Below are 124,814 nucleotides of genomic sequence, written 5' to 3'. Positions count from 1 at the left end.
TCACTTGGTGGTTAAATCCGGATCATTTTACCAGTGGGGTTCCCTGGGTGGTTAAACCTTCAAAAACTATCTTCACTGATGCCAGTCCTAGTGGTTGGGGAGCACACTTAGGAGATCAAATAGTGCAAGGTCTGTGGTCTCAGAGAATCGGATGATTCTTCTAATAAAAAAGAGCTGAAGGCTATCTATCATGCCTTATCTAAATTTCTTCCGCAGCTACACGGAACGCATACAAGAATCCTTTCAGACAACATGACAGCAGTAGCATATATAAACCACCAAGGAGGAACAAGATCAGAAGCACTCATGTCTATAGCCGACGACATTCTAGCCATAGCAGAGGAGCACCTTCTATCCCTATCAGCACTACATGTGAGAGGAATCGACAATTCGAGAGCAGATTTCCTAAGTCGCCACACTCTCCACCGAGGAGAATGGGTTCTAAGTCGTCGTATCTTTTGCATGATAGTAAAAAAATGGGGCACTCCCGAGAGAGATCTCTTTGCGACAAAACAAAACAGGCAAGTCAAAAAGTTCGCATCATTGTTCCGATCCGACAATCCAGATATCTTCGACGCCCTACAAGTGCCATGAGTATTCAAGAAAGCATATGCCTTTCCCCCGCTGATACTACTTCCGACAGTAATCAGGAAGATAAGGGAGGACAGAGCAAACATGATCTTAATAGCTCCGTTCTGGCCCAAGAGGCCATGGTTTTCCTGGCTGAGAGCCATGTCAATCTCAGACCCATGGATCCTCCTGGAGGATCGGGATCTTCTTTTCCAGGGCCCCTTCAACCACCCTCATGTGAAGGGTCTACGGTTAACAGCCTGGAATTTGAGAGGCAGCTGCTAAAGATGAGAGGGTTCTCAAACAAAGTGTTTGACACTCTGATATTAAGTAGAAAAAAATCCACTACCTCCATCTATGCAAGAGTGTGGAAAAAATTTCTAAACCTCTGCCCAACGGCCCTGTCAAACGAAATTCATATTCCTATGATTCTAGAATTTCTTCAAAAAGGGCGCGATTTAGGCCTGGCGGTCAGTACCTTAAAAGTACACATTTCTGCGCTGGGGGCTTTATATGGTCACGATATTGCAGGTAATAAGTGGGTAGCCAGGTTTGTTGCAGCATGCCAGAGGTCAGAGACAGTTCGAATTCCCCATGTACCACCTTGGGATGTTAATTTAGTACTTGAAGCTCTAACAGACCACCCTTTTGAGCCACTACATTCAGCTCACATAAAACATGTCTCCCTCAAGACAGCTCTTCTTGTCGCCTTAGTATCAGCGAGAAGAGTTAGGGTACCGTCACACAGTGCCATTTCGATCGCTACGACGGTACGATTCGTGACGTTCGAGCGATATCCATACGATATCGCTGTGTCTGACACGAAGCAGCGATCAGGGATCCTGCTGCGAATCGTACGTCGTAGCAGATCGTTTGGAACATTCTTTCGTCGCTGGATCTCCCGCTGTCATCGCTAGATCGGTGTGTGACATCGATCTAGCGATGCGTTCGCTTGTAACCAGGGTAAACATCGGGTTACTAAGCGCAGGACCGCGCTTAGTAACCCAATGTTTACCCTGGTTACCAGCGTAAATGTAAAAAAAAACCAAACAGCACATACTTACATTCCGGTGTCCGTCAGGTCCCTTGCCGTCTGCTTCCCGCACTCACTGACTGCCGGCCGTAAAGTGAAAGCACAGCACAGCGGTGACGTCACCGCTGTGCTGTGCTTTCACTTTACGGCCGGCAGTCAGTGAGTGCGGGAAGCAGACGGCAAGGGACAGACACCGGAATGTAAGTATGTGCTGTTTGGTTTTTTTTACGCTGGTAACCAGGGTAAACATTGGGTTACTAAGCGCGGTCCTGCGATTAGTAACCCGATGTTTACCCTGGTTACCCGGGGACCTCGGCATCGTCGGTCGCTGGTGAGCTGTCTGTGTGACAGCTCCTCAGCAACCACACTACGACTTACCTACGATCACGGCCAGGTCGTATCGCTGGTCGTGATCGTAGGTAAATCGTATAGTGTGACGGTACCCTAAGTGACATACAGGCACTATCAATAGATCCTCCCTTTATGTCAATATTCCCAGATAGAGTTGTCCTAAAGACAGACCCTTCATACTTACCCAAAGTATGCACTAAATTTCACAGATCGCAAGAAATTTTCCTTCCTTCCTTCTATGACAACCCTACAAGTCAGGAAGAACAAAAATACCACACATTAGATGTGAGGAGAGCCATATTAGCCTATTTAGATAGGACTAGTACCTGGAGGAAGAGCAGGGCTCTCTTTGTTTCCTTCCAGGGTCATAGGAAAGGAGCTGGAATCACGAAGGGTACTTTATCTCGGTGGATTCGTGATGCAATATGTCTGGCCTATTCATCCAAAGGGGAGAATCCGCCTGAGACCGTAAAGGCACATTCCACCCGGGCGATTGCATCATCCTGGGCTGAACGAGCGGAGGTTCCGATAGAACTGATATGTAAGGCCGCAACCTGGTCTTCTACTACCTTCTATAATCACTATAGATTGGACTTATCTTCTTCATCTGACTTTTCCTTTGGTAGATCAGTTCTTAACACGGTAATCCCTCCCAAATGACTATCTCTGAAAGTCTCTCAAGTGGGTGCTGTCTCGGCGAAGAGAAAACACCGGATTACGTACCGGTAATGTTCTTTTATAGAGCCACGACAGCACCCCTTCACTTCCCACCCTAATAGGTTTATTTCGTTTAGGAGCACGGTTAAGGGTGTTTGGTTCTTGTAGTTAGCCATTCTTAAGTTAACTAATATTAAACGATAATATTGAATGACCTACTAAAATCTAGTGGGCGGTTCCTCGCAATCTCTGTAACCCAACTGTGGGAGCGAGGGGGACCGCCCCTTTTATTCTCTCCATAGGGTTTCCTGTTCCTAGGGGCGGATCCCCTCTCTCTCAAGTGGGTGCTGTCGTGGCTCTATAAAAGAGCATTACCGGTACATAATCCGGTGTTTCTCTTAACTTCATTGGGGACACAGAAAACCATGGGACGTCCCAAAGCCGTTCCTGGGGAGGGAACAGCAGAAACTCAGTTCAGGTTGGAGAACTCGCCACTGCCACCTGCAAGATCCTTCTTTCTTGGCTGGCATCCGCCGAAGTGTAGGTATGGACCCTGTAAAACTTGGCAAAGGTGTGTATGGAAGACCACCTTGCAGAGTTGCAGTATGGATGCCATATGGTGTACCACCCAGAAGGCGCCCACTGCCCGGGTAGAGTGCTTTAATCCCAGGGGGAGACGCTCTGTTCATAACCTGGTATACCTCAATTGCCATCCGGATCCAGTGAGCAATCATGGCCTTGGAGGCCAGCAGGCCTTTATGCACACCCTCTGGTATGACAGAGAGGCTGTCTTCCTAAAGGGGACAGTCCTAGCCAAATAGACCCGCACCGCCCTCACCAGGTCTAACCTGTTCAGTGAATGCGTCAGAGGATGAGTCAGAGCAGGGCAAAAGAAAGGGAGGACAATATCCTCATTTAGCTGAAAGGCGGACACCACATTGGGAAGGAAAGAAGGTAGAGGCTGCAAAACCACCTTGTTCTGGTGGAGAACCAGGAAAGGGGGTGACAGAAATGCTCCAAATGGAGGTGATGGCCACAAGAAACACCACCTTCCAAGACAGAAAGGACAGAGACCTCTTGGAGTGGTTCAAAGGGCAAATTCCCAAGGGCCTCCAGTACCAGATTGAGGTTCCACGGGTGTCCAGTACAGAGGCAGCATGCACTACCCCTTGGAGAAATGTTCTGACCTGAAAACAGGAGGATGTTTTTCTAAAAAAGAATAGGCAGTGCTGATACCTGGCCCTTTAGTGAACTAAGAGCCAGACCAGCGTCAAGTCCCACCTGGAGAAACGTCAGAATGGAAGGAAGAGCAAAGGACATAGGTGGGATGTGATTACACTCACACCAGCTGAAATAGGTTCTCCAAGTCCTATAATACAGAGGTCCCCAACTCCAGTCCTCAAGGCCCACCAACAGGTCATGTTTTCAGGATTTCCTTTGCATTGCACAGGTGATGCAATTATTACCTGGGCAAGACTAAGGAAATCCTGAAAACATGACCTGTTGGTGGGCCTTGAGGACTGGAGTTGGGGACCTCTGCTATAATAGACCCACGACAATGACTGCTTCCTAGCCTGGATTATGGTCTGAATCGCCCAATCTGAAAGCCCGGACACTCAATAGCCATGCCGTTAAATTGAGCGACTGAGAATTCTGGTGGCAGATCAGTCCTTGGGACAGAAGATCGGGTGTGTCTGGGAGCCACCAGGGAACGCCCGCGAGATTGACGATCTCTGTGAACCAAGACCACCTGGGCCAATCCGGTACTATCAGAGCGACAGGCACCCCTTCCCCCTAGATCTTCAACAGCCTGGGAAGAAGTGGAAAGGAAGGAAACCGGGAAGAACAAACTGTGACCAGGGTATTGGCAGAGCTTCGGTGCCCACAAGAGGATCACAGAACCTGGAAATGAACTGTGGAACCCTTCTGTTCAGCCGGGATGCCATGAGGTCCACATCATAAGTACCCCATCGAAGGCAAATCTGATGGAAGACCCTCGCAACTGAGAAAGTCGGCGGCCCAATTGTCTGCTGGGTATATGCACTGTAGATAATCACCGGAACCATCACCTCTGCCCAGAGGAGAATCTTGGATACCTCGGCCATCGCCAAGGGACTCAGAGTTCCTCTCTGGTGGTTGACACGGCACGCCGTGGCATTGTCCGTTTGAAATCGGATTCGCAGACCCCTTAAAATCCTTGCCTAGTGGCAAAGGAACAGAAGAATGGCCCTTATCTCGAGGATCTTGATCAGCAGAGAAGATTCCTGTGCCGACCAACGTGCCTGGATGGACAGGTGACGGAAAACCGCACCTCAGCCGAGAAGGCTGGCGTCCGTCATCACGATCTGCCAATAAATAGGAAGGAAGGACCGACCCTGGAAGATGAGAGGGGATGACAGCCACCAATTGAGAGACCCAGGAGGAGAGCCAAACCAGACGATCCAGAGAGAGAACAGACTTGTTCCAGTGAGATAGGATGGCATGCTGAAGCAAAAGGAATGGCTTCCGCGCTGCCACCATCCTTCCCGGGACCGCCATGGCTGAGAGGAAAGATGGAAGCCGAGGGCCCTGCAGAGAGCAAGCCCCCTGCTGGAGGATTGCTCTCTTATCATTGAGAAGGATAACCCTTAACTCGCGGATGTTGAACAGCATGCCTAGAAAAACAAGCCGAGTCGGGACAAGGCAAGACTGTTAATTAGCCATCTGAATTGGGACAGTGTTGAGAACGATGGACACTTTCCTGGGAGTGGCAAAAGGATGGAGCCTTGATGAGAAGGTCATCGAGGTACGGGAAGAGCACTAGCCCTCTGATCCGCAAAATGGCCATTACCGCTGCCATGATTTTTGTAAAAACCCGGGGAGCGGTTGAGAGCCCAAACGGCATGGCGACAAACTGAAAATGGTCCCGCTGCACGGCAAAATGCTGGAATCTCTGATGCCCTGGGAAGATAGGGACATAGAGATAGGTGTCTTGGATGTAAATGGAGCACAGGAACATGGAAGAAATTACTGAACGAAGGAACTCCATCCTGAAATGTTGTAGACTGACCCTTTTCTTCAGTAACTTTAGCTACAGGATGGTTCAAACCGCGCTGTCCTTCTTCGGCACAACAAATAGGTTTGAATAAAACCCTGTGAAATGTTCCTGGTCTGAGACGGGAACAATGACACCTGAACTGAGAAGGGAGGCAATGGATGTAAAGAATCCCAGATCCAGAGAAGCATCTCATGGAGGATGCGATTTGAAGAATCGATCTCGGGGCTGCGAAAAAAACCTACCGTATATACTCGGGTATAAACCGAGATTTTCAGCCCAAATTTTTGGGCTGAAAGTGCCCCTCTCGGCTTATACTCGAGTCACGGTCGGCGGGTGAGGGGGAAAAGGCACTGAGGCATACTTACCTGCTTCCGGGGCTCCTAGCGCTCCCCCTGCCCGTCCCACGGTCTCCGGGTGCCGCAGCTCTTCCCCTGTTCAGCGGTCACGTGGGACCGCTCATTAGAGAAATGAATATGGACTCCACTCCCATAGGGGTGGAGCCGCATATTCATTCCTCTAATGAACGGTAACGGTGACCGCTGATAGAGGAAGAGGCTGCGGTAACGAAGACCAGCTGTCTGGTGGAAGGAGTGGGACGCTGGGAGCAGGTAAGTATTACATATTCACCTGTCCGCGTTCCACACGCCGGGCGCCGCTCTGTCTTCGCGTCCTCTTGCACTGACTGTTCAGGTCAGAGGGCGCGATGACACATATAGTGTGCGCGCCGCCCTCTGCCTGATCAGTCGGTGCAGAGAGACGCCGGGACGGGACGCTGAGGAGCTGCAAGCAAGAGAGGTGAGTATGGCATTTTTTTTTTATTATTGCAGCAGCAGCAATGGCACAGCTTTTTATGGTACATCCATGGGGCAATAATGAACGGTGCAAAGCACTATATGGCACCGCTATGGGGCAATAATGAAGGGTGCAGAGCACTATATGGCACAGCTATGGGGCAATAATGAACGGTGCAGAGCACTATATGGCACAGCTTTCTATGGTACATCTATGGGGCAATAATGAACGGTGCAGAGCACTATATGGCACAGCTATGGGGCCATAATGAACGGTATGGAGCATCTATTTTTATTTTTGAAATTTATACTCGAGTCAATAAGTTTTCCCAGTTTTTTTGTGGCAAAATTAGGGGGGTCGGCTTATACTCGAGTATATACGGTATTTGGTATTCCGAGGATACAACTTTCCTGACCTATGCGTCCTCCACCGAGGCGAGCGAAGCGTCTCTAAAAAAAAAAAACAGACGGCCGCCCAGCCTGGGAAATTCCCTAGAATCTGGAGGAGTCATGCCAAGGAAGATCTGCCAGGTCAAGCCCTGGTGGATCTACCCTATGCATAATGGGAACGCCAGGAGGGGTGGGTTTAAAGGAAGCCCTTTTCCTACCCTGGCGAGCCTGAAGCCTCTCTTGACAGGAAAAATCCTCCATTGCAGAGAAACAGTGAAAGGAACGAAACTTACCCTTCAGAGGAGGCCGATGAGATTTAGACTGAGGGAGCTCGCCCCTCCGGTGGCCTCCTTAATAATTTGGTTAAGCTTGGAGCCAAATAAACAGGAACCATGGAAAGGCAAGTTAGTAAGGAACTTTTTGAAGATAAGTTTGTCTGCCACGCCTTATGCCAAATAGTCAGTCAGATGGCCACAATATTGCTGGACTCCTGAGCCACGGATGAAGCGACGTCCAGGGAGGCGGATACCATGTACTTCCCTGCATGAGAAATCTGGTACACGAGATTGGCCAATTCCTCCGGACGAGCTCCAGAAAGAATGACATGACGGAGTTGTTTATCCCATGCAGCTATAGACTTTGACACCCAGGTGATGGCAAAGGCAGGGCACAATGTAGAAGCAGCCGGTTCATAGGCAGACTTTGCGAAAGACTCTGTGATCCGGTCATTGAGGGATGCTCTATTCGTAAGCGGGAAGACCATGTTGATGGACAGTCTGGAAACTGGGGGTCCACAGTTGGAGAAATGCTTACCAGTCATCTTCTTCGGCTGTTCCTAGTGCCACTCTGGATCTCTTATGCACCACGACTGGATTTTTGGAGGGGTAAAGCCATTACAAGTGAATATCTGATTTATTTTTTTAGTGGAATAGAACTTAATTTATTCTAGTAAACTTTTATACAAATAATAAATACAGTATAAAGCATGGAATGATAAGCGCCCATAATGTTTATAGAAGTCCCTTCTTCCTAAGCAGAGAATTCTGGTCCTGGGAATTCATGGCTTCATAGTTTGATAGCTCTAACGTAAATGTGGCATTCCCTGAGGTTACTGAGCGCAGATCAGTAGAATAGCCCTGAAAAAGAGAAATGGGAAAATGGTGAGGATTGTAAATGCTTTAGACCAAGCAATAGTTATTGTATCTGATTCTATTATGGTGCCTTTATAGCATGTCAATTCTATACAGCGAGTGAAATAATTATTGAACATGTCTCCAATTTTCTAAGTAAATATATTTATAAATGTGCTATTGACATGAAATTCTCACCAAATGTTAGTACGAACCCATCCAATCTACACAGGCAAAGAAATCGAACCAAAGATGTCCATAAAATAAGTGGTGTAATAATTTAAAATATCACAGATTGAATAAGTTTTGAACAACTGGTGTCATGACTTTCCATGGTTTTTGCACCTCTATCGGTAATTAGAGAGGGATCCTGCCACTGGTGAAAAATATTAGCTGGTCCAACTGATGGCCCATAAAATGTCTCATTACCAAGGTGCCACACAAGAAATATCTCATGATGTGTAAACCCAGTGAGTTGTCTCAAGATTTTTGCCACCTTAGGGTATGTGTCCACGTTCAGGATTGCATCAGGATTTGGTCAGGATTTTCCATCAGTTTTTGTAAGCCAAAACCAGGAGTGGGTGATAAATGCAGAAGTGGTGCATATGTTTCTATTATACTTTTCCTCTATTTGTTCCACTCCTGGTTTTGGCTTACAAATACTGATGGAGAATCCTGACCAAATCCTGATGCAATCCTGAACGTGGACACATACCCTTATTGTTGCAAAACATACTTATGGCATTGGTTACAGAAGAATTTCTAAAGTAGAAGGCTGAAGGCTCCAGTGAGCACTCTTGGGGCCATAATCTGCAAGCGGAAAGAACATAATTTCACCATAAAGCGGCCATGACCAGGTGCTCCCTGCAAGATTTCAAAAGGAGGGAAAGGAATTATCAGAAGAGTTGTCCAAGTGCCAAGAACCAGCTGTGAAGAGCCACCGAAAGATGTAGAATCAGCAAACTACAAGTAATGAACTCAACCACCATGGCCTGTATGCATGCTTACCTGTGAAATACTGGCAGAATATAGTCTGGTCAAATGAGAGCAAAATTGAACTTTTTGGATACCATAATACACACCATGTTTGGAGGCCAAAAGGCACTGCATATCAACCCCCAAACACTATACCAACAGTGAAGATTAGAGGTGGGAACATCATGGTGTGGGGTTGGTTTTCAGCATACAGCACTGGCAAACTTCATATATTTGAAGGATGAATTCACAAATGTACTGAGACATTCTTGAAAAAAATCTGCTGCCATCTACCAGGATGATGAAGATGAAACACGGGTGGACATTTCAGTAAGAAAATGATCTCATGCACACAGCCAAGGAAACTTTCAATTAGTTTCAGAAAAAGAAAAAGCTGCTAGAATGGCTCAGCCAATCACCTGACCTGAATCCAATAGAAAATGTATGGAGGGAACTAAAGCTCAGAGGTTATAAACGGAGTTCATGGAAACTTCAGGATGTGAAGAGTGTTTGTGTGGAAAATTGGGCCAAAATTACACCTGAGCAATGCATGCGACTAGTTTCTCCATACAGGAGGCATCTTGAAGCGGTCATCACCAACAAAGCCTTTTGTGTAAAGTATTAAAATTCTAGTAAGCGTGTTCAAAACTTTTTCCCGGTGTCATTTCACATTATTACACACAACTTAATTTATAGACAGCTATGGTTTGATTTCTTTGCCTGTGTGGATTGAATGGGTTGAAATTTCATGTCAATAGCACCTTTAAAAATATACTTACTTACGCTGGAAGCCTACATTGCCATTATACCCAAAGAAGGGAAGGATGACAGCCTTTGCAGTAATTATCGTCCCATTTCGTTACTCAACACCGACCTCAAATTGTGGGCTAAGATATTGGCCTCAAGAATTAATAAAGTATTAGGTGGAATTATCCGCCCCGATCAGGTGGGTTTTGTGAGAGGCCGGGAGGGCAAAGACAACTCGGTAAAGGTCTTGCACGCTATTTCCTATGCAAAGACAACCAGAACGACGCTGGTCGTCCTCTCAACGGACGCCGAAAAGGCGTTCGACAGGATCAGCTGGAGATACATGGTCTGTACACTTCAAAAATTTGCCTTCCCGCCCCCTTTCATAGACGCTATCATGTCCCTTTATGTAGACCCATCTGCTAGAGTCGGGATGAACGGGATCTTCTCTGAGCCCTTTAAAATACGGAATGGCACCAGACAGGGCTGTCCTCTTTCCCCTGCCCTTTTTATCGTGGTAATGGAGATCCTAATGGAGAGGATAAGACAGGACACTGACATCAAAGGCTTAAGGGTGGGTGGTACAGAGGTCAAGGTGGCTGCCTTCGCTGATGATCTCCTACTTTTAACTACTAACCCAAGATCATCTTTTCCCAGACTTATGTCACTATTCGCAGAATTTGGTGAGATTTCCAATTTCAAAATAAATATGAACAAATCAGAAGCTTTAAACGTCTCAGCAAGCAAATCAGATATCTCTATAATAAAAAAAGACACCCCCTTCAATTGGCCTCCAGAAAAATTGAAATACCTCGGAATACACCTATCGGCTGACCCTTCCTCTCTTTATAAACATAACTACATCCCCCTTTTAGCTAACCTACGTATAGATTTAAAAAAGTACGACCTGCCATATCTATCTTGGATGGGTAGGATAAACGTCATAAAATCCTATATCTTTCCAAAAATCTTCTATATCATGAATATGGTCCCTATAACTCTCCCCAACTCTTTTTTCCTTTCAATTAACCAATTGGTCTCCCAGTTTGTGTGGAAATATAAAAAAGCTAGACTTCCTCTAAAAATCCTCTCTCTACCCAGGGGCGAAGGTGGCCTGGGTCTACCTGATTTTCGCACCTACCACAAAGCAATTCACCTCGCTAGGTGGATAAACTTAACAAAACCCAACCCAGATAACTTAAACACGCAACTTGAATTGTCCCTACTGGGCAAGGGAGCCGATCGTTACCTATGGACTTCCACTATCCCCCCGCACCAGACATTCGATGACATAATTCTTAATACCTTATCTGTCAGACGTGCCCTTGTCCCAAACCACCCTCCTTTCTGCCTATTTCTTGACAAGATCCCACTCAAAGTTACTCCCTGGCTAACAGACCCCAAATACCAAGATGCCTTTGGCCTCTGGGACTCCATCCCTGATGTCACGATCTCCCAATTCTTAGCGAAACAAGTTCCCTGCAATGACAATTGGCCATCTAATGCGACAAAACAGCCCTCCAATCTCCTCCAGAAAATCCATATTCGCCACATCATGTCGAAACGCAATTTAATTGAGAGACCACCCCTCAATTGTTTATGGCTAGAATTTCTGGTTAATTTGAAATCGCCAATCACCAAATTAGTCTCCAAATTATACGCAAATCTCCTTAAGACCTCTAATCAATTTAAACCTCTATACCTCTCTTCCTGGGAGACAGAGTTGAGGATCACACTATCCCCCCGGGAAACTCAACAGGTACTTGTCAACTCTCATGGGTTTTCCAGATGTATCTTATTACAAGATAATGCGTTTAAAATTCTCTCCAGGTGGTACAGAACCCCAGAGCGACTATTTCACTTAGGGCTGGCGGACTCTCCGCTGTGCTGGAGATGCTCCCAGTCTATAGGGACTTTATTTCATATCTTCTGGCTCTGCCCGGGTTTAACACAATTCTGGTCCGATATAAATAAATCTTTACAAAGTATGGGCCTAATGTCGCAAGACCTGAGCCCCCAGGATGTCTTACTTTCCCTCCCTTCCACTACTTTTAAACCAGGGAAGCATGGTCTGCTTCCCATTCTAGTTGCAGCTGCTAAACATCTGATCTCTACACACTGGAGGCAATTAACTCCCCCTACGCTAAAAGAATGGATCTCCAAGGTCCAGGACATCCTTCGCCTAGAAGAACTATCTAGTTGGGAAACTCGTTCCCATGAGAAATTTCAAAATTCTTGGCTCCCCTGGATCCTTGCGGGTTCTGGGATGCGTCGCCGTGACCGAGCCCCGCCCCCCCCCTCCCCAAAACAAAAATGTTTCATCGCATGACCTGCCTCATGTTTGAGCCTTCTGTCCTTCCTCACCTCTTGAAACGACTTAATTGCTTTTGTTTAACTCCTACCGTCATACCCTATAGCCTTCATCCATTTTATATAGTGCAATATCACATTTTTAGGCTATCCTTTTTTGGCCTGAACCAGTATGTTTTACTATGCTCACTAATTTTCCTTCCAGCAATACCCGGTTGGATTTCCTGTAATTTTTAGTGCTTTATTATCTCCTGAATCAACATTTGTTTGGGATTCATATGTGAGCTTTTCTGTTCATTGATATTTGTTTATGTTATTTGAAAACTTTAAATAAAGAATTTAAAAAAAAAATATATATATACTTAGAAAATTGGTGGCGTGTTCATTACTTATTTCACCCGCTGTATCAGAGTAGTGTGAACATGTAAGTAAAGTCTCGGGGTGGGACTGAGCACCTCCACATTGAGCAAAAGTGTTTCTTTTGACCAGAATTTCACTTATGTAATATAAAAGAAAAAGATATTTACCATCAGTTCTGCAAGTGGTGCAAGGGCAATCACAACTTTATTATCTAAGCGATCCTGTATTTCCTGAACATTGCCTCTTCTCTGTGAAAGGTCGGCTAAGACACTGCTCAGGTAATCTTCTCCCATAGTTATTTCCAACCTCATCATTGGTTCCAGAATTTGCTTTCCTGCTGCCTTTATTGCCTACGGGGACAAGCATACGGAACTGTTGTCTTGAGCCACATTATTGAGCGGCTGTTTAATAACTCGTATGATGGCACAGGAAAGTGCACACTTACTTTCTGCATGCATCGTGATACGCAAGCAGACACCATTGTCATCGAAGTGCCAGGTAAGACATTAACTTCATGTACAATCACACCAACATCCTGCAGGGGGAAACCGAGCAATGGACCTTTATAAAAAAAAATGTATATATATAAATAAATAAATAAAGCACACAATGAATGGTATTTTATTTCAGCTATCCATCACCAAATCAGCTTTTTGAGATTGCAATTTATCTAGATACACTGCGTGTAGAAATCACAACAGTAATTTTCCCCACTGTATTTATGTATTTGTAGTAAAGCAAACCTAACATCTAAAAGGGGGCTTCCAGACAACGAAAAACTGTCGGGACTGTTGCCAAACAGTAGAGAAATATACTTTGTGGTACACTTCTATTTCCTCCTCGATTAACCTACCTAAACCTGATGTCTTCATTTCCATGTATACTCCCATAACTCCCAAGCAGCAGGCTTGTCATCATGGGGTTGTATCTGACTGAGAACGTCCCTTCCCTATAACCAATCACTCACTCGATCATGTCACCCGCACGTCTAAGATACCTCTAATACCTTTTATTAGCTTTGAAACTTTACGTGCTCTGTGATTTTAAACAATAGAACAAGTACCCATTATAGTCTATGGGACTGTTCACATGCCTGTTTTTTTTCCACAGACCGTATGTCCATACAAAAATCATGGAGACAGGTCTGTTTTTTACTGGCATGGATGAAAAAGTATCAAATCTATGGGTTAGTGAAAATTATGGACAGAACATGGATGGCATCCATGCAATGAATGGGAGAAGCTCTGTAATTTATTGGCTTATCCAGATGTGAAAAATCATTTATGAAACAGTGATAGTAAAAACTGACCACAAACTGATGACACAGTTACTATTTTTTGTTGTGTACAAGACAAACCTGGCCATATGAATGATGCCTTACTATTGCCCCGATTCAGTCTTGTCTTGAGTACTGCAACTCTCTACTAACTGTTCTTCCCCTTGGTAAACTCTTCCCTCTCCAATTTATCTTGAATGCAGCAGACATATATTTCTGTCCAGCTGATACGCCGATTCCTCTAGCCTGTGCCAGCCATTGCACTGGTTGCCCATTGGTTATAAAGAACAACATAAACTTATCACGCTCACCCACAAAGCGCTCCACATCTTCTCACTCATCTGTCTACCACCCTATTCATGCTCTCTGTTTTGCCAATGATCTAAGACGAACATCCTCCATAATGTGAACCTCGCACTCCCATCTCCCAGACTTTTCATGCGCTGCACCAGTTCTCTGGAATGCACTGTGCACCGTTTGACAAACATCACCTCACTAGTGATGAGCGAATATACTCGTGACTCGATATTTCCCGAGCACACTCGGGGGTCCTCCGAGTATTTTAGTGCTCGGAGATTTAGTTTTCATTGCCACAGCTGAATGATTTGCAGCTACTAGCCAGCATGAGTACATGTGGGGGTTGCCTGGTTGCTAGGGAATCCCCACATGTAATCAAGCTGGCTAACAGATGTAAATCATTCAGCTGCTGCAGGGAAACTAAATCTCCGAGCACTAAAAAAATACTTGGAGGACACCCGAGCAACGAGTATATTCGCTCATCACTACACCTCACTAATCTAACTGTTCCCCAACTACATTTTCCTCAGTTTTGTCCTTTCCATCATTTCTTCCCACGCAATCATTAGCACTTTTGTATCAGGTCATATACAGATAGTGGCTGGTGACTGGCTCATGCAGCCTTAGACGAGTACCCTTATTATAAAAATGGCTGAAGCATACGCTAGAATCTATTTTACCTTTCATGTCATTCCACCTTCACTATAGATTGTAAGCTCTTGTGAGCAGGGCCCGCACTCCTCATTTCATTTGGGTTATTACATTTTAGGGCTCATTCAGATGTCAGAATTTTTACGTATGAATTCCATCAGTGTTTTTCACCTATCATAGTCTATGGGTCTATAAGCTCAGTTAGACCATGCACTATTACATACAGGTATTTCCCCCTTTCTTAAGGTTCGCTCCCATGACTGTGTAAATTGGTAGAGTGCAATTCAATAAAAAAAAACAACCAAAAAAAGGGACTGAACTCGTTCCACTGTCATTCAATCTGCTGGGCAGATGGGAAACTAAATAATTCAAAACTGGGGAGTAAAAAAATATTGCACACAGATGATAAAAAAATCATCCCACTCTCCTGGATGGGAATGAGAACAATTTTTGTTTCTAACGTGGTTCACCCCTTCTTAAAAAACAAAACTCACATCTGGTGAACATTTCAAAAGAGTTGTTGTGCAGGACCAAGAACAAGTAACAGCTGACTGGAAAGGATGCCAGGTATCGGACCCCCAACGACCTGATAATGATGAACTATCCAATGGCAGTGTTTCACCAAATCCGGTCCAAGAGGTCATGTGTTCAGGATTTTCCTTAGCATTGCACAGGTGATGGGATTATTGCCTGCACAGGTACTGCAATTATCACCTGTGCAATACTAAGGAAATCCCGAAAACATGACCTCTTGGGGGCTCTTGGACTGGAGTTGGAGAGCATTGCTATAGAACATGTCTATCACAGCCCATCGAGAAACATGACATGAAATCGAGCCTCCTGATGAGCCAGAGAGGCGAAACGCGTTTAGGCTAAGTTGACAACAGGCGGGCGGCAGTGCATCTGATTGATGAGTATCAAACTTTGTTGGCCTGATAGGCTCTAGCTCTTGCAAGATAGTGTATATCAAAAAACGTATTCAATAGCTTTGAAACGTGATGTTTACCACTGTATGCATGCACAATTTCATGAATCTTGTGAAATAGGTGCCATGGTATCGGAGCTGCAGCAAATAAGACTGGGGCCATTGATGCTAGATACGCATGTTTAAGAGTTAAAAAAATAAGCTATCAAATGACTCTAGAATATAGAGGCCACTACCCGAGGGACCTATAATTCTAGTAATTGGGTGCAATAGTTGGTTTTGCATTTGAGCCGGGACCAAAGATATCGTAAGAATATATTCTGGATATCCTTTGCCAGGGTATATTTATAATCAGGCTTTTTTTGCAAACTCTGCCACCGATACGCCTAAGCTACATGTTCTCCTGTTGTTTTTAAATATGCACAGTGTGGGGTTGAGGACTCCCTAGACATAGGATTGGTCTATGTATAGTGTAAAGGGGTAACCTTTAGTGCAATTTTGTGTGGGTAGCGGGACCCTGTGGGTTTATCAGGGCCAATCTAGGGACCCCAGGGCCAGCCATCGCGGAGCTGGGGCGCCAACACGTTTCCCCTAGGGTGCCTACCCCCGCAGATAGGCAGTTCTACAGCATAGACATGTACTAGGGACTATTCCTTTCCCCCACTCTAGTTTTTTCACGGTGTGTTGTTTTCTTTGGTCTGCCATTGGTTGTTGGCATTTTAGATATATATTTAATAAAATTGTATTTTTAGGGTATTTCATGATTACATATATAGAAATTACTACCCCATTGTATTTATTCCAAATAAACCTAATATAGAACATGTCTCTTTAAAGTGAACCTGTCAGCAGGATTTTGCGCCGTAAACTACAGACACTGTCAAGTTGGCGCCGTTATACCGATTACAAGAATACCTGGCTTGATGAAATCCGTCTTGTGGTTCTTGTTAAATCTTTATTTGCAGTTTTCAGTTAATGATATGCTCGTCCTTCGGAGCGGCCTGTGGCCTGCACCCTATTTTACATACTGAATACACTATTGTTTGGCAGGAAAAAATAAAAAATAAACATTCATCATGCAGGGTAGCATGATACAATGTAGGATATGAATATGTTCATTTTATTTAGGCATTCTGATTTGTTGAAAATATAATAATCTTAATCAAAATGGCACTGGTGGCCGCACCTGCGCAGTAGCATCTATCGACCATCCGATAGATGCTATTGCGCAGGCGCCGCCATCTTGATGGTGCCTAATTTTTTCTCTCTCTCTTTTTGGAACACGATGGATGCTACTGTGCAGGTGTTTATAATAAATGTATACAGGCATATTATCTATTGTATCCTGCTACGGCACAAGCGCCGCTATCGACGCCTGCGTGATGAACCTTAATTTTTTTTTTCATACAATTTTCTATTCAGCATGTAAAATAGGGTGCAGGTCACAGAGAGATCAGTGACCTGTCATAAGCCCACACAGATACATACGTAAGCATAAGACCACAAAAAAGCTGCCCAGAGCCCCCATGCACAGCCCCCATATCCAAAACCCTCGCCCACAGGCCGCCCAGGAGCACAAGAATCTCACTGAGTGAAAACTACAAATACAGATTATACAACAACCACAAGACGGATTTCATCACCCGAGGTATCATATTAATCAGTATAACGAGCCGACCTGACACTGGCTGTAGGTTATTGTGCACAATCCTGCTGACAGGTTCCCTTTAAACGCATGTACTATTGTGACATTTGATCCCTTTAAAGGGCTGGTAAGATAAATTTCATAAAAATCTGATTAAGGCCATAGATGACAACTCGTTACATGTAATATTGTGCAAAACCTGGTATAAGTAATAAAACATAAGTGCTTCCTCACCGCTGAGGTACGAGCTGTGGATGCCGTTTTCCACTGCTTCTTTGTAGCTGTCCGTATTGGATGGCAGATTACCAGAATATTCAATAACTGGACTGTCATCAAATAGGGGTCTTACTTCCAGCTCTACCGTGACTTGGTGCCGGGTGTCACCCATCGTTCTGTCCAGGGTATCTATTCAGTAATAATAGAATAAAACACACAGCATGCAATTAGTGTTATTAAAAAAATCTACTTCACAAATATCAGCGTGGATTCAACCCCTGGTCATTAACAGAACAGGCCCGTGAGCCTCAGCACGGGTTACAGTCTGGTGTATGGAGAGACGAAGACTGGCAGAGCCTGAACGCCACTGGGCAAGCACTGATTAATCTCATCCATTATTTATTAGATTGCGCCCTCATTTACTGAACAATGAAAGATTTTATTTTCTTGGCAGTGTAACAGCAGAGGGATAGTTATAAGAGATCGGACAATGGAGTGACAACTATATATCTACCCCAGGAGTTGTCCCATAGACATTCACAGGACAGATGAGAAATGCATGATGGCTGGGCATCCGGCTGCTCAGACGACAACTGATCCCAAGAACAGGGAAAAACAGGATTTTTGGTTGCTTACCGTAAAATCTGTTTCTTGAAGCCTCCATTGGGGGACACAGGAACCATGGGTGTATGCTGCTGCCACTAGGAGGCTGACACTATGCAAATAAAAAAGTTAGCTCCTCCTCTGCAGTGTACACCCCACCGACTGGCATTATACTCTTCAGTTAGTGAGAAAGCAGTAGGAGATAATGAAACAAGGTTGAAAAACCATAACCACAAACTTGAGAACTGTAACGTGAGAACAGTCATAGAACAGATAACAACAGAAAACATTGGGAGGGTGCTGTGTCCCCCAATGGAGGCTTCAAGAAACAGATTTTACGGTAAGCAACCAAAAATCCTGTTTTCTTTATCGCCTCTCATTGGGGGACACAGGAACCATGGGACGTCCCAAAGCAGTCCCAAGGGCGGGAAAAACAGACTTCCATCAGGTCAGAGGACTCACCACTGCCGCCTGCAGGATCCTTCTGCCTAGGCTGGCGTCCGCCGATGCGTAGGTATGGACCTTGTAAAATTTGGCGAACGTGTGGATGGAAGACCAAGTTGCCGCTTTGCAAAGCTGTAGGGCGGAAGCCCTGTGGTGCACCGCCCAGGAGGCGCCGACTGCCCGGGTAGAGTGAGCCTTAATCCCAGGAGGGGGCACTCTGTTCTTGACCCGGTAAGCCTCTAAAATTGCCGTTCTGATCCAGCGAGCAATAGTCGCTTTAGAAGCCGGCTGGCCTCTGCGTGTGCCATCAGGAATGACGAAAAAAGAATCCGTCTTCCGGAAAGAGGATGTTCTATCCAGATAAATCCTCACTGCCCTGACTAGGTCTAGCTTGTTCAACGATCGCTCCAGAGGATGAGTCGGTGCTGGACAAAAGGAAGGTAGAACGATGTCCTCGTTGAGGTGGAAGGTGGAAACCACCTTAGGAAGAAAAGAAGGTGGAGGTCGGAAGACCACCTTGTCCTGGTGAATGACCAAAAACGGAGGGCGGCAAGACAGTGCCGCCAGCTCGGAAACGCGGCGAATGGACGTGATGGCCACAAGAAAGGCCACCTTCCAAGATAAAACTGATAGAGGAATCTCCCTAAGAGGTTCAAAGGGAGAAACCTTCAAAACGTCCAGTACCAGGTTTAGGTCCCAAGCCTCCACAGGGGCCCTGAACGGCGGGACGGCGTGGGCTACCCCCTGAAAGAAGGTCTTAACCTGTGGCCGAGAGGCCAAGGTCTTCTGAAAGAGGATGGAAAGCGCAGAGACCTGACCCTTCAGGGAACTAAGAGCCAGGCCCGAATCCAGTCCTGCCTGAAGGAAGGCCAAAAGAGAAGGCAGAGAAAAAACCATAGGCGGCACGCGGTTGGACTCGCACCAACGGAAGTAGGCCTTCCAGGTGCGGTAGTAGATCCTGGAAGATGAAGGCTTCCGAGCCTGAATCATGGTGTGAATCACCCGGTCCGAAAGGCCGGACGCTCTTAGAACCGCGGTCTCAACAGCCACGCCGTTAAACTGAGCGACCGAGAATTCGGGTGGCAGATCGGACCCTGGGACAGCAGATCGGGCCTGTCTGAAGGCACCAGGGAGCGTCCGCGAGAAGGTTGACGAGCTCCGCGAACCAAGCTCTCCTGGGCCAATCCGGGGCGATCAGGATGACCGTCACCCCTTCCGCTTTGATCTTCTTCAACAGTTTGGGAAGTAATGGAAGGGGTGGGAACAGGTAGGGCAGCTCGAACTGTGACCAAGGAATGGCCAGAGCATCGACGCCCACTGCGAGAGGATCGCGGGACCTGGAGACGAATTGCGGAACCTTCCTGTTGATTCGAGACGCCGTGAGATCCACATCCGGAGTTCCCCATCGAAGACAAATCTGATGGAAGACCTCCGGATGCAGGGACCATTCCCCTGCCGCGAGACCCTCGCGGCTGAGGAAGTCGGCGGCCCAGTTTTCTACGCCGGGGATATGCACCGCGGATATCACCGGAACCGTTGCCTCTGCCCAAAGGAGGATCTTGGATACCTCGGCAAGGGCCAAGGAGCTCCGAGTCCCCCCCTGATGGTTGACATATGCCACAGCCGTGGCGTTGTCCGTCTGGATCCGGACTGGAAGGCCCCTGAGGATCCTTTCCCAATGGCGGAGGGACAGAAAGATGGCCCGAATTTCGAGGACGTTGATCGGCAGCGCAGACTCCTGCGGCGACCAACGGCCCTGAACCGTCAGGTGGCGAAAAACCGCACCCCAGCCGATCAGGCTGGCATCCGTTGTCACCACCTGCCAGTGAACCGGAAGGAAGGACCTGCCCTGGGAGATGAGAGGAGACGTCAGCCACCAGTTGAGAGACCGCTTGACCCGAAAGGAGAGTCTGATCGGCCGATCCAGGGAGAAGACCGACCTGTCCCACTGAGAAAGAATGGCTTGCTGAAGGGGTCGAGAATGGAATTGGGCGAAGGGAATCGCTTCCAAGGTAGCTACCATCCTCCCCAGAACCTTCATGGCCGATCGGAGGGAGGGAGGCCGAGGACCCTGGAGCAAGAGTATGTCCCGACAAAGGGTGGATCTCTTGTCTTTGGGAAGGAAGACTCTGGACTGACGAGTGTCGAAGAGCATGCCCAGAAAGATGATGCGCTGAGAAGGAATAAGGCAGGACTTCTTCCGGTTGACCAGCCATCCGAAACGGGATAAGGTGTCGAGAACAATGGACAAGCTTTCGTGGGCCTGAGCAAAGGACGGAGCCTTGATGAGGATGTCGTCGAGGTATGGGAACAGGACCAAGCCTCTGACCCTCAAAATGGCCATCAGCGCCGCCATGATTTTCGTGAACACCCTTGGCGCGGTTGCGAGACCGAACGGCAGGGCGACGAACTGAAAATGATCTTGTTGCACTGCAAAGCGCAGGAAACGGTGATGTCCGGGAAATATTGGAACATGTAGGTAGGCGTCCTGGATATCTATAGAGCATAGAAATTCCTGAGCCTCCATGGAAGCAATTACTGAACGAAGGGATTCCATCCTGAAGTGTCTCAGGCGAACCCTCCTGTTCAGCAATTTGAGGTCCAGAATGGGACGAACCTTGCCGTCTTTTTTCGGTACCACAAAGAGGTTCGAGTAGAAACCCGTGTACCGTTCCTTTTCTGGGACGGGAACAATTACCCCGGATTTTAGCAGAGAAGCGATGGCTGCGAAGAAGCCCGGAAACAAAGCGGGATCTTTTGGAGGACGAGATTGGAAGAAACGATCCCTGGGTCGGGAGGCGAACTCTATTTTGTATCCCGAGGATACAACTTCCCTGACCCATGCATCCTCTACTGCGGAAATCCAGACGTCCCTGAAACGGAGAAGACGGCCCCCCAACCTGGGAGTTGGGCTGGAGTCTTGCCGAGAGTCATGCGGAAGTGGATCTTCCAGTCCTGGGCCTGGACGATCTACCCTGGGAATAGCGAGGACGCCAGGACGGAGTGGGCCTGAAGGACACCGCCTTCTTCTCTTGACGTGCCTGTGGCCTCTGTTGCTGCTGGGAAAAGGAGTTTGATGCAGCGAAGCGACGAAAAGGCCGAAACGAGCGAAACTGCCGTCTAGGGGGAGGGCGACGAGGTTTAGCCTGGGGGAGAAGGGAACTTGTGCCCCCAGTGGCGTCCTTAATGATCTGGTCCAGCTGGGAACCAAAGAGACGAGAGCCCTGGAAGGGCAGACTAGTGAGGGACTTTTTGGAGGACAAGTCCGCCTGCCAGGCCTTGAGCCAAACGGTCCGGCGGATGGCAACGGCATTGCTGGAAGCCTGAGCCGCACAAGAGGCGACATCCAGGGAGGCGGAAACCAGGTATTCACCCGCGTGGGAAATCTGGTTGGCAAGTTCCGCTAATTGCGCGGGAGGAGCCCCGTCCAGGATACCTCGCCGTAGATCCTTGGCCCATTTTGAGATGGATTTTGAAGCCCAAGTGGAAGCAAAGGCTGGGCATAGCGCTGCTGAAGCCGCTTCAAAGGCAGATTTCGCGAAGGATTCTATAACTCTGTCGTTAGAATCCTTCAGAGACGCTCCGCCGGACAGTGGAAGCACCGTGTTGGTGGACAGCCTGGAAACCGGGGGATCCACCGAGGGAGAGACCGTCCAATTGGCGGTAAGATCTGGTGAAAAAGGATATAACACCCCCAGGCGTTTTCCCCTCTGAAAACGTCTGGTCGGATTCTCTCTCTCTCTGGCCAGGATTTCCTCGAATTCAGGATGAGGAGCAAAAAATTTTTGAAGGTGGTTTGGCCCGTCTAAACGAAACCGCCTGATCTGCGGGTTCCGTAGAGGGATCCTTAATGCCACAGGTTTGGTTTATAGCCCGAATGAGGTTCTGGACCGACTCACTCATGGTGGCGATTTGGCTAGGATCCAGCTCCGAAATCTCCTCTGAGGGCGCATCAGATAAAGCCTCGCCTGACTCAGGGGAGGAGGAACGGTGCGACACCAACCGCGGGGGAGGGCCGGGCGGCGAGATGGAACGCGAAGAGGACTCAGACCGACGTTCCTGTCTGGACCTTTTGTAGCTTGGCAAGGAGGTCTCGGGTGGCGGTTCCTGCGACCCGCTGGCCACGGCAGGGGTCTGCAGGGGTAACCGATCCAGCGCGGACACCAAGGTTTGAGATACCCGTGTTAAATCGGCCACCGATTGTGACAGAGAGGCGGCCCAGCCTGGGATGGGGGGATCACTCTCGGGCGGAACAGTCGGGGGATCCTGGGCGGTGGGAACAATCGGGTTGCTGCAGGACTGACACAGCGGAGAGGACTGACCTGAGGGAAGTTTGCTGTTACAGGACGAACATGCAAAGTACGTGACTAAGGCAGAAGATGAAGAGGTAGGGGGGCGAGAGCGGCCCCCTTTAGAAGACATTTTGAGAGATCCCTGAAGATGCCAGTGGGTTAGGGGACAGTGGGGCAGAGAAGGGTGTCAGTCTGCAGTGCAGCTACTCACGGACCCGGTCCTGGAAGATGTCCCACTTGTTGCTGTATTCTTGCGATGCTGAGCCCACAGAAGATGCGGGCGAAGGAGCGTGGCGCGCTGCGTGAGGTGCTGCGAGGGCTGCTTGCTGTGTGAAGCGGCGGAGCCAGACGCAGAGGCGCCGGTGGGCAGGGCGCAGTATGTCGGGCGGGAAAAAGCCCGCCCGCAGGAGCGGAAAAGAAGAGGCCGAAAACCGGAAGTAGGCCCCGGCCGAAGCCGGGGCCTAAATTTGGAACCGGCGGCCGAGAAAAAGAGCCGCGGCGCCGAAATAAAGCGCCGGAACAACGCGGCGTGAGGAAGGCTGGCGCCGCAGCCTGCTTAGGCTGCGCCGCTGAAGGGCGCCGCAGAAAAAAACACCCACCTGCGGCGCCAGCAATGTGCCGCAGGGAGACGCGGCACGACAGCCCGCAGGGCTGCCGCGCTGAGGAAGCTGAGCTGCGGCGCCAGAAGATGTGCCCAGAGTAAGAACCGCAGCGCTGGTAATGCGCCGCGGAAAGTGCTGGGGGGATAGAGCGCGGTGGCCTAAAAGGGGGGCCCCTCGCTGAAGACAGAAGGCCCTTGGTAAAAGGGAAGAAGAAAGGCGACAGGGAGCCCCTAACAAGAACCCCCCCTAACAAAGATCCGGGATGGGAAGGGGGAAAATACTCACCCAAACATCCCACGCTGGTACTAACCTTGAAAGGGTTTGAGACGTCCAGGGAGCTGATGGACGTCCTCGTCTCCTCCGACCGACAGGCTCTGGTAGGCGAGTGGGTGGGGGACGGAGCCAGGACCGGACTTCTGAGCACGCTTGTGTGCTAGGATCTTGGTCTGGTGAAGGATCTATGAGGATACGGGGTGGCAGTACACGCCGTACTCATAGTCCGCTTTGTGGGGCTACAGGTGTGACTGTTCACCCTGTATCCCTCCGGAAAAAAACCTGTAAAGGAAACGACGCACATTGAGGTAGATAAGGGTCTAATGAAAGACCCGTGTCCACCTCCTACTGACACTAAGCTAAACTGAAGAGTATAATGCCAGTCGGTGGGGTGTACACTGCAGAGGAGGAGCTAACTTTTTTATTTGCATAGTGTCAGCCTCCTAGTGGCAGCAGCATACACCCATGGTTCCTGTGTCCCCCAATGAGAGGCGATAAAGAAAGTCTTGTATGAATAAGGCGTTAGTGATTATGTGTGACCACCGCTCCATTAAAGGGCATTTCCAGCTCACACATTTATCGCATATCCAGAGAACATGCCATAAATGTAAAGTAGATACGAGTCTCAACAGCGCGACCTTCATCTATCCACCTCCTACTGCACGCTGCTGTCAGTGAAGACGCGGCTGGAATTCCCATACAAGTCATCGAACATGGGGGCCACCTCTCCACAGACAGCATCTTCTGTCAGGACCTCATTGTAAAGGTACCATTAAAGTTTAATAAACTATCAAAAGAAACAATTTCTTCCAATTGCTCCGTAGACACGCCTGCTCAGTTGGCGAAGCGTGCATGTGTATTCAGTAGGGAGAGGTGTCTCATCTTCCCTGAGAACAAAAGGATCTAGCACCAAAATTCAGCATGACTGCCCTTTCTTTACCCAACATCATCTGCTGAGGAGGAGTTTGGAGACCCCCATAAACATAAGCTAGTTCACTGGTCCCACCTAAAATGGCAGGGATTTGTATGGGGGCCTTAAAGGGGGTTCTCAAAATGCATCTTCAACAGCACACCGCACTACTGTGTGGCGGGACACTCCTGAAGATTGACAATTCAGACCTGAGCTACGGTCATGCTGTTGGTCCGAATTGCGCCCTCCGTGCAAGTTGCTAGCACAGAAAGCGTTATTTCCGCCGCATAGGAGAAGTGTAGGGGAATTGAAGTTGGCAGGATCCAGCAAGCTTCAGAGCGAGAATTGGGCTGTAAAGGATATAGAGGCCGCTCGTGCCACACTCTCCTTGCCCAGGTAACCGGCCACTCAGACAGCAGCCATGAACATTATATTACAAACTGAAAAATCCCTCCATCCTTGAAAATTGCAAACTAGCTTATTTTTATAATCACTTGCCAATTTTACTAATTTCTGAACTTGAGGCAACTCTTGTACAAGGGCGCTCCCATCATCTTGCATGACCGAACTGCTCCATTAATAATGTCTATGCGATAATCACATGTAAATGAATTTGAAACTGTACCTGATGCTCGGGAACCACTGACAATGGTTTCCCTATACGCAACCTGCAGGGGCCCTAAGTACGTTTCCAAGCCGTACTCCCTCCGTATGCGGTCATGTATGATCTCTATATGAAGTTCTCCCATGCCACAGAGAATGAACTAAAATTCAGAAGAAAAAAAAGGGAAACATACAATGAAAAGATAAATCTTAAAAAAAAATTGAATTGTGCAAGTCATTAAGTGCTGCATGAAATCTATTTAACCACTGAACTACTAAAGCAGATTTACTATTTAAAAAAAAAATATATATATTGCACGCTAGACAGAAAAAAAAAAAAAAGCTTACTGACCCGCACTTTGGGGTAAATCAGAAATGTGTTGAATTCCAAATGCAGAAAACAAAGTTGTAAGTAAAAAGGAGATTTTTGTGTACTCACCGTGCCAATCATTGGGGGACACAGGACCATGGGTGTATGCTGCTGCTACTAGGAGGACACTAAGCAAACAAAAGGTTAACTCCTCCTCTGCAGTATACACCCCTTCACTGGCTACAATTTCACCAGTTCGGTAGTAAAGCAGTAGGAGCATGAACAAATGACAAACTATGTCAAAAACCAAGGGATCAATACAGTGTATCGTATCGTATCATATCGTGAGTAACAACAAGCCAAACAGGCTAACAGGGTGGGTGCTGTGTCCCCCAATGATTGGCTCGGAGAAAACGATTTTACGGTGAGTACACAAAAATCTCCTTTTCTCCTACTCCTCATTGGGGGACACAGGACCATGGGACGTACAAAAGCAGGTCCTGGGTGGGGAGCAATATGCTAATACCCCATGTACCACTGGCTTACGGCTAAGGAACTGCCGCTTGCAGAATGCGCCTGCCAAAGGCGGCGTCTGCAGAAGAGAGAGAATGAATGTGGTAATGCTTGGTAAAAGTGTGCAAACTGGACCATGTCGCAGCCTTGCAGACCTGCTGTGCTGACGCCTGGTGCTGAACGGCCCACGAGGCGCCCACCGACCGGGTAGAATGGGCCTTGATCCCAGCTGGGATAGGAACACCCTTGGCACGATAGGATTCTTCAATGATCGACCGAATCCATTTAGCTAGAGTAGCTTTGGAAGCGGGAGAACCCCTCCTTGGCCCCTCTGGAAGTACGAACAGGACATCCGACGTACGGAAAGGAGCCGTCCGCGAGACGTATCGACGAAGAGCCCTCACCACATCAAGAGTGTGCAGAGCCTTTTCAATTCGGTGGACCGGTGCCGGACAGAACGAAGGCAGAACAATCTCCTCATTGAGGTGGAAAGAAGAAACGACCTTGGGCAGGAAAGCGCGAGAAGTCCTCAATACCGCCTTGTCCGGATGGAAGATTAGAAGCGGAGGACGGCAGGAAAGCGCAGCCAACTCCGAAACCCGTCTGATGGACGTAATGGCCACTAGGAACACTACCTTCCAGGAGAGGATGGTCAGAGACACGTCTTGCAACGGTTAGAAGGGAGACTCTTGGAGAGCTCCGAGAACTAAATTAAGGTCCCACGGATCCAAGGGCATTTTGTAGGGAGGTGCCACGTGGGAGACTCCCTGGAAAAAAGTCTTCACCGGCAATCTTTCGCTGGAAAAGGACTGACAATGCCGAAACCTGACCCTTAAGAGAGCTAAGGGCAAGTCCCAACTCTAGTCCCGACTGAAGAAATTCCAATATGGCAGGGATAGAGAATACCAGAGGGGATCGTCCCTGTGCGTCACACCATGAGAAGAAAATTCGCCAGGTACGGTGGTAACAGCGCATGGAAACAGGTTTCCTAGCCCTGATCATGGTGGAAAACACCTCGGGAGTGAAACCCACTTGGCCTAGAATCCAGGATTCAACGGCCAGGCTGTCAAAGACAGGGCCCCTGAGTTCTGGTGGTAAATGGGGCCCTGTGAGACCCGGTGACCAGTTGAACGAGTTCCGCGTGCCATGCCCGGCACGGCCAGTCCGGCGCGACGAGGATCACTGGTACCCCCTCTGCCCTGATCTTCTTGATGACCCTGGGCAGCAAGGGAAGACGGGGAAAAATGTACGGGAGACGGAACTGGTGCCAAGGCAAGACCAGGGCGTCTGCTCCGATGGCCCGTGGGTCGAGAGACCGAGAAAAGAACTGTGGAACCTTGTTGTTCAACCTGGATGCCATGAGATCCACATCCGGGGTCCCCCAGCGATGACAGATGTGCTGAAAAACCTCCGGATGAAGAGACCACTCGCCCGAGGCGAGGCCCTGGTGGCTGAGGAAGTCCGCCGCCCAATTCTCCACACCTGGAATGTGAATCGCCGATATGGGCGAATGATTGGATTCCGCCCAGTGCAGAATGTGGGACACCTCGAGCATAGCCATCTTGCTGCGGGTTCCCCCCTGATGGTTGATGTACGCCACAGCCGTGGCGTTGTCGGACTGGATTCTGACTGAGTGACCCACCAGAAGGTGGTGAAACTGGAACAATGCCAATCTGATAGCTCGTATCTCCAGGAGATTGATGGGAAGGCGAGACTCTCGAGAGGACCACCGCCCCTGCGCTGTGTGATGATTGAAAACCGCCCCCCAGCCTATGAGGCTGGCATCGGTGGTCACCACCAGCCACTGCACAGGAAGAAAGGATCTTCCCTGGGTTAGGGAGGACTTCAACGTCCACCACCGGAGGGTCTTCCTGACCCGTGGGGACAGGATGAAGCGGCGATTGAGGGAGGACGGATTGCCGTCCCACGCTGACAGCAGCGCATGCTGGAGAGGACATAGATGGAATTGCGCGAATGGACGCTTCCATGGCAGCTACCATTCGCCCGAAAACGCGCATGCTGAACCGGATGGAGTGGGAGACTGGACGGGAAAGACTTTAAGCTCCCTGCTGCAAGGCCAAGACCTTGTCTTGAGGGAGGATGACCAGACCGCTAGAAGTGTCTAGAGTCATCCCAAGGAAGGAAATCCACTGGGCCAGAATCGGAGAGGATTTCTCAAAGTTTATCTTCCAACCCAGGCGAGAAAGAGTATCCATCGTGAGAGCGACGGACTCTTCGCAGGCTGGGTAAGAAGGACCTTTTATTAGTAGGTCGTCCAGGTACGGAAGTACCACCACTCCCCTGGAATGAAGAATGGCCATGGCAGCCGCCATGACATTCGTGAACACCCTGGGGGCGGTGGCGAGACCGAAAGGCAAGGCCACAAATTGGAAGTGCTCTCCGCGACATGCAAAACGGAGTAACTGCAGATGCGGAGGAAAAATTGGGATGTGGAGGTAAGCATCCTTGATATCTATGGACGCCAGGAATTCTCCTTTTTCCATGGACGCGACCACAGATCGGAGGGATTCCATCCTGAAGTGACGGATTTTTACAAATTTGTTTAGTAGTTTTAGGCCCAGGATCGGACGGAGACTTCCATCCTTCTTTGGGACCACGAACAGGTTCGAGTAGAACCCTTTGAACCTTTGGTGTAGGGGAACCGGAATGATGACTCCGTCCCCTTGAAGTGCTCGTATGGCCTGAAGAAGAGCTGTTGTCCTTGATTTTGGAGGGCAAGACTGGAAAAAGCGCGTCGGAGGAAGGGGGGTGGGGAAGAAAATTCTATTTTGTACCTGGTGGATGCCAGTTCCCTGACCTACTCGTCGGAAACGACTGAGAGCCAGGCCTGGCGGAACAAAAGTAAATGCCCTCCTACCCTGTTGGTGTCCCCCGGAGGACAAAAGGAGTCATTGCGTGGAGGATCTATGGGATGTGGATCCCTTAGACCCGGGTGGCGCCCCCCATCTCGATCTGGGTTTCCAATTACGGTTAGGTCTGTGAGAGACCTGGGAACCACGGCCACCGCGCGTGCCTTGCCCTGATGAGGAGGTAGAGGGAGCGGAAGACCAATTGGTATTGCTACGAAAAGGCCGAAATCGGAATTGTTGTTGATACCGAAACGGCCGGGCAGGCTTTTGTTGGGGAAGAAATTTACTTTTTCCCCCCGGTGGCATCCGAGATGATTTGGTCTAGTTTTTCTCCAAACAAACGACCAGTCTGGTAGGGCAGAGATGTCAAGGAGCGCTTGGAGGCCGAATCTGCTCGCCAATCCCTGAGCCACAGGGCTCTTCTGATGGAAATTGCATTCGCGGCTGCTTGTGCCGCGCAATTGGCTGCGTCTATTGAAGCATTGACTACAAAGTCCCCAGCCTGGGCTATCTGGTTAGCCAGGTTGACCGCTTCAGGAGGAAGGTCTATAGCTTGCATGGTCGAGGAAAGCGTCTCGGCCCAAGCGGTCATAGCCTTAGCTACCCAAGAGGCAGCGAAGGAAGGAAAAAGGGAAGCTCCTGAGGCCTCGAAGACGGAGCGAGCCAGATAATCAATCTGGCGGTCAGAGGGGTTCTTAACAAAGGAGCCATCTGACAGGGACAGGATGGTTTGGAAGCGAGATGTGACACAGCAGGGTCGACTGAGGGGGACTGCAGCCAGTCCTTGATTAGGTCCTGAGAAAAAGGATATTTGGCCTTTATGGGCTTTTGACCCATGAAACGTTTGTCGGGGCGATCTCTATGTTTTTGGACAATTTCCCTGAACTCAGGATGAGTGACAAAAAACTTTTGGGCACGTTTAGTCTTTTTGAACGACACCACGTGTTTGGGCGTAGCTACGGATTCCTCGGACAACTTCAGGGTCTGGTTAACCGCCTCTATGAGAGAGTCGAGTGTCTCTTAAGAGGGGGAGAAATCCTGAACGTAAGAATCATCGGACTCATATTCAGAGTCGTTCGGGTTATCTGGGGAAGGGGACCGGGACGCAGAGGTCGCCGACGCTGAAAACCCAACTGGCCCGTGCTCAGGGGAAGAAGCATGGGCCCGTTTTCTGGAACCCCGATGAGGAGATAGCGTACGCCCCCTGCTGGTGGACGGATCCGTACCGTCGCCCGTATCCACTGCGGACTGACCTGAAGGGGGGCCCCGGAGGGAATCAACCGCCCTGACAAGAAAATCCATGGATCGTGACAAAGAAGCTGCCCACTCAGGGAGACCAGGCTCCACAGGGTCGGCGGTGGCGGCATCGGCGGCTGCACAGAGGCCGGGACGCAATCTGCACACAAAGGAGTAGTGTGAGCTCGGAGCAGGGCTGCATTGCAAGTGGCACATACAGTTAAAAAGACTGTGTGCTTCTTGTTACCCTTTTTAGTCTCCTTGGATTGGGACATAGTGTCTTTGGGGACAGAGCGGCAGTATACACAGGGAAGGGGTTAAGCTTTCTTGAAGCAGCTTACCCATGGTCCTGTGCCTGTGTCCCCGGGGAGGAATCAGCCGTGGCGTTCCTGGAGTGCTGTGCACGTGGGCTCCTTGCAGAGAGGTAGATGCAATATGGCCCCCGAGATCTGCAGGGCGCCTCTCGTCCCAAACGAGAAGCGCCGATATAGGGGGCGGGGTTACGGCCGTGGGAGGGATCTGCCCACTGCGGCCTACTCCGACCGCCGCTGACCCCCGGCTGACAGCGCCTCTCCCCAGGGACCTGGACCGCATCGCTGCCGCAGAAGGGGGCGCAGGGTATGTACTCACAGCGGTCTCCCTCTCGCCGGACCTCCTGTCACTGTGAGGGGCGCGCTCAATCCATGCACCCTGGATGGGGGATGGAGAGGCCCCTGATGCATCTCGTCTGTCCCCCCCCCAAAGGGGTTCCTTAGCCACCTGTTATGGGGCTGTGGTATTATCTCTGTAATGCCCCGGAGAGGTACACGAGTGTCTCGCCGTCTTGCAGGGGGGGGGACGATGGGGGGGAAATCGGAACCAAGGAGGAACCGTTGCCCCGGTTAAAACTTTACATGCCCCAGACGTCGCAGGAGAGGGACGGGGAGTAAAACTCACCGTGCTCGCCTGTTTTTGATTCGGGGGAGAACGGACCCTATAAAAAAGGGACCCGTCGCCCCCTTCACTCCGTTGGATAAAAAATAAAAATTTAAAATAAAAATTAAAACAAGAAAGTTGGGGTCTGAACACAGACCCAAGTGCCTCCTTCAGACACTAAGCAAGAACTGGTGAAATTGTAGCCAGTGAAGGGGTGTATATTGCAGAGGAGGAGTTAACCTTTTGTTTGCTTAGTGTCCTCCTAGTAGCAGCAGGTCCTGTGTCCCCCAATAAGGCGTAGGATAAACATCCAGAAACCGCGCTGTACCCGTCCATGTGTATACTCTGTAACTGCAGACCAGCTCCCCTGTAGTATATGGGGCTTTGCTGCAATACCATGCACTACCTATAGTTAGGTGGGGGGCGGCAGTTTTTGGAAGAAAGCACACAATCTTTTCTTCTTGTTTAACTCATGTTCTTAAAGCATAAACAAAAGTGATTGAATTCATGTTTTATTAAATTTGGGAAGCATTCAATAAAATCCCTTACTTGTCCAGAGTCAGGATCGATCTTTACTTTTAGACTTGGATCTTCTAACTGGAGACATTTTAGTGCATTTTCCAGATCTAGATACAAAAGAAAAACACACGTGTATTAACATGAAATCTACTTAGAATTCCTAGAGAAGGTTTAAAGATATAATACAAATATATTATACAAAGATATTATACAAATATAAGGGACCAAGAAATGACATTGTATAATGCGTGCAGCACCATAAGCGTATATTCAGGTTGTGTCCATATGTTTTTTTTTAAACTTTTTTTGTCTTCAAAGAATAAATTAGCAGGCAATGTAGGCTGTGCTACCAGACTGCAGGATCAGGGTGCCACAGGACACAGTGGATCTCCAAATTAGCTTGGAAGGCAAGTACAAGTGCAAAGTCTGGATCTTCAGCTTTTGTCCAGAAGTCCACTTATTCATCTTTACATCCCTTAAAACCAGATGGCACACACAAGCTATCCACGTGCCACCATTTCACAGACCCCTATAAATTTGCATTTGTTCGGATCAGACTTGACCATTCAGAGTATTTTCGTGGAACGCACACATGGATCCATTAAAATAACACATCTGTTTATAGTCCTACTAGATCCTATGTGTCCTTGTGTCCAATTTATAAAAAGGAAAACACGCTGACAAAAAAAAGGTCATTTAAATAGGGCCTTAGCACTTAGTTTTATCCTCGTCAGCCCCCATCTTCATCTGTTATTGGCGCCGCTCCGGTTGCTCTTCTGCAGGTTGTGGCCCAGAGATCACTACTCAATGTCAGTCTATGAGAGCCAGAACGAGGCTCAAACTTACACTGACAGCTTGTGATTGTTACCTCCGACTTACGGGGAGTTAGAAGTTAGTCACAAGATGGCGGATCGGCACCGGAGAGGTGCAGGGAAGAGCTGAAGACGGAGGGTGGCGAGTGTAATGCCAGGTGAAGGGACCTTATATTAGTGCAACACTCCAGAGCTCAAATAAAAAACAAAACAAAATGGTTGAGTGGTTCTTTAATAAGGGGTTAAAGTGGATCAGCTAGAAGGATTTACCTGGCTGTTTGGCTACAGAAGGAGGTTCAATGGTACAAAAGAACACTGGCTCTGGAATCTCCACTCCAGCTAATACAGAGTCATCCAGAGACTTGTCCTTGCTCTTCTCCCCAGTTCGTCCTGCTCGGTGAGCAGCCGCTGATGCAGACGCTTTAGAAGATACAATAGTGTCTCCAGTTGAAGTCTAGAGGCAATAATAATGGTATAATGGTGCAGATAATAATAATGGCAGTTCCCAGGACACTTCTGGCACTTCAGCACAACCTTATGTAGCATAATTATCCTCTAAAATCAGTAAAGTTTATTATTTATGTATAACAAATACCAAGACAAACATTTAAACTAAAAGAAAAAAGGTTATTGGGATTATAAAAGATACATCAAATCCCAGTCAGGATGCCAACCCTGTTAGACCCCAAATGTCTTCCATTGAAGGTCGACCCTGCCTAGCCACAGAGCTTGGCAAGCTAGATAAAGCGCAATTGGCGCCCCCGCTCATCGATGGCTGGCCCTGTTATGTCCTTTGGTTACCCTAAAAAATAACAATGTGGTCAGCCCAGACAAAGCATGCGTCGCCACAGTGGGTCCAAAAAGGGAAACAAAAAGCACACTAAAAGGACTACAATAAATGACCACTATCACAAGACCTCTTTAGCCACAGCACCCATTCACTAACCACAAGGGTCAATGCCCTAATGATAAGTCGCCCCTGCTGACCAATGGCGACATATGCTTTGTCTGGACTGATCACATTGATTGTTGAGTTTAGGGTTACCATAGGACATAACAGGGCCAGCAATCGATAAGGGGGAGTCAACCCTTCTTATACATGAATAATAAAGTTTATTGATTTTAGAGGATAATTATGTAACATATGATCTATGATCCTCCTATATCTAATTCTTTGAGCATGTCAAAGAAAAGTTTTCTAAGTCCGATCGACCATCCCACGTGGTCCAAGAAGAAAAAATGCACAATCCATGATCTGTCATTACTACTCTCGCTCTCCTCCTGGCAGATAGGACACAAGTGCTAGTAAAATATGACTACACCCATTTATGGCTAAGGGGCACCAGCGGATCTGTCACCTGTCAGCCACGTTTCTTATCTTATTGACTCGGTAATGAATAATTACACAGAGAATCTCTATTTTAGTGGAGTTTCTCTTTAGAAAGCTTGTAATCTGGTGAATAAGATATATTGTTGGTGTAAAATCAGTTTTTGGCATTTAGTCCTACTTAGATATACAACTTCTGAGAGGCATCGGGTGTATACTGCCCCCACTGACATTTACCTGCTTCAGTCCCACAGTCAGAGCGATGTTTCCAGGCGGCAAGGAGGAGATTTCAACCTGCTGATCAGCAAATGGCAAGAGCAATCGGCTCATCCGTTCCCTGCACAAAATGCATAAAACCACATTAATAGCATTAGATTACTGTCCAGTTCTGTGTACAGAAATGTAACAATTATATAGAATTACCATAATCTGCTGCCATATACAAGTCGAGAAGCGACAGGACAAGTAAAGCAAATGTGACAAGAACACAAACGTCCGGCCATAGAAACCATAGAATGTTAGAGTTGGAAGGGACTTCCAGGGTCATTGTGTCCAACCCCCTGCTCCATGCAGGAGTCACTAAACCATCTCAGACAGATAACATTTATGATATTTTTAGTGGATCTTTTTGACTCCATATTTTTTCAGCAACTGAATCTGCCAAAACAACTGCAGTGTATTGTATCTGTATATATCCTGAACAAAAAAATTGAAATGACATTCCTCTCCACGTCATATAAATATAACCCAAAAATGATAGCTGTTTTTTCATCACCTCACTTCTTAAAAAATGGAGTGAAAAAGTAGCCAAAAGTTGTTTGTATCCAGACATTTAACCAATAAAAAGGCAAGCCTTGCTAGAAGACAGGTCCTTAGAGTTTCGATGATGGAAAAATAACGATTATGCCAACAAAAGCTAACTTTTTTTTATTAAAAAAAAGAGAAAATGAGAAGAAAAAAAAACAACCTTAACATTTCTTGCATAATGTGATAAACTACATGTTATAATTCAAAACGACAACTTCTCCCACAACAGATAGAGCCAACACTGTTATTTGGAAATAAAAAGAAAAGTATGGCTTTTGGATCCTGAGGACTAAAAATGAAAGTGAAGTAGTGATGAGCGAGTATATTCGTTGTTTGGATTTTCCCGAGCACGCTCAGGTGGTCGCCGAGTATTTGTTAGTGTTCAGAGATTTAGTTTTTGTCACCGCAGCTGAATGATTTACAGCTACTAGCCAGGCTGAACACATGTGGGAATTCCCTAGCAACCAGGCAACCCCCACATGTACTCAGCCTGGCTAGTAGCCGTAAATCATTCAGCTGAGGTGACAAAAGAGGGATTTTTGGTTCTTACCATAAAATCTTTCTTGGAGCCTTCATTGGGGGACACAGGTAACCATGGGTGTATGCTGCTGTCGCTAGGCTGACACTATGCAAATAAAGAAGAAATAGCTCCTCCCCGGCAGTATACACCCTCTGACAGGCACCAGGCAACTCAGTTGGTGCAAAAGCAGTAGTGGGAACAAGTAAAATTAAACTCAACATATGTACCAACCCACAACAACGGCACGTTGGCCAACACTGTACAACTTAAAGGGAGGGTGCTGTGTCCCCCAATGAAGGCTCCAAGAAAGAGATTTTACGGTAAGAACCAAAAATCCCTCTTTCTTTCTCGCTTCATTGGGGGATACAGGTAACCATGGGACGTCCAAAAGCAGTCCCTAAAGCGGGATAATAAGAATAGAGAACTAGGTCGGCCGGTGCGAAACCGCCGCCTGCAGTATCTTCCTACCCAGGCTCGCGTCAGCAGAAGCCTGAGTATGCACCTTGTAGTATTTTACAAAGGTGTGAATGGATGACCACGTTGCGGCCTTGCAAACCTGCGAGGCCGAAGCTTGGTGACGAACTGCCCAGGAAGCTCCCACAGCCCGGGTAGAGTGAGCCTTCACTCCCGAAGGAGGCTGCTTGTTTTGGACATGGTATGCCTCCAGATCCACCGAACGGATCCAACGAGCAATTGTGGACTTGGACGCAGGGAGCCCCTTTTGACGCCCTTCCGAGACGATAAACAGAGGATCGGCCTGACGACAAAAAGCAGTTCTGGAGAGATAAATCCGGATAGCCCTGACCACATCCAACTTGTGAAGAGATTTCTCCAAGGGATGAATCGGGGAAGGGCACCAGGAAGGGAGGACGATGTCCTCATTGATGTGAAAGGCCGAAACTACCTTTGGTAGAAAAGAAGGAGCCGGTCGAAGAACCACCTTGTCCTGGTGCAGGATTAGAAAGGGAGAACGACAGGACAATGCTGCCAGCTCCGACACTCTCCTAATTGAGGTGATGGCTACCAAGAAGGCCACCTTCCAAGATAGAAGCGAGAAAGAGATGTCCCGAATCGGTTCAAAAGGCGCACGCTGGAGGGCGTCTAACACTAGGTTGAGATCCCAAGGCTCGATAGGAGGATGATAAGGGGGAGCTGTATGAGCGACCCCTTGAATAAAGGTCCTCACCTGTGGAAGGGAGGCCAGGTCTCTTTGAAAAAGGATGGACAGAGCGGAAATCTGACCCTTCAAGATGCTCAGGGAAAGTCCCGAATCAAGACCCGCTTGAAGGAAACCGAGAAGAGATGGAAGGGAAAAAAACCATAGGAAAAAGACTGTTGTCCTCACACCATCTGAAAAAGGCCTTCCAACATCTATGGTAGATGCGCGAGGAAGCCGGTTTTCTCGCTTTTATCATAGTCTGGATGACGCGGTGAGAAAAACCCGCGTCCTTCAGGACCGCGGCCTCAACGACCATACCATTAAATTCAGAGACAGAGAATTTGGGTGGAAGAGGGGCCCTTACAAAAGAAGATCCGGAAGTCTCCAAGGAACGTCCGATAGCATGTTCACTAGTTCCGCATACCAGGCCCTGTCAGGCCAATCTTGGACCCCTTCTGTCTTGATCTTTTTTTTTTTTTTAAATCAGATATTATTATTAAACCATAAATATTGTACATAAACAATAAAAGGAATACTTTGTTATCAGCAATATACCAATGTACAATACTTTTTAAAGAAAACATATTTTTAGTCCCAAACCAAACTCCCCCCCTCCTTCCCCCCCCCCTCTAGAGACCTGCCAAGAGTCGACCCCCCCCTACTTTGTCATATATAATTGTACAAGAAAAGGAAGATGACTTGTCAATAATCCTCCCAATGGGGCAAAAGGTCTTTAGATCACATTGATTCAAGCCACGGGTTCCACAACCTGTCAAAGAGGTCCGGCTTGTTCCTCCTAACGTAGATACTCCTCTCCAAAGCAATAATATGGTCCACTTGCTTCATAAAGTCTCTCCTTGTTGGTGGCTCTTCTCTAATCCAGAATTTGGCGATCAACTTTTGCGCGATAAATAACAGTCTAGCAATAACCATTTTATACAACTTATCAGTTATAATCTCCTCAACATAGCCCAAAACACATACCAAAGGATCACGCGGCACAGTGCAACCATATGCCAGTCCCACTTTATTCAGCACCACCACCCAGAAGGAGGACAACCTGGGGCACTGCCACAGCATATGAAGGATGCCCGCCTCGGACTGCGAACATCTGGGGCATTCTGAACTAGATCTCAATCCGGCTTTGAATAACATATCCGGAGTTCTATATGCCCTATGAATAACAAATAATTGTGACAGCCTCCCAGGCTCGCTCGTTGATATTTTGGGCACATAGTCCAGTACTGATTCCCAATGATCATTATCAATCGCCCCCAGGTCAGCCTCCCATTTCGCCCTTGCTCTAATAGGGTGTTCCTCCAAGAAAGAGAATAAAAGGAATTCGTATATTCCCGAGATCACCCCGTTCGTGCCACCCCCTACAAGGATAAAATCCAGCATAAGGTCCACCTGGATTTCAACGGGTCCTCTCCTACACTGTGCCCGGTGCGCATGAGAAAGACGGCGGTATTGAAACAACTCAGAGTCCGGTAGTGAAAACTCCTCCTGCAATGCCTCAAAGTCTCTAATTCTGCCCTGATGTAAAATCTGGCCTATCCGAGAGATGCCTGCCTCCCTCCAAATATGAAATCCCTCCATCTGTCTAAACTCCTGTAGGACACAGTTATTCCAAATGGGTGAGAATCTAGTGAGTGCGCGCACACCCCTAATCCCCTTAACTTTGTCCCAAACCTTGTGAATGAGCCTAATAGTACAAAATTTAGAGCCCATCTCCGGAAAAGCCCCCCCCTCCAGACCCTCACTCAATACCTTCGTCCCAATCAGTGATCTCAGGCTGCAAGGTGCCCGCGTCCCACCTGACACATCTCCCCATCCCTTGAAATGCTGATACTGTGAAGCCAAAAAGTACAACCACGGATTAGGCAGTGCCACCCCTCCCTCCGTCTTTGGTCTCTGTAGAGTTTCCTGTTTAAATCTGGGGCTCTTTCCGCCCCAAATCAGTTCCCCAAACAAAGATCTAATCCTCCGAAACCTATTCTGCGATATCCATATAGGGGAGTTCTGCAGCACATAAAGTAGCTGCGGCATCACAATCATCTTTATCAAGTTTATCCTGCCGATTACTGATAAATGTAACTTCCTCCACGCCTGGACCTTAGTACGTATCCTACGCAGAAGAGGTGCCAGATTCAGTTCCTCAAAACTAGTCAAAGGGAGAGCGATCTGAATCCCCAGGTATTTAAATTTGTCAACTAGCTTCAGCCTTGTAAAAGAGTCCCCCCCACCACCGTCACCACTATCCCCATCTATCAACATCATATTCGATTTGTCCCAATTGATCCTTAGGCCCGAGTAACTCCCAAATTCCTCAATAATGGCTTCCGTCTTAACCAGGGTCTCCTCAGAATCCTCCAAGAAAAGCAGAATATCATCAGCGTATAACGCTACTTTTTCCTCTGCCTCCCCGTACATAAAACCCCTCACCTCCCGGGACCCTCTAATCTTCGCAGCAAGGGGTTCCACCGCCAAGGCAAAGAGCAGCAGGGACAGAGGGCAGCCCTGTCTAGTACCTCTAGACAAAGAAAAGGTCTCAGAGAGAGCGTCATTCACTCTAATTTTGGCTACCGGAGAAGAGTACAACAGCCGCAACCATGAAATAAATTTAGGTCCAAACCCCATTCGTTCCAGTACTGACCACAAATAGCTCCACTCCACGCAATCAAAAGCCTTATGGGCGTCTAAGGATACCACAACCCGTCTTCCGACATTGTCAGAAGGGATTTGCAAATTTAAAAATAACCTTCTCAGATTGAGTGCCATTGATTTGTTGGGCATAAAGCCTGACTGATCCGGGTGAACCAGTCTGTCAATCACCCTGGATAACCTATTTGCCAGAGCTTTTGCCAGGATCTTAGTGTCGGCCGTCAAAAGTGAGATTGGTCTATAGGATTCTGGTAGTTGTGGGTCCTTATCGGCCTTAGGGACAACGACCACAATAGCCTCTCTCATTGATAAAGGTAGCTCCCCTCTTTCCAGTGAACTATTATACACCTCCGACAATTTGGCCAACAAAGTTTTTTTCAGTACCTTGTACACCTCGGCTGGAATACCGTCCGCCCCCGGAGCCTTACCCCCAGCAACCCCCGCCAAAGCGGCCCCCAATTCTTCCTCCCCAATCGGCTCTTCCAACAACTCACATTCTTCTCTGCTCAACCTAGGCAGGTCAATTCCCTCCAAGTAGCCCGTCATGTCCTCAGCCCCCCTCTCCACACTAGAAGTATATAATTTATCGTAGAATTTCCTAAACACTTCCAGAATCTGCTCCCCCCGAGTAACCAATGTTCCATCCTCCCTCTTAATGGAGTAGACGTGCGAGGATTCCCTTTGTGCGGACGCCACTACTGAAAGTAAATGCTCCACCTTTTCCCCCTCTGAATAGAAAGATGCTCTTTGAAAAGCCCGCAATCTCTCCGCCTTTCTCAAATATAATTGATTGACCTCCTGTTGAGCCTTCCTCATCCGACTCTGAGACTCCTTAGTGCAATGGGCCCCCAATGCCGCCTCAGCTGCCTTCAGTTCCTCCAGGACAGCTTGATCCTGTGCTCTAGTCCTTGTCTTGTGTCGTGAAATGTCCCGAAACAAAATACCCCTCAAATACACCTTCATAGTGTCCCATACTACATGGCATTCCGCACTACCCTCATTAATCTTAAAAAACTCCTCTATCTCAGCCCCCACACTTTCCATGTCCAGAAGTTGTAGCCAGGAGGGGTGAACCTTCCATCCCATCTTCCGTGATCCAACCTGTTCTGATAGCATTAATGAGACCCGAACTGGACTATGATCTGATAGAATCCTGGGATTATATTCCACCCCACTTAGTAATTCGTTCATCCCATCATTACCCAAGGCGACATCGATTCAAGACATAGAACCATACGTGGTCGAGTAACAAGAATAAGAATATGTATTAGTATTGCGAACCCGCCATAAGTCAATCCAGCCTATTTCTCTAAGATAGTTCCCAAAAGGAGTGCCGTTCCCGTCCCCGCGTAGCGGAGCGTGATTACTCTTATCCCAATGATCGTCAGCAATGTTGTTCACATCTCCCACCACCTGAAAGGGAACCCCAACCCACCCTCTCATATGCTCCAAAATCTCTTGAATTTTCTTGCCAGAATACGGCGGGGGTATATATAGTGAAACAATGCAAATCAAACGGTTTAAAATTTTACACACCAAAAAGACATACTGACCATCTTTATCAATTTTTACCTCAATTTCCTCAAATGGAGTACTTGTATGGATCAAAACAGACACCCCCCTTGCATAATTAGAGAACGTCGAGTGATACGCCCTGCGCACCCATTTTTTCTGTAACATATCAACTTTTTCCTCCACTAAATGAGTTTCTTGCAGGCATATCACCGAGGGCCTCTGTTTCAATAGGTACTGAAATATTGCCGCCCGCTTAGTAGCATCCGCTAGCCCCCTAACATTCCAACTTATAATATTAACATTATCTCCCATTTCCTTAACCCCTTAGTGACAGAGCCAATTTGGTACTTAATGACCAGGCCAATTTTTGCAATTCTGACCACTGTCACTTTATGAGGTTATAACTCTGGAACGCTTCAACGGATCCCGCTGATTCTGAGTTTGTTTTTTCGTGACATATTGTACTTCATGTTAGTGGTAACATTTCTTCGATATTACTTGCGATTATTTATGAAAAAAAACGGAAATATGGCGAAAATTTTTAAAATGTTGCAATTTTCAAACTTTGTATTTTTATGCCCTTAAATCAGAGAGATATGTCACGAAAAATAGTTAATAAATAACATTTCCCACATGTCTACTTTACATCAGCACAATTTTGCAAACAAAATTTTTTTTTGTTAGGGAGTTATAAGGGTTAAAAGTTGACCAGCAATTTCTCATTTTTACAACACCATTTTTTTTTAGGGACCACATCACATTTGAAGTCATTTTGAGGGGTCTATATGATAGAAAATAATGAAGTGTGACACCATTCTAAAAACTACACCCCTCAAGGTTCTCAAAACCACATTCAAGAAGTTTATTAACCCTTTACGTGCTTCACAGGAACTGAAGCAATGTGGAAGGAAAAAATGAACATTTAACTTTTTTTTGCAAACATTTTAATTCAGAACCATTTTTTTATTTTCACAAGTGTAAAAACATAAATGTAACCATAAATTTTGTTATGCAATTTCTCCTGAATACGCCAATACCCCATATGTGGGGGTAAACCACTTTTTGGGCGCACCGCAGAACTTAGAAGTGAAGGAGCGCCGTTTGACTTTTTCAATGCAGAATTGGCTGGAATTGAGATCGGACGCCATGTCACGTTTAGAGAGCCCCTGATGTGCCTAAACAGTGTAAACCCCTCAAGTGACACCATTTTGGAAACTAGACCCCTTAAGGAACTTATCTAGATGTGTGGTGAGCACTCTGAACCCCCAAGTGCTTCACAGAAGTTTATAACGTAGAGCCGTGAAAATAAAAAATCGCTTTTGTTTACACAAAAATGATCTTTTCGCCCACAAATTCTTATTTTCACAAGGGTAACAGGAGAAATTAGACCACAAAAGTTGTTGTGCAATTTCTCCTGAGTACGCTGATACCCAATATGTGGGGGTAAACCACTGTTAGGGCGCACCGCAGAGCTTGGAAGAGAAGGAGTGCCGTTTTACTTTTTCAATGTAGAATTGGCTGGAATTGAGATTGGACGCCATGTCGCGTTTGGAGAGCCCCTGATGTGCCTAAACAGTGGAAACCCCCGACAAGTGACCCCATTTTGGAAACTAGAGCCCCCATGGAACTTATCTAGATGTGTGGTGAGAACCTTGAATGCCCAAGTGCTTCACAGAAGTTTATAATGCAGAGTCGTGAAAATAAAAAATATTTTTTTTTTCCACAAAAAAGATTTTTTAGCGACAAAGTTTTTATTTTCACAAGGGTAACAAGAGAAATTGGACCCCAAAAGTTGTTGTCCAATTTGTCCTGAGTATGCTGGTACCCCATATGTGGGGGTAAACCACTGTTTGGGCGCACGGCAGAGCTCAGAAGGAAGGAGCGCCGTTTTGGAATGCAGACTTAGATATAATGGTCTGTGGGCGTTATGTTGCGTTTGCAGAGCCCCTGATGTACCTAAACAGTAGTAACCCCCCACAAGTGACCCCGTTTTGGAAACTAGACCCCCCAAGGAACTTATATAGATGTGTGGTGAGAACTTTGAATGCCCGAGTGCTTAACAGAAGTTTATAATGCAGAGTCATAAAAAAAAATATATATATATATTTTTCCACAAAAAAGATTTTGTAGCCCCCAAGTTTTTATTTTCACAAGGGTAACAAGAGAAATTGGACCCCAGAAGTTGTTGTCCAATTTATCCCGAGTACGCTGATGCCCCATATGTGGGGGTAACCCACTGTTTGGGCGCACGGCAGAGCTCAGAAGGGAGGGAGCACCATTTGACTTTTTGAGCGCAAAATTGGCTGTCGTGTTTGGAGACCCCCTGATGTACCTAAACAGTGGAAACCCCCCAATTCTAGCTCCAACCCTAACCCCAACACACCTCTAACCCTAATCCCAACCTGATCCATAATCCTAATCACTAACCCTAACCATAATCACAACCCTTACCCCAAAACAACCATAATGTCAACCCTAACCATAACCCTAATCAAAACCCTAAATCCAACACACCCCTAATCCTAATCTCAACCCTAATCCCAAACCTAACCCTAATCCCAAGCGTAACCCTAATGCCAACCCTAACCCTAATACCAACCCTAATCCAAACCCTAACTTTAGCCCCAACCCTAGCCCTAACTTTAGCCCCAACCCTAACCCTAAGGCTACTTTCACACTTGCGTCGTTTGGCATTCCGTCGCAATCCGTCGTTTTGGACAAGAAACGGATCCTGCAAATGTGCCCGCAGGATGCGTTTTTTGCCCATAGACTTGTATTGCCGACGGATCGTGACGGATGGCCACACGTCGCGTCCGTCGTGCACTGGATCAGTTGTGTTTTGGCGGACCGTCGGCACAAAAAAACGTTCAATGAAACGTTTTTTTGTACGTCGCATCCGCCATTTCTGACTGCGCATGCGTGGCCGTAACTCCGCCCCCTCCTCCCCAGGACATAGATTGGGCAGCGGCGGATGCGTTGAAAAACTACATCCGCTGCCCACGTTGTGCACAATTTTCACAACGTGTGTCGGTATGTCGGGCCGATGCATTGCGACGGCCCCGTACCGACGTAAGTGTGAAAGAACCCTAACCCTAAATTTAGCCCCAACCCTAACCCTAAATTTAGCCCCAACCCTAGCCCTAACCCTACCCCTAACCCTGCCCCTAACCCTAGCCCTACCCCTACCCCCAACTGCTGTTCTCCTGCCGGCCGGCAGATGGAGACAGATGGCGGGCGCACTGCGCATGCGCCCGCCATTTTCTTCTGCCGGCGGCAAGGAGGAGCAGCAAGAGGATCCAGGGACACAGGTGAGTATTGTAGGGTCCCCGAATCCCCCTATTTCTCTGTCCTCTGATGTGCGATCACATCAGAGGACAGAGAATTACACTTTACATTTTTTTTTTTTTTTTTTTTTTTGCGGTCGCCGGTAAACAGTTAATTACCGGCGATCGCAAAACAGGGGTCGGTAAAACCGACCCCGATCATGCTCTTTGGGGTCTCGGCTACCCCCGGCAGCCGAGACCCCAAAGACTCTCGCGGGGCCGGCCGGCGGGCGCACTGCGCATGCGCCCGCCATTTTGAAGATGGCGGCGCCCACCGGGAGACACGAGGAGCACCGGGGGAGCTAGGTAAGTATTGGGGGGCCACCTGGGACCCCTTTTCTCTGTCCTCCGATGTGCGATCACATCGGAGGACAGAGAAATTAAAAAGAGATCGCGTTTTTTTTTTTTGCGATCACCGGTAAACGGTTAATTACTGGTGATCGCAAATGCGGGGAGGGTAAAAAAAACCCCGAATCATGTTCTCTGGGGTCTCGGCTACCCCCGGCAGCCGAGACCCCGGAGAAAATCCGACTCTGGGGGGCGCTATTCACTTTTTCCACAGCGCCGTTAATTAACGGCGCTGTGGTTTAAGTACCCTTAGCGGCCGCCGTTAAAAGGCGTATCGGCGGTCGCTAAGGGGTTAAAGAAAGATATAAGATGAGAATCATCTCTCCCAGGTCTCCACCAATGCCCTCCTCCCCCCCTTCCCACCCTCCACCCCAACAACTAAACCAACCTTCCCCATCTGAAATTCAAAATAACTCAGATACTCCGAACTTTCTTTCTCTATATGAGAACTGAGGGCACTTGATATACCCTAGAGCTAGGTCCTTTACCGTCCATCTCTCCCCCTCCCACCGCAACCAATATGAACTATTCATTGCGCCGCCGAACACAATACTGTAACCGTTAGGTGTAATTAGACCAACTTCAACAGTAACATACAAACAGAACCCCTCCCCCAAAGAGAGGCAGAACCAGTAGAGTTATAGATCTTCTGAATCAGTCTCAACGGTTCCTATCAGTACCAATTTTCTTGGCATTGGTGTCCAGCCATTGCATCGCCTCCTCCGGACTTTGAAAAAATTGAACACGATCCAACGCCACCACCCTGAGCTTGGCTGGGTAGAGCATTGAGTATTTTAGGTCCAGTTCACGGAGCCGTCGCTTGACTTCACCAAACTTCATTCTAAGTTTCTGCACCGATGCCGAGTAGTCCGGATAAATGGAGATCCGATTTCCGTTTATGCTCAGGCCATCACTAAGCCTAGCCTTCCTCAGTAGAGTTTCCCGATCCCGGTAGTCCAAAATTTTTGCCAATATAGCTCGAGGGGCAGAGCCAGGCGGCAGAGGACGAGTGGGGACCCGATGAGCCCTCTCCACCGAGAAATGGTTGGTAAGGTCTGCTCCTCCCACCGAGTTCTTAAGCCATGCCTCAATATATTCAGTGGGGTTGTTTCCCTCCACCTTCTCCGGCACCCCGACTATTCTTAAATTGTTTCTCCGAGATCGATTTTCCACATCATCTGTCTTAAATTCTAACTCTGCGATTCGTTGAATATATTTCTTTTCTCTTTTTAACAGTTCATTTGTCTGATCCTCCACACTGCCCACACGCTCCTCCACCACCTCCACTCTTTTTTCCACTTTGCGCATAGCAGAATTAAGGGACTTCATTTCAACTGTCAGATAATCCACCCTTAGGTTCAGCGCGGCCAAAGCAGATTTGCAGTGTATAACGACAGAGAAAATGTCCTGCAGCGTTGGTTCCCCCATACTTGGCTGCTGCACCTCATCAGAATCATTGGTCTGCACAGGGCTAGCAGCAGGTGTCACATTTTCTGCACTGTGCACTCCCTGCGCCCTCCCTGGGGAACGTTGCACCTCCACTTCACTGGCGCTAACTTCCCCTCCACCTTTCTGCCTCATCAGGGCTTCCACCTCATCAAGTCCTTCTGGACCCAACAGCAGGGCTCCCCCCTCCTCCGTGCGGGCAAATCGCTCCAGCCGGGCTATTACCTCCAGCCTCCGGCGGTATGAAGCGCTGGCTCTGGCCGCCTCCTCCTCAGCCATGGCGCCATCTTGGATTTTCGCGCCGGCTGCGGGCGCCGACTGCTTGCGGCGCGGCATCTCCGCTCCTCACCGCTCGTTATCAGCGGTGCTTTCTCCCCCTCGCCGGGGACTTGCGGGGCCTCTCTGTCCGGTTTTCGGCGTTCGGCGGCGCCTTCAAAAGTAAGTTTTCAGAGCGGTGCGGGGGGAGAGATCCGTCGCACGTCCGCTCACATTCCTCGCTAGGCCACACCCCGTCTTGATCTTTTTTACGACCCTTGGGATCAAGGGGAGAGGTGGGAACAGATAAGGCATCTGGAACTGGGCCCACGAGATCACGAGACCGACGGCCATCGGATCCCGAGATCTGGAAACGTACTGGGGAACCTTGTGGTTTGCCCGGGAGGCCTTTAAGTCGACGTTCCACAGCTGACAAATCTGGCTGAAGATTGAGGGGAGGAGAGACCACTCACCCGCCATGAGGCCTTGGCGACTTAGAAAGTCGGCTTCCCAATTGTCCACCCCTGGGATGTGGACGGCTGATATAGAGGGAACGTGGCTCTCTGCCCAACGCAGAATTTTTGCCACTTCTGTCATGACTTGTCTGCTGCGAGTCCCTCCCTGATGGTTTATGTAAGCCACGGCTGTGGCGTTATCCGACCGAATGCGGACCGGCTTTCCCGAGAGGAGAGACTCCCAGCAGATGAGGGCTAGGAAGATGGTTCTGATTTCCAAGAGGTTGATAGGAAGACGCGCCTCTTGAGCAGTCCAGCAGCCCCGGGCCGTGAGGTGGAGAAAGACCGCTCCCCAACCCTGGAGACTGGCGTCGGTGGTAATGACCTGCCAGCGGGGGGGGGGAGAGAAATGACCTCCCACGCAGAATGGAGGTGGATAGCGTCCACCGAGAGAGATTGCTTCACCTTGGAAGAGAGGCAAAGCGGGCGGTCCAGGGAAAGTGGATTTCTGTCCAAAGCAGCCAGAAGGGCCAGCTGGAGGGGACGAGAGTGGAACTGAGCATAGGGAACCGCTTCCATGGAAGCGACCATTTTTCCCAGAACCCTCATGGCGAGGCGGAGGGGCAGAGGGTTCGGGCCCTTTAGTGCTCTGACACCCCGACAAAAAGAAAGGAACTTCTCCTTGGGGAGGAAGACCTGAGCCTGAGAGGTGTCAAGTTCCATGCCCAGGAACTCCAGCCATTGGGTTGGAATCAAGGGTGACTTCTGATAGTTGATTATCCAGCCGAGGCGAATAAGCGTGTCCAGAGTAAGCTGGAGGCTCTGGCTAGCTGCAATCCCGACGAGATGAACCCTTGATCAAGAGGTAGTCGAGGTATGGGATTACAAGAATCCCCTTTGAACGCAGAATGGCCATGACCGCTACCATGATCTTCGTAAAGACCCTGGGAGCAGACGCCAGACAAAAAAAGGGAGAGCCGTGAACTGGTAATGATGTTCTTGGATCGCAAACCGGAGGAACCTCTGATGCTGTACGCAAATCGGGATGTGCAGGTACGCATCCCGAATGTCCACGGAACACAGAAATTCTTTTGGTTCCATGGACGCGATCACCGAGCGTAGTGATTCCATTCCGAAGTGACGAGTCTGGAGATTTGGATCTCAAGCGGTGGTTTAACCGCTTGAGATCCAAAATTGGACAGAGAGAGCTGTCCTTTTTTGGTACCACGACAGGTTTGAGTAAAAACCCGAAAACCGCTTGCGATAAGGAACCGGAACTACGACTCCTGAGGCGAGGAGAGAATCGACGGCCTGGAGAAGCCCTGGGAGATGTGAGGACTGTTTGGGAGGACGAGAGAGAAAGAAACGTCTTCCTGAGGGCGAAGAAAATTCTATCTTGTAGCCTGAGGTGATGATCTCCCTGACCCAGGCGTCGTCGACTACCGATAGCCAAACTTCTGAGAACAGAAGAAGCTGGCCTCCCACCCTGGAAGGATTTCCAGGTGGGGGCGACCCGTCATTTATTTAAAGATCTGTGGCCACGAGGTCCAGGTTTTGAGGAGTGGCTCTTAGCTCTCCAGCGCGGGGGAGGCCTGAAGGAAGGCTTCCTCCGGTCTCCTTGTGAGGAAGACCGGTCCCGAGTGGGGTTTCCTGAGGAGGTAAAGGACCGAAAGGACTGGGGGCCCCTCTTGTTGAAGGAACGCCTAGGCTTAGACTGAGGTAAGGAGGTACTCTTACCACCCGTAGCGTCCAAGATCATTTGATCCAGCTGTGTGCCAAAGAGTCTGGAGCCCTGGAATGGCAGACCAGTGAGGGATTTTTTAGAAGCAGGATCTGCGTTCCACGCTTTAAGCCAAAGAACCTGGCGAATGGCCACAATGTTACTGTTAGCCCTTGCCGAGCAAGCAGCCACATCCAGGGAGGCATTCATGAGGTATTTACCCTCAAGAGAAATCTGATCCGCTAAATCAAACAGTTCCTCAGCAGGAGCAGAGGCCAAAATGCCTCTGCGCAGGGTCTTGGCCCAGGCTGACACAGCTTTCGCTACCCATGAAGAGGAGAAAATAGGACAGAGGGAGGCTCCAGAAGCCTCAAACGCCGATTTGGATAATGCCTCGATTTGTCTGTCCGTAGGATCCTTAAGAGATGCTGTGTCCGGAATAGACTGTGACATTGCAACAGCCCAGTCCGGAGAGGAAGGGGGGGTGTTGGGGGCACTCATCTCGAGACATAGGAGCTTCCTGAGGGGCGGGCATGATAGGAGGAATGCAGGACGGGCAGAAAGGAGATGGCTGACCTGAAAACCACTTTTTCTTACAGCGGGTGCAGGCGTAGTGAATGGCCGTAGTGGTATAGCCGGGGGCCCCTGCGGGGGTGGACATAGGTGGAGATAGAGCGACTTGCAGAGGAGCAGAGTCGATACTGCTGGGAGGAGTACAGGCCAGGGGAGGAAGCAGCGCAGACCTACCGTAACCCAGTGACAGCGGCAGTGCGGTAGTCTGTGTTTCCCGGGGATCCTCGTGCCCCACGCGATGCGATGGAGGCCAAGCAGGAGGAGGAAGCCGGATTCCCTCCGAGAAGAGGAGGAACAACGCACCGGAAGTGGGCGTGGCCAGGCACCGAAGGGAAGAATTTTCCAAAAGAAACGCCCCCGTCGGCGCTGGATCCCGGGGAAGGTGTGTCCACAGAACACAGGGCAGGGCAAAGACGCTGGGGGCGTGACGGGCCGGGCCAGAAAAAACCCCGCCGAAGAAAAGAACTGCGCGCGCCCGAAAGAAAAAAAAAAAAAAAACGGGCGCAAATTTTGAAAAGGAGAAGGGGGGCTTCCTCCGGTATGAAAGCTGCCGTGCTAGCGGTGCTGACTAGAGCGGAGCAGGAAACAGGGGCCGCCGTCCTGTGGTCCCTGCTAAGAGGCATCGTCAATGAAGAGGTGAGGATGGGGGAAGGGGCATTGTTGATTGAAGATCCCCTTACCTGAGGACGAGGAACGCGTCAGGAGCCCTCTTACCATGGAAAGGGTCCTGGAATGAAGTCCTCCTTCCCGTGCTATTTCAGCCAGCGCAGAAGACGGTGTCAACCCCTAAACATGGGGAGGGGACACTGGAAGTGACCACCGTCTTCCTCTCAGCCCACTCCGAGGAGAGGGATGAGGGGGGAACAGGGCAAGGACTGGCCAACGATCGCAAACATGAACACCCCAGGGTGACATGAATCGCAGTCCTGCCCAGCGGATCCGAGAGGGTGCTATGTGGGTGATCCTACACTGCTCTCTCGATCACTTACTGAGGGGAATCAGGGTGAGAGAACTGCACCCTGTAGCCCCAAAAGAAGTATATGAAACAAAAAAGGGAGAGGGTTAATAAACACACACAAATCTGAAAGAAAAAAGAAATGCGGATCTGGTGTTAGATCCAGGTCCGCCTCCTACAGACACTAAGCAAAAACTGAGTTGCCTGGTGCCTGTCGGAGGGTGTATACTGCCGGGGAGGAGCTATTTCTTCTTTATTTGCATAGTGTCAGCCTCCTAGTGACAGCAGCATACACCCATGGTTACCTGTATCCCCCAATGAAGCGAGAAAGAAAACTAAATCTCTGAACACTTACAAATACTCGGAGACCACCCGAGCAAAGGAGTATACTCGCTCATCACTAAAGTGAAGTGGAAAAAAGAAAAAAAAATGAGGAGGGGGAGCAGGTTATATAAGTAATACGTACGTGCAGTTTTTGTTCACATTATACACCGCAGATTGCGCCTTCATGGCTCCAGAGTAAATGCGGACAAACACCATGGGTCCACGCTGCCGGTCATGGACAACCTTGAATGCCAGAGCACACAAATCATCTTTGTACCAGGACCTATTGGAGAATACACATCAAGTAGCCATGATGTCCTACAAACAGTCCATGTTCTTAACTTTTTCAAAGTTACTGCAAAAGGGACTCAGAAGAAACCAAAAGTTCTTAAAGGCTGTCCTTCATATATTATCAATAAGTCACAGAAATGTCAAGCGTTTCGCCAAAACCAGATATTTCATGGTAAAAACACTAAATACCATGTAAAGTTTTATGTAAATTTCTCCTATACATTTTATGCTCTAGAGATCACAGTAAAGATTCCTATATTTCAATGTCCCACTTTGTCCATGCGAGTAATTGCAGACATTGGCAATTGTGGGCAGAAGTTACGACAGTAGGGGGCTGTTCACACTGCATCATGTCTCTATCCGGGGCTGCAGTCTGAATTCCCAAGAAACATTGAAATGTGTCCCTGACGGAGCCATTGGGCTAAATAAGGCAAACTTTGGTGCCATTTGCTCTATATCCTAGTGGTGACCATGTTTTCAAATGGAGGAAGAATGAGCACGTTCCTTTCTGTGTCAGAACAGACGGACACCACTGGGAAGGAGGACAAAGTTTCACACTTTGGATTCAGCTAGCCTTATTCAATGTACTGGCTGAGTCAGGGGTACATCTGAATACTGACGGAAGGTCCGGACTAAGTCATGACAGCCACGAAAACCTCAGCGAGAGAACCGGCTTCAAGTCTTACACTCCCTGCAGCATGAAAACCTCCGACACTCATACATTAAGGTGGCAAATTCTTTAGTCAGAGGTAAAAGACATGAGACCACTGGGTCCAGTGATTGCGGTGGTCACGTGCTGTAATCGTGAGGTCACCCCTGTAGCCATGTCGATGGAGCTGAGTGATGGACTGTTGTTTTACGCCCCGTGACAACATTTTTATTGATACCATTTTTGGTATTTCAATGTTTTGATTGCTTCTTATTCCATTCTTTTACACTGGACAGCAAAAAAAATATAATTCGGCATTTTTTCCTCATTATGCCGTTTACCGTTCGGGTTAATGAATTTTATATTATGGTAGATTGGAGTTTTACGGAAGTAGCGATACCAAATATGTGCATTTTTTTTTACCTTAGTTGTAATATGGGATGATTTGAACTTTTATATTTGTTTTCATATTATTAAAAACATTTTTCTTTTCTACTGCATTTATTAGGCTGGTTTCACATTTGCATTTAAAAACGCAGCGTTAAAAAAGCAAACGCAGGTGGTGAAAAAAAACGCATGTAAACGCGTGCAAACGCTGCATTTTTTAGACGCATGCATTTTCGTATGCGGTAAAAAAAACGCAGCGTTTTAACGCGTTTACATGCGTTTTTTCCTGCGTTTGCGTTTTTGAAACGCATGATGAGAAGTGTGTGACAGCTGCCAATCATCAAAATCAACTAGAAAACCCACTAGAAATAGCTAGGGTTAGGGTTAGGATTAGGGTTTGGATCCCTAGGGTTAGGGTTTGGATCCCTTTATCACCTTGATGGTGGAGGGTTAGGGCTAGGGTTTGGATCCCTAGGGTTAGGGTTAGGATTATGATCAGTTTATCATCTTGATGGTGGGGGGTTAGGGTTAGGATCCCTAGGGTTAGAGTTAGGGTTATGATCACTTTATCACCTTGATGGTGGAGGGTTAGGGCTAGGGTTTGGATCCCTAGGGTTAGGGTTATGATCACTTTATCACCTTGATGGTGGGGGTTTAGGGTTAGGGTTAGGATTTGGATCCCTTTATCACCTTGATGGGGGGGGGGGGGTGGCTTATCAGTGTGTAGACTTGTTTTTTTCTATGGAAACGCATGCGTTTAAAAACGCATCCAAACGCATGTGCTATAAACGCATGCGTTTACATAGACAGCAATAGGTTTTTTGCCGCAAAAAAACGCCTCTAGAAATTACTACATTTTGCATTTCTGCAACCAAACGCAAGCAGAGAAACGACGCATGCGTCGTCAAACGCGGCAAAACGCATACAAAAAAACGCATGCGTTTTTAATGTTAAATATAGGGAAAAAAACGCATGCCTTTTTTGCGCTAAAACGCAGCGCCAAAAAACGCAAATGTGAAACCAGCCTTAGTTCCCTTAGGGGACTTGATTGCTTGTGCTATACACAACAATACAACAGTACTGCTTTATATAGTGAAAATCATGGTCTTCTATGAAGGTCAGCTACAGGCTGGCCTGCACAAGAGTCCCATCAAGATGGGCACAGGGGTTTCAAAAGACCCCTCGGCCTTCATGGCAACCCATTTGAACCTAGCGATCGAGTCACAGGAGCGCAAATGGACACATAGAATGAGTGTAGTAAATGCTGCAGCACTTAACAGGTTAGCAGCCGTGGGAAGAGAGGGTTTTTGTTAGAGGCAGATGATGGCTGAATATCACAGCCATCATCTGCCGGAAAAGATGTGGGCTTGCAAGCCTGGATCCATGTCAGGGAGCTGGCATATAACGTAACTGTAAGTCATATGTCAGTAAGGGGTTAACAGATCATGGCAACGGAGGTGACAAAAATGAAAGTGGACAGCCCCTTTAAAATAAATTTGGACATAAAAAAAAATCTTTTTTTTTTTTTTGGGGGGGGGGGGGGGGGGAGAGAGGGTGGAGAAGATTTTTAATGAACCCGTCACCTAGCAGTAAATTTACTTACGTGAAGTCATAGGAACAGTCGTCCGGTGACGGCAGGTACAATGTGATGGCATCCAACAGAGGCTGGACACCCTTATTCTTCAAAGCGCTGCCACACAGCACTGGAACGGCCGATCGAGCCAATGTGATCCTTCGGATGGCAGCCTGTAACTGAACAGTCCAACAGATATTTACTTACTAATGTTAAAGAATATAAGGGCTAATCTCAATTTGAATACAATCTTCTGTCCCATTTACGCACACTCCTCCAGTACTGAAGCCCTGTCATGGTGATCAGTGGGGGTACCAGCAGAGGTGCCACCTGAGATCATACATTTATCACTATGCATTGGGGATTAGGGTTTCTCATGGTCCCTTTAATACTTCTAGGGACAGTATAATGCTTTTTTTGCCCTGTGGTGGCGCTGTAGACAAATAATAGTAAGGATCTATAGCTTCAACATATTCTGCAGCACTTTACAATCCAAAGGGTACAATGGATATCAGACATTACAGAGTAAAGGCAGTCACACATTAGAAGGCTGTTGGCCAACATACTTTGTCACCTTTGTGTGACCCCTTTGTGGATAATTTTGGGGTCATAGATTGGTTATAAATTAATGGACGCTGTGCTGCGATTAGCTGCTCTGGGAAGATTTTCTTAACCCAGCTTCCAAAAAGTGTGGTGGTGTCCATAGCATCCAATCACAGCATTGCTTTCATTTGACCTCAGCAGTTTAAGAACTGAAAGCTGCACTGTGATGGGTTGCTATGGGGAGCAAAGGCAGATTTTCTTTTAGACAGCGTTCATAAGAGTATGGTGGTGCGCTAACCACGATTCATTTCAGTATTTAGTGGTTGTGATAGATTAAACGTCTGTTTCTAACAACGTGATCAAAATGGCTTCATGGGAGTGTCGTAATTCACCTGACAACTTTTGCTACACTTGCAGTCGTTTTGTAATAAACAACGAAGGAACATTACATACTTCTTTAGAAAAGCGTATTATGAGTACTTTGGTGTAAAACTAGGTGATCAGGACAAGTTGTGGGCTCACATGTAGTGTGTTCTACTTTTGTAGAAGAACAACAACAGTGGTCTAAAGGGAAGAAAGAGAGCTTTCGTTTTGGCGTGCCTATAATCTGGAGGGAACCGCAAAATCATAGAGATGACTGCTACTTTTGTAAATGCAATGTGGAGGGATTCAACCTTAAAAATGAGAAAAATTATATACTCAGACTTCCGCCAGCAATTCACTCTGTGCCTCACAGACCAGGAATACCTGTCCCTTCACCTCCAGAGAAACCTGAAGATACACTTGATTCTCAAGATTTAGAACATGAAGAGCAGGATTATAACGAAGATTTCCACGCTAGTCCCAACGAGCCCCAGCTTTTTTTTCACAGCTCAAATTAAATGATTTAGTCAGGCAGTTGGACCTTCCTAAACATTCTGCAGGGCTTTTAGGCTCTAAAGTAAAAGAACCTGCAAGATCCTTACACCTGTTTTTCATGGTACAGAAGCAGAGAAAAGGAATTATTTCCATACTTTTCTCAAGACAGTGCTGTAGTGCATTGCGGTAATGTTCCTGGGCTGATGGAAAACTGTAACCTTGAGTACAATGTGAATAAGTGGAGACTCTTTATTGATTCATCCAAAAAAGTATGAAAGCTGTGCTATTGCACAATGGCAGCAAGTATGCTTGTAGGGCTTTCTGTGCTCTTGAAGGAAAGCTATTAGAATTTAGACTTTATTCTCACGAAACTTACCTACGAGGAACAAGGATCACTACTATCCGGTGATCTGAAAGTTCTCTCTTTGCTCCTTAGCACCAAGGATGATACACAAACTACCAATGCTTTTTGTGTGACTGGGACAGCCGAGATAGGATTCATCACTGGAGCCAAAAAAGTTGGCCAACAAGAACATCTTCGCAACCTGGACTCAAGAACATATTTGCAAAATAGGGATTTTTGTGTACTAACTGTAAAATCCTTTTCTCCGCGCCAATCATTGGGGGACACAGACCGTGGGTGTATGCCGCTGCCACTTGGAGGCTGACACTAAGTGATACAAAGAAAGTTAGCTCCTCCTCTGCAGTATACACCCTCCTGCTGGCTCTCAGCTAACCAGTTCGGTGCAAAAGCAGTAGGAGATCAATAACAACATATGAGCATATAGCATGTCACATTATATATATATATATGAGAGTATAGCATGTCAAATTATAAAACAAGCACAAGCTAATAATAGGGTGGGAGCGGTGTCCCCCAATGATTGGCTCGGAGAAAAGGATTTTACGGTGAGTACACAAAAATCCCTATTTCTCCTACGCCTCATTGGGGGACACAGCAGTCCCAAAGCAGTCCCTGGGTGGGGGCGACATCAGATCAGGCCCTGTGTAACCGCTACTTACAAGTGCGACACCGCGGCCTGCAGAGTCCGCCTGCCCAAACTCACATCTGTGAAAGTCTGGGAATTATAGTGCTTCAAGCATGCATGCGGACTGGACGAACCCGCAAGCTTGAAGTCGTGCTGTGCCGATGCCTGGTGCCTAGAATCCAAGAACCCTCGATAGACAGGGAGATAGGCTGACATCTAACACGGAAGGACTCCTGGATGGTGTAACAAATCCACCAAGCTAACATGGCCGATGAAATGGCTAAACCCTTCCTGTAACCGTCAGGAAGCAGTCCTCTTACAGTGAGGTAGCCCAAATAAAGTGTCCCAACCTTCGGATGGACGCCGTCCTCAAGACGTACCTACTCAGAGCACTCACCACTTCCAGAATATGGGGAACTCATTCCGTTATGTGGACTGGTGCCAAAAGAGATGAGGGAAGAACGATGCCCCCATAACTGTTGGAATACAATACCACCTTGGTAACTAGGGATGGGGATTGCCTGTAGACAACCTTGCCTTGATGGTAATAAGGTAAAAAGGTCTGAAAGAACAGAGCGGCTAGCTCAGAAGACTCGTCAGGATGAGGAGATCGCAGAGAAAAAAGGGCAATGTTCCCTGATAGTAAAGTCTGTCCGGATCAAAAGGAGTCTACTGTAAGACTCCCAGGATCATTAAGGTCCCAAAGATCTAACGGTATGCGATAGGGAAGAACCACATGTGAAGACTCCATATTTGCAGTTTTGTTGCAATAAGATGGAAAAATACTAGTTCAGCAAACGAGAAAAAACCTGACATGGTCAGTGCGGATCTCCCAGGATCATTGGGGCCCTTCCTGCTTCCGAAAGGATCTCGGAAGTAGTGGAAGAGGGCTGAAGGAAACTGGTACCATGGAAGAACCAGAGCATGCACTGCGATGGCTTTTGGACCTGGAGGCTGAACCATGAACTTAGAGTACATTGGCGTTCAGTCTGGATGCCATCCGACCTACATCTGGAGTGCTCCAGAGAAAACGGATCTGATGGAAGACTTCCGGGTGAAGTTCCCACTCACATGAGGCGGGACCCTGATGGCGTCCGCCACCCAGAGTTCTACACCTGAGATGTGTAGTGCCGAGATCACCAAATGATAGATCGTGGCCAAACAGAGAATGTGAGGTACCTCAGCCATGACGCCTGACCGTGAGTACCTGCTAGATGATTGACGTATGGCACAGACATAGGATTGTCCGATTGAATCAGATGGGGTGACCCGCCAGAAGGCTGTGGACCTGCTGTAGAACTAGCTGTACCGTTCAGATCCCCAGAACAATGATCAGAAGGAGAGGACTGGCATTGGTAGTCACTAATAACCGGGAGAAAAGATCTTCCCTGGATGAGGAAGGAGCTCAGAGACTACCCTCTGAAAGCCTGATTGGCCTGCAGAAAACGAGAGGAGCGAAGGAAACCACTTCCATTGTCGTCACCAATTTTCCTCAGAACACTCCTAGGAAATCAAATGGAATGAGGGGGATGAGTGAACAAGTGTGCGAGCTCCCTGTTGAAGGGCCCTTTTCTCAAGGGAGAATCACCAAACTTCTGGAAGATTCCAGGATCATCCTCAAAAAGGATATCTGCTGGGCTGGAAATGAGGAAAAAAACTTGTCTAAGTTTAGCTGCCAGCCCAGGAGAGAGAGAGGGTATCGCAAGAGATATAGACGACTCAATCAAAATAGTTGAGGTCTCTGACCAAGAGACCATTGCTCTAGCAACACATGCGGAGGCTAAGGGAGGGTAGAGCTCTGAACTGGAAACCGCAAGACAGAGCGAACTAGATTTGCTATCTGACAGTCGGTTGTATTTTTAATTGATGACCCATTGGGTTGGGATACTGGTAGGAATACCACAGGAGATTCTACCCGGTTAATATGCCAAGTGGCAGAATGCGCTGCTGCATGCAGGAGGAGGAAAAAAACGTCTCTTACTATCGCCGCTCTCTTTTGACTGTACGGAGTTAAAATGATGAACCCTGGATCCACCATCCTCTTAACAGGGAAGTGGAAAGGGATCGTCTGCCTTCTTGCATCATCTGCTAAATAGTGGAGATGAAGAGGGGGTGTTCGGATGCCAAAAAGGCTGCCTCTGTACATCCACCTAGTTCAGGTCCCCGGGTGGACAGGTCTGGTTGTCCGGCGTTAGGCCTGGCTGTAGAAGAGGATACATGGAGGCGACAATCCATGTGCTTGTCTATCGATGGTGTTGGGAGATCGGTGTCCTTCAAAAGGACCCGTCGCCCTTAAGAATCAGACCAGGCATGGCATCCCACGTCGTAGGGGGTATACGTGGAGGGGACACCGCACGTGTTTGCATATTGGCTGAAAAGGGATACTGCGCTTGCAGAGGTTCCTGTCTAGTGGATCGTTTATCCAGACGCTCCCTGTCCGGGTGAATGGCAGATGCTCTGCGAGGGAGTTTAGTTTCCTCATGAGGGACACTGCATGATCTAGAGTAGAACCAAAGTCCTCGTCAATCTAGAGATTGGTTGATGATATAAATAGGTGAATCCATCCTTTTCTGAAGTTCTGTGGAGTCCAGAACCAAGGTAATATCCAATCCATATTCAGAGACCTGCTCTCAGCAAATCATTGGTGAGGGATCAGGAAATGAATCTTCCATTTTCTAGGCGCGTGTACGTTTCTAGAATACTTGCGGCCCCTGCTAAAAGGAAAGAAAGAGACCATCTATATTGGTCCTGCGAGCACTCCGAGCCACAGAGGGTTCACGGAGGGATTCAATCTCTTGTCAGAGAATCCATGGGTTGCGGCAGTGACGAAACCCACTCAGGGAACTAGGTACTCTGGGATAAGCTGGGTTTGGCGGCGGAGGGCTCCTGGGCTCATTTAGGGTGACCGGCTTTGGACTGGTCATATGCCCTTAAGACCAGGGAATGCTGGGCATGTGCCCTTAAGACCAGGGAATGCTGGGCATGTGCCCTTAAGACCAGGGAATGCTGGGCATGTGCCCTTAAGACCAGGTAATACTGGTCATGTGCCTTTAAGACCAGGGAATACTGGTCATGTGGCAGGAAATACTGGTCATGTTAAGTACAGGGGGAAGATGCGGGGGGAAGAGAGCAGTATTTCCTGTGCCCCTTTAATACAAAACCGTAGCCCCTGTGTGTGTGTGCCGGCAGGGTGGACCAAGATGGCCACCGAGAGTTGCAGAGGTGGTAAAGTCTCGGGGGCTGGGCCACAGACGTGATGTGGGCGGAGCCTCGTGACTTCCATGAATAGGCCCAAGCCGGGGCCTAAGTTTCTGCAGCCGGCGTGAGCAATACCAGCGTTGCCTAGGGAAGCGATCGCTCCCGTGCCAGGAAAGAAGCGCCTGAAAAGGTGGGCGGAGCCGCCTTAGCGTGCCATAGTGTGGGTGCGGCTTCCGGGATGCGGCCTACACATCGGCCGAAGCCGGGAGCTAAATTTTTGCAGCCGGCCGGGGCATTACCTCAGGGAGGTGGACCACAGGGAAGCTGAGGCTGCCTGTCAGCATGTGAATATCCCACTGCCGAGGCCCACCGCTGACTGGATCCACTCACCATCAGTGCGTGTCCCGGTATGGAGCCGCCGCGATGACTGGGTTTCAGCGCCGAGGAAAGCGCGCGCACTCTACTGTTCTGCTGCAGGTCAGGTATTGCAGCGTGGACGGTGCAGGGATAAGCCTCAATCCATCATCCCTTTGTTAGGGAGGTGGAGAGGAACCGTCCGCCTCCTTGTGCCATCCACTTTCACAGTGGTGGGACAGTGGGGGCTGCTCGGACGCCTCTGTACAGCCATGGAGTTCAGTCCGGGTGGACAGGGCCAGTTGTCCGGCATTAGGCCTGGCTCCAGGAGAGGAAACATGAAGGCGACACTCCATGTGCTCGCCCGTTGCTGGTGTGGGGAGATCGGGACCCGAAGGAACCATCGCCCCTGAAGTGAGCTCAGGCTTGGCTTCCCACGTCGCAGGAGAGGGTACGGGGAGGTATACTCGCTGTGCTCGCCTGTTGATGATTCGGGGGAGATCGGAACCTTGAAAGGATCCATCGCCCCCTTCACTCCGTTAATTAAAAAATAAAAATTTACAGAAAAGTAAAAAATAAAATAAAAACGTTGGGGTCTGAAACAGACCCATGTGCCTCCTACAGACACTAAGCAAGAACTGGTTAGCTGAGAGCCAACAGGAGGGTGTATACTGCAGGGGAGGAGCTGAGAGCCAGCAGGAGGGTGTATACTGCAGGGGAGGAGCTGAGAGCCAGCAGGAGGGTGTATACTGCAGGGGAGGAGCTGAGAGCCAGCAGGAGGGTGTATACTGCAGGGGAGGAGCTGAGAGCCAGCAGGAGGTGTATACTGCAGGGGAGGAGCTGAGAGCCAGCAGGAGGGTGTATACTGCAGGGAGGAGCTGAGAGCCAGCAGGAGGGTGTATACTGCAGGGGAGGAGCTGAGAGCCAGCAGGAGGGTGTACACTGCAGGGGAGGAGCCGAGAGCCAGCAGGAGGGTGTATATGCAGGGGAGGAGCTGAGAGCCGGCAGGAGGGTGTATATGCAGGGGAGGAGCTGAGAGCCGGCAGGAGGGTGTATATGCAGGGGAGGAGCTGAGAGCCGGCAGGAGGGTGTATATGCAGGGGAGGAGCTGAGAGCCAGCAGGAGGGTGTATACTGCAGGGGAGGAGCTGAGAGCCAGCAGGAGGGTGTATACTGCAGGGGAGGAGCCGAGAGCCAGCAGGAGGGTGTATACTGCAGGGGAGGAGCCGAGAGCCAGCAGGAGGGTGTATACTGCAGGGGAGGAGCTGAGAGCCAGCAGGAGGGTGTATACTGCAGGGGAGGAGCTGAGAGCCGGTAGGAGGGTGTATACTGCAGGGGAGGAGCTGAGAGCCAGCAGGAGGGCGTATACTGCAGGGGAGGAGCTGAGAGCCGGCAGGAGGGTGTATACTGCAGGGGAGGAGCTGAGAGCCGGCAGGAGGGTGTATACTGCAGGGGAGGAGCTGAGAGCCAGCAGGAGGGTGTATACTGCAGGGGAGGAGCTGAGAGCCGGCAGGAGGGTGTATACTGCAGGGGAGGAGCTGAGAGCCGGCAGGAGGGTGTATACTGCAGGGGAGGAGCTGAGAGCCAGCAGGAGGGTGTATACTGCAGGGGAGGAGTGAACTTTCTTTGTATCACTTAGGGCTTGTTTCAATTTGCGAGAAACACGTCCGTGTCTCGCATGTGGAAACGAAGCTCTGGTGCCGGCACTCCGGAGCGGAGCGTGCGGCTCCATGTGTTGCTATGCGGCCGCACGCTCCGCTCGCTCCGCTCCGGAGTGCCGGCACCAGAGCTTCGTTTCCACATGCGAGACACGGACGTGTTTCTCGCAAATGGAAACAAGCCCTTACTGTCAGCCTCCTAGTGGCAGCAGCATACACCCACGGTCTGTGTCCCCCAATGAGGCATAGGAGAAAAAGTTTAGTTGATCCCACCAAAGTTCTTCTGCCACTGCTCCACATTAAGCTTTGATATTAAAAATGATTGTTTATATAAACAATTATTTTTAACACAAAATTAATTTTTTTAACTTTAATAATTTTTTTTATTATTAATTATTTTTGCAGCCACTGGGCGCCGCCATTTTGCTTACACTTTGCAAATTCGGCAGCCCTGGGCATAGGAGTCAGCAGTCGGCGTCCGACTCCATACCTATCATTGTGCTGCTCCCTGCTGTGATCTGGCCACGCCCCCTGGGCTGTCTCCACATCACAGCAGAGGCAGGAGATCGGCGCCATCTTTCTTCAGCCCACAGTGGAGTGTACCTGTGAGCTCCACTGTGACTGAGAGCTGCGCTGTTGGAGGGGCAGCTCCATCTGTCTCCCCTCACACTGTGAGCGGCCGTTCCCTGTCCTCTTCTCTGCTGCCTGTAATCTCTAGAATCGCCAGAGAGGCAGAAGTGCACCGGTCTGATTGTCTGATGTCCTCTTATCACGAGCTGCAGAGGTAACACGTTGGAGTGGGAGAGTCTCTCTGTGCTGCTCGCTCCCTGCCTCTCACTGCAGCCACTGATCAACGACAACAGACCCTGGTGTATCTATTACTATACTGTGTGATACTGACTGCTGAACCGAGTATGTAATCCTCTGCTGTGTGATACTGTGCTAAGCCGAGCATCTATTTCTCTCCTGTGTGATACTGACTGCTGAGCCGTGTATCTAATTCTCTCCTGTGTGATACTGACTGCTGAGCTGTGTATCTAATCTTATCCTGTGTGATACTGACTGCTGAGCTGTGTATCTAATTCTCTCCTGTGTGATACTGACTGCTGAGCTGTGTATCTAATCCTATCCTGTGTGATACTGACTGCTGAACTGTGTATCTAATCCTATCCTGTGTGATACTGACTGCTGAGCTGTGTATCTAATCCTATCCTGTGTGATACTGACTGCTGAGCTGTGTATCTAATCCTATCCTGTGTGATACTGACTGCTGAGCTGTGTATCTAATCTTATCCTGTGTGATACTGACTGCTGAGCCGTGTATCTAATTCTCTCCTGTGTGATACTGACTGCTGAGCCATGTATCTAATCCTATCCTGTGCGATACTGACTGCCGCCCTGTGTATCTAATTCTCTCCTGTGTGATACTGACTGCTGAACCGAGTATGTAATCCTCTGCTGTGTGATACTGTCTGCCGGCCGTGTATCTAATCCTATCCTGTGTGATACTGTCTGCTGAGCTGTGTATCTAATCCTCTCCTATGCAGTCCTCTCCCCCCTGCATGTGTTTCCCCATTGCACACACAGCTCAGTGCATGCAATAACAGGAGCAGCTGCGGTCATGCTGTATTATGGCATTATGTGTGATCTATGGCTGTATTATATGTGATCTATATGGCGGCATTATTTTGATCAGTATGGTGGAATGATGTAAAAGCTATACGACGGTATATGAGAACTAGATTGTGGGATTATGTGTGATATGTGGCGGTATTATGTGAAAATTATATGGTGGTATTGTGTGTGTTCTATGTGGCGGTATTATGTGAGATGTATGTGGCGGTATTATCTGAGACGTATGTGGTGGTATTATGTGTGATATATATGGTGGTATTATGTGAGATGTATGAGGCGGTATTATGTGTGATCTATATGGCGGTATTATGTGAGAACACTGGTGGTATTATGTGTGATCTATATGGTGGCACTGTGTGATCTATATGGCGGCATTATGTGAGAACACTATGGCAGTTTTATCTTCAAAAAGGGGACCCATTCTAGGGTGGTTCTGGCTGAGCACCTGCACACGGGTCTGGGGTAATAGAGGGGGCAGCATGACCTCCAGCTAGGTGCAGTCATGGGAGGGCTGGTGAGGCAGCTGAAGAGAGGGGTCTCATTTTTATCATTACTTTATGGCTACATTTCCCCCCAGCGTCACCCCAGACTGCGCCTGTCGCCTCGCTTTCACACATTGCCAGGACAGGATGGAGAAGGCAGGATCTGAGGAGGGGAATGGGGTCTGCATGCAAAGTCTGGATCAGAACAGGCCATCAATCCGCAGAAATGTTTCCTGGATTTCTGAGGAGACGGTCCATCCATGTGTAGAAAAGACAGCGCTCTATGTACAATCCCTGGCTGCTCCGCACACAGGGTGCCCCCCATAGACCAGCACACTGCTCTCCTGAAATACTCTGTGCTGCTGTCACCCTGCTCCCTCCACCATATGTCTCCCAGAATCCTTGCTACCTGCCATCCTCGGTGACTGTCTACTTGTCAGTATAACTTTGCAATCACCAACAAAATGGCTGCTCACTGGGTTCCTGAATATCATCCTCTAATCCCTTAGCAAACACCCAGAAGGGGAGGAGAGGAGACATCACACACTCAGCAGACTCCGCCCATATTTACTGCAGTGCTGTAATGTGAGCTAGTTGTACACTAGATTTTTGTCAAATTTCAGCAGCTGCTCCCCCTAGTGTTTAAAAGTGGAAATGCCAAACCTTTTCAAATTATTTTTCATATTTTACTAAATTATAAACAAATGATAATGTTTTTTAAGAAAATGTGAACATTAATTCTTTACATTTTTTCAATTGCTGGAAAAAAAATTTTTTTGATGGCACCTTCCCTTTAAAGATACATTTTTTACATTCCCATTTTGACCACTTTCCTGAAAACCTTGGTGGTTAGCAAAGAGCAAGGAGAAAGATTTAATCAGGCTATCAAGAAGATGGGACAACGATATCATGATGGATCATAATGGGGGACTACTGCTGGATGCTTCACAGAGAAAATCTGCAGGCCTTCTATAAAAAAAGGTATCAACAAAAGCTTAGAAGAGAAAAGGAAAAGGCGCAAGAATTTATTTCCAATAAAATTGCTGAATGAATGTTTAAAGGGAACCTGTCACCCCGTTTTTTGAGATTGAGATATAAATACTGTTAAATAGGGCCTGCGCTGTGTGTTACTATAGTGTATGTAGTGTACCCCGATTCCCCACCTATGCTGAGAAATAACTTACCAAAGTCGCCGTTTTCGCCTGTCAATCAGGCTGGTCAGGTCGGGAGGGCGTGGTGACATCGCTGGTTCTTCCTCAGCTTTACGTTGGTGGCGTAGTGGTGTCCGCATGTTCAGGTGACTAATCCACTGTGGGCACGTGAACAAGCAGCGCGCGATCTGCGCTGTCATCCCTTTCGTCGGTGGGGGCGGCCATCTTCCTGGGGCCGCGCGTGCGCAGATCGAGTGCTCTGCTGCACGGGGCTTCAGGAAAATGGCCTCGGGATGCCGCGCGTGCGCATTAGAGATCGCGGCGGCCATTTTCCCAAAGCCGAGATGCAAACTGGTTTATAGGTGTCCCCATGGATTGTCTCTCATCATCACGAGTCATTGATTTATTCTAATGAAAAGTAGTTGTCCAAAGTAGACAAACCATTTAAGACTGGGCTCTGGAACCCACAGTAATACAAGTCACAGATGTAGGCAGGTTACCATATACTGAGGATGCAGCTCTACATTAGTGTCCAGGGCTTCCATACACATTAGATTATAGCTGACAAAACTCAATGATTTCGGCAGGAGCGGCCAACTTGCCAAGCACCTAGTGTGTATGTGAGATGCTCAACACTACCCCACCGGATGATGATTGAGGAGATAAGCATTGAGTCGAAGGTGAGGCTTACTGACTCCACAGCCCTGTGAGTAACAACTCAAGAATCCGGATTCCAATTCTTCTCCAGGTAGATAAGTGTCTCTAGAGCTGTCTGACTGCGGCATACTCCCCCCTGCCCATAGAGAGCACATGGATACTCGAGTTATGGATATACGGCAGTCAGCAGAGATAGTTGTCAGCCAAATGAGTGTTCGACAAGTAGCTATCCGAGGTGTTTGCCCACCATTAACTATGCGACTCACGTTGTTATTGGATAGTTCATTGTTTGATTACTTAGGAACTTTAACTCAAGTTTAGATTTATTAGAGTGAAAATTTTTTCAAATAAAAAAATGCGTTTTATCCCCTAGAAATAATCAGGACAGATTATATCTGCAAAGTACAAGGTAGAAACAAAGGAAATATCGCCAATAATAAAAACTACAACCTGGCAGGCTGCAATAACTGAAAGTCTGATGTGCTCACTGCTCAATCCTGACTGGTAGACACCACTGATGTTTTCTGCACTCTGTACTCATACAGCATCAAAGGAAATGGGACATTTACAAAAAAACAAATGCTTCTAATTAATGTACAATAAACATGACATAAAATGCATCTAATATATAAGAAGTGGCCACATACCTTTTCTATAGGAATGAGATTAAAATCCTCACTGTATTCTTCCAACATTAATGAAGCAAAATTGTCATCTAAATCTGCAACCTGGAACAAGTGACAACAATTACAGGGTAAGAAATGTGAAGATTTTTGCTACTCACCGTTAATTCTCTCTCATAGCCTTCATTGTAGGAAACTAGAACCGCCGCTTAAAAGCTGCCACTTAAGAGGATGGCACCAATAATACATCTTAGGAAAAAAAAAAAAAAGTTGACTCCTACTCAACAGCCAACACCCAGCTACTCAGTAGGAGGAGCAAAACCTAGACCCCCAAACAAAGAAAGATGCTCTATAGCCCAATGAAGGCTACAGGAAAGATTTTACCGTGAGTACCAAAAATCTACATTTCCCGGACACTTAATTAGAAGATGCAGGAACCATGGGAGGTCCTAAAGCAGCTCCTGGGGTGGGAAAACTAATACCCATCCTGCAGAAAGAAGACTAGCAATCTCTCAGGTAACTATCCCAGCCGCTGCCACTTGGGGCACCCTTCTGCTAAGACCTACATCCCTAGATGCAACGGCAAGAGCTCCACAAAAGGTGTGGACTGAAGACTAAGAAGTGGCCATATGGAAAAGAAGAGCAGACTCCTAAAGGCATATGACACACATGGCTCTTACCATAAGGGGCACCCTAGCTGAGCCGGATCTTCTGCGCTGTCAGATCGTAACTAATAATTAATAGTAGCCCTATAGGCGGTCCAACTCTGCAAGAGTATACAGGGAAAACAAGCAAGGCATCTGCACGCCCGATAGGAGAGGTGCGAGACAGGTGGAGGAGAGACGAGGTACCTAAGGAAGGAGAGCACTCTCCTCATTAAAGGGAACCTGTCACCCCGAAAATCCCGGGTGAGGTAAGCCAACCGGCATCAGGGGCTTATCTACAACATTATGTAATGCTGTAGATAAGCCCCCGATGTTCCCTGAAAGAGGAGAAAAAGACGTTAGATTATACTCACCCAGGGGCGGTCCCACTGCTGGTCCAGTCGGATGGGTGTCTCTGGTCCGCTGCGGCGGCTCCCATCTTCATACGATGACGTCCTCTTCTGATCTTCAGCCACGGCTCCAGCGCAGGCGTACTTTGTCTGCCCTGTTGAGGGCAGAGCAAAGTACTGCAGTGCGCAGGCGCCGGGCCTCTCTGACCTTTCCCAGCACCTGCGCACTGCAGTACTTTGTTCTGCCCTCAACAGGGCAGACAAAGTACGCCTGCGCCGGAGCCGTGGCTGAAGATCAGAAGAGGACGTCATCGTATGAAGATCGGAGGCGCCGCAGTGGACCAGAGACACCCATCCGACTGGACCAGCAGCGGGACCGCCCCTGGGTGAGTATAATCTAACGTCTTTTTCTCCTCTTTCAGGGAACATCGGGGGCATATCTACAGCATTACATAATGCTGTAGATAAGCCCCTGATGCCGGTGGGCTTACCTCACCCGGGATTTTCGGGGTGACAGGTTCCCTTTAAGGCTAGGTTCCCCACTGCCGGGAGGAACTGAACTTTATTTCCCCCGGCAGCATTTGGGTTTCAGTCGTGGAGGCAGTGCCGGGTCGGGTTCAGTCACTGCTCTAAGTATCGGGCAGGTTCAGATTGCTATTAACCTGCTGATTAACCCTATATCTGTATGATAATAGCGTTTTTTCACATGACAGGTTCCCTTTAAGTAAAATAGGTTCCTTGCATTTTTTCGAAATTATGCAGCATAAAAAAACTCATGGTGGGAATGTAGCCTTATGGTACCGTTACACTAAACGATTTACCAACAATCACGACCAGCGATACGACCTGGCCATGATCGTTGGTAAGTCGTTGTGTGGTCGCTGGGGAGCTGTCACACAGACAGCTCTCTCCAGCGACTAACGATGCCGAAGTCCCCGGGTAACCAGGGTAAACATCGGGTTACTAAGCGCAGGGCCGCGCTTAGTAACCCGATATTTACCCTGGTTACCATTGTAAATGTAAAAAAAAAAAACCACATACTCACATTCTGGTGCCTGTCACGTCCCTCGCCGTCAGCTTCCCGCACTGACTGAGCGCCGGCCGTAAATCGCAGCACAGCGGTGACGTCACCGCTGTGCTTTACGGCCGGCGCTCACAGTCAGTGCGGGAAGCTGACGGCGAGGGGACAGACACCGGAATGTGAGTATGTAGTGTTTTTTTTTTACATTTACAATGGTAACCAGGGTACATATCGGGTTACTAAGCGCGGCCCTGCGCTTAGTAACCCGATGTTTACCCTGGTTACAAGTGAACACATTGCTGGATCGGCGTCACACACGCCGATCCAGCGATGTCAGCGGGTGATCCAGCGACGAAAAAGTTCTGGACTTTTAGCTCCGACCAGCGATGTCACAGCGGGATCCTGATCGCTGCTGCGTGTCAAACACAACGATATCGCTATACAGGACGCTGCAACGTCACAGATCGCTGTTGTTATCGTTCAAAAGTTGCTGAGTGTGAAGGTACCTTTACACTAAACTAAATAGCTGGGTGTCGGCTGGCCAGGTGTAGGCTGTTGGAAGGAGTCAGTTTTTTTTTTTTTTTTTTCCTAAGATGTATTCTTAGTATCAGCCTCCAGGTGGCAGCACGTAACCCATGGTTCCTATGTCCCCCAATGAAGCATCTGAGAAAGCTATATACTGATTTAACATCCACAACATTACGGCCTCATTCAGACACCCATTTCTCACAGGGAGAACCTGTACCCACTGTAGTCTATGGGACACAAGGTTCCTTATGTTTTTTTATACAACAAGGACGGTTAAAAACAGACACCCCGACCATACACTGGTGAAAAAGGGCCGTGTTTTTACATGCAATAATAAAACACTTTTTTTTTTTCTTTTTTTTTTAAATACCATCCTCCATCCCCTGCCCCACCCCCCAAAAAAAAATACATAAATAAAATTCCTGGTTTAGAAGGCATGGCATGTCAAATGAAATGTTGCAATTAAAAACTACAATTTGTCTGGTAGAAAACAAGCCTTTATGTGACTGTTGATGAACAATTTATTTGCTTTTAGACACAAATGGCTTAAAAAGAATGGATTGAAAAAAAACCTAAAGCAAAAAAAGAAAAGGATAACATTCTCAATCAAGTGGCATGCAAATAAAATATAAATAGCTGCAGCCCTCCTTTACTCCGGTGATAGATAAGTGAAGGCCCCTGAGGTCAGACCGACCAATCAATTGCATATTCTAGTGGTATGTCATCACTCGCTTCGGTTTAAAGGCCTCTAAAAAGTTAAATCTGATCTAATCATTTCTCCAGTCATGTGTAGAGAGGAGTATTGTGTACACCAGCAATGCCATTTCCTAATACACGTCCATTCCTGTAATATTAAGCACAGACTGTTCTCTGTCCACACTGCACAATACCCGTATACAGAAGAAACAAGACAGCTTTTTTCTAAGCTACTCAATATACTACACGGATGTCATTTTGTGGTGCATTTGTACTGAGCTAAAGCCTGTACAGAACAGTAGTAATGACGTTTTAGTTTATCTAAAAGGCTCTCGTAGAAGCACATCCTTCCCATCTCTGATCCTTTATAGTGATGAGCGAGTGTGCTCAGATAAGGTGTTATCTGAGCATGCTCCTGTGCTAACCATGTGTCTTCTGGGTGCTTGAATAATGTGTTCCGAGTTCCCGCGGCTGCATGTCTCGCTGCTGTTTGACACCCACAAAACATGCAGGGACTGCCTAACAAACATGAAATCCCTGCATGTGTTGTGGCTGCCTAACAGCCACGGGAGCGGGGACTTGCATATATTTTCCGAGCACACCGAAGACACTCTGTTAGCACCCGAGGATGCGCAGATAACACCATATCACTAATCCTGTAACCTCTCTACAGACATTTTACCTGGGTGACAATCTATATATATAATTGTCTAAGGTCCACTTCCATCTGTCTGTCACAGAAATCCCGCGTCGCTGATCGGCCGGCTGGGCGCGACCAATCAGCGACAGGCACAGTCCCGCCGCGAATTGGCCCCTCCTTACTCCCCTCCAGTCAGCGCCCACATAGCGTTTTAGCAGTCCGTTAAACAGATTGCGTTACACCGCGGTGTAACGCAGTCCGATAACGCTACCATTAACCCTGTAAGTGTGACCAACTTTTTACTATTGATGCTGCCTATGCAGGGGCTGTGCTATATACTACGTGGGCTGTGCTATATACTACGTGGGCTGTGCTATATACTACGTGGGCTGTGCTATATACTACGTGGGCTGTGCTATATACTACGTGGGCTGTGCTATATACTACGTGGGCTGTGCTATATACTACGTGGGCTGTGCTATATACTACGTGGGCTGTGCTATATACTACGTGGGCTGTGCTATATACTACGTGGGCTGTTATATGCTACGTGGGCTGTGAGACTCTTTCGCCGGGGTCCTCAAAAACCTGGAGCTTGCCCTGGCTTCACTGATTGGTCGCGACCAATCAGCGACAGACGCAATCCAGCCACGAATTGGCGCGGGATTTGAACCACGCTTCGCTAATTGGTCGCGCCCAGCCGGCCGAATCCTGTGTAATCATTGCATTATTGCGTTAGAATCAGGCCACCATCTAGTATTATATATTTACTTTAACACTTTACTTGTTCTAGTAAGGCATTTCTGGCATCTTTGGCTGATTGCAGGAGGTCGCCATCCGTTATCTCACTCAGCGGTCTGCTAAGGAATCTTCTCCCATCATCATCATTAGATCGCGGGCTCCAGGTGAGCGATTCCATGGACACTAAATCAATCAAACCCTGGAAGGATTTTCCTTCTCCGATAGGAAGCTTTAAATGAAAAGAAATAAAAAGCAGAACAAAGATTTATGAGAGAGATTTCAATCAAAGTATTTCAAGGTATTTCAATCAATCATTCAGATCTCTGTCAAATGCTCCCCAGCATGGCATTGCCTAATATGACCCCGATTCATCATTTGTGTGGGGGTTTTTTTTTTTTTTAATCCTAAAGTCATTCTTTTGTCTTGTCTGTTTGCACTGGTGGATTTTGTGGCAAATTCATCAATATGGATATAAAATGTTTGATGAACAAGCACAAATTCAGAAATATACTTTGTCTCTTTTGTGCCTTTTTGGAGGAAAAAGTCACATAACCGTCTCAATAAGCCTGAAAATATTGCATGTTAGTCTTTAACTGGACAAGAAACAAAATGGTGAAGACAGATTTTGGACTCCATTAGGGAACTGGAGCTCAACTGCACAAAAATCTGGCAACATTTCAATAAGTTGCAAATGATGAAATAGGCCAAAACATCTGGATAACTAAAATAGTGACAAACTGAAGGAGAGAAAAAAAAACACACACAGCCAAAATCAAGTAAAGTGAACATAAAAAAGGCAAAAATGAAAAGAATAAATATTATAAAAGAAAACAATCACAATCAGAACCATTTTTACTTAACAAAAAAAAAAAAAGAAGAAAAATGCCAAAAAGTGATGTTGAATCGACCCCTATGTGGCCGGGGATATATTAGTAGGGATATTTGGTAACAGCCCATTCTGTCCCCATTATCAGTCGCATGTATCCCATATCACAGCTTCCATCATAGGGAATCCCTGACATAAACCAGGGTCAGACTTGTCGGTGTACAAGCGCCATCCACTACATCATGCATACTAATTAACCGGATAATGACGACGCCATCAGCACGTATGTCACTTTATAACATGGCGTTGATTTACACACGAACACTTTACCTGTAGTAACAAGGGCCTGGCTTTCAACTTCTCTTTGATGCTTTCAACAGAATATGTAAAGCTAAAAGAGTAACAAAGAAATTACACAAATTGTGTATCTCATATGTAACAAAGTAGTAGAACATAATTCACACTGGCAGGATCTATATTGCAGTCTATAATCTATGGTCACACCGTACTACAGACCCCAATAATGCCCAGTACCTGGCTCCAGTCTTGTCCATCTTATTTAAAAAGCACATTCGTGGTACTGAATGTTTATCTGCTTGTCTCCACACCGTCAGCGTCTGAGCCTTGGATGTAAAGAGACCATATGGTTATCATACAGGTATCCTCACACACTGCCATACATGTACAACACTGACGGGGATACTATAGTTTCATTTCATTGTACGGTGTGCATCTGATTTTAGTATGCATGTATTAATGAGGTATCCTCTAGTTCGGAGGTTATCAGACCTCTGGAGCCCTCACCGTGAGAATGGAGAGGTGATCAGTTATGCACACAGCCACTCTATCCATTCAGTGTCAAAGAAAAGCCGAGTGCTGGGCTGAGCTATCTCAGGTGATCTCAATAAGAATATATTGGGTGGTGGTGCGCATGATTGAACACTGCTCTATAGATCACCAGTTCTCGGGATCGGCGAGGGCCTCAGTGATCGGGAATTTATAACCTATACTATGAATAGGTGATAACTTAAACTTTTGAATATCCCTTTAAGTTCCCAGAAAATAATGTATCTGCACTACGGTTCCAAAGTTAAGGGTCACCCAGACAATTTTGTGTTTTCCATGAAAACTCATACTTATATTAATCAAATGAGTTGCCAAATGAATTGAAAATCTAGTCCAGACATTGACAAGGTTCGAAAAAAAGATTATTTGAAATAATAATTTTCTCCTTCAAACTTTGCTTTCATCAAAGAATGCTCCCTACGCAGCAATTACAGCATTGCAGACCTTTGGCATTCTAGCAGTTAACTTGCTGAGGTAATCTGGAGAAATGTCACCCCATGCTTCCAAAACCCTTCCCACAAGTTGTTTTGGCTTGATGGGCACTTTTTGCGCACCATACGGTCAAGCTGCTCCCACAACAGCTCAATGGGGTTGAGATCTGGTGACTGCACTGGCCACTCCATTACAGATAGAATACCAGCGGCCTGCTTCTTCCCTAAATAGTTCTTGCATAATTTGGAGGTGTGCTTTGGGTCATTGTCCTGTTGTAGGATGAAATTGGCTCCAATCAAGCACTGTCCACAGGGTATAGCAAGGCGTTGCAAAATGGAGTGATAGCCTTCCTTATTCAAAATCCCTTTTGCCTTGTACAAATCTCCCACTTTACCAGCACCAAAGCAACCTCAGACCATCTCATTACTTCCACCATGCTTGACAGATGGCGTCAGGCACTCTTCCAGCATCTTTTCAGTTGTTCTGCGTCTTATAAATGTTCTTCTGTGTGATCCAAACACCTCAAACTTGGATTCGTCTGTCCATGACACTTTTTTCCAATCGTCCTCTGTCCAATGTGTTTTTCTTTGCCACTCTGCCCTGAAGGCCAGCATCCCGGAGTCGCCTCTTCACTGTAGACCTTGACACTTGCGTTTTGCGCATACTATTTAATGAAGCTGCCAGTTGAGGACCTGTGAGGCGTCGATTTCTCAAACTACAGACTCTAATGTACTTGTCTTGTTGCTCAGTTGTGCAGCAGGGCCTCACACTTCTCTTTCTACTCTGGTTAGAGCCTGTTTGTGCTCTCCTCTGAAGGGAGTAGTACACACCGTTGTAGGGAAATGAAATCTTCAGTTTCTTGGCAATTTCTCACATGGAATAGCCTTCATTTCTAAGTACAAGAATAGACTGTCGAGTTTCAGATGAAAGTTCTTTTTTTCTGGCCATTTTGAAAGTTTAATGGAACCAACAGATGTCATGCTCTAGTTTCTCAACTAGCTCAAAGGAAGGTCAGGTTTACAGGTTCTCTAAATCAGCCAAACTGTTTTCAGCTGTGCTAACATACTTGCACAAGAGTTTTCGAGGGTATTCTAACCATCCATTAGCCTTCTTACACAGTTAGCAAACACAAAGTACCATAAGAACACTGGAGTGATGGTTGTTGGAAATAGGCCTCTATACACCTATGAAGATAATGATTACAAACCAGACGTTTGCAGCTAGAATAGTCATTTACCACATTAACAATGTGTAGAGTGTATTTCTGAATCATTTAATGTTAGCTTTATTGGAAAAAAAACTGCGCTTTTCTTTCAAAAATAAGAACATTTCTAAGTGACCCTAAACTTTGGAACGGTAGTGTACATTTCATTTGTGCAAACCTATCATGGTTTGATCAATAAAACCAAAACCAGAAATCTCTATTTAAGGCCAAAGGGATTTGAAATTTTGCAAAATGGATAATGCCCATGAATTTCTGACCAGTTTGTAGGATATATTCAGAAAATTAATCTTTGATTAATCCTGATGGTAAATATAGACAACTACTAGATATCCTTAGAGGCACAATTATGCTTCCATTAGGAAGCCCTGTACAGGTGGGGCGTCCATTGTTGTGAATTCTGTTGTCGAGCTCCCTCCTGTGGTCGTGAATGGTACTTCGGCGAGTTCTGTCTATGGGCTCCCTCTGGTGGCTATGAGTGAAGCTGCTGCTTCTGAGGTTCCTTACACAGGTGACGTGGTTTATCCTTTGGTTGGCTGCTCTATTTAACTCCTCTCAGATCGTTACTCCATGCCAGCTGTCAATGTTTTTTGCATTGCTTCAGTTCGCTCCTGGATCTCTCTGGTGACCTGCCTTCTCCTGCAGAAGCTAAGTTCCTGATAGTCTTTATTTGTTCACTGTTTTCTTGTCCTGCTGGTTATCATTATTTTGTCTTGCTAGCTGGAAGCTCTGGGATGCAGAGTGGCCCCTCCGCACCGTGAGTCGGTGCGGAGATCCTTTTTGCACACTCTGCGTGGTCTTTTGTAGGTTTTTGTGCTGATCGCAAAGTTACCTTTCCTATCCTCTGTCTATTTAGTAAGTCTGGCCTCCCTTTGCTGAAACTTGTTTCATTTCTGCGTTTGTGACTCATCTTTACGCACAGTCAATATATGTGGGGGGCTTCCTTTACCTTTGGGGAATTTCTCTGAGGCAAGGTAGGCTTTATTTTCTATCCCTAGGGCTAGATAGTTCTTAGGCTGTGACGAGGCGCCTAGGTCTGGTCAGGAGCGCTCCACGGCTATTTCTAGTGTGTGCGATACGATTAGGGCTTGCGGTCAGCAGAGCTCCCACATCCCAGAGCTCGTCCTGTATGAGGTTTAACTATCAGGTCATTCCGGGTGCTCCTAACCACCAGGTCATAACAGTCCATCTTGTCACTCTACTGGTCACCTTACCTCTAGTGTTACCTTACCCGTAAACACTATTTTGGTGGACAGCTATGTTTCCAAGCTCCATCATAAATGGCCGAGACAGCCCGTGTTCACAGCATAGTGACATGTAGAATAAGCAACTTATAAACCCTTAGGCCATGTTCACACATTCAGTATTTGGCAAGTATTTTACATCAGTATTTCTAAGCCAAAGCCAGGAGTGGTTGATAAATACAGAAGTGGTGATATGTTTCTATTATACTTTAACTGATTGATTGTTCAATTCCAACTGATCGAATTATCGGATCTCATTTCGTGGAAAAAAAAGATCGGACAGCACTCAAATGACATCTAAGTGCATTTTTCAAGGACTGACAAAATGAAGACAATGGAGTTTTTTCTATCTCATCTGAGAAACTCTGATCACATTCTTGATCACCATAATTGGACTGATTTTCTTGGATGATGGGGAAATAGACAGGATGAAATCCAGGCTGTCCTCATAAACACTAGATAATTCGCAGGTTCGGGCGGCTTTTATCCAATGTGTATGACCCGCTTAAGAAAATCCCTGCCAATCTCCCTGATGGCATCTAACCAAGATAGCCAAAATGTATAACTGCCAGAAAGCAGGATGATAATTAGAAGAGGTATTTCTCCAAATGAGAACATTTTACCCAATGTTATGTTAACCAAAGTAATCCGTTATACCTCCACACCAGCAGAGGCATCAAACACAGCGACTGCACCATCCAACACCCTTAGTGAGCGTTCCACTTCCACCGTGAAGTCCACATGTCCTGCGAACAGACAATATATAGTTCAGAAGATATTACATGAAGACAACCTGGTACACAATGCACCAGAAGTGAACGAGCGACAACCTGGAGTGTCAATTAAGTTGATCCTATGGCCATTCCAGTCAAAGGTCACAGCGGCCGACTGAATAGTGATCCCTCGTTCCCTTTCTTGTACCATAAAATCTGTCACTGTGTCCCCATCATCAACATCTGTTATAAAGAAATGAAATAATATAAAATGAAAAGAAGCCAATTTGTATGATAGATAGATACAGTGACATGTAAAGGTTTGGGCATCCCTGGTCAAAATAGGGATTTTTGTGTACTCACCGTAAAATCCTTTTCTCCGAGCCATTCATTGGGGGACACAGACCATGGGTGTATGCTGCTGCCACCAGGAGGCTGACACTAAGTAATACAAAGAAAAAGTTAGCTCCTCCCCTGCAGTATACACCCTCCTGCTGGCTCCCAGCTAACCAGTTCGGTGCAAAAGCAGTAGGAGATCAATAACGACATATAAGCGTAAAGTATGTCACATTATATATAAGAGTATAACATATCAAAAGATAAAAACAAAGCATAAGCTAATAACAGGGTGGGAGCTGTGTCCCCCAATGAATGGCTCGGAGAAAAGGATTTTACGGTGAGTACACAAAAATCCCTATTTCTCCTTCGCCTCATTGGGGGACACAGACCATGGGACGTCCCAAAGCAGTCCCTGGGTGGGGACAACATCACTTCAGGCCGTGAAGCCGCTACTTACAAGTGCGCCACCGCGGCCTGCAAAGTCCACCTGCCCAGACTCACATCTGTGGAAGTGAGTGAATTATAGTGCTTCAAAAATGCATGCGGCCTGGAGGAATTCGTAAGCCTGCGGTCGTGCTTGCCGACGTCTGGCGCCTAGAGCCCTCAGACAGGGAGATAGGCTGACATCTAGCGCGAAAGGACTCCTGGATGGAGAAAAGAATCCACCAGGCTAACGTGGCCGAAGAAAAACGGCTAAACCCTTCCTGCGACCGTCAGGAAGCCTACTTACCATCGAAAAACCCGAGTAAAGTGTCCAACCTTTGGAAGGACGTCGTCCTCGATACGTACCCACTCGGAGCACTCGCTTCTTCCAGATTATGGAGAACCCATTCCGCTTTGTGGACTAGAGCCGAAGGAGATGAGAGGACGATGCCCCTGCAACAGTGGAGAAATAATACCCCTTGGCAACGAGGGAAGGGGATGCCTAGAGGGTAACCTTGCCTTGAAGGTAATAAGGAAAGAAGATAAAGAACAGAGCGTCGAGATCTGAAGACTCATCAGGAGGACAAGAACGCAGAGAAAGAAGGGGAGAGACCCTCCCAGATAGAAAAGTCTATCCGGATCAAAAAAGGAGTTCACTGTAAGATGCCCAGGACCATTAAGGTCCCACGGATTTAAAGGTACACGGTAGGGAAGAACTACAGGTTGAGGCCTGCAAGAAAGACCATATTTCCAGCTTGAGACAATAAGCCGGAAAAATACTAGTACCGCAAGCGAGAAAAAAACCTGACATGGTCAGTGTGGGTCTCCCGGGATCACTGGGGCCCTACCCGCTTCCGAAAAGATTTCAGACGTAGTGGAAGAGGGGTTATGGAAATTGGTACCATGGAAGAATAGATCATGCACTGCAATGGTCTTGGATCGCGAGGCCAAACCATGAACTGGAGTACATTGGCGTTCAGCTTGGACGCCCTCCGAACTACCTCTGGAGTACTCCAGTGAAGGCAGGTCCGATGGAAGACTTCCGAGTGAAGTTCCCACTCATTTGAGGAAAAACCCGGACGGCTGAATATGTCTGCCGCCCAGTGTTCTACTCCAGGGTATGTACTGTTGAGATCACCGAAGATAGATCTCGGCCCATCAGAGAGTGCGCGGTACCTTAGCCATGGCGCTTGACTGTGGGTACTTGCTAGATGGCTAACTTGTGGCACAGCCGAGGCATTATCCAACTGAAGACCCGCCAGAAGGCAGAGGGCCTGCTGAAGGAATAGCCGTACCGTTCGGATCTACAGAGAGATGATCGGGAGAAGAAAACTGGCAATGGTATTTCCCAATAGCCATTGGGCCAGGAGAAGGCTCTGGATGAGGAAGGAGCTCAGAGACTACCCTTTGAGAGCCTGATTGACTTGCAGAAAACGAGCGCAGCGAAGGAAACTGCTTCCGTTGACGTCCTTTCCCTCAGAACCCTCCTAGCGAATTGAAAGAGCCGAGGGAATGAGAGATCGAGTGCGCAAGCTCCCTGTAGAAGGGCCACGACCTAGACCCGAGAGAGATAACCATCCTTCTTGGGCAGGATCATCCTCAAAGAGGATCTGCTGGGCTGAGAATGAGGGAAAAAACTTGTCTAAGTTTAGCTGCTAGCCCAATAGAGAGGTAATTGCAAGTGATATGGACGACTCAGCGTAGTACTAGGAGAGCGGCTACAAAGTCGACCAAAAAGGGCAGGACGACCATGCTTCTAAGGTGCAAGAAGCACATGACAACCGTCGAGACCCTTGCGACCACTCTGGTGTGGTAGCCAGGCAGAAGGGCCAGGTCATGAAAATGCTGTTCGCGAATGGAAAGGCGAAGAGATTATAGTAGAGAGGAGAAATAGGTATATGAGGGTAAGAATCCCGAATGTCGATGGATGCCAGAAAACAACCACGTTCTTCTGTTGAAGTAGAGGCTGAGCGGAGGAACTCCATCCGAAAAAAAAAAGGGCCCTGTCAAAGGTTGTTAGAAGTTTGGGGTCCAGGAATGGAGATACTTTTCATTCCCTCCATTTTGGAACCAAGATCCCTTAGATCTAGACTGTCCTGGCCAATGCTTCCACTGCTGGTTGAGTCTGAAGAAGAGATACGATCCCTTGCTAGTCTCCCGCTCAGAAGATTTGACAGGCCAGCTATACTGTGGAACGAAGTAGTTAAGGTCTGGGACCCGGAGACTTTCATTCTCTCCCTTTGGTCAAGCAACCCATGTGGCGGCTAAGGAAGGGTAGAGCGCTGAACCCGAAACCACAAGACGGAACGAACTAGATTTGCTATCCGACAGTCTGTGGAATCTTAATTGATGATACACCGGCCAGAATACTGGTAGGAATACCGCAAGAAATTCTGCTCGGCGAGTCTGCCAAGTGACAGAATGCGGGACTGTAACCAGCAGGTCTCTGTCATCGTCGTGCAGAGAAGGAAATAAGGAAAAAACCTCGATCCACCATCTTCTTAACAGGGACGTGGAGAGGAATCGTCCACTTTCTTGCATCTGATACAAAGGGGGGAAAACCTCCTTGTTGGGACGCCACAAATGTGTGCCTCAGTACATCCCCAGAATTGAGGTTTCCGAGTGGACAGGGCAGGTTGTGGCGATAGACCTGGATGCAGAAGAAGATACATGGAGGCGACACTCCGTGTGCTCGTCTGTTGAAGGTGTGGGGGGAAATCGGAGCCCTTTAAGGGACCCGTCGCCCATAAAATTCCGACCAGGTATGGTATCCTACTTAGAGGTCTTCAAGTGCATCACCCGTCAAATGTTGATGGAGATTTTTTAGAACCTGTACGTTTTTCTAGAATACTTGCGGCCCCTGCTAGCCGACGGCTCCCATTGTAGGGGAGGGAGCATGTGAGTGCTCCAGAGCTCAGTTAGGGTGACCAGCTTAGGATAGATGATGTGCCCTTAAGACCAGTAAATACTGGTCATGCGCCTTTAAGACTAGGGGTTACTGGCCATGTGAAAGATGACATACTGTTCATGTGCCTTTAAAAGCAGGGCATGCTGAAAACCAGGAGATAATGGTCATGTGCCCTTAAAACCAGGGTATGCTGGTCATTTGCGTTTAAGACCAGGGCGTACTGGTCCTGAGCCTTTAAGTCCAGGGCATAATGGTCACGGGCCTTAAAGACCAGGGCATACTGGTCGTGTACCTTTAAGACCAGGGCATACTGGTCATGTGCCTTTAAAAGCCAGGGCATACTGGACATGTGCCTTTAAGACCAGGGCATACTGGTCATGTGCCTTGAAAACCAGGACGTACTCGTCATGAGCCTTTAAGACCAGGGCATACTGGTTATTGCGTTTAAGACCAGGGGATACTGGTCCCGTGCCTTTAAGACCAGGGCATACTGGTCATGTGCCTTGAAAACCAGGACGTACTAGTCATGTGCCTTTAAGACCAGGGCATACTGGTTATAGCGTTTAAAACCAGGGGATACTGGCCACGTGCCTTTAAGACCAGGGCATACTGGTCATGTGCCTTTAAGACCAGGAAATACTGGTCACGTGCCTTTAAGACAAGGGCATACTGGTCATGTGCCTTTAAGACCAGGGTATACTGGACACGTGTCTATAAGACCAGGGCATGCTGGTCACGTGCCTTTAAGACCAGGAATACTGGTCATGAGAGGAATGTTGGAACAAGTGCCTTTAAGACCAGCAAAGCTGGTAATGTGCCTTTAAGAACAAGAATGCTGGTCATGCTCCTTTAAGACAAGGGATGCTGGTCATGTGCCTTTAAGACGAGGGCATGCTTGCCATGTGCCTTTAAGACCAGTGCCTACTGGCCCTGTGCCTTTAAGACCAGGGCATACTGGCCTGATTAAGTACTAAGGAAAAGGAGACCGGCTTCTGGCAGAGCAGAGAATGCTGGGGATGTGACCCTTTTAAAATAGGGGACCCTTAAGACCAGGGAATGCTGGTCCTGGGTTTAATAAAAAGGCATGGAAAACTGGGGATGCACCTATGGGCCCAGCGACTACCGAGGTAGAGTAGCAAATACCAGGGAATGAGTCATGAGACAGGAGGTTAAAACTTAACTCTCGTTGCTGGGAACTCACAGCTCTCTGTTTGCAAGCCTGCACACTGTACTATACATTCTGTAGTGTGCAGGAGCACCAGAGATTGCAGCCTTAAGTATATAAAAAACAGGGAAAGCTAGTCCCTTAATGCTGCCGGGATGCGTGCCGGGGGGGGGGGGGGGGGGATATTGGGGCGATTCACCTTACTCAGAATCTGAGTCCCCCGTCTGGAATAGCGCTGACTCCAGCGCTGAAAAACCGCCGGCCGCAGCCCCCTCCAGAAGAAATAGTGACCGCAATGGAGGAGGAGGAAGATGGCCGCCGAGATCTCGTCTGGAACGAGAAGCGCCTGAATAGGGGGGCGGAGCCGCTAGAAGGAAGCAAGCGGTGGGCGGGGCTTCCCGGGATGCGGCCTAAACAGGGCCGAAGCCGGGGACTAAATTTATGGCTTCGGCCGGCGCGCACCCGCAGACTGAGGGGAAAAGAGCCGCGAAGCTCTGTGGGGACCCTGTCGCTATGGAGCCCTCCTCTGACCTCCGGAAAAACCCAAATCTCACGGAGCACTTACCCCAATATGGAGGGGGTGGCAGATGCTGCAGGTAGGAGCTGTGCCCGGGTAGATAGGACAGTGCAGGGTTGGGGAGCCTCCATCCACCATCCCTGCAGAAGAGGGGTGGAGAGGAACCGTCTGCCTCCTTCCATCATCCGCTTTTTCAGTGGGGGCTGCTCGGACGCCACGCTGGAAGGTGCCTCTGTACAGCCGAGGGTAAAACCTGGTGGACAGGGCTGAATGTCCGGCAATAGGCCTGGCTGCAGAAGAGGATACTGAAGGTGAAACTCCAGTGCTCGTCTGATAAGGGAGGGGGGAGATCGGTGCCCTTGAAGGGGCCCGTCGCCCCTAAAATCAGCTCAGGCAGTGGCTTCCCACGTCGCAGGAGAGGATACGGAGAGGTAAAACTCCCGTGCTCGCCTGTTGATGGTTCGAGGAGATCGGAACATGAAAGAATCCGTCGCCCCATTCGACCGTAGTAAAAAGTAAAAAACGGTAAAAAGGAGTTCTTTGGGTCTGAATAGCAGACCCGTCCGTGTGCCTCCTACGGACACTAAGCAAGAACTGGTTAGCTGGGGGCCAGCAGGAGGGTGTATACTGCAGGGGAGGAGCCGAGAGCCGGCAGGAGGTGTATACTGCAGGGGAGGAGCCGAGAGCCGGCAGGAGGGTGTATACTGCAGAGGAGGAGCTGAGAGCCAGCAGGAGGGTGTATACTGCAGAGGAGGAGCTGAGAGCCAGCAGGAGGGTGTATACTGCAGGGGAGGAGCTGGGAGCCAGCAGGAGGGTGTATACTGCAGAGGAGGAGCTGGGAGCCAGCAGGAGGGTGTATACTGCAGGGGAGGAGCCGAGAGCCAGCAGGAGGTGTATACTGCAGGGGACGAGCTAACTTTTTCTTTGTATCACTTAGTGTCAGCCTCCTGGTGGCAGCAGCATACACCCATGGTCTGTGTCCCCCAATGAGGCGAAGGAGAAATTACTGTTATTGTGGTTAAGCAAGTTGAAGATGAAATGATCTCTAAGCAGTCTAAAGTTAAAGTCAAAATTCTGTGCCCTTTTCCCCTCCACACATACCTTTGATCATTGTGGCCAAAGAGTTCTATTTTAATCTCATTGGTCCTTAGGACTTGTTTCCAAAATGCATCAGTCTTTAGAAGTTCTTTTGCATAGTTCTGTCACTGAATTTTATGGCTAGGACGCAGAATAGGTTTTCTTCTGATGCCACTTCCATGAAGATCATATTTGTCCAGAATTCTCTGAACAGTAAAACAATGTACCACAACTCCACAGTCTGATAAATCTTTCTGACGCTTTTTTGCAGTCAAGCGGGGGTTCTGATTTCCCTCTCTAGCAATCTGAAATTTTACTTGGTCTTCCAGACCTTATCTTGACCTCCACTGTTCCTGTTAACTGCCATTTCTTACTTACATTTTGAACTAAAGAAAGGGCAACTTGAAAACACTTTGATATCTTCTTATGGCCTTCTTTTGCTTTGTGGGCCTCCACCATTTTCAGGTTGCTAGGCAGCTGCTTAGAAGAACCCATGGCTGCTGTTTTTTGGCACAAGGTTAAAGGAGGCTGGGTGTTTATAAAGCTTGGAAATTTGTGTCACCTGACCTAACGATGACAGTGAATGAGTCATAACCATAACAGGCTAATGAAGGTCTGAAACCTTGGTCAAAGTTATCTGATCACACAAATCTTCGAGGGTGCCCAAACTTTTCCATTGGCCCATTTTCATTATGCAGTTAAAAAAAAAAAAAAAAAACACATTTTTTTTCTGTCTAATATACAAAGGAAATTGGTCACTGTTAACTTTAGCCCTTTTAGAGATCATTTCATCTTGAACTTGCTTTACTGTTCACAATACTACTAATTAGGGGTGCCCAAGCTTTTACTTGCCACTGTAGAAAGAGACAGTCTTCAAGTAACTCAAGCCTGTATAGCAGACACATTTGTGTATTTCTGTTACCTCCGAGCGCTCGGATGTACCCGGAATAATACAACATTCTCTCTGTAGTTGTGGTTTTCCCGGCATCAATATGAGCCATGATTCCAATGTTTCTGATCCTTCAGTGAAAGCAAAAGGTAATTATTATTTATTATTATATTTATTCCATGGCGCTTTATATGTGAGGAGGGGTATACATAATAAAAAACAAATACAGTAATCCTAAACAATACAAGTCACTAGTGATGAGCTCAGGTGACTTCCGAGTATTTGTTAGTGCTAAGAGATTTAGTTTTCATTGCAGCAGCTGAATGATTTACAGCTACTAGCCAGGCTGAGTACATGTGGGGGTTGCCTGGTTGCCAGGGAATCCACACATGTAATCAAGCTGGCTAGTTGCTGTAAATCATTCAGCTGCTGCGATGAAAACTAAATCTCCGAGCAGTCATATATACTCGGAGGTCACCCGAGCGTGCTCAGGAAAACCCGAGCAACGAGTATACTCGCTCATCAATACAAGTCATGACTGGTACAGGTGGAGAGAGGACCACAAGGGATCACAATCTACAAGGGATGGGTGAGGATACAGTAGGTTAGGGTAGAAATGGTCATGCAGTGGTTTGGTAATATTAATATTCGAGCATATGAAGAAGACACCAACAAAAAGGTTTAATTTCACATTTTTTCTACAGTCCTTTGGAAAATGAGAGCAATGGCTGGATGTATTACTATGGGCAATTATCCATGACGTTCAAAGAGGGTACAGGCATGTCCCTGCTGCTTCAAAAATCTTTGTCTACCATTGTTCACAGTTATATAAGCAACCTTTTATGTATTCCATGCAGTTTGTGATTAGGCCCGCATAGTGTAAAGATGGTGGGAGGTCTTGAGACACCCAAGGCGAACGCTTAAAAGAAACCTGTCAGCAGATCCATGCTGTCGAAACTATGGGAGGCATGAATTGCAGCCAGGTATATCATGCTCTGGCGTTTAAGAGAAAATATATTATGAAGAGACAGGCATTGACTACAAGAATAGTTTGCTGCCACCCCTGGCCGGCTCTTCCCAGCACTGTATAAAGAGAGAGTCATCTCTAGCAGGGCTGGGAAGAGCCGGCCAGGGGCAGTGCCAGACTAGTCTCGTCTTCGATTCACAGACGGCTCTTAAAAGTATATTAGCGCTGTGAAGATGCTCATGCACCGCTGTGAGGACAAGGACACTCATGCACCGCTGCGAGGACACTCATGCACCGCTCCGAGGACACTCATGCACCGCTCCGAGGACACTCATGCACTTACACTTCTAGCTTAGTTACACTTTCAAGAAGAAAGCATGTACCGAATACCGGTAGTGTGCATTATTCATTACCTGGAAACAGGAGGGGTGATGATACTCCGCAGTGATTTGATATCCCCTGCAAAACAGCAGCAGAAGAAATGACAATGGGGCTAGCCGTTGGTGAGGTACATACAGTGAAAATATAGACTAATTTATAGCTGAGGAAAAACAAACAATTGTTAAAGGGAATCTGACATAAACAAATTGCATATTAATCTGATGCCATGCTGGTGACTTATTGCACCACTCCAGCATTTTTATTATAAATGCACCGCTGGAGTGGTGCTTTAAATGTAATTCCCCTGCCTCCTGTCTGATACTCACCTACCGCTGCCTTCATCCTTTTCCAGCGAAGCTCTCATCGGTCTGCTGGAAATAGTGACCAGCCAGCAGCTCCAGGAAGTCATTTTTTAATACATCTCTTTGAGAGCCTCGTTGCATTGAGCTCTTGTACCGGAACTTATGACTTCCAACCAGTCAAAAGTTACGGGCACAACATGGCGCCGCAGGACCAGTGAGGCTCTGAAAAACAGGGAAGACGCAGGAATACGACGGTATGACCAGAGGCAGGTGGCTTACATTTAAAGCGTCACTCCAAGACCAAAAAAAAAAAAAAAAACTACTGGAGTGGTGCTTTATCGATAATACTGTTGTCTCTAGCAAAGCTGCTCAATTAGTTTTTCTGGCAGAGTTATAAAATAAATATGTGCCCGTTTGTGTGAAAAAACATTATTCCGAGCGATCGCGGAGTTCCAGCATCTGCACCGAGGCATACATGTGATCATGCCCATATTCTTTTGATTCATTGCTTTGTGGTATGGTGACATCAGAGCAGTCACCTCTGAAATATTGCACATGCTCTTTTAGGGTCCGGACTCCGAATGCCTCTTTCATGCGCTGTGAGCCGAGGGGCACACTACTATGTATGATCTATACCGCGCCTCAGTCCAGATCTCGATCATGCACGGTAAGCTTGGCGATGCTGAGACGTATACACCCAGACTCACTGTAAATGAAAGAGGCGCTCCGAACCCGGAAATGACTGCTCTGGTATCAACACACCAATGGAAAGAGAATGGGTCTGATTACAAGGATGACTTGGCCCTGCGCTCGTCCAAACACTTGTACTATAGAAAGCGATAAGAAAGTATTGCAGTATATAGTAAAAATTATGGAGCCCAGAAACAGGCAGACTTTCAACATAGCACGGTCATGGCAGACAAAGGGGGTCTTCAGCAGACCCTGGCATCCATCGAACACTCTACTATCCCATCATGGCGAGGGGGCTATGGCTGCATTGAATGATGAGCTTCAGAGATTTCAGAGGCATTTTAACAATTAACCATAGACAGTGAAGCTCAGCTCCGTCTGCAGCTGTTAGTGGCAGATGATGACTCAATAACAAAGTAATCATGTGCCGGGAATAGAGCGGGCTCAGCCTGCTCCTAAAGTGCGCCATACATGTACAGTGGATTTCGGGAAGGGGCTATTCTTCTCTGAAAGAATTATATATTTACAAGGAAATGTTGCCCAATGCACAACTCTACCTGCCGGCATGCTGTAGCTCCTAGAGGATCCATAATGATATCCTGGCCTGCCGCACAGTGAACGTTGTCTTCTACAGCAATGAACACACTACAAGAGAAAACAATCACATGTCAGTTATGTGATGGGACCATTCATTCTGTCTCACGCTTAATTAATAGCTTCTGCTGTCGTGTTACTTATATCACTCGGCAGTAGAAACCGTGATGCCAGCACTACGCCAAGTGAGCGGTTGTCCGGTGGGCCAGTCCGAGCCTAGTCGTAGTACTGGACAACCCCTTTAATTTGCATTTTATTGCATGAAAAATATTTGATACAATAGAAAAACAGAATATTTGGTACAGAGACCTTTGTTTACAATTACAGAGGTTGGACGTTTCTTCCTGTAGTTCTTGACCCAGTTTGCACACACCGCAGCAGGGATTTTGGCCCACTCCTCCATACAGTTCTTCTCCAGATCTTTCAGGTTTCGGTGCTGTCGCTGGGCAACATTGAGTTTTACCTCCCTCCAAAGATTTTCTATTGGGTTCAGGTCTGGAGACTGGCTAGGCAATTCCAGAACCTTGAAATGCTTCTTATGGAGCCATTGCTTAGTAGCCCTGGCTTTGTGTTTTGGGTCATTGTCATTCTGGAAGGCCCAGCCACGATCTATCTTCAATGCTCTTAGTGAGGGAAGGAGGTTGTTGGCCAAAATCTCACAATACATGACCTCATCCATCTTCCTTTCAATGCAGTGCAGTTGTCCTGTCCCCTTTGCAGAATAGCATCCCCATTATATGATGCTTCCCCCATCATGCTTCACGGTTGGGATGGTGTTCTTGGGGTTGTACTCATCCTTCTTCCTACTAACACAGAGAGTGGAGTTGATGCCAAAAAGTTCTATTTTGGTCTCTTCTGACCACATGACCTTCTCCCATGCCTCCTCTTGATTATCGAGATGGTCATTGGCGAACTTTAAACGGGCCTGGACATGTTCTGGCGTGACCAGGGGGAGCTTGTGTGCCCTGCAGGATTTTAATCCATGTCGGCGTATGTTACTAAAGGTAATGTTTGAGACTGTGGTCCCAGCTCTCTTCAGGCCATTGACCAGGTTCTCTCGTGTAATTCTGTGCTGATTCCTGGCCTTTCTCAGAATCATCCTTATCCCACGAGGCGAAATCTTGCATGGAGCCCCAGATTGAGGAAGATTGACAGTCACCTTGTGTTTCTTCCATTTTCTAATAAGTGCACCAACAGTTGTTGCCTTCTCACAAAGCTGCTTGCCTATTGTCCTGTAGCCCATCCCAGCCTTGTGCAAGTCTACAATTTTGTCCCTGGTGTCCTTAGACAGATCTTTGGTCTTGGCCATGGTGGAGAGGTCGGAGTGTGATTGAGTGTGTGGACAAATGTCTTTTATACAGGTAATGAGTTTAAAACGGTGCAATTAATACAGGTAATGAGTGCAGAGTAGGAGATCTTCTTAAAGAAAAACTAACAGGTCTGTGAGAGCCAGAATTCCTGCTGGTTGGTAGGTGATCAAATACTTATTTCATGCAATAAAATGCAAATTAATAATGCAAAAATCATACAATGTGAGTTTCTGGATTTTTTCTAGATTCTGTCTTTCACAATTGAAGTGTACCTACAAAAAAAATTACAGATCTCTCAATTCTGTGTAGGTGGGAAAACTTGCAAAATCGATAGTGTATCAAATACAGAGTAGGGATAATAAGTATCAAGCCTTTACCTTTGTGTACACATCAGATGTTCTCAGCACAGACTTGTACACCGCTAACATCCTCACTGGCTGCTTTGTATTCTACAGACACCGCACAGAGACCTATAGAAAGAGACTTTAATGTTTCATAGAATTTAGCATCCGCTTACAGATGACCTCCAGCCAAAAGTGACAAACCAAGTGATCTTATATGGTTAAAATGGCAAAGTGTCAGGAAAAAAAAAAAACAAGAAACTTTGCAAGTTACATGATAAAAACCCTCTCCATTCTCAGGAATCAATTTTTAATATTCTTGTTTACTGCTCGCTGTCAAGGTTACCGGCCACCTCTGCAATTTATCGTGGGTCGCTGGTCTCCTAGGAAAGGACTATGGGCTTAGCTTAAATACTGATTTTAGGGTAAAAATATCAAATACTGATGGTAACATCCAAGCAAAAAAACAGGTGTGAACAGGTGCAGGCTAAGAGTAGCCACCTCCATATAGAACTAACCAATAAAATTGCACTGTGCAGCGTTATAACATACAAACATGAAATATGACATTGGAATTGCATTACTGCTCTAGAAAAAAGGATAAAACAAAGATACTTGGTGCATATATAGGTCAATTCATGTGTGCCCAGCAGCCACGACAAGGCGATCCTCTTTGCTGGGAACCTAACCTAACATGATACCTCTCCTGGGCTGCTAGCCTATAATTATATCGGTAGGTAGGATTCTCCTGTGATTAAAACCGCCAGAGGCTGAGGGGTGCAGTGCATGGTCAGAGAGCCTGTGTATAAATATCAAAGACTGACGGTCACTTCCAAGCAAAAAACTGGGATGAACAGGTGCATACTAAGAGTAGCCATCTCTATATCTCTATGCGCCAGGTATCTTTGCTATTTTCTAGAGCAGTAATGCAATTCTAATTTCAGATATTTCATGTTTGCATGTTATAGCACTAGTAGTTATTGATTGTAGGGTGACAAACTCTTTAAAAAATACATTTAACATTAAGCTCACCTTAAAGGGAACCTGTCACCCCCAAAATCGAAGGTGAGCAAAGCCCACCAGCATCAGGGTTTAATCTACAGCATTCTGTAATGCTGTAGATAAGCCCCCGATGCATCCTAAAAGATGAGAAAAAGAGGTTATATTATACTCACCCAGGAGCAGTCCCGGTACAATGGGCTTCATGGTCCGGTCCAGGGCCTCCCATCTTCTTACGATGATGCCCTCTTCTTGTCTTCATGCTGCGGCTCCGGCGCAGGCGTACTTTGTCTGTCCTGTTGAGGGCAGAGCAAAGTACTGCAGTGCGCAGGCACTGGGAAAGGTCAGAGAGGCCCTCAACAGGGCAGATAAAGTACGCCTGCGCCGGAGCCACAGCATGAAGATAAGAAGAGGACGTCATCCTATGAAGATGGGAGGCCCCAGACCGGACCACGACGCCCATTGGACCAGACCGCAGTGGGACCGCCCCTGGGTGAGTATAATCTAACCTCTTTTTCTCATCTTTCAGGTAACATCGGGGGCTTATCTACAAGATTCCAGAATGCTGTAGATAAGCCCCTGATGCTGGTGGGCTTAGCTCATCTTCGATTTTGGGGGTGACAGGTTCCCTTTAAGGACGTCATTTTCTGATGACCCATTCCTTTTAATAGCGCCACCCTCCTATTCAGTTCCAGTTGGGGAGTGGGTACAAATCTCTTCTTTTTCTGGAGGATCTATCCCATCTACAGAGCATGGACAGTCCTCTGATCTGACTGGGCATAGTGCAATGCTGAATCTTCCCTGCGATTACACTGCAGAGAGTCTGAACACTTAGTGCCAGCCCCACCCTCATAAATATTACATCTGATCCCTGGTGGTCCCCAAGAGGCAGACCCTTTGGAGTCAGTGTGGTCACATGAGCTTCCCATCAGGTATGGAGCACCCGTTACTGACATTTCCTACAGCTGTCAGCCCATCCTGATGTGATGTTACATGCCACGTTCCTCCATGCGATAATGGAAGGCCAATGCCCTGCCTGACAGATGGCAAGGGAGCGAAAAGCGGATCTTATATAGTCCGGACTGATATATGTGAACAGAACCCGGAGAGAAAGGCTAAGTGCACACATTGTAGAAATGCCGCGGAGATTCTGCAACTCCTGCCGCGGGTAAATCGCATGCAGAATTGGCATGCGTTTTCCCGCTAAACACTAGCGTTTTACAAGCATAAATAGCTTGCAGAATGCAAAAACTGATTGACAGGTTGGTCACACTTGTCAAACATAGTCTTTGACAAGTGTGACCAACTTTTTACTATTGATGCTGATATGCAGCATCAATAGTAAAAGATCTAATGTTAAAAATAATTTAAAAAATAATAAATCATGTTATTCTCACCTTCCGGCGGCCCCCGCAGCCTTCCCGCTCCTCGCGATGCTCCGGTCCCAGTGATGCTTTGCGGCAATGACCTCAGGTGACGTAGCATCACGCGAGACCGCACGTCATCACAGGTAATTTTCGCAAAGCATCACTGGGAACGGGAGCATCGCGAGGAGCGGGAAGGATGCCGGGGACGCCGGAAGGTGAGAATAACATGATTTTTTTATTTTAATTCTTTTTTTTAACAATTGTATGGTGCCCAGGGCCTGGAGGAGTCTCCTCTCCTCCACCCTGGGTGCCAACCACACATAATCCGCTTACTTCTCGCATGGTGGGCATAGCCCCATGCGGAAAGTTAGCAGATCAATGCAATCCTATGTGTGCGGAATCCCCGTGATTCTGCACAAAGAATGAACATGCTGCAGTTTTTTACAGAATGCGATTCCGCCACAGAAAAAAACGCAACATGTGCACAAAAAATGTGGAATGCATTCTAATAGGATGCTTAATGTGAGCGTATTTTTTGTGTTTTATAGCGAGAAAAACGCAAATAAACCTGAATGTGTGCACACAGCCTGAGGGTTGTTGCCTTTAGTTAATGATCCTATCCAATGGTGGCACCATTGTGGAGTCTGATTGCCATTCTATGATAAATATGCCAGCTTTTCATAGGTTTGGGGTCTAACTGCTAGGACCCCCACAAAGAAACCCAATGCCCCATCAATGGGCCAACTGGGTGGGGAGGACTTGTATGGAGATCCTGCACCTTGTCCTTCCATACAGTGATTCTGGTTGGTGGGACACGGTAAGATCCCAGACAACATGCCGGCCATGGTGCAGGAGGCGAGCACCATAGATCGCCATTATCGATATAGACCTGAACACTGTATTTAGAATGGTTGGCCACCACATGCACCATCCCCTTTTTAAATGAAGTACCCCCCCCCCCCCCCCCCTTGTAAATGAAAAGCAGCAGATTCTCCGTCCCATCTTGTGATGTCAGTGTCAGGTCACCGGGGGATGTGCGGCACTGTTGTGCCAGGTAAGCACTGCAGCCAATCAGAGGCCGCTGCCGCGCATCCCTCAGACAAGTAGTGAGAGTGCAGCAGCACAACAGGGGCCAGTGATTGGCTGCAGTGGTTACATGATAGTGAAGGATGGGAGTTTCCAGCACGTCCTTCTAGCTTGAATAAAATTTATTTTTTATTTGAACATTTAAAAAAAAAAACTATTTTTAAAACTGAGAGAGAGACTCTGCCTGACGCATTTTTGGCGCACCACGATGCCCTTAGTCACAGATCGTACGACTAAGGGCGCCAGAAAGGCGTCAGGCAGAGTCTCAATTTCAAAAATTGTTTGTTTTTTTTTTAAATGTTCAAATAAAAAAGAAATTTTATTTAAACTGGAAGGACGTGCTGGAGACTCCCCTGCTTCTTCCTCACTTCGGCTGAAATCACCAGCAGGCACGGCACCCACCAGCTATAGATATGTCTCAGCGTGTCAAGCTCAAACTTCTCCCTCTCCCCCCTTCTCCCACAGACACTTAGGCCGGCGTCACACACAGCGTATGAAAATACGGTCCGTATATTACGGCCGTAATACGCTGAAAAGTCCCGAAAATAGTGGACCGTAGGTCCTCCGTAGGCAGGGTGTGTCAGCGTTTTTTGCGCATGGCATCCTCCGTATGTAATCCGTATGGCATCCGTACTGCGTGGTTTTCTCGCAGGCTTGCAAAACTGACAGCCGGCTCAGAGAAAGTGCTGGGCGCCGTAGTCAAATCCCAAGGTGTACAGCGACGCCGCGGCTGTGCCGCCGCTGTCGCTAGTACCCTTGACTTGCCTGGCTGTTGTGAACTGTGATCCCTTCTGACGACCGCTGAGGTGCCGCTGACCGCTGCTGGCACTTCCGCATCAGTGAAGCGCCAGCAGCGGTGACGTCACTCTCTCTTCACACAGACACAGCAGGGCAGGCGAAGCATAGGCTGCTGCTTTGCGGTGTTGGACGGTGGTAAGTGTGCTCCAGCTCCAGACCGCGGGGACCGGCTGGGTAATGGAGCTGAAGACACCTACCGTCCGAACCTAGATTAGAATCTGATAACATTTGATATTTAAGGAGGCTGGTTGGGTTGGGGGGTTGGTCGGCTATATGGAGCCTGCAGCCAGGATAGGGAGGGAGCAGGGGCAATGGTCGGTAGTAAATTGTGTGTGTGTATATAGAGGTGAGAGGTGCTGTGTGTGTGTTGTGCGTGTGTGTGTTGTGCGTGTGTGTATATAAGTGAGAGGTGCTGTGTGTGTGTTGTGCGTGTGTGTGTTTTGCGTGTGTGTATATAAGTGAGAGGTGCTGTGTGTGTGTTGTGCGTGTGTGTATATAAGTGAGAGGTGCTGTGTGTGTGTTGTGCGTGTGTGTATATAAGTGAGAGGTGCTGTGTGTGTGTTGTGCGTGTGTGTATATAAGTGAGAGGTGCTGTGTGTGTGTTGTGCGTGTGTGTATATAAGTGAGAGGTGCTGTGTGTGTGTTGTGTGTGTGTGTATATAAGTGAGAGGTGCTGTGTGTGTGTTGTGTGTGTGTGTATATAGGTGAGAGGTGCTCTGTGAGTTTTGTGTGTGCGTGCATGCGTAGCAGAGATGTAAATGGTTTTGTGTGTGCGTATGGGGAGGAGAGGTGAGGGTAATGATGGGGAGAGGGCAATAATTGGGATGGAGGGGGAGGAGGAGATGATGGATGTGGTGGAATCGGCAATGATGGAGGTGGAATGGGCAATGATGGGGTTAGGGGGAGGAAATGATGGAGGTGGTGGAATGGGCAATGATGGGGAGAGGCAATGATGGAGGGGGAAATTGGAATGGGCAAAGATGGTGGTGGGGGAGAAGGAAATCATGGAGGTGGTGGAAAGGGCAATAATGAGGGGGGGAAGAAATGATGGAGGTGGTAGAATGGACAAGGATGGTGGTGGTGGAAAGCACACTGATGATATTGGAGGGGGGGAAAATGATGGAGGTGGTCGAATGGGCAAGTATGGTGATGTGGTGATGGCGGCGGAAAGGACAATGATGATGGTGGTGGAAAGGGCCAAGATGGGGATGGTGGGGGAAGAGAAAATGATGGGGATGGTGGGGGAAGAGAAAATGATGGGTATGGTGGAATAGGCAAAGGAGGAAATGATGGGGGTGGTGGAATGAGAGGGGAAGGAATGGGAGGTTGTGGAATGAGAAGGAAGGGGAATAGTGTGATGAAATAGTATGGGGGGAGAAAAATGAGTGGGCACAGAATAGAAACTGAGCAGTGGGCGCATAGCATGGGGGGACAGTGTAAGGGCACAGCCAGGAGGGGACAGTATACCAAGGAGGGGGAGTGTGATGAGAGAGTACAGTATAAATACTGGGCCCTATAGGGGGACACAGTATGAGAGGACAGTGTGAAGAGGGGGCCGGTATGGAAAGGAGAGGTCAGTGTGAAGAGCATGTACCATAAGAGGGACAGTGTGGGGGTCATATTTTGTGCAGACAATATAGTGAGGGGCAATGTTTTATACAGGAGCATTATAATGACACTTGTATCTTTAAGGGCGTCTTGTGGAGACTTTCTGCAAAAGAGCGGAGAAGATGGAAGTCTGCAGAGACGGCTGTGGATGAGAAAACTCATCATGGGGTCTGGACAAGATGAAGAAAGGAAGGAGAATGACTCCAGAGACGACGTCATCTATAAGGTACTTGGATGTAAATGTTATTTGTGATACTAATTCTCATGTTTTTATTTATGTTAGGAGCATTAAAGGGAATGTCCAGGTTTGTGATGAGTCTGCAGTCATTCTTTGTGACTACAGACTTCTGACTTCTCACAGTGCGCACTGCACGCTGTCAGGATTCTCTCATGTTGGGGATTTACATACATGCGGTCACATGCTGACTAGACATGTGTGGCCCCACTCTATGAAAATGAACTGAGCGAGGCCGGGCACGTCTAGTCGGAATGTGATCAGAAGTATACAAATCACATACTTGTGCTGACATGACTGTCCACCGGCAAGGGAGAATCCTAAAAGTGTGCAGTGCATTTGTTGTGAGAATTCAGTAGCTGCGATGTCAGGATTCAGCTCTGCAGGTTCCAGTATTCGTCAGATGGACACTTCACTCACATGCGACTTTCACACTTATGGTCTGGTGACATCGAGCTCCTCTTCCTGCTTCTGTTTTTCACTGAACATTGGGAGCATTAGGGAGAGGAGCTCGTCGGTACATGACTGAGTGTGCAAATCGCATATGTCCTGGGGGTGGGGAGGGGGGGCGCCAAAATGAATTCTTGCCCCGGGTGCCAGAAAACCTAGATACGCCTCTGGTCCCAGCACTAATAGTGCTGGGCGGCACCAGTGTGGGAAGTTTCCATTATTTCTATTTTATAGGGGACAACTTCAATTATGATGGAGATGTCCAGGTAGTGAGAAGCCCCCTTGAAGCACAACTCTACTTTGAATAAGATTTCCCATAAGCCTCTCCTGCGCTGCCCCTCTGCCCCAATACGAATGCCATAGAGCTGCATCACTGACGACCTACAGGAACACACGACTCACCTGCAGAAGAGCATACCCCACGTGACAACTCTGAAGCTTCAAGCTGACGTCAGGACCCAGAGATTACGTAATGACGTCATTGTACTCATGGCACATGTGACCTTCTTCCCAGAATTCCAGGTGTGGGCGCTACCAATACCCTCGTACCACTTATAGAATGACCTTTCTTATATATCCTGTGTGTTTTCTAGTGCTCTCTCTGCTCGGACTGTGTCCTCCGTGAAGCTGTCAGCTGCAGGTAGACTATCGCCAAGATTCGAGTGAGAAAATGCAACCCTGCTGCTGGTGAGAATGGTCTTACCCGGAAATGACGCAATGCCTGGTCTGTGGGCGGAGTCTTCCTTTTCCACCTCCATCTTGCTCGGTGGCGGTGTCCGGGCCTCCGGGGGCTGAAAGTTCCATCTCGTGTCTCCTCCTCTGGATAAAGGCCGCAAAGTAACAGACCAGAAGCGCCGGAGAGGACAGCCGCCATGGTGAGCACGGCGCCGTGTGTGTGAGCGATAGCTGCTGGGACTTGTGGTGCCACCACTGGCAGCGTTATCTTATCACATCTGTGACCCGGTGGCTCACAGCTCGTCCTCCTATTCTGACTCCTTATAACCTGTGTGAGGAGTCCGATTTCCTCGCGTTATTTATGTCTGTGGGTTTCTTGTTTTCCATTTTGTCACTGGGACAGAGATCCTAAAATATCAGCAATCTGCACCTCCGTCTGTGCTGGGTCCGTGCAGGGTCGGAGGCCCCGGAGGTGGTCGGTGCCGGGGTCTCTTCATCACCTGATGTCAGGAATGAGCGGACCCCATGCCTGGCTCCTGTGACGGGGCCGCAGTGCTGATCATGTCTGCTTCTCATAGATGGCAGTGTGGTGATCGGTCACAACCTGGACGACTTCCTTATATTAACCCCTTTACCCCCAAGGGTGGTTTGCACGTTATGGACCGGGCCAATTTTTACAATTCTGACCACTATCCCTTTATGAGGTTATAACTCTGGAACGCTTCAATGGATCCTGGTGATTCTGACATTGTTTTCTCGTGACATATTGTACTTCATGATAGTGGTAAAATTTCTTTGATAGTACCTGCGTTTATTTGTGAAAAAAAACGGAAATTTGGCGAAAATTTTGAAAATTTCGCAATTTTCCAACTTTGAATTTTTATGCAATTAAATCACAGAGATATGTCACACGAAATACTTAATAAGTAACATTTCCCACATGTCTCCTTTACATCAGCATAATTTTGGAACCAATTTTTTTTTTTGTTAGGGAGTTGTAAGGGTTAAAAGTTGACCAGCAATTTCTCATTTTTACAACACCATTTTTTTTTAGGGACCACGTCTCATTTGAAGTCATTTTGAGGGGTCTATATGATAGAAAATGCCCAAGTGTGACACCATTCTAAAAACTGCACCCCTCAAGGTGCTCAAAACCACATTCAAGAAGTTTATTAACCCTTCAGGTGTTTAATAGGAATTTTTGGAATGTTTAAATAAAAATGAACATTTAACTTTTTTACACAAAAAATTTACTTCAGCTCCAATTTGTTTTATTTTACCAAGGGTAACAGGAGAAATTGGACCCAAAAAGTTGTTGTCCAATTTGTCCTGAGTACGCTGATACCCCATATGTGGGGGTAAACCACTGTTTGGGCGCATGTGAGAGCTCGGAAGGGAAGGAGCGCTATTTGACTTTTCAATGCAAAATTGACAGGAATTGAGATGGGACGCCATGTTGCGTTTGGAGAGCCACTGATGTGCCTAAACATTGAAACCCCCCACAAGTGACACCTTTTTGGAAAGTAGACCCCCTAAGGAACTTATCTGGATGTGTGGTGAGCACTTTGACCCACCAAGGGCTTCTCAGAAGTTTATAATGCAGAGCCATAAAAACAAAACAATTTTTTTCCCACAAAAATTATTTTTTAGCCCCCAGTTTTGTATTTTCCCTAGGGTAACAGGAGAAATTGGACCCCAAAAGTTGTTGTCCAATTTGTCCTGAGTACGCTGATACCCCATATGTGGGGGGGAACCACCGTTTGGGCGCATGGGAGGGTTCGGAAGGGAAGGAGCGCCATTTGGAATGCAGACTTAGATGGAATGGTCTGCAGGCGTCACATTGCGTTTGCAGAGCCCCTAATGTACCTAAACAGTAGACACCCCCCACAAGTGACCCCATTTTGGAAACTAGACCCCTCAATGAACTTACCTAGATGTGTTGTGAGAACTTTGAACCCCCAAGTGTTTCACTACAGTTTATAACGCAGAGCCGTGAAAATAAAAAATCTTTTTGTTTTCCCACAAAAATTATTTTTTAGCCCCCAGTTTTGTATTTTCCCAAGGGTAACAGGAGAAATTGGTCCACAAAAGTTGTTGTCCAATTTGTCCTGAGTACGCTGATACCCCATATGTTGGGGTAAACCCCTGTTTGGGCACACGGGAGAGCTCGGAAGGGAAGGAGCACTGTTTTACTTTTTCAACGCAGAATTGGCTGGAATTGAGATCGGACGCCATGTCGTGTTTGGAGAGCCCCTGATGTGCCGAAACAGTGGAAACCCCCCAATTATAACTGAAACCCTAATCTAAACACACCCCTAACCCTAATTCCAACGGTAACCCTAACCACACCTCTAACCCTGACACACCCCTAACCCTAATCCCAACCCTATTCCCAACTGTAAATGTAATCTAAACCCTAACCCTAACTTTAGCCCCAACCCTAGCCCTAACCCTAGCCCTAACCCTAGCCCTAATCCTAGCCCTAACCATAGCCCTAAATCTAGCCCTAACCCTAGCCCTAACCCTAGCCCTAATGGGAAAATGGAAATAAATACATTTTTTTTTTATTTTTCCCTAACTAAGGGGGTGATGAAGGGGGGTTTGATTTACTTTTATAGCGAGTTTTTTAGCGGATTTTTATGATTGGCAGCCGTCACACACTGAAAGACCCTTTTTATTGCAAAAAATATTTTTTGCAATACCACATTTTGAGAGCTATAATTTTTCCATATTTTGGTCCACAGAGTCATGTGAGGTCTTGTTTTTTGCGGGACAAGTTGACGTTTTTATTGAAAACATTTTTGGGCACGTGACATTTTTTGATCGCTTTTTATTCCGATTTTTGTGAGGAAGAATGACCAAAAGCCAGCTATTCATGAATTTCTTTTGGGGGAGGCGTTTATACCGTTCCGCGTTTGGTAAAATTGATAAATCAGTTTTATTCTTCGGGTCAGTACGATTACAGCGATACCTCATTTATATCATTTTTTTATGGTTTGGCGCTTTTATACGATAAAAACTATTTTACAGAAAAAATAATTATTTTTGCATCGCTTTATTCTCAGGACTATAACTTTTTTATTTTTTTGCTGATGATGCTGTATGGCGGCTCTTTTTTTGCGGGACAATATGACGCTTTCAGCGGTACCATGGTTATTTATATCTGTCCTTTTGATCGCGTGTTATTCCACTTTTTGTTCGGCGGTATGATAATAAAGCGTTGTTTTTTGCCTCGTTTTTTTTTTCTTACGGTGTTTACTGAAGGGGTTAACTAGTGGGACAGTTTTATAGGTCGGGTCGTTACGGACGCGGCGATACTAAATATGTGTACTTTTATTGGTTTTTTTTTTTATTTAGATGAAGAAATGTATTTATGGGAATAATATTTTTTTTTTTTTCATTATTTTGGAATATTTTTTTAATTTTTTTTACACATTTGGAAAATTTTTTTTTTTACTTTGTCCCAGGGGGGGACATCACAGATCAGTGATCTGACAGTTTGCACAGCACTCTGTCAGATCACCGATCTGACATGCAGCACTGCAGGCTTCACAGTGCCTGCTCTGAGCAGGCTCTGTGAAGCCACCTCCCTCCCTGCAGGACCCGGATCCGCGGCCATCTTGGATCCGGGGCTGGAGGGAGCAGGGAGGGAGGTGAGACCCTCGCAGCAACGCGATCACATCGCGTTGCTCCGGGGGTCTCAGGGAAGCCCGCAGGGAGCCCCCTCCCTGCGCGGTGCTTCCCTGCACCGCCGGCACATCGCGATCATCTTTGATCGCGGTGTGCCAGGGGTTAATGTGCCGGGGGCGGTCCGTGACCGCTCCTGGCACATAGTGCCGGATGTCAGCTGCGATAAGCAGCTGACACCCGGCCGCGATCGGCCGCGCTCCCCCCGTGAGCGCGGCCGATCAGCTATGACGTACTATCCCGTCCAGGGTCAGATAAGCCCAGGGCACCTCGACGGGATAGTACGTCTAAGGTCACAGAGGGGTTAATTGATTCTCCGGTCCTGTGATATTGATGATCGTGTTGGAGCCTGACGCTGGGCACCTCCACCAATCGGCAGCGGACGGTTGTACATTGTGTGTAGAATTGGACAGCGAAGAGGGTGAAATATAAGTTGGACCTGACCAGTAAGGCTACGTTCACATTAGCATTTTGCGTCGGCGACGCAGCAGCGACGCATGCGTCATGTGCCCCTATATTTAACATGGGGGATGCATGGACATGCGTTGTGCTGCGTTGTGCGACGCATGCGTTTTTTTGCCGCAAGCGTCGGGCGCAGAAAACGCAACAAGTTGCATTTTTCTTGCGTCCAAATTTCGGCAAAAAACGACGCATGCGTCGCAAAACGCAGCGTTTTTGCGTGCGTTTTTATTTGCGTTGTGCGTTGCGTCGGTGACGCAGCGGCGCACAACGCAAATGTGAACGTAGCCTAACCGACCCTTCTGTAACTGACAAATGTCTACACAAAAGCGAACACCGATATTGTGCCTTACAGTGACATATAGTGGTAGATACCAGTCCTGCAGAACATGTAAGAGATCACAGTGCAGTTACGGATGGTGACTTACCGCTGACTTTCTGTCTAATGGAGTCGTTCACTTTTCCCATCTTTTCATTTGTCCCAGACCAACATGACAACTTCTTCCCGTCAGAACTCGTCTGCAGAGAATACGTCAGACACGTTTCACTTCTCCCATTTCCAGCACCGTCTCCATCTATTCCCAACCTGCACAAACCCCTCATCCTGCTGATATCCCAGTACTGAGCCGCTGCTGGTGAAAGTATCTCTTGCTGCCCATGATATTTGGCACAATAAGAGCGCTCCTTTTAGTGCCCTACATAATAATGTACGCCACTGTGCTTCTTTCATATGCCCTGTTTGTGCCCAGTGGATGGTAAAATTGCCCCTTAAAAAATATTTATGACCTTTGCAAACACCATAGAAAACGGGCCCATATTTTGCCCTTTTGCCACAATGCTGAGTGTCCCAAAAGTGTCCACTTAATAGTTCATAACGACTACGGAGTCCTCAAATGTACAGCTCCCTAAAACATAGTATGATGTGCCCACAGCTAAGCGAAAACAGTGTGATGGCCTCTTTGATACTACCCCCCCCCCCCCTCCCCCTTCAAAACACAGTAACCTCCACAGTGTGACGGTCCCCCATTGCTTATAATGCCCCCATGAGTTTTAATTAAAATAAAAAAAAAAAATGCATACTGGCCTATTCCAGGTTCCTGACGACTCCACCAGCAAGGCCCGGCGAGCCCCACCTGCTATCATCGTGCCTGGTGCTGTGTGATGGCATCAACATGCCGGAACGCTTGTATCCTACACGTGTGTCAGCACCTTGGCCATTCTATAGAGCACAGGCTTAGTCACCTGCAGTCTACAGATTGGAGAGACTGTCATCCGGCTCTACTGCAGGGCTTGTATTGGCGAGCTGGGTATGCCGATATAGTTGGCGTAGCTCCTTGTGGGTCCCCCGCAGGGCTCTTGGACACTGCCATTTTCTGCTCTCCCCTCTCCAGCTACACTACTGCTCAGTGATAATGTGTAGCAAAATATCAGAACGGGTTCTCCGGTTAAGAAGAAAAAAGGTATCGCCTATGGTCCGATCTGCAGAACAAAGTTCTTTTCTTTCTTTTAGAACAGTGGCAGTGCACATGCCCGACTGTACGCCACTTGCCAGCAAGTACCTTACACAGCCGCTCAGAGATGACTTGTTTCAGAATCACCCCTTTAATATCCTCTCTTGAATGGTAAACCAACAGGGAGGGCAACCAAAATAAATGCTCCCCCATAATATGAATATAGAAAACCAAAAAAAGATGGACACTTGAGCTAAAAATAACTTTATTAAAGAGACTAAAAAATGTATAAATATACAACAATGAGAACATAGAATAAAAGACACAATAGAAAAAGAGAGGCAACACTAGTGCCACGCACGGATGCTATGACCAAAGATGATACGAAAGTACAAATGTGTAAAATTCTATTCCAAACTATCTGGGGGAGCAAATCATAACTTAATCATACAGAGAATATATATATCTATATATATAATTGCCTAAGGGTATTTCCGTCTGTCTGTCTGTCCTGGAAATCCCGCGTCCCTGATTGGTCGAGGCCGCCAGGCCTCGACCAATCAGCGACAGGCACAGCGACGATGATGTCATAAAGGACGTAGACATCAGACGTCTGATTGGTCGAGGCCGCCAGCGACGGGCACAGCGACGATGATGTCATAATGGTTGCCATGGCGACGATGATGTCAAAGGTTGCCTCGAACAATCAGCGACGGGCACAGTCTGCCGCGAATTCTGGAATCATCATTGTCCATATAATACGGGGACATGCATATTCTAGAATACCCAATGCGTTACAATCTAATATAAATATATATATATATATATATATATATATATATATATATATACATACACACATACACACATACACACATACACACATACACACACACATACACACACACATACACACACATACACACATACACACATACACACATACACATATATATATATATATATATATATACATACATACATACATACATACATACATACATACATACATACATACATACATACATACATACACACACATACACACATACACACATATATATATATATATATATATATATATATATATATATATATATATATATATATATATATATATATATATATATATATATATATATATATATATATATATATAATGTGTGTAGTGTGGTAACAGTATATACATGCAAAAAATGGAAGGCTGTTATATAAAAAATAGCTATATAAGACGGTAACCACACCAGATGAGCTCCACAGTAATATCTGGATAGAGGAAGGTTCAAATAGAAAAATAAATATAATAAAATGCTTAATGCAATCCTAATGTCACAAAAATACCCAATGTAGCTCTTTAAGAGAGATGCATAGCCACAATTGTTAATAATAATAATAATAATAATTTTTATTTATATAGCGCTAACATATTCCGCAGCGCTTTACAAATTATAGAGGGGACTTGTACAGACAATAGACATTACAGCATAACAGAAATACAGTTCAAAACAGATACCAGGAGGAATGAGGGCCCTGCTCGCAAGCTTACAAACTATGAGGAAAAGGGGAGACACGAGAGGTGGATGGTAACAATTGCTTTAGATATTCGGACCGGCCATAGTGTAAGGCTCGGGTGTTCATGTAAAGCTGCATGAACCAGTTAAGTGCCTAAGTATGTAGCAGCACAGACACAGTGGGCTATTAACTGCATAAAGTGAATGAGATCATGATGCGAGGAACCTGATTGTTTTTTTTTTTTTTTTTTTATAAATAGGCCACACAGGGATCGTTAGGTTAATGCATTGAGGCGGTAGGCCAGTCTGAACAAATGAGTTTTTAGGGTACGCTTAAAACTGTGGGGATTGGGGATTAATCGTATTAACCTAGGTAGTGCATTCCAAAGAATCGGCGCAGCACGTGTAAAGTCTTGGAGACGGGAGTGGGAGGTTCTGATTATTGAGGATGCTAACCTGAGGTCATTAGCGGAGCGGAGGGCACGGGTAGGGTGGTAGACTGATACCAGGGAGGAGATGTAGGGTGGTGCTGAGCCATGGAGTGCTTTGTGGATGAGGGTAGTAGTTTTGTACTGGATTCTGGAGTGGATGGGTAGCCAGTGTAATGACTGGCACAAGGTAGAGGCATCGGTGTAACGGTTGGTGAGGAATATGATCCTGGCAGCAGCATTCAGGACAGATTGGAGCGGGGAAAGTTTGGTAAGAGGGAGGCCGATTAGTAGAGAGTTACAATAGTCCAGACGAGAATGAATAAGTGAAACAGTAAGAGTTTTTGCAGAGTCGAAAGTAAGAAAAGGGCTAATTCTAGAAATGTTTTTGAGATGCAGGTAAGAAGAGCGAGCCAGTGATCGGATGTGGGGGGTGAATGAAAGGTCAGAATCAAGGATGACCCCAAGGCAGCGGGCATGTTGCTTTGGAGTAATGGTGGAACCGCACACGGAGATGGAAATGTCAGGCAAAGGTAGGTTAGTAGAGGGAGAGAACACGAGGAGTTCAGTTTTTGACAGGTTTAGTTTCAGATAGAGGGAGGACATGATGTTAGAGACAGCGGTAAGACAATCACTGGTGTTTTGGGAAGTCCCACACGTGTAAATAGCTAGAGTCAGGGCTACACATGCATAATAGCATGAGACAAGAGAAATATGGGGAGGACAAATAAGAAGACGAACCAACCTGCTACCGTGCGTGGAAGGAGGGGCCCCGACGCGCGTTTCGCATCTGTTGCTTCCTCGGGGGGCACTAGTGTTGCCTCTCTTTTTCTATTGTGTCTTTTTTATTCTATGTTCTCATTGTTATATATTTATGCATTTTTTAGTCTCTTTAATAAAGTGTTGTTTTTAGCTAAAGTGTCCATCTTTTTTTGGTTTTCCTCTCTTGAATGGTCTACAGCCCTCCTCCGTATCGTCTGTGACTCCCAGCACAGAACACAGAACCTCCCCATTCTGACATCCAGAACTGGTTTTCAGTTGCAGAAGTGTCTTTCATATCTGTGCTGTGTGAATATGCTGACGTGAAATCTTGGTTGTATTAGTTGGGTCTTTTTTTGCATTTCATGTAGTATTTTGATAACTTGTCATGTTAATATTGCGGTGGTTGAGTGCTTATCGTCAGCATGTATAATTAATCCTCTGTTGGTTTGTTTTTGTGCACTCAGCCTCAGAACGACTACATCGAGTTACACCGTAAGCGGTACGGCTATCGCTTGGACTACCATGAGAAGAAGAGGAAGAAGGAGGGCCGGGAGGCTCATGAGCGGTCACAGAAAGCGAAGAAACTTATCGGTCTGAAGGCCAAACTGTACCACAAGCAGCGCCATGCCGAGAAGATCCAGATGAAGAAAACGTAAGTAGCTCTTATTTCACTGCGCCGAGACGCCAGGAAAAGAATTCATGAAGTTCTGTGGCTTTAGGTAATTCGTGGAACATGAGGCGGCAAGTCATCAAGTTTAATGCCCTTTGTGGCTAAAACATGGACTCTGTGTAGTTTTACTATTTTCTTGAATAGAATAAAACAAATGAACTTCTGGAGGAGCTGAGCTGCAGAATCCAGGAATGGCCACTACACAAAGTGGAGCTGTGCTGGCTGCCACTGCTGAGGCTGGAAACAGCTGATCACTGGAGCTGATCACTGGAGCTGATCACTGGAGCTGATCACTGGAGCTGATCACTGGAGCTGATCACTGGAGCTGATCACTGGAGCTGATCACTGGAGCTGATCACTGGAGCTGATCACTGGTGCTGATCACTGGTGCTGATCACTGGTGCTGATCACTGGTGCTGATCACTGGTGCTGATCACTGGTGCTGATCACTGGTGCTGATCACTGGTGCTGATCACTGGTGCTGATCACTGGTGCTGATCACTGGTGCTGATCACTGGTGCTGATCACTGGTGCTGATCACTGGTGCTGATCACTGGTGCTGATCACTGGTGCTGATCACTGGTGCTGATCACTGGTGCTGATCACTGGTGCTGATCACTGGTGCTGATCACTGGTGCTGATCACTGGTGCTGATCACTGGTGCTGATCACTGGTGCTGATCACTGGTGCTGATCACTGGTGCTGATCACTGGTGCTGATCACTGGTGCTGATCACTGGTGCTGATCACTGGTGCTGATCACTGGTGCTGATCACTGGTGCTGATCACTGGTGCTGATCACTGGTGCTGATCACTGGTGCTGATCACTGGTGCTGATCACTGGTGCTGATCACTGGTGCTGATCACTGGTGCTGATCACTGGTGCTGATCACTGGTGCTGATCACTGGTGCTGATCACTGGTGCTGATCACTGGTGCTGATCACTGGTGCTGATCACTGGTGCTGATCACTGGTGCTGATCACTGGTGCTGATCACTGGTGCTGATCACTGGTGCTGATCACTGGTGCTGATCACTGGTGCTGATCACTGGTGCTGATCACTGGTGCTGATCACTGGTGCTGATCACTGGTGCTGATCACTGGTGCTGATCACTGGTGCTGATCACTGGTGCTGATCACTGGTGCTGATCACTGGTGCTGATCACTGGTGCTGATCACTGGTGCTGATCACTGGTGCTGATCACTGGTGCTGATCACTGGTGCTGATCACTGGTGCTGATCACTGGTGCTGATCACTGGTGCTGATCACTGGTGCTGATCACTGGTGCTGATCACTGGTGCTGATCACTGGTGCTGATCACTGGTGCTGATCACTGGTGCTGATCACTGGTGCTGATCACTGGTGCTGATCACTGGTGCTGATCACTGGTGCTGATCACTGGTGCTGATCACTGGTGCTGATCACTGGTGCTGATCACTGGTGCTGATCACTGGTGCTGATCACTGGTGCTGATCACTGGTGCTGATCACTGGTGCTGATCACTGGTGCTGATCACTGGTGCTGATCACTGGTGCTGATCACTGGTGCTGATCACTGGTGCTGATCACTGGTGCTGATCACTGGTGCTGATCACTGGTGCTGATCACTGGTGCTGATCACTGGTGCTGATCACTGGTGCTGATCACTGGTGCTGATCACTGGTGCTGATCACTGGTGCTGATCACTGGTGCTGATCACTGGTGCTGATCACTGGTGCTGATCACTGGTGCTGATCACTGGTGCTGATCACTGGTGCTGATCACTGGTGCTGATCACTGGTGCTGATCACTGGTGCTGATCACTGGTGCTGATCACTGGTGCTGATCACTGGTGCTGATCACTGGTGCTGATCACTGGTGCTGATCACTGGTGCTGATCACTGGTGCTGATCACTGGTGCTGATCACTGGTGCTGATCACTGGTGCTGATCACTGGTGCTGATCACTGGTGCTGATCACTGGTGCTGATCACTGGTGCTGATCACTGGTGCTGATCACTGGTGCTGATCACTGGTGCTGATCACTGGTGCTGATCACTGGTGCTGATCACTGGTGCTGATCACTGGTGCTGATCACTGGTGCTGATCACTGGTGCTGATCACTGGTGCTGATCACTGGTGCTGATCACTGGTGCTGATCACTGGTGCTGATCACTGGTGCTGATCACTGGTGCTGATCACTGGTGCTGATCACTGGTGCTGATCACTGGTGCTGATCACTGGTGCTGATCACTGGTGCTGATCACTGGTGCTGATCACTGGTGCTAAACATATCATTCATTCTCTGAGCTGAAATATCCTGCATGTCTATTGCTCCAGTCCCTGACAGCAAGCAGCTTGGATGGTAAACATATCATTCATTCTCTGAGCTGAAATATCCTGCATGTCTATTGCTCCAGTCCCTGACAGCAAGCAGCTTGGATGGTAAACATATCATTCATTCTCTGAGCTGAAATATCCTGCATGTCTATTGCTCCAGTCCCTGACAGCAAGCAGCTTGGATGGTATCTGAGTCATTCTATCTTCGGCATTGAATCCTGCATGTATCTATATATGTTAGTCATCCTATTATGCCTTTGTTTGTGTTTATAGATATTTAACTCACTTTTGCATGTCCTTACTCAGAGAGATCACATAACTGTTTCAAAGTGGTTTATGATCCATGTAGACCTGGACATTTGTTTATCTGATCACTACATTTATTGTGTCCTGTTGTCTCAACTGAGTTAGATTGATTGCTAACGAGCTTTACCCCAAAAAAAAAAAAAAAAAAAAAAAAGAGATCTAAGGGCTAGCCTTCTATAAATGTAGATGTAGCTTGGGGATGCATTCGTGCAGGGGTGCATTCGTGCACTGTTATTCGTGTATTTTTTATTCAAAGTACTTTTTTTTCTAAGTATTTGGCAGTTATAACATGGCAGTTAGACAGGGCTGCAGACAGGTAAGACAATCTAAATCTAAACCATATTCACTTGAAACAGCACAAATATTCACCATATTTATTTGTATAATCTATATTCTGGCTGCTGCATTCACTCACATTCACCGCCCTCGCATTAACTTTCTACACTCCATCCATATCGGCCCCTCTGTCCTTGCCTCTCCTATGTATAGCACTCATGCTCTATTCACATTGCTTAACAGCGCAGATCCATTCAGTCCCACCATCCAACACAAGAGACGCTCTCACAAATCACTTAACCATCTGCTCACTCTTTCGATCCTCCTTCTCCTAGTCGCTGGAGACATATCTCCAAACCCCGGCCCCCCATGTTATAGCCAGTCAAACCTCCCAATTGCTACACCCAGAAACCCCTCTAACCTTATTAATATTCCCTGCATGCCTGCTGTCTCTTTCAATTGTGCCCTTTGGAATTCTCGCTCTGTGTGTAATAAACTCTCCTTCATTCATGACTTCTTCCTTTCGAATTCTCTTAATCTCCTGGCTCTTACTGAAACCTGGATCCAGCAGTCAGACACCACTGCTGCTGCTGCTCTTTCATATGGTGGACTACACTTTTCTCATACCCCAAGATCAGACAACAGAGCAGGTGGAGGCGTTGGCCTGCTCCTTTCACCCAAATGTACTTTCCAAGTTATCCCCCAAGTACCCTCACTTGTCTTCCCTTCCTTTGAGGTCCATGTGGTCAGACTCTACGTCCCCTTCTCCATGCGAGTGGCGGTGGTGTATCGTCCTCCCGGCCCCTCTCATCAGTTCCTGGATCACTTTGCCACCTGGCTTCCACACTTTCTCTCCTGTAACACCCCCACCCTTATCATGGGTGATTTCAACATCCCCATTGCCTCTCCCCTCTCCCCATCTGCTTCTCACCTTTTATCTCTATCCTCCTCTTTTGGCCTCTCGCAGCATACTAACTCTCCAACACATGAAGATGGAAACTCCCTTGACTTGGTCTTCTCCCGACTTTGCTCAGTGGATGATTTCACAAACTCCCCTCTCCCGCTCTCTGACCACAACCTTCTTTCATTCTCTATCAAGAACTGCTATCCCGCTCAGGTCACCCACACTTATAGAAACATACAGGCCATTAACACCCAGAAACTTATGAAGAACTTGCAGTCCTCATTGGCCCCTATCTCCTCCATCTCATGTCCTGATTCTGCATTGAAGCATTACAATGAAACCCTGCAAAGTGCTCTGGATGAAGCTGCTCCTCCTATACATAAAACAACTCGGCACAGATGGCAACAACCGTGGCACACGCTGCAAACACGTTTCCTGCAGCGGTGCTCCAGGTGCGCAGAACGTCTGTGGAGAAAATCTAATCTACCCGAAGATTTCATCCATTATAAGTTCATGCTAAAGACATACAATTCTGCCCTTCACCTCTCCAAACAAACCTACTTCAACACCCTCATCACCTCCCTGTCCAATAACCCTAAACGTCTCTTTGACACGTTCCAGTCCCTACTCAACCCAAGAGAGCAGGCCCCAACCACGGATCTCCGTGCTGACGATCTGGCCAATTACTTCAAACAAAAAATTGACCACATTCGACAGGAAATCATCTCCCAATCTCTTCATACCATGCACTGTCCTCCCTCCCCCACTGCATCTAGTTCACTCTCTGACTTTGAAGCAGTTACAGAAGAAGAAGTAAGCAGGCTCCTTGCATCTTCTCGCCCGACCACTTGCACCAGTGACCCCATTCCATCACATCTCCTCCAGTCCCTTTCCCCGGCTGTCACCTCTCACCTAACAAAAATATTCAACCTTTCCCTCACTTCCGGTATTTTTCCCTCCTCATTTAAGCATGCCATCATACATCCATTACTTAAAAAACCATCCCTCGATCAAAACTGTGCCGCTAATTATAGACCTGTTTCTAATCTTCCCTTCATCTCTAAACTCCTCGAACGCCTGGTCCACTCCCGTCTTACCCGCTATCTCTCAGATAACTCTCTTCTCGACCCTCTTCAATCTGGCTTCCGCTCTTTACACTCTACTGAAACTGCCCTCACTAAAGTCTCTAATGACCTACTAACAGCTAAATCTAATGGTCACTACTCCATGCTAATTCTCTTGGATCTCTCTGCAGCATTCGACACTGTGGATCATCAGCTCCTCCTCACTATGCTCCGCTCCATCGGCCTCAAGGACACCGTTCTCTCCTGGTTCTCCTCCTATCTCTCTGACCGATCCTTCACTGTATGTTTTGCTGGTTCCTCCTCCTCTCACCTTCCCCTTACTGTTGGGGTTCCTCAAGGATCAGTCCTAGGCCCCCTACTCTTCTCGTTGTATACTGCCCCTATTGGACAAACAATCAGTAGATTTGGTTTCCAGTACCATCTCTATGCTGACGACACCCAATTATACACTTCTGCTCCTGATATCACACCGACCTTTTTAGAAAACACCAGTGATTGTCTTACCGCTGTCTCTAACATCATGTCCTCCCTGTATCTGAAACTAAACCTGTCAAAAACTGAACTCCTCGTGTTCTCTCCCTCTCCTAACCTACCTTTGCCTGACATTGCCATCTCCGTGTGCGGTTCCACCATTACTCCAAAGCAACATGCCCGTTGCCTTGGGGTCATACTTGATTCTGACCTTTCATTCACCCCCCACATCCGATCACTGGCTCGCTCTTCTTACCTGCATCTCAAAAACATTTCTAGAATTCGCCCTTTTCTTACTTTCGACTCTGCAAAAACTCTTACTGTTTCACTTATTCATTCTCGTCTGGACTATTGTAACTCTCTACTAATCGGCCTCCCTCTTGCAAAACTCTCCCCGCTCCAATCTGTCCTGAATGCTGCAGCCAGGATCATATTCCTCACCAACCGTTACACCGATGCCTCTACCCTGTGCCAGTCATTACACTGGCTACCCATCCACTCCAGAATCCAGTACAAAACTACTACCCTCATCCACAAAGCACTCCATGGCTCAGCACCACCCTACATCTCCTCCCTGGTATCAGTCTACCACCCTACCCGTGCCCTCCGCTCCGCTAATGACCTCAGGTTAGCATCCTCAATAATCAGAACCTCCCACTCCCGTCTCCAAGACTTTACCCGTGCTGCGCCGATTCTTTGGAATGCACTACCTAGGTTAATACGATTAATCCCCAATCCCCACAGTTTTAAGCGTGCCCTAAAAACTCATTTGTTCAGACTGGCCTACCGCCTCAATGCATTAACCTAACGATCCCTGTGTGGCCTATTTATAATAAAATTAAAAAAAAAAAAAAAAAAAAGGTTCCTCGCATCATGTTCTCATACACTTTATGCAGTATTAGCCCTCTGTGTCTGTACTGCTACATACTTAGGCAGTTAACTGGTTCATGCAGCTTTACATGAACACCCGAGCCTTACACTATAGCTGGTCCGAATAACTAAAGCAATTGTTACCATCCACCTCTCGTGTCTCCCCTTTTCCCCATAGTTTGTAAGCTTGCGAGCAGGGCCCTCACTCCTCCTGGTATCTGTTTTGAACTGTATTTCTGTTATGCTGTAATGTCTATTGTCTGTACAAGTCCCCTCTATAATTTGTAAAGCGCTGCGGAATATGTTGGCGCTATATAAATAAAAATTATAATTATTATTATGATCACTGGTGCTGATCACTGGTGCTGATCAGGCCCCCACACATCTCACAGAGACGCCTATTTCTCGATCGCTCCATTGGGGGACAGATGAACCATGGGTGTATGCTGCTGACTCTATGCACAACAAAAGTTAGCTCCTCCTCAGCAGTGTACGCCCCACTTACTCCGTCCACTACCCACTCACCCACCAGAGCTGGTGGGTGGGGTGTACACTGCAGAGGAGAAGCTAACTTTTTTTGTGCATAGTGTCAGCCTCCTAGTGGCAGCAGCATACACCCATGGTTTCCTGTGTCCCCCAATGAGGCGATAGAGAAACAGATTTTACGGTACGCAACCACCAAAAATCCTGTTTTTATGGATGGATCTTAAGCCTGGAAAACCCCTTTAACATTAGTAGAAATTGCTGCAGGTTCATTTTTATTTTATTTTTTTAATGAAAAAAATGCTGCTGAGAAAAGGAGAAGCTAACTGCAGAGATGGGCCTGTTATAAAATCTGTATGAAGTGAGCATCACCCTGGTAGACATATACCCCCGGAATTGTTTTATTTAAAAAGTTTTGTCCATCTTTGGCTACAGTTTAGATTTTTTTTTTTCTTTTTCTTAGATGCCTGTAATTTGGGCTAAAAAAAATATTTTTTGCAATTGAGTTTTATTAAAAATCTTGCACTTCAAAAGCAGTTAACTGAGTCAGGCAGTCAGTTTGCTATGATGGTCTGATGGGGTGTAACTTTCTTATCAGCCTTTAGCTCCTCAGCTAATTTACGACCGCAGAGCACATCATAGTTGAATGTGAAGGAAAACCAAGAGCCCGGAAAAGTCAGACAGTGAAATATTAATGAAACCCAATTAATCAAATGTATTTTTCTCTCAAAATACATGTATTTCAGTTGAATATAAAGTCTCCCGAATTGGACAACCCCTTTTTAATGCAGTACTGTGGTAATAACTAAGCCATTCTCACTGATCCACTTGATAATGGACCTGTGATGAGATCCACACCAAATGTCTTGATTGAATGGAGCATTGGTGGAGCACATGCGCTGCTGCTGTATTCAATATCTTCAGCTGATGGAGAGATCCCATCCGTAGTTTAACTATGTTTGCCCCATAGACCAGGGCTGTGGAGTCGGTGTCATGGAAATTGCAGAGTCGGAGGTTTGGCTTACCGACTCCACATCCCTGCCATAGACTTATATTGGCGTGTCAGTGCGCGTTCTACATTGCCCCTCCATTCAAACTGATAACATGGGACTGTTTTGGGGATGATGGCACCATCCATAGTCACCAATTCCCAGAACACCCTTTTAGGTTTATGGTTGTGTGAAGGGATGAATGAATTTGAAGCTCCAAAAATAAATATTGTGAAGTTTAAGGGGTTGTCCAGGCTTGATACAAGTCTGCTGAATGCTGACTGCATGTGGGGAGCACGTAGTCAGGATTCCCTGATATTGCTGGTGCTGGCGAGCAGACATGACGGCATGTATCTGATGTGGTCATGTGCTGGCGAGACCTGCTCAGCCTCTCTGAATTGAAGAGCATTGAGAGGCCGAATACGTCCAGTCATCACAAGACTGCAGTTACGCGAATAGCGCACACGTGGTCACATGATCGCACGCTCGCATCGGCAATATCAGGGGATCCTGACTGCATGCAAACCACACCCTGTGATGATTCCAAGACTTTGTGTCAAGCCTGGACAATGCCTCTATCAGTGCAGACCTGATCTATTTAGGATGAAAATAATCCACAACTTTACAGAGGTTGGACAAAATAATGGAAACACCTGGAAACGTCAATAAAAGTTAGCTTAAACTTTAAAATCGACCATAAATGCTCAATGTTGAGGTCTGGGGATTGTGGAGGCCAGATGAGATGCTCAACTTCATTATAATGTTCCTCGTGCCATGCTTTAATGATTCTAGCTGTATGAATTGGTGCATTATCATCCTGAAAGATGGCGTTCCCCTGTGGGAACAGTGCTTGAACCATTGGATGCACTTGGTCGCCCAAAATGCCTAAATAATCTCTGCTGTTAATTCTTCCATGAAGGGATATCATTGGCCCGGCGGAACTCCACGAAATAGCACCCCAGATCATCACAGAACCTCCAGCATGTTTTACGGTTGGGAGAACAAACGTACACTCAAATAGGGTAAACAATGAATAGTGTGAGAATATCACGTGTTTCCACTGCTTGAGGGACCAATTCTGGAGGTTTCTACGCCACTCTATACGCTTGGAAACATTTGTCATTGAGAGCAGCGGTTTTCTAATTGCAGCTCTTCCGTGGAATCCAGATTTGTGCCGCTCCCGACGAACAGTTTTCGTGGAAACTGGGTTCTGTAGGTGTTCATTGAGCTCAGCAGTGATTTTCGGAGCCGTGGTCTTGCGATCCTCTCCCACAATTCGCTTTAGAGTCCAACGGTCTCTCGGTCAACTTTGACTTTCGGCCGGACCTGTGCTTTGCTGCGGACGTTTTTCCTTCTCTTTCAAACGCAGTCATTACTTTGGAGACAGCACCTCTTGACTTGCCAAGCATTCGGGCACTTTCTGTTACACTAGCGCCTGCCATACGAGCACCGACAGTTTGGCCTCTTAGAAAATCCCAGAGGTCTGCCATTGGTATCAGGTTCTCATCAATGTTCTTACAATTATGCAAAACAGTTAATTTACATACACAGCACATAACACAAATAATCAACTACAAAACATTACCATATGTCACGGTTTGCATGTTTATCACATGTTTGAAGACTATGATGCCAAAACGTTAGCTGTTTCCATTATTTTGTCCAACCCCTGTAGGTAAACTTCATATTATATAGATTTACCATGCATTGCTATAGTTTTACTTTAAATGTTCGAGCTGGCTGATTTTTGTATGTACCCGATATTACAATTAGGCCCTTGTTGCTATCTGATGTTCTGGAGGGTTACATACTATGTACAGGGTTTATTATCTAGAAAGCCATTTCTGAATATAGTACGTCAATGAAGGCCATTACCCCACAGTTTCACATGTCTTTTTGTATCTTCCAGTATTAAAATGCATGAAAAGAGGAACACCAAACAGAAGAATGATGAGAAGACCCCAGAAGGAGCCGTTCCAGCGTATCTGCTGGACAGAGAAGGGCAAAACCGAGCCAAAGTTCTCTCCAATATGATCAAGCAGAAGCGAAAAGAGAAGGCAGTAAGTGATATGTTTCATTGATTGGTCAGCCTTCATATCCGTCTATTAGTTTCTTACACATTACTTGTGCGTCTTTTTAGGGTAAATGGGAGGTTCCTCTCCCCAAAGTCCGTGCACAAGGAGAGACCGAAGTGCTAAAAGTTATACGCACAGGAAAAAGGAAGAAGAAGGCTTGGAAGAGGATGGTCACCAAAGTTTGCTTTGTCGGAGATGGATTCACACGAAAACCTCCTAAATATGAAAGATTTATCAGACCCATGGTGAGTCTGTGATAAGTTACTGTTTTCATATCATAATCGGGATAGAAGGTTGCTGTGTACTGCATCATGAATATGGCCTCAGATGATAGTCCATAAAGGGCTGGTCCAAAACTAATATTGATTTTTCATCTTAAATTCCTCTAGTTTTATTGTAATAATTGGATTCCTTTTCTAATATGCCTAAATTAAAAAGTCCCTACTTTTCCTTTAACCCCCTACCGACCTCCGCCGTACTATTACAGCGGAGGTCGGATCCTCCGCTTCGATGTGGGCTCCGGCGCTGAGCCCATCTCAGTCGGGACATGTCAGCTGTTTTGTACAGCTGATATGTGCCCACAACAGCAGCGGGTGAAATCGCGATTCACCCGCCGCTATTAACTAGTTAAATGCCGCTGTCAAATGCTGACAGTGGCATTTAACCGGCGCTTCCAGCCATCGGGCCGGAAATGAGCTTATCGCCGACCCCTGTCACATGATCGGGGGTCAGCGATGCATCTGCATAGTAACCATAGAGGTCCTTGAGACCTCTATGGTTGCAATGCAGGAATTCATCTACATAGGAGCGATCTGATGATTGCTCCCATGTAGCTGAGCCAATCGAGTTGTGCCAGCTTCTAGCCTCCCATGGAGGCTAATGAAGCGTGGCAAAAGTGAAAAAAAAAAGTTTAAATCACCCCCCTTTCGCCCCAAACAAAACAAAAAAAAATCAAACCTACACATATTTGGTATCGACGCTTTCAGAATCGCCCGATCTACCAATAAAAAAAAAAAAAAGATTAACCTGATGGCTAAACAGCGTAGTGAGAAAAAAAATTTGAAACGCCAGAACTACGTTTTTTTGGTCGCCGCAATATTGCATTAAAATGCAGTAACGGGCAATCAAAAGAACATATCTGCATCAAAATGGTATCATTAAAAACGTCAGCTCGGCACGCAAAAAATAAGCCCTCACCTGACCCCAGATCACGAAAAATGGAGACGATGCGGGGATTGGAAAATTGCGCTTTTTTTTTTTTTTTTTTTTTTTTTTTTTTTTTTTAAGCAAAGCTCGGAATTTTTTTTTATTTTACCACTTAGATAAAACGTAACCTAGACATGTTTGTTGTCTGTGAACTCGTACCGACCCGGAGAATCATAATCGCAGGTCAGTTTTAGCATTTATTGAACCTAGCAAAAAAGCCAAACAAAAAACAAGTGTGGATTGCACTTTTTTTTGCAATTTCACCGCACTTGGAATCTTTTTTCGTTTTCTAGTACGTGACATGCGAAACCCAATGTCGACACTCAAAAGTGCAACTTGTCCTGCAAAAAAACAAGCTCTCTCTCTCTCTCCAGAAAGACTGGCCTGAATAAAATATGAATATGCAGACGGAGTCTTCTATATACTGTAGTGTTACTATTGTAACTTGATAACCCAGAATTTTATGTGTCATATTTTTTCCAGGGCCTGCGTTTTAAAAAGGCTCATGTGACTCATCCTGAACTCAAAGCCACATTCTGCTTACCTATCCTGGGTGTAAAGAAGAACCCATCATCGCCACTCTACACAACTTTAGGCGTCATCACAAAGGGAACAGTCATCGAGGTGAACGTCAGCGAGCTTGGTCTCGTCACACAAGGAGGCAAAGTTATATGGGGTAAGGCTTCAATTTTAAAACTGCAGATGATCGTCATTTATACTATGATACTGCCAATATATCATTGTTCATTTTATTTTTTCCTTTTAGGAAAATATGCACAAGTTACGAATAATCCTGAAAATGATGGCTGCATTAACGCAGTTTTGCTCGTATAATGTTCAATGTGGCTGAACATGGACTGGATTGTGCTATAAGTAACGCCCCATATTGGGAGATCACCTTCTGCTACGTAATAAATGAGTTTTGTGTTTAATAAGCTCGAATTATTGGTCTTCTTCAGTGTTCGATTAAGTATCTAACTAAAAACTGTCAGATACAATTATTACAGTTGGGAGGAGAACTGCTTTCCCTGGCAATAATAGCTGAATCCCTTCCATGCTTATCACCGGGTTGTCCTCATATCACACATATGAAGCCATGTTCAGGTTTGTTGGAAAGAAGTGCTGCTCCCCTCCCCTCTACATTAGCTAGCTGTTGGCCGGCATAAATGCAATGATCGGGCCTAATATCTGCAGGCATTTTAATTTGAAAATGTTTTGCTTGATCTAAAAAAGTAATGTAATAATGGCAGGACCCCTCTAAACACAGAAGCATAGTCTGGTGACACATCCCCTGAACAGAGTAAATAAAGGTGAGCAAATGTGCAGTAAGGTGAGACTGTTCATCCTATGGACACAGACCGTGGCAGACTGGGGTGCCAAGGGCCCACCAGTAACATTGACTTTGGGGGTCTCACTTTTAACCTGCATACAAATATTACACTACTCTTGGTTACAAATTTACCTATATTGCTATATAATAAACCGGGTAGTTTGAATGAATTATTTATTATGTGTGGTTGAGGGCCCACCGGGGATTGCTCTGTTACCCTATGGGGTAGTCCGAACCTGGACACATCTCCAGTTCCCGCATAAACAGACATACATTATTAAGCTTGTTTTGTGCTGGTTCTCACTGCATTGTGTACTGGGGATGATTTTCCACTGCTGATCGATCTCGCATTTACTAGCATTTTATGTGCAGAACTTTCTCTGATGACTATAATATACTATATATATGTCAGCCCGGGCATGGTACAGTTTTCAATGCATTATTGGATCATAGCTAAGCTGTCTGGGATGTCCATCTCATACTCTTTGGTTTCCAATAGACCTTCTGCAGTATATTCATGTGTGGTAGATTAAATGTATAGATGAGTTGCTGAAACTTTTGCAATAAATCTGCATATTTGAATATATCTATAAAGAGATCCGCGGTCAGTCTTGCCCAAGCATTGTAGTCTATTTACTGTGAAATATGGCTGTCTGAACCCATCCTTAAGCAACTTTTCCTATCGCCACGACAGCACCCACAACGAGAGAGGGGATCCGCCCACCTTCCGGACAGGAACCTACAGGTTAAAAAGGGGCGGTCCCCCTCGCCCTCCAGTTTGGGTTCCTGCCCGGACGGCGGGAGCCTGCAGGTTTTCGTCTTACCCGGGTCTGCCAAGCCTCTGTGCGGTGTCCGGGGAGAACGGCAGAGTCGGGGGCCCGGAAGCAGCGTCGGGGGAAGTCCTGTGTTCAGCTTCCATCCTCGTCTGGCAAGGATCAGTGGCGTTCCTGGGGGAAGGCATGCCGCCCTGGGTCGTCCACGCGCGTGCGATGCTGCTGGAGCAGGTCGGCGCCTATGACCCGGAAGTAAACTTTCAACTTCGGGAGGAGGAGCGCGGGACTTTTAAAAGAAGGCAGCGCTTGGTGAGTGTGTGCGGCAGCATGTCTTCTACAGGAGACGCCGAACACCGACAGATAGGAGAGGAGCAGCAGCAGATCTCGTAGCGGTGATGTGGTACGCGGGCAGCAGGACTCTGGCAACCCGACGTCACGTCGCACCTCGCCCCCTCAGAAAACGGTACTCTATACTTTTCAGCAGTGGTGAGTGTTATATCCGAGCCGCTGGCTGATACAATTGTTTTCTGTACTATGCTTTGTTATAGGGGAAGAAGGTCTCTAAATCTAAGCATAAACAGTGTGCTTTATGCACGGAGCCACTACCTGACAGCTATTTAAAGAACTTGTGTCAGACGTGTATATGCCGTACGTTAGAAGAAGAGGCCCCTCTCCGGGTATCGGATTTGAGGGAAGTAATTGGGGAAGAAATAAAATCGTCCCTTAACCCTGCTGTTCTGTTCGGTCTGGGGAGACCTATTTTGAACTTTGGTATTTTTTGGGGTGTTCAAGATGCGGTTCTGAAACTTGTGGTTGATTGACTTAAATGAGGATGGGTCGGTCGGCCACGGGTTTCAGAGCCGCATCTTGAATATTTTAAAGAATATTGAAGTTCAAAGTCGGTCATTTTTGACCAACAGAACAGCAGGGTTAAATCTAGACGGCATGAAAAGATCAGTATGGAGATGGTGTCTGATTCTAGCCCTTCGTTACAAGAGGGCGAATGTTCGGAAAGTTCTTCACCATCCTCCTCAGATGAGGAGGGAAGGCCTTGCTTTTCCGTTGACAATATGGAAACTTTAATTAAGGCAGTCCGGGCGACTATAGGGGTTGCAGAAAGTAAAGAAGCGAAAACAACCCAGGAGATTATGTTCGCGGGGCTAAGCCAGAGAAGTCGTAAAGCTTTCCCGGTGGTAGACTCAATTAAAGATCTGGTCAAACGGGAGTGGGACAAGCTGGATAAAATGTTCTTACCTTCGGCCGCAAAAAGAAGGTACCCCTTTGAGGATGATGCCTTATCTCAGTGGATGAAAATTCCGAAAGTAGATGCGGCAGTAGCCTCTACTTCAAAAACAGCCTCGCTACCACTAGAGGATGTAGGACTCCTTAAGGAACCCTCAGACAGGAAGGCTGACATGCTCCTTAAGAGCTGTGGGAGTCATCATCTGGAGCCTTTAAGCCCGCAATCGCAGGCACCTGTACTGCTAGATCAATTATGGTCTGGGTGACTCAGCTAGAGGAACAGCTTAAAGCAAAAGTACCCAGGGATAAATTATTGAATTCCCTGTCTCAAATCAGAGAAGGAGCGGCTTATCTAGCTGATGCTTCGATTGATTCCCTAAAATTGGCCGCAAGGTCGGCGGGTCTTTCAAATGCAGCCCGACGGGCACTATGGCTAAAGACCTGGAAGGGGGATGCTCAGGCTAAAGCCAAGTTGTGCTCCATTCTGTGTAGGGGTGAGTACCTATTCGGCCCGGTGCTGGATGACATCCTTGCAAAGGCAGAAGATAGAAAGAAGGGATTTCCTAAAACATTTAATCCCACTTTTAGGAACGCCTTCCGGAGACGCATGCCCTTCAGGAGATTTCAGTCAGACCAGCAGGGATATAATCGTGACTGGGAAACATCGGATCAAAAGAAGAAAGGTGGATACTATAAGAACCCTTCATCTTTCTCAAGACGTAGACGTAACTACAGATAGAACAGATCTACCAGTAGGGGGAAGACTGAGGTTCTTCTCAGATGAATGGGAAAAAATAACTTCTAGTGCCTGGATAATGGGGGTAGTTGAGTCAGGGTTAAAATTAGAATTTTTGAGAACTCCCCCAAATCATTTTGTAATAACATCGCTGGACTCTCCGGCCCAACAACAGGCCTTAGAATTAGAGATTCAACAATTGATTACAAAGCGAGTTATTGAAGAGGTTCCAAAACATCAGGAGAAGTCGGGTTTTTATTCTCCGCTATTTTTGATCTCCAAACCTGATGGGTCCTTTAGGACTATCATAAATTTGCATAAATTAAATAAATATCTTCAGTACCACGCTTTTAAGATGGAATCCATTAAATCAACAACTAAGCTTTTGTTTCCTAGGTGCTACATGTCGGTCTTGGATCTAAAAGATGCATACTACCATCTTCCAGTTTACAGAAATCACCAGCAATTCCTCAGGATGGCAGTATGGGTAAACCATCAGATTAAACATTTCCAATTTCTGGCAATGCCCTTTGGCCTTTCTATGGCACCTAGAGTTTTTACAAAGGTTATATCGGAAGTAATGGCCCATATCAGGGAAAAGGAAACCCCTGTAGTGCCTTATCTAGATGATTTTTTAATAGTCGGGAATTCAATTGCTCAGTGTACGGCTAGGGTAAATGCCATATCATCCCTACAGGAACTCGGATGGATAATCAACTGGGAGAAGTCAAAACTAGAACCTACAAGATGTCAAATGTTCCTAGGAGTTCTTCTAGACTCAGAAAATCAGTCATCCTACCTACCAGAAGAGAAGAAGCAGAAGATCATTCGAAGGATCACGGCCGTAAGGAAAGTTCCAAACTTAAGTTTAAGAGACGCAATGTCTCTACTGGGATCATTGACTGCGTGTATACCGGCGGCGAGATGGGCTCAGGCTCATACTCGAATGCTTCAGTACGAAGTTCTTCAAGCAGAGAAAGATCTTCGGGGTTCTCTAAGCAGAAAGTTCAGTCTATCACCCGCCACTCTTCACGATCTGAGATGGTGGCTCAATCTAGCACATTTATCAGAGGGAGTTCTCTGGACCACCACTCCGGACAACGTAGTTACAACAGACGCCAGTCCGTTCGGTTGGGGGGCCCATATGGGAGACATTCTAACCCAGGGGCAATGGTCGATCCAAGAATCCCAGAATTCCTCAAATTTGAGAGAGCTTGCTGCGGTCAATCAGGCTCTTCTTCACTTACTACCATCCCTGAAAAATTCGCATGTACAGATACAAACCGACAATATGACTGTGGTGGCCTACATCAATCATCAGGGGGGGACAAGGTCGCGATCCCTAATGACCACTACAGCACAGATATTATCCCTGGCCGAGAATCACTTGCATTTCCTGTCGGCAGTTCATATAAAAGGGGAGCTCAATATAGAGGCAGACTATCTCAGTCGCCATTCCCTTCGTCAGGGGGAATGGTCTCTAAACAAACAGATATTCGATCGGATAGTCTTTGGGGGCTGCCGGTAATAGATCTCTTTGCTACGAGGGAGAACAGGAAGGTCAGGAAGTTTGCATCATTACACATAGCAGACCGACCGTTCTTAGTGGATTCCCTTCGTATCCGTTGGGACTTCCAGCTGGCATATGCCTTTCCCCCAATGTGTCTGATTCCGATAGTTCTCAGAAAGATCCGGGAGGAAAGAGCCAGAGTGATCTTAATTGCCCCCTTCTGGCCCAGGAGGCCTTGGTTCTCTCTCCTCAGGACAATGTCGGTGAACGATCCCTGGGTGTTGCCAGTGGTTCCGGAACTCCTTTCTCAAGGTCCATTTCGTCATCCAAATTTGGAGACTCTTCACTTAACGGCTTGGAACTTGAGAGGGAGCTTCTGAGGGAGACTGGGTTCTCCAATGCTTTAATAGCTACCTTATTGAAAAGCAGGAAGGAGGTCACTACAAAAATCTACACTAAAATTTGGGAAAAAATTCCTTACATTTTATCAGCAACCATTAGGAAATAAAGCTCCGATTTCGGCTATTCTAGAATTCCTTCAGAAAGGCTGGGAATTGGGTTTAGCAGTCAACACTCTGAGAGTTCATGTTTCAGCCTTAGGGGCTCTGTATAACAGTGATATAGCTGGTAATAGATGGGTTGCTAGGTTTATTAAGGCATGTCAGCGTTCTAACCCTATTGTAAGGTTACCCACTTGGGATCTAAATTTGGTGTTGAGGCGTTGACTGAACCTCCTTTCGAGCCATTGGATTCTATTTCGATAAAAAATGTAACCTTAAAAACAGCTCTACTTTAAGCGTTAACATCTGCCAGGAGGGTCAGTGATATACATGCGTTGTCAGTAGATCCTCCCTATCTAATAATTCTCCAGGATAAGATTGTCTTAAAACCTGATCCTGCATACTTGCCAAAAGTAGCAACTAAATTTCATAGAAACAGGAACACATGGGCTACTTGCACAGTGAACAAGTCTGTATGATCATGTTCACACACCACCAAGAAACCTGAAGACACAAAAGAGAATAGTAAAACCAAAAACACTCAGTTTGAAAAAATGTTGCAGTAATCCGCAAGTGCTAGTAAAAGATGTAAAAAACAGGGTATTTGGTTGATACGTTTTTTGCAAAAAATGTATACTAAGCTGCTCTACCAATCTTCACGGTATACCCTTATCAGAGCAGTCCTAACTAATGTATGCAATCCCTATCTGATGTATTTAAAAACCTGATCATCTGTATATAACCTGTGTGAACAGGGTTCAGAGAGGAAAAATCCATGTGTGCATACAGGGTAGAACAGCTTTTGTGCAGATAGCCCAAGAGGAGTGGTGGAACTCCCCAGTCTTGTAGACACAAGAGAACAATTATGGAAACAGGAACACATGGGCTACTTGCACAGTGAACAAGTCTGTATGATCATGTTCACACACCACCAAGAAACCTGAAGACACAAAAGAGAATAGTAAAACTGGGGAGTTCCACCACTCCTCTTGGGCTATCTGCACAAAAGCTGTTCTACCCTGTATGCACACATGGAATTTTCCTCTCTGAACCCTGTTCACACAGGTTATATACAGATGATCAGGTTTTTAAATACATCAGATAGGGATTGCATACATTAGTTAGGACTGCTCTGATAAGGGTATACCGTGAAGATTGGTAGAGCAGCTTAGTATACATTTTTTGCAAAAAACGTATCAACCAAATACCCTGTTTTTTACATCTTTTACTAGCACTTGCGGATTACTGCAACATTTTTTCAAACTGAGTGTTTTTGGTTTTACTATTCTCTTTTGTGTCTTCAGATTTCTTGGTGGTGTGTGAACATGATCATACAGACTTGTTCACTGTGCAAGTAGCCCATGTGTTCCTGTTTCCATAATTGTTCTCTTGTGTCTACAAGACTGGGGAGTTCCACCACTCCTCTTGGGCTATCTGCACAAAAGCTGTTCTACCCTGTATGCACACATGGATTTTTCCTCTCTGAACCCTGTTCACACAGGTTATATACAGATGATCAGGTTTTTAAATACATCAGATAGGGATTGCATACATTAGTTAGGACTGCTCTGATAAGGGTATACCGTGAAGATTGGTAGAGCAGCTTAGTATACATTTTTTGCAAAAAACGTATCAACCAAATACCCTGTTTTTTACATCTTTTACTAGCACTTGCGGATTACTGCAACATTTTTTCAAACTGAGTGTTTTTGGTTTTACTATTCTCTTTTGTGTCTTTAAATTTCATAGAAGTCAGGAGATTTATTTACCATCTTTTTATGAAAATCCAGGTTCAGAAGAGGAGAAAAGATATCATACTCTAGATGTAAAGAGGGCGATATTAGAATACTTGAATAGGACACAAAGCTGGAGACAGAGTAGGGCTTTGTTTGTTTCTTTCCAGAATCGGAAAAAGGGTTCAAGTGTCACGAAGAATTCTATCGCTAGATGGATTAGAGAAGCGATATGTCTTGCTTACTCTGCCAGGGGAGTAACACCACCAGAAGGCATCAGGGCGCATTCCACTCGGGCTATTGCATCATCTTGGGCGGAGAAGGCAGATGTCCCCATTGAAATGATATGTAAGGCGGCAACTTGGTCATCACCTTCCACCTTTTATAAGCACTATCGCCTTGGATCTATCTGCCAATTCCAGCTTACAGTTTGGCCGTTCAGTACTTAGTGCTGTGGTCCCTCCCAAATAGATAATCTTTGAAAGTCTCTCGTTGTGGGTGCTGTCGTGGCAATAGGAAAACCGGTTTTTACGTACCGGTAATAGGATTTTACAGAGTCCACGACAGCACCCATACATTCCCCCCCGTATTTAGTTACTCATTCTTGCACTCTGTTGGAAGGTGTGCCTTTAGAGATCACTCTATAGAGGTGGTGGTATTTAGTAGTGTTTAAGATAATATTGTCGTACTGATTCATTGGCGGTATCCCTTGTACTCTGGAACACAAACTGGAGGGCGAGGGGGACCGCCCCTTTTTAACCTGTAGGTTCCTGTCCGGAAGGTGGGCGGATCCCCTCTCGTGGGTGCTGTCGTGGACTCTGTAAAATCCTATTACCGGTACGTAAAAACCGGTTTCCATTACGTCCCTCAGGACAGCACCATGGAAGACTTCCTTCCTTGACCTATAGCGGGACAGGATCATAGAGAGGTTAAAAGGACCCTCCCACCTCCACCCTCCAGTGTTTTTCCTGTCCCTACTGGGATGGTTGTATGAGAGGTTGCTCCTAGAGCGAAGATATCCTGTGGATTCTCTTCCCCCTGTCAAGTGGTCCGTGGCCGATACCTCACTTGGTAGAGGTCCCTCAGCTATCAGTGCTGTACCAGATGGACTCAGAGTTTGGGGATCTCAGCCTTCCCTTTTCCCGGACAGACGGACCATGGCTGACTCCTCTTTGAGAGGTTCCTCAGCCATCAGCCTGTGTAATGGGCTTAGGGATTTGTGCGGCAGGTCCAATCCTTCCCCCTGTCAAGTAGCCCAGGGTGGAAACTCCCCGGTGGGGAGTCCCTCAACCCCAGAGACCAGTCGAGCGGACGGGCTCCTGGGTAGAGCCGCTTCCTCCCAGTAGGGGGCTCTCGGCTCGGACGCTGACCGGCAAAACACCGCTACTTACGAAAGTCGTGTGGTGGAGAAGGCCGTTGTGCTCCCAGTGACGTCAGAGAGGAGCGTCGACACATAGGATCGGCGTGCGTTCCACAATGGAACACGGAAGGGGGCACAGGCAGTAATGCAGCATTTCTGAATGGACGCCGCTTCCTTCCACGGTAGGCTCTCGGCGTTACCAGCTCCCCCTGTCTTCTAGCAGGTATGGAGCCAGCACAGGTGAGTGCTTGGTTTAATGTTGCATCGATGGCCGGGGCCTCTGGGCTGACTCTAGTCTCAGGCCTTTGTACCAAAGCTGTACCTGGAACCCATTTGCAGCTAGGCCTTGGACCTCTAGGCTATGGTGGGGCCATATATCCAGGTTACATCTCATGACTGGACTTTAGTTAAGTTGCAGGTCTTGTCTGCACAGAGCCTTATGATCGGGCTTCAGAGTGACTTTGGAAGCATGCTTTCCATTTTCTGGTTCAATAAGCAAGTGTTTCACTTTTCTTTGCAACTTAACTACTCCATCCATAGGAGGACACAAGGTGTTAATTCTACACATTGTCTCCATGAAGACTGCTCTCCAGCTGCGGCTCATTAATTAGCTCCTTCAGGTGGAGTCAGTCTGACAAATGAGACCTATTGTTCAGAGTGGAGATTTATCTGGAACTCTGATAGATTGCTCTTTTGCTTAAAAGTGTAAAGGCCCCTTCACATTAAGCGACGCTGCAGCGATACCGACAACGATCCGGATCGCTGCAGCGTCGCTGTTTGGTCGCTGGAGAGCTGTCACACAGACCGCTCTCCACGACCAACGATGCCGGTAACCAGGGTAAACATCGGGTAACTAAGCGCAGGGCCGCGCTTAGTAACCCGATGTTTACCCTGGTTACCTTCCTAAAAGTAAAAAAAAAACAAACAGTACATACTTACCTACCGCTGTCTGTCCCCCGGCGCTGTGCTCTGCTTTATTTCTGTTATGCTGTAATGTCTATTGTCTGTACAAGTCCCCTCTATAATTTGTAAAGCGCTGCGGAATATGTTGGCGCTATATAAATAAAAATTATTATTATTATATGCATAATGGTGTTTCACCGTTCCTATATGCATCATAGCGCTTCATATTGCCCTTCTGCATCATATTGCATCACATTGCTTCATGGTTCCTATGCGCATCATAGCGCTTCATAGTGACTCTGTGCGTCATATTGCATTACTGTTCCTATGCGCATCATAGCGCTTCATATTGCCTTTGTGCATTAATTACAGCATATTGCTTCATGCTTCCTATATGCATCATAGTGCTTCATAGTGGCTTTGCGCATTATATTACAGCATATTGCTTCATGGTTCCTATATTCATCCTATTGCTTAATTGTTCCTATATGCACCATAGCGCTTCATAGTTACTTCATGCATCATTGCATCATACTGCTTCATTATTTACATCATATTGTTTCATTGTTCCTATATGCATCATAGTGCTTCAAATTGCCTTTGTGCACCATATTTCTTCATAGTTGCTATATGCATCATAGCGCTTCATAGTAACTTTGTATATCATATTGCATTATAATGCTTCATAGTTCCTATATGCATCATTTTGCATTACAAGGTTTCAGTGCCCTTTGCAAGGCAGGGGGTATCAGTGTGTCGGGCTTGGGGCCTTTTTCGCCTCTGGCTGTGAGCCACTGGATCAGACCTTCTGTCTGTTGCCTTGTTGTGTGGCCGCACATTGTATCATCGGCCTACCACTTCACATTTTTGTCTTGGGCCTCAACTCTGGATATGGAGTCCTTGTGTTTTGGACCCAGATCCAGCTTCTGTTACTTCATTCTTTACAACAGGGCTTAGTCAAGCAAACAGATATGCTTGAATTGGCTTAGTAAAATCTGCATTTCTTCTGTTTGGAACAGGTCTCTCAGGTAGGTTCTACCTTGAGTGCTAAA

At 47.0% G+C, this 124,814-nt stretch overlaps 2 protein-coding genes across 5 annotated transcripts; one reads left to right on the top strand and one right to left on the bottom strand.

Moving 5' to 3' along the window:
* Positions 1 to 7,740: 7,740 nt before the first annotated feature.
* Positions 7,741 to 93,577, bottom strand: GFM2 (GTP dependent ribosome recycling factor mitochondrial 2). Of its 4 annotated transcripts, XM_069750397.1 has the most exons (21): positions 93,453 to 93,570; positions 86,544 to 86,636; positions 84,820 to 84,907; positions 83,303 to 83,348; positions 81,956 to 82,053; positions 74,722 to 74,847; positions 74,549 to 74,637; positions 70,682 to 70,770; positions 70,478 to 70,538; positions 69,365 to 69,550; positions 64,726 to 64,806; positions 52,585 to 52,733; positions 49,797 to 49,937; positions 33,828 to 33,927; positions 32,534 to 32,717; positions 31,482 to 31,558; positions 25,111 to 25,249; positions 17,380 to 17,550; positions 12,797 to 12,912; positions 12,519 to 12,701; positions 7,741 to 7,965 (listed from the first exon to the last, which is right to left on the bottom strand). In XM_069750397.1, exons 2-21 carry the CDS (start codon positions 86,592 to 86,594, stop codon positions 7,840 to 7,842), a joined length of 2,301 nt encoding a protein of 766 aa, XP_069606498.1. In that variant the 5' UTR covers positions 86,595 to 86,636; positions 93,453 to 93,570; the 3' UTR covers positions 7,741 to 7,839. The 4 variants fall into 4 exon arrangements, 3 of the variants coding, with proteins under 3 accessions (XP_069606498.1, XP_069606511.1, XP_069606502.1); XM_069750410.1 differs by lacking the exon at positions 49,797 to 49,937 and having other exon boundaries at positions 93,453 to 93,571; XM_069750401.1 differs by lacking the exon at positions 93,453 to 93,570 and having other exon boundaries at positions 86,544 to 86,651.
* Positions 93,578 to 93,785: 208 nt separating this feature from the next.
* NSA2 (NSA2 ribosome biogenesis factor) lies at positions 93,786 to 114,617 on the top strand. The gene is made up of 6 exons (XM_069750425.1): positions 93,786 to 93,925; positions 102,488 to 102,675; positions 112,304 to 112,454; positions 112,535 to 112,714; positions 114,159 to 114,351; positions 114,442 to 114,617. Exons 1-6 carry the CDS (start codon positions 93,923 to 93,925, stop codon positions 114,507 to 114,509), a joined length of 783 nt encoding a protein of 260 aa, XP_069606526.1. The 5' UTR covers positions 93,786 to 93,922; the 3' UTR covers positions 114,510 to 114,617.
* Positions 114,618 to 124,814: the final 10,197 nt, after the last annotated feature.

Source organism: Ranitomeya imitator, chromosome 1, assembly GCF_032444005.1.
Source record: "Ranitomeya imitator isolate aRanImi1 chromosome 1, aRanImi1.pri, whole genome shotgun sequence".
Taxonomy (NCBI): domain Eukaryota; kingdom Metazoa; phylum Chordata; class Amphibia; order Anura; family Dendrobatidae; genus Ranitomeya; species Ranitomeya imitator.
This window is presented reverse-complemented; position numbering and strand designations above follow the sequence as displayed.

Bases quoted from the DNA above. Each gene is read 5' to 3' on its own strand.
- GFM2 (XM_069750397.1), bottom strand. From the start codon at position 86,594: ATGTTAGCGGTGTACAAGTCTGTGCTGAGAACATCTGATGTGTACACA. The intron at 74,848-81,955 runs GTAACAGAAATA...TCTTTATAACAG, and splicing joins GTACATCCGAGCGCTCGGAG to ATGTTGATGATGGGGACACA. The intron at 33,928-49,796 runs GTACGTATTACT...CATTTTGTGCAG, and splicing joins AATGTGAACAAAAACTGCAC to GGAACGGATGAGCCGATTGC.
- NSA2 (XM_069750425.1), top strand. The intron at 112,455-112,534 runs GTAAGTGATATG...GCGTCTTTTTAG, and splicing joins AGAAGCGAAAAGAGAAGGCA to GGTAAATGGGAGGTTCCTCT. The intron at 114,352-114,441 runs GTAAGGCTTCAA...TTTTCCTTTTAG, and splicing joins AGGAGGCAAAGTTATATGGG to GAAAATATGCACAAGTTACG.